This window comes from Puma concolor, chromosome B1, assembly GCF_028749965.1.
Source record: "Puma concolor isolate L17-30 chromosome B1, mPumCon1.1.hap2, whole genome shotgun sequence".
NCBI lineage: Eukaryota > Metazoa > Chordata > Mammalia > Carnivora > Felidae > Puma > Puma concolor.
In genome coordinates, this window is record NC_141670.1 from 36,425,946 (window position 1) to 36,568,129 (window position 142,184).

Genomic DNA, 142,184 nt, shown 5'->3' on the forward strand with positions numbered 1-142,184 from the left:
AGGGGTGGGAAATCTCAGAAGCCAGCCATCTGCTGGGCCCCAAGTTTGGTTTTGCCTGGGGATGCTTGGGGGTTGGTCAGTTCTGACTTTTTGGCCTCCTGCTGCTCTACATGGAGGCTTTCCTGGCAGCTCTATTATCATTAATGCCAAACTCCCTTGAGTATCCCCTCCGTGCCTGGCCCTGGCCTGAGTGTGCAGACACAAAGAAGAAAATTACTAAGTCCTGTCCTACAGGGGCTTGAAAGGAAGACCTGGGAGTGAAAGTCACACTGGGTTTAGCTTGATTGGGAAAGTTATTGATTCCTTCTTATTTCAATTCTTTGTCTGGACAAGGGACCCCATACCCCCCTCTTCCTCCTTCACAGCAATGCTGGAAGGATGGAATGGGAACGTGCTCTGATAGAAAAAAAAAAAAATTGCTATGCAAATGTAAAAAGTCATCATCTCTGTTCAGTGCTGCTTTGAAGTGATTTAGGAAACAATGGAGCTGTTAGGATGTTGGAGTGGACATGACCAGGAGGGTTTGCCTTGAACACTCCACCATAGAGTCTTTCAGGGACCTGTGCAGGACTGGGGGCCTAGACCACAGAGATGAGCCCTTCCCCACAGAAAATGGAATGCCTATCAGCTTTGGAGCATGTATCGAATATTTAGTATGTGCCCAGCACGGAGAGTTGTTATGGGCTGAATTGTGTCATCTCTGGCCCCCTTGCCAAATTCCTATGTGAAGTTCTAACACCCAGGGTCTCAGAATGTGAGTATATTTGGAAATAAAGTCTTTAAAGAGGTAATTAAGTTAAAATGAGGCCAGTAGGGTAGGCCCTAATCCAATTTTATAAGGGTATCTCACTAAAAAGAGGATATTTGGTCACACAAAAAGATACCGGAGACACTCACATGCAGACGGAAGACCATGTGAGGACACAGTGAGAAGACAGCCACCTGCAAACCAAGGAGGAGATCATGGCCAGAGCCAAGCCTGCCAACGCCTTGCCCTTAGACTTCCTGCATCCAGACCTGTGAGACCATAGATTTCTGTTGTTTAAGCCACGGAGTCCATGGCATTTTGTTCTGGCAGCCTGAGCAGACTAATATAGATTTGCAAAGAAAAGTACAAAGTAGTCACTTCTTTAATGACTACTCATTGAGTCGAGCACTATGTGGGCAGCAGATGCGAGGATGAACAAGAGAGATGTGGGCTGCACTCTCAGGAAGCTTAAAGTCCAATAGGATATTGTAGCTGCCTTCAAGACGGGGAGAGAAGACCAGCACTCAGAGAAAATAGAATTGCATCTAATTATATGTGTGTATGTGAAGTTTAGTGGTGCTGACTTCCAGTGGTGGAATCGCAGAGAAAATAAAACTAAAAGGACATCTTTAGGAAGGTTTTGTGGGGTGGGGGCTAAAAAAGGTTCAGGGGATGAAAATCTGGGCTGCTCCTGACACTTGTGGGGAACTTCCAGCTCTAGCAAGTGGTGCCCTGCCAATGCTGCTTACCTGGAAGGCCCCCCACCTTGGGGACTTCTCAGTGCTCAGGGTGCTGGCCAAGACAGGCTTGTCTCCTGGGCGCCACTGCTGCCACCCTCAGGCTGCAAGCTTCTGCTCTCGGGTGGCTGGGGCTTGGCTGGCCCTTGTGTGCTTGTTTGCTGCCATTTCTCCAGGCAGATGGGGACTGCTGGCTGTTTGTCAAGTTAGCAATTAACAAGTAATTCATTAGGCGCCTAATGAACAAATTATTAACCTGGCAAGCCATGTCCAGCTGCTGACTGGGAGTGGGGGAGAAATGACTATTAATAAGGTCTTGGAGTGGCAGTTGTGGTTTAGTGGTTAAGGCATGGGCTGGGCGACAGGAGATGTGGGTTCTGGACTTTTGGACCAATTGCTTTACCTCTCTAGGCCTTAGTTTGGCTGCTCACATGGTAGGAGTAATAAAGCCCTATTAGTGGGCAAATGAAATGTCAGAAACAGTCTGTATAAGTGCAGGGTATTCAGTTATATAAACTCTAAGGCCCTTCGTTCTAACTTCCTCTGATTCTACCTCCCCAAACCAGTGTAAGGATACCAGGATCATCCCTGTAATTACTAAGTGTCACTCACAACTTACTATGTGCCTGGAGACCTAGTATATGCAAGGACAATACAGGGCAGGGAGCATGTGTATAATGTGTCCCTGCTCTCGTGCACTTGCCATTTGTGGACCTATCAGACATTCACACACAGCAACTAACTAGAGTATGAAGCAATTTGTGATAGGGCCAAGAGCCACAGAATTTCAGAGGGAAAAAAAAGAAATGTAACCCCAGGTGAGCAGGAGCCTTGCAGGAGGGCAGGGACTTGAAGAATGACTTCATTGTGTTTTTCTGATTATAAAAATAACATGCGCTCATTCCCCCAAATCTCCAAATAGAGAAAATTGGAAAGAAGAAGATAAAGATAATCCGTAATCTCATCAGCCAGAGATAACTGCTGTTGACATTTTTGTGTGTATCTGGGAAGGATTTTGACAGGCAGAGATGGGGAAAGGATATCCTAGATGGACGCAATGTCTTGAGTGAAAGCTCTGGGCTGGAGGAGGGTAAGACCTGTGGTGGGGGCTTTGGGAGATGAATGTGCAGACCGGGCAGGCTGGAGCAGGGGTCCTGGAGCAGAATGGAATTGGTAGCCGGTGGCGGTGAGGGAAGTGGGGAGGGCTGAAGAGGGCAGGAGGGGCCAGACTGTCACGGCAGAGGGTGTGTGTGAGAGATAGTGCCTTGTGCATCGGACCAGAAGCCCCAGCCAGCAGGCCAGCCCTCTGCTCTTCAATCACACTCCTGATGCAATGGAACTTATCGATGTAGCTGTCCCACTTAGGAGAAATACTGCAAAAACCCCGGCAGGAAAAATAAACAAATATGAAGCTGTGGCAGAACTGCCAGAGGGAGTGTGGGGCCAGAGGAAGAGGCAAAGAAGGCCTGTATTTAGTGTGACCGGCTGAGGCTGTTTCAGCTGTGTGGGCAAGTCTGCACAGGGGATAAGGGACCTGTTCTGCTTTGTCCCCCATCCAGCAGGGGTGACGTCCCTTCAGAGCCTTGTCTTATCCCTAGGAGACATCTAATCCACAGATACTTTTTGTCTCATAGCAGCAGAAAAGTTTATAGTTGGCAAAACTCTTTTCTATGAGGTACTTAAAAGGGTTTTGTAGGAGGCAGAGTTTTTCTTTGGTTCACCACGACAAAGACATTGATGGCACCACACAGTCCATCTCTTCATCCACATCCCATGTGTCAGATGGGACCGTGTAATTGGTTCTGGCCAATGGGCCATGGGTGAAAGTGACACGGATCACTCTGGCCAGCTGTCTCCACTCCAGCTCTCTCTGCTTCTGCCTTAGTGACTCAGGAAGGGTTTTGTTCCAGGAGGAGCAGCCACAAAATGATAGCGTGTCAGTCTGGATCCCTGAGTGACTGTGTGGAGCAGAACTCCCTGCAAACTTAAGCTGAGATTGTCGTATGAAGAAGAAAGAAACATTTATAACACACCCCATGGAGACTTCACAGTTTGTTTTTTGCTGTAGCATAGCCTAGCTTAACAACCCATTTTGGTTGACTGAGGCTTGACATCTTACATTAACAGTAAAATGAATACCTTGCTCTGGACAGCTTTCCACAGTTTATTGTAGGGCAAATTCACATCTATCATTTCGATCCTAGGAGCAATTACATATTTGGGAATTGCCCCCTGGCAAGAGCTCAGGAAGCATTCATTCTTAATGTAATGACTTCCTTAAATCTCCACTGCTACACACATCCAATGTTTAATCAATCCCTCTCCCCACTATGCTCTAATTCTACCACTGGTTAGCTTCTAAGTGTGTTACACTTATTTGAGTTTTTTTAAGTGTTTTATTTATTTTTAAGACAGAGAGAGACAGAGGGTGAGCAGGGGAGGGTCAGAGAGAGAGCGAAACACAGAACCTGAAGCAGGCTCCAGGCTCTGAGCTGCCGGCACAGAGCCCGATGCGGGGCTCCAACTCACAAACTGCGAGATCATGACCTGAGCCGAAGTCTGACGCTTAACCGACTGAGCCACCCAGACGCCCCGTGTTACACTTATTTGTTCTTCCATCTGCCTCCCCACAACCAGGTTGGAAGCTCCTCGACACTGTCTTATTGAAGACAGTGTTTGTTGATATTGCACATCAGTGTCTACTGCAGCAGGCACTTCAGTGATGGCAGAACGAGCCACCAGTTGTGTATGGGCAGAGTAGGCCTACCATCACTGTTTTCTTAAGGGGCAGCTAAGTTAGGGGGCTGGCTCAAGGTCACACAACTAGTAAGTAGCACAGCTAGGAATGGGCCCCATCTTTATGACTAACAATCACAGCCTGTCGACTGTGCAGGCGGTTTTGAGGACCAGAGGAGATACTGCCAGGGTGCTTTGTGAGGCATTCCCATGATGTTTGCATTTCCTGTTTCTAAAGGCCAGTAAGGAGTCCAGTGTGGTGGTGTTAGAAGCTGGAGAGGGGCCTGGTTGGACTAAGGAGGCAGGTTGAGAGGACTGGGGCAGGGGCTCCCTGGGGGAGGACGCCTTGTCTGCCATACCCTCAGCAGCAGGATGGTGCCTGCAGTTTCATGGATGCTCAACCCAGTGCCCCCTTGAACAAATGGGAAGGAATGAGCAGGTGAAGGGCGGCAGGAAAGGAAGCTGCAACCTGAATTTTGAAGGTACAGATCTGTAAGGGGGTGTGTAGGATGGGGAACAGGCACGGGCTCCCTTCCTACCCTCCTGCTATCTGCGTGCATCCCCTGGGGTTCACATGGTGTCTGTCCCCTGCCCCTGTGGAAATGCTGGGGTTGGGTTGGCAAGCAGGTGATATTACGTGTGGCGGGCTCATTGTTGCACCTGTACAGTCCATTTAAGCACTCCCAGAACACTCATTAGCAAACACAACATCGGTCATGGGGCCTCCCCTATTCCTAGCTCCTCATGGGGCTGGGGGTGTAGAGGCAAGGCCTTTCTCATGCTCTGGTGGCCTGAATCTCATCCAAAGAGTAGATGGATGGAGCACACTGGAGTGGTGGTCCAGCAGGGGCTGTGAGCAGCACCTCGGGAAGAAATGCCTGCTCCCTCAGGGCTGATGGCAGGTGGAAGCTCTTGTGTAGCAGGGATTGGTTCTAATTAGTCATCAGATTCCAACAGGGGCTGGGTGTTTTTCTTGGCACAGTAGGTGTCTTCCAACAGACCTGTTCCTGTTCTCCTTTGGGGAGTGGAAAGGTCTTTGTCTTTTGAAAAGCTCTTTCACACCCTCATTGGACACTCCTGGTGTGGCTGGGTACCTCAGGGTCAGCCATAGTGTGATTTGAAGGGTGAAGGGAGTGGCTTCCCAGACACCTCCCAGAACTCCAGATCTTAGGACCAGAGGGCATTCAGAATTCATCAAGCAGCACTTGCAAATGGATTAGATGAACTTGCATGCCCACTGCAAGTAACTGGTTCCGGCTGCCTGGAGCGCTGCATTGAGAAGTCTTAGCTGGGATCAATTAACAGTATCTACCTTGGTTAGGAGAGGGGAGGGGTGCATGAAGGCAGATTTGCCTTCTCAGATCTTATTTGAATGAATCCCTTTCCCCTGGTGCCTGATTTCCGCTATTAGAGAACAATTACGTCCCGTTAAGGCCTTGTCTCTCTGTTCATATTTCTTTAAAATGCATGTGTGTCAAAGAGAAATACCTAGAAGGTATTGAAGAATTCAATGATTGATTGATTGATCAGAATTGATTGCAAAAAAAAAAAAAAAGACCATTCTCAGTTTTGCTAGTTCTGGAAAATGCAATGCACTGACAACTTTAAAATACATGGATTACCACTTGGCTTAGGATCTGTTTATCAGACTGCCTCTGAAGTGGCAGTTGCCTGAAAGGAAATGGGAGAGCAGGTCAGTTTGGTGGAAGGCAAGGCTGGAAACTGGAGGACCCCCTCTCCCACAGGGTATGCCTTGCAGTGGGGACACCAGGGGTCAGAGGTATTGAAGTGTTGACCACCTGGGGGAGGGTGCAGATCAGCTCTACTCTTTTCAGTTCAGAAACCCTTTCTTGGGAGAGACCGGTGTTCCTGGCACTCTTGCCTATTCTCTGTGGGCTATGTCTTCAACACCCACTTCGGTGGGGGAGTCAGGTTTGGGGAGAACTGAGGTTGTAGCTGCCCTATTTCTTTAGAGTAAAAATTATTGGGGTTGCTGGGCTGAAGAGCAGGGGGTGGGGGATTACATGCTAGCAAGTAAGAGCCAGGCAGTTCATTGTGTCGATCGGAATTCTAATGAACTGTTAATGTACTAAGTCATTATAGACTTAGACTTTAAAGTGAAGAGTATAAACCAATCTAGCTTGAATTAAAAGAACTTAAGTGGCAAAAAAAAATCCTTCGGTCAGATTTATCAATTTTTCCTAAGGAAAACCAAATGGGAGGAAAGAGAAGCATTATAAATGGGTCAGTTAGATCCTAGTGAGTCCTGTAACAGTCCAGTAAAAGAAGTGTTTTGACCCAGGTCAGTGATCCTGTGCCTGAGCCTCTGTGCTGAGCTTAGGTCAGGAAAGAGGCATCATTCTTTCATTCATTCATTGATTCCAGAAGCACACACTGGGCACTGATTATGTGCCAGCCTCTGGGAATATGGGGATAAAGAAGATGTAGGTCCTGTCTGCATAGAGGTTTGAGTGGGGTGAGGAGTATAGACAAGAAATCAACAGGCATTTTTGATAGAGCATGAGTGCTCAGCTTTGGAGATCTTGGTTTTCATGTCTGAGGAAAGGGGATGTTCCTCTTTACCATGGAGCTCCAAGTCACTGGAGCAGCCAGAGCTATGCCAAACAGTTCACTGGGTGTGGGCTGCTCACTCCTGAAGCAGATGGGGAGGCCCCAAAACTCTCCATGGGGTAGGGGCTGCCCCCCAAAATACTGACTGCTTCTTACACCAGCAGAGTGTCTCAGACATTTCAGAGTCACTGTCACATGCAGCGTCTCACTGGATCTTCCTTCTCTTCTGAGAGGTCTGTTCCCTGAGGATGTTAAGGTCACAAGCATAGCTGGAGTAGAGCTGGGGCTGGAAACCAAGTACACTTGGCTGGCTCATTCCATGGGGTGAAAGGGGTGGAAGATGAACTGGGGAGTTGGGATGGAGCAGAGACAAGGAGAGGACAGAGATTCTAACACAGACTTCTCAACTTATGTACGACTTAATGATGGTACAACTTACAAATACTCGACTTTATAATGGTGTGAAAATGATATGCATTCAGTGGAACCCATACTTTGAATTTGGATCTTTACCTGGTCTAGCGACATATGGTACAATCTTCTCTCATGATGCTGGCCAGTGACAGTGAGTGCAGGTCCCAGTCTGCCATGGGATCATGAGGGTCAACAACTGATGCACTGACAACCATTCTGTTTTCATCTACAGCACAGTGTTTAACCAGTTACATGAACTATTCAACACTTTATTACAAAATAGAATGGTTTTGCCCAAATGAAAATGTTCTCAGCACGTTTAAGGTAGGCAGGGACAAGCTAGGACATTCAGTAGGTTAAGGTGCATTAAATGCATTTTCTACTTATGATATGTTCATCTTATGATGGGTTTATTGGATGTAATCCTCTCGTGAGACAAGTAAGGGTTGTAGTACAAAGTCTGTCCTTCCTTCCTTCCTCTTGTTCTTTCAACTAGGAAACCCAACTATGTGCACTGTGCTATGTCCAAATGGTACTGGACTCTTTTTCTTTTTTTAAGTTTATTTATATATTTTGAGAGGGAGAGAGAGAGAGAGGCAAAGAGAGAGGTAGGGAATCTCAAGCAGGCTCCATGCTGTCAGTGCAGAGCTCAACTTGGGGCTCCATCCCAGGAGGAAATGTGAGGAATCGATATCCAGAGTCTGACACTTAACCGACTGAGCCACCCAGGCACCCCCAAATAATACTGGACTCTTAAAGGTGGACCTCTAAGCCTAGTCTGGGCCTCCTTCCACAGTGCCACACTTCCCAGTTGGGGTGTTGCCCCAGGAGCCAGGTTGCAAGAATATGGAGAAATGGGACCACCCCAGGCCTGGGAAGATAGAAGAATCCTGAAGCTCCCCCTCCTGTCAGCAATGCAGACTCCCTAGTGTGGGGCCAGTGGATCTGGGGAGGCCCAGGCAGTGAAAGAACTCAGCCAAGGCAGAACAAAGGAGATAGAAGTTTGTTTATTGAATACACTGCAAGACAGCAGCAGGCAGGACGGTAAAGGAGAGACTCTGCCAGGAGGCAGTGGTGGGAGGCTGCAGTTAAGCAGGGAGTGAGGAGGTATGGGAACGTATGGAATGTTCCTTTTTTGGTACCTATGCCTGGTTGTTAAGTAGCCCATTGGTCAGCTAGGGCCTTTGGCTATTTTGAGATGGGTCACCTAAGGAGTCTGTTTGCACTCAGTCCTGGGGGTCACTGTGGGCCCCTTCTACCTTACTCAAGTTTCCACTGCTCAAGCCTACTGCTTAAAGGTGGCCTCCAAACCTGGTACAGTCAGTCCCTCCCCATCCAGGGAGCAGGGACCCACCCATTTTTGGAGTAGGGAGGCAGCAGGTGCCTGGACCCCTGGGAATGGCCTGCTTTGCAGATGTGATGACTTCCTCCATGTGATGACTTGGGCTGGGGAGCAAGAGGTGGGAACGGTACCGATGGCTCTGCTCCCTTCTGCGGAAAGCAGACAACGCCAAGAACCCTGCTGTCAGGGAGGTTGATGGGCAGCTGGCTGTCCACGGGTGTGGGCAACCTGAGGGACTCTTGGGGGACTCCCATACAGGTTCCATCCTTGCGGACACGGGAGCTCTGGGGAGACAGATTCCACTTTGGCGTAAGGAAGAACGTCTCAACAATCCAAGCAGTTTGGGACTGTGGAACGGAAGGAGAAATGAGCACCCTGTCAAGGGAAATGTTTCTGTGAAATTGTCTTAGTTTTTACAGTTAAAAAGCATTTTATTTTTGTTTTATTTTACGGAAGTGTTTGAGGAAAGGTTACCTCATAAATAGGAAATTTGGAATCAGTTATATCTGGGTTCATATCCTACATTGGCAACTCACTAGTGACCGTGGATAAGTCACTTGGTGCCTTGACTTTTAAATTTTTTTTTTTTTTTTATCTGAGAAATGCTCACCTCAGAGACTGTTTGGGGGCCGAAGGGAAATGAATTTACTGAAAAAAGCTTTGTAAGCTGTTGAATGCTAGGCATCTGTTGGCTCTCTATTCTTGTTGTCCTGCAAATTTCCTTCAACCCTGACAGCCTGAGGGCTCAGGATGATTGAAATTCTACCATTAGCAATTCATTCTTTTGGGTTAAACATTACCCCTCCCCCTGGTTGCTGCTGGGGTTAGAGAGGATATCTGGAAAGTATAGTGCACGGGGACAGTGGAGTGAGGAGGAACGTTTTGGATGATGAGAAAGTTCCCAGGGTGAAGAGGGTCAGGGTGAGGAAGGGGGGCCATGAAGGTAAATGTGCCCATCTGTCCAAACTCTACATTAGGCCTAGGGGAGGCATGTCTGCTCAAAGAGGGATATTCTGGTCCCTGTTTTCTGTCCAGAGCCCCTTCTGAGCTGCCTTCCAGCCCCCTGGAGACTGCCCTGGGCCCTTCGAGTGACAGTCCATTTCAGACCTAGCTCCAGTGCTCCACCCACTTTGCCAGGCTTGGCTAAATAAAGACATAGTCCCTGTGGGGAGCTGCTGGGTCTGAGAGTTCTCCTGGGGGGCAGCAGGCAGCAGGAGCAGGCTCCCCACAGCTTAGCAGAAGCAATCACTGCCCCTCTCCCTGGATTCTGCCTCTGACCTTGGGTAACCTGGCAGATCGCCAGTGCCTGAGAGCTGAGGTGGGTGTGCACGCTCAGACAGGCAGCTGGGATCTGCCAAGCACAGTGCTGGCATGGGGACAATGCTGGGGTGTGGCCTGGATGGTGCCCACATAGGCAGAGCAGTGCACTCAGGGCCAGCGGGGAGGAGGCTTGACAGTGAGCTGGGATATTTTAAGCTGATGGTAGCTCACCAGAAGGACCACTTACCAGCTCAGCTCTGGTCTCCATTGGGAAGTTGTGAAGCGGGCAGAGGAGAAGTGGGGTTTTGCAGTTTTCTCAGGACATCTGTGACTTCTAGTGAAAGAGTTTAGAGAAACAGTCCTTCCCAGACCTGTTCTGGATGAATGAAAGACACTGCCAAAAACTGTTGGGTCCCTTCTCCCTCTCCTCCATGATCTCCTATATAGGAGAGAGCAGCAGAGAGGCCCGGCACCCTGGCAGGATGAATGCTTGGTTTCTGTATTAGAAGGGGAAAGCTCATTAGACCAGAGTGTGGGAGGACCTGCTTTCAAGTCCTGGCTCTGCCACTTGCTGGTTGCGTTGTGACCTTGGCCACATCATGGGACATGTTCAAGCTTGAGTTGGTTCACTTGGAAGAGAAGTTAATTCTGCCACGCCTTCCTCTCAGGGATGCTTATAAGAGCTTCAGGATCTTGGAGGAGAAAGCCTTGAAACTCAGAAGTGCTATATCCACATAAGGTGGTTCTGATAGCTCCCTGCCCAGTAACCATCTGCATTCCTGCATTCCTGCTTCAGCAGCAGCTTCCTCTCCCTCTGATGGGCTACCCCAGGGTCTGGGGACTCCTTGGCATGGGTGGGGCTGCAGAGATGTCTCTGAGGCCCTGGGGAGAGGCTAAGTAAAGCCAGATTCCCACCTCCTGCCAGTGCCTACCTCAAAAGAGAATGATGAAGCATGGAGAACATTGACCGAAATCAATTAGAGAAATCAATGCCCCTGAGTGCAGTATGCATTTCTTCCCTCCTAATATGGTCCCACCCACCCTGCCTCAGCAGCCCTGTTCACTCTTTGGGATCAGATAGTTTAGTTAAATCCCTGCTGGTCTTCATTCCCAAACTAGTTCTCTCCTGTCAGGCTGGGCATCAAGGATCTGGAGTGGTCCTATGGGGATGGAATGCTGGTGAGGGGGTCAGCCTGCCATTAGGAGGGAGACAGGGGGCTGGAACAGGGCTGGGAAAGGCCCCGGATGAGCTGGGCACCATGCAGCTATGCCATGTTGGACAGGATGCTTTCTAGGCTCTTGACTTGAACTCCAAGGATGAGGTCAAACAAAGCCCGCAGCAAAGAAAAAAAAAAGAAATTTAAGTTTTTAGTGTTTTCACACTGTTGCTGGTCAGGGCAGGGAGAAAGGGAGTATTTAAGATGCTCTGAATTGGGACATGAAAACTTACAGGCTGGAGAGCCATCACTTTGCTTATTTATTTAGGGCACATGGGTTACCAGAGAGAAACCCTAGATCCCAACTGCCAGAGTTCGAATCATGATTCTGCCACTTAAAATATGACCCTGGCCAGGTTAAATCACTTTTCTTGCCTCAGTTTTCTTATTTATAAATGGTGCTGTTAAGAGTACTTGCCCCACAGAGTTATTACAAGAATTAAAGAAATATCAACATGTACCTTGCCATAAAGTTTTAATTATTTTTTTCATGACAGAGACTGAGAAGTCAGGGCTGGTCACCTTGTCTGTCTTGACCGCTGAGTAGAAGGCAAATTCCCTCCTCCTGGGACTCCATGACGAATCTGTCACCAACAGCTTAAAACTTTATCTTTACGGTGCCTCTGACACCTTTTCCTGTCCCCGCCCACCTCCTCCAGTCCTTGCCTACCACTTCCTGTCCACGCCCACCACCACCTCCTGTTCCCCCCACCCCTCACTTCCTCCAGTTCTTGCCTACCACTTCCTGTCCACGCCCACCACCACCTCCCTTCCACGCCCACCTCCAGTCCTTGCCCATCACTACTTCCAGTTCACGCCCTCACCTCCTGGTCCACACCTGCCACTACTTCCAGTCCCTGGGTCTTCCCCTCCTGCCACACCCACCACCACCTCCTGTCCTTGCCAACCGCCTGCCTGCTTGGGTTTTGGGCCCTCATTACCTTAGGCGAGACTGTTAACAATTGCCTCCTAACTTCTCTTATCTCCATCTTTCACAGAATTGTCAGATCAATCTTCTGAAAATACCATTTTCATCACGTCACACGCCCTCTAAGAGACCTTCAGTAGCTTGTAGGGTAGCAAGTCCAAAGCCTTCCCAGCTTGGTCCTCCACTATGCATCCCAATGGGACCTTCCAGATTTTCTCCCATCAGCTCCTCCCAACCTTTTCCCCTTGGTTCCTCCCCACTCTTGGCCAGCTCAAACCTTTACCACTGTGATTTTACCTTGGCTGCTCCTTCCCAGAATGCTGTCCCCTGTGTTCAGTCAAATTCTACCCATCCTCCAGGTCCAGCTTGAGTCCTACTTTCCCAGCAAGTCCTGAAATCCAGTGGCACTAACTCTTCTTTTCTCTTACTTGGCCCCAGTCAGTGTTCCCTTGGGTTGCTTACTCTTCATGGGTACATGACCTGACTCTATGTGTAAATGCTTCCATGGCAGGAACAGTCCAACACTGTGTTGGGGATAGAAAAGGGGTCCAATAAGTCGGTGCTGCTTGATTGATTGCAGGAGACTGCTGGGCTGCTGTTCTATGTTTGTTCCTGACATGTCTTAGCTGACATTTTTTTTTTTATCCCTGGTTGGCTTTTATCTCTGGGGCAAGGGAACACCCAGCCTTCTTCCCTCCACTAAAGGAAAGTAAGGGATGAGATTCTGTGGGGGCAGTACAGGTCTGGTCAGCTGAGCTCTGTGGCTACTGCATGTGCACATGCCTGTGTGTGTAAGTGTGTGTGTGTACTGTGGTGGGGCTGCAAGCTCCTGCCCCAGTCCTTCTTCCCTCTCTGCTTCTATTGCTCTTGTCCTCCAGAGAATCCACTCCACAAGATGAGTAGGTCAAGAGAGATGAGGCAAAGGAAGAAACAAAAGGCCTAAGTGTTCTCCTTCCTTCCCCTCTGCACATTATAACTTCTGGATCTTTGATGGTGGAGGGGCAGGCAAGGTGGGTGGATGGGCATGAGAGTTACCTGCTGGTTAGCTCAGGGCAGCTGGGGTGGGCTCTGGAAAGCAGTCTGAAGGATACAGTACCTGGGGGTGTGAGGAAGTACATCAGTGAAGCCCAGGTGCTTTTGTTCACACATGCTCACTCTCCTTTCTCCCATGACTCCCTCTTGCAAGATCTCCTATCCATCATCCTCTACAAAGTAGTCTCTATTTCCCTTGAATAACTATAGCTTTTTATCTTCCCTTCTTATTCCGCACTAAGTTTTATGCCTTGTCATAGGTACCCAATTCTTTTTTCTGGATCCCAGAGGAAAGGGGTGACATTTTATGAACAACTGCCTATGAACCAGGCATCTGACTAGCTACTCTGTGTACAGTATCTCATGAAATTTCCTTAAGATTTTTTTTATCCTCATTTTATAAAGATTTTATAGATTAAATTGCCTATGGCTAGTATGTGTTCCTTTGTGTTTCCTCTGCATATCCTGGTGGGGTGGGAGGCTTACATATAGCATGTGCTCAGGAAATAATGGTGTGGCACCTGGACTCCGCCATATCTAAGGGCAACGTAGGTTGAGGGCTGGGGTCAGCAGAGGGTGGGCTGTATTGGGAGAGGCTTGTATAGACAGGGAGGAAGAGAGGGCCCAACGCCAGAGGGCCCCACAGCCACAACAAGCTCAATGTTGGTCTGGCTGGTGTTGTCTAGTGTCCTTGTTAAGGCCAGTGATGCCTAGTCCCTGAAGGGCCTCAGCCACTCACCTCTTGCTACCAGATTCCCCTCCCGCCAAGAAGGCAAGTCAATGGGAGCCATGCCTGGTGTCCATTGCTGCTTTCTCAGCTCCCTTCACCAGAAAGGGGGTCAGGCAAAGCTCCCACATGTTTCAGAAAGTTGTCCTTCCATATATGTTTATTGATTTTTGAGAGAGAGAGAGAGAGAGAGAGAGAGAGAAAACGAATGGTGGAAGGGAGGAGAGAGAGGGAGACACAGAATAAGAAGGCTTCAGGCTCTGAGCTGTCAGCACAGCTGTCACAACCCAGGAGTTGTGAGATCATGACCTGAGCTGAAGTCCTAAGCATAACTGCCTGAGCCTCCCAGGCACCCCCAGAGAGTTGTCCTTATGTCTAGCCAGGGTTAAAAGACAGTTAAAGTTTTAGAGGAGAAAGAGCGATGTGTTGATTTGGGAGCCGGGAGTAGAGTTAGCCCTTGAGAGAGAAAAGCTGCATGGGATACCAGAGCGCGTGGGGACGGTGGAGGGAATTTGGGCTACCAGAAGTCCCTGAAATGGGGGAGGGGAGGGAGAAAGTTTATTTGCGGGAGCCTCCTAGCCTCTGGCCTCCAGTCTCCCCAGACTCCCCAGCAGCATAAGCCCTATGGGCTTGTTACCCTTTCATCCATACTTTTCCGAAGCTGCTTCCTTAAGTCCCCGAATTCTGGAAACGAGGCAGGGAGGTCTTGTCAGTTGTGGTCTTTTCCTAGAACAGAGAGGCCCAGAGGAACGGCAGGGAGGTCTGCCCTGAGGAGGCTTTCCCCAGCTCTTACCCCAAGCATTCTTGGACCCCGTCTCCCACTCCTTGGGTTCGGCCGCACCTCCATAGGGCATCATTCAGTGGAGGGCAGGGGGAGGGGCTAGGGCTCCGGCCGACGCCCCAACATCAGCAAAAGGAGAGAGGTATTCGAAGAAGACCGGCGCGCTGTGCTTCCAAGGCTGGGGGATCCGTGTTCCCGCCTAAATCCGCAAGATGGAAGTTGCTCCCTCTAGCTCTTCCACTAGCGAAGGCTGATGGTTTTGTGAGTGACCCTTCCTTTCGAGCCCAGGTCGATTTCTAGCGTTTACTCTTTTCTAGAGACTTGTTCATTTACACATGCATGGTAAAAGACACCACCAAATACACCTTAGATCCGGTTTTGAGTAGCGCCGAAAGTTTAAGGCACTGGGTGTACCCTACCCCAGTACCCGGGGTGCGCGCCGAATGTAGGAGGAATGTGTGCACCAAAGCCGAGGGACACAGGCAGCTCGAACGTTGCTGAGGATGTGTCAGGAGGAAGAGTGAAACTGGGGTGCCCGGCGTGCGTGGGCGTGTCCCCCGCGTGTCCCCCGCCCCGCCGCCTCGCCCCCTCTTGCCGGAACGTGCCAGCAACCTCACCTCTCCTTCAGCCCTTTCCCAGCCAGACGCTTCCTTTTTGGTGCCTCTGGGCGTTTACTGTAAATTCCGTGACTAAAACACGCCGGTGAGCCCGGCCCATCGACAGATGGATCAATCGCCCCCTTCTCGGCTGGGGGAGGGGACCCCTCCCGGTGCCTCCGAAGCGAGGAGCTGCGGGTTGCCTCAGGAGAGCTCTCGGAGCCCAGCCCGTCGCCGAGCGCGGGCCGCCAAGCTTGGCACGGATCCCTGGGCCGGGTCGGTCTCCGGAGCGCCCCCCGGGGTGGGGTTCCAGCCCCGGACCGATCCCTCTCGTGCGGTTCGGGCAAGTCCGCTGTTCTAGGAGGCGGTCAGGGCGCTCAGGCACCACGGCCTTCCTCCCGCACCAGGGGAGGAGAGACCATTGGGGAAGGGGAGTCTCGAAGGGCTGCAACGCCGGGGCATGCGGGGCGCCGGGGGTGTGTAGGGAAAGTTCTCGAGCCCCGCGTGGAGAGCACAGGTGTATGCGTGTTCGGGGCTGGACCTGGGCAGGCAGGCTGCGCGGGGACGCTGGGGGCTGGCGCTTGAGGGGGTCTTTCTTTTCTCTAGCACCTTCGGGGAGACACTCTGCTTGGACTCCCGGGTCCAAGGACGCTTCCGCTTAAGGAGGGTGGAGCCCCTCCCCAGACCCTGGCCACCAGGCCTGCGGGGGGGGGGTTTCGAGCGCCCCTCCCCCACACCCCGGGAGGGCTGGGATGTCCGGGACTCCCCACGCCCTCCGGCCTCAGCTGAGCCTCCCCAGGCCTCCAGGACCCGTGGACCGAGGCGGCGGGGGCACGGGCAGTGGGGGTTGGAGGGCGCAACCCGCCCGCCGCAGGGGGAGGTCTGGTGGGGCGGCGGGGGAGGGGAGGGTGCGGAGCCTTTGGTGGGCTTGAGCCGTAGCCCCGCAAGCGGGTCAGTTTCCGGCCAAGGCATCAGGTCAGTCCCGAGAAGGGCGGGCGCCAGAGCAGAGGGAGTCAGCGGCGGAGCTCTCCTCTCGTCCAGCGTTCCCCGGCGCCACCGCCACCGCCGTGTCGCCACCGCCGCTGCAGAGTGTCGCTTCTCCGCCGCGCTCCCGCTCCCCGCGCCGCCAGCCGCCTGGGAGCCCGAGCGCCGAGCCCCGGGCGGAGAAGAGGGGCGCGGGCGCGAGAGCCGCGGCGAGGGAGCCGCGAAGGGGGAAGGGGGGGCGGGCGGAGGGAGGAGCAGGGAGAGAGGGAGAAGGGGGAGGGAGGGAGGAGAGCGAGGGAGAGCTGGAGAGAGCGAGAGCAAAGAGCGAGAGCCAGGGAGAGGAGAGGGAGGGAGACGAGAGAAAGACACACGCACGCAGATACACACGGTCACTGGAATTCCATTAGAAAAAAGTGAGACGAGCAAGGGTTAGCGGGAGAAGATTTTTTTTTGTTTGAATCTTTTCTTCGTCTTGGTGCGAAAGAAGCGACTCCGGGCTCTCGTCCTCGAAGCTCCCACCGGATTGTTCCTTGGCGCTAACACCCGTCGGTGGATTTCTCTATTTGCATTTTATTCTGACCCCCACCCTTGCTGCTTCCTTCCAGCCCTTCACTCTCAAATCGCCTCTCCCCCACCTCCCCAGTCCGCTCCTGGGAAGCGCAGGGGAATTGGACCCGCGGAGACTCGCGCCTTCCCGGAGCAGCGGAGGGGAGGACAGAGCGACGACCGGGCTCTCGGCTTGTAAAGCAGATATATCCTCACATACGTGTATATTTCATTTTAGTGGGCAAGAAGGGCGTCGAGAGGCAGCCCACCGCCCTCCTTACCCCCCACCCCAGAGGCGAGAATCGCAGGACTCGGGATCTTCATCGGGTGGACTAGCTTGGGATCTCCGCATTGGATTTGGGGCTGATTATCACTGCTTGGCTATTATTATTGTTGTTGTTATTATTTTTTTTTTTTACCCAAGGGAGAAAGAAAAAAAAACACAAAAAACTGTGGGATTTATTTAACATGATCTTGGCAAACGTCTTCTGCCTCCTCTTCTTTTTAGGTGAGTACCTGCGGGCGGGGACGGAGGAGGGCAGCTTGTCCGCGGGAGCCTGGGGGGCCGCGCGGGGCCGCGCGTTCGGGCGCCGGCAAGAAGCCGGGAACGCGGCGGGCGAGCGGGGCGCGGGCTGGAGACCGGCGGGGAGAGCGCGCCGCGGAGCGAGCCGGGCCCCAGCGCTGCCGAACCGAGCGGGGCCGGGCGGCGAGGATGAGGGCGGAGGGACGCGAACCGCTGCTGGCTGGTTACGAAGGGGCTTGGGAAGGAGACGTGGAACACCCTAACCATCCCCGCACATACGCACGCACACACAGGCACACTCGCTTACTCGCACACAATGCTACTAGCATTCATTTCTCCCAAAATAATGGATTCAAATTGCGGCAACTTGAGAAAAAAAGAATTGCAACTCTTGATTTGGAAGAGAGGAGGGTGGGTGGGGGAGAGGCACAGTGTCGCGGAGAGAAAAATCATGCCAGTTCCATCTTTCTTGTCGGCTCCCGGATCGACTCGGGCGGACAGCATGGGTTTCTCCAGGAGCTCCTGCTTGGACGTGTGTGGGGGCAGCGATGGCAGCCATCCCCTCACCTGCCAATCAACCTCTGGAAAGTGCATCCCGCTTCCCGCACCCGGAAATCCTTTCCAGTGGCCCCGCTCCCTGGAACACTTTTCAAGTTTCTCCCCACCCTTTGCCCTTCCTGTAGCCCAGACCCAAGCCAGATACCTGGGCGGGAGTGGAGGGTTTGGAGCATCCATTCACTGCCTATCCTTCACCACCTCTGGCCTCGGGGGCACCCTGTAGTTTGTAGGAAGAGGAGGGAGGTCAAAGTTTGCTTCCTTGGATGAAGAAAGAGAGGGATGTTGGAAGAAAGAGATCTGAACAAAGACCAGTGCCCATTCTGTAAGCCCCCTCCTCCAAGGGCAGGGAGGAGGGGCTGCCTGGTGCCCCGGAACCTTGGGCAGTCTCTTTCCCACCCAGAATTCCCAACCTCTCACCCCCTTTTGTGCTATGTGAAGTCTAAGTTGCTTGGGAAATAGGTTCAGAGAGAGCATTCTGGGAGTGGAGGTGAGGGAGAAGGCGTTTCTGAGGCCCTGGGCAGACCTGGAGTCCCAGGCAAGGCTGCTGCTCTGGAGAAGGTGCTCCAGAGAGGGAGCTGGGGAATGCATGTGTTGAGGGAGCACACATCTGCTTCAGTGTGGATGCTCTTCCCACGACCCTGACCTGCGATTAGCCAGTGGTGAGCCAGGCTGCCAGGCTGGGTCCAGAGTGTACCCTTTGCCTCCTGGTGGAGGGGAGAGGGGAAGGCCTGAGGAGGTAGGTGCCTATCCTGGAAAGATTTGGATGGTCTAATAAGTGCTCTCTTGACTTGAACAGGGGATTTGAGTCAATATTGGTTGGGCGCCGGACCCTTTGTCCACCCCCATCCTTTGCCCCTTCCCAGAAACTTCCTAGGGGGCTTGGCCCTGCTCTAGGGTATGGCCTTGGAGGTCCTGCCTTCCTAAGTCTGAGGCAGCTCCTCTCTTGGGTAGGAGAGGGTGTGGGAGGGAGCTGGACAGGTACTCCAGGCCCATTGTGATCCTGCAGCCCTTCCTGGCTACCCACTGCAAGTGGACTCTCATTCCAAAGGGGTTGTTATAAAACCTGACCTTTTCTCCCACTGATGGTCTGAAAATCCAGCTTTTTGGGATCAAGAATGAGCAGGGCCAAGAAGAAAAGAAAATTATATTTCAGGAAAAGCAACCAGATTGTGCGCTGCTGAGCTGTGTACACCCCAGAGGGGGCTTCTAATGTCCTGGGATAGAAAACAGCAATATGGGCCCCTTAGTCCTGTCTCGGCACAGAACACCATGTTGCAGGCAGGCTTTTTTCAGCTGAGAGGGCTAGAGGAGTTGACTTTGTTCTCATGATATAGGTGTGTGAGAGCATGCATGCATGCGTGTGTGTGTGTGTGTGTGTGTGTGTGTGTGTGTGTGTTTGCGTGTGTCAGAGATGCACCCTGGACTCTGAGACCCTGGGGGCTGAGTGGTGAGAGGAGGAGTAAGAGCAGGGGGTAAGCAGCCCTTTTGGTCAAAGCCCTTCCCTTGAGATGCCCCTTTCCAAAGCCAGGGCAGGGGAGGGGTTAACTGAGTGACCACAAGATATCGGAAGGCTGTGGGTTAGGCCCACCAAGGAGGAAGGGATACGTTGTTATTAAGGAAACTTCAGCCTCAGGGCCACTTTCCTGGCAAGGATCCTACTGTTGGGAGTTGGTTGGAAATTCCACTTGGGGGAGAGGTTTTGTGGAGCCTGAGACTGGGTAGGCAGTTTCAGTGTGTGAGAGGCATGGTGAAGCATGTTCCCAGGAGCACAGGTCTTCAGTGAGCACCCCCTAAGGTTCTGAGTGAGGTCTTGGGGTAGAGAGGCCTTTCTGGCCAGTCATCCTGACCTCCAGTGTTGACATGCCCAGGAGGGAGAATGAACATTCTGGCTGTTGCCAAGATGTTCAGTACAGCTCCACGTAGTCTCTCGGTCCCCCTTGTCTCTAGGAGCTGTTCCACATGTCTTTTCTTGATGGATCTGAGTTTTTTCCCTGACCTAGAACTTGGGAGCATCTCCAGAGTACCCTCTGACCTTTACTCTTTTGGAATTCCTGGCCCAAGGCTCTCAGTTGCTATTTCTTTCTCTTGCTGGGCTTGATTGGTTCTGGGGGTCGTGACGCCAACTAGAAGAGCCAGGGATAGGTGCAGTGAGAGAGTTTGGTGAGAGGATTCACTGGCTCTCTGCAGAGCATCTTCCTGCCCCAGTCACATGTGCCCGCTGGCAGGATGGGGGAAGCCCTTGCTTTTGGCACAGGAGCCCAGGATTCTGTAAGGATTGTTCCGTGGGGCTCCGGACCCCACCTGCTGGGCATGCAGGGTAAGTGCCTTTATTGCCCCAGTCCGCTAGGCCAATGTCCTGACCTTTAAACCTGCCCACAATGCTCCTTTCTCAGTCTGTCTCTGACAGTGCATCCTCAGGCTCAGTCAAGATAGGAAGGGAGAAAGCTGCTGTGATGGGGTGAAGTCAGTGGAAGTCCCAGGGCTGGGTTATTCTTGAGCAGGCAGGCTGGCTGGCTAGGTGGGGGCAGCAGGTGCAAGTGAGGCTGGGTCAGCTCAGCTGGTTGTGGGTGGCCCACATGCACTGAGTCTTGCTCAGGGACCTAAGAATTTGCTGAAGCCAGGAAATAAAGCTGCTGCCTCTGCTTGGGTGGAGGACACCTCTCCAGCCAGTGCCTGGGCAGATGCCCCCACTCCATGCTGACTTCTTCTCTGGTCTTGTCTCAGCCTGGCCACAGCCTTCAGCTCTTCCTGTCCTGGGGCAGAGGTATGGTCAATGGGAGAGGTATTATCTTTTGCTCTGGCCTACCCCTTCCTCCTTTACTTCCTTTTCTTGTGGGTGGGTGTCCTCCCTTCTAGCAGCGGTTTCCTTTTCCCTCTGCAGCTGTAGGGAGTGACAGGCTCCTGGTGCAGTGCTCTGCCTCTAGGTGTCGCTCTCTCCCTGCGGTAGCACCCCCCCCCCACTGTGAGCAGGGCCTTCTGGGGGAAGGAATGAGAAGTGGCTGTTCTGGATAGGGAATGCGGTAGGGTGTGTGGGGGGGGATTCTGAGGAGGCGACTTCTGGCCTAGGATCTTACAATGTTTTGGGCTGGATGGAATGGAGGAGGCCTCCCAGATCACTCCTGGGTCTTGGAAAAGGCAGTCTTGGCTCTGGTGCACAGAAGAGCTTTTTCTGGGGCAGAATCTGGAGTGAGGGGCTTGGAGAGGACAGGGAGACCAGGGAAATATCTGTGTCTAGAGGAAACCATTTTGGGAGCTTGATTTTGACAGGACCAAGTGAGCCCCTCCCTACCCTTCACTTCTGAATCTTTTTCCCTGAGCCCCTTCCTTCAAGAGGCCTGTGGGTTTAGATGCTCTGAGGGTGATGGGTAAGAAAGGTGGCTGAATTCTGCTTGTTCACTTTTGGAGAGGTGAGGCTCCATGTGCAAGGCCAGGGTCTGAGGAGGGAAGCTCTTTCTCTTTTGTAATTGGCTTATTATTTGGCTTTTGGAAAGAAAAAAAAAAAAGGAGAGACAGAGGGGGACAGGGTTTCAGGGGAGGGTGGAAAGAGAGGGAAGAAAGAAGAAAATAGTAGATGCTATAGAGAGAGAGTGAGCAAGAGCACAGAGCTATTCAAAGAGCAAAGGTGATGGAGAAATAGACCTTAGGAGGAAGTCAGAGAGAGAAGTGTGTGAGAGAGAGACATGGAAAAGGCCCGTCTGGACACACACACACACACACACACACACACACACACACAGGACATCGAGTTGCTTGTCAGGCTTGCCTGCAGCACTTTCTGTCAGTGGGGCTGGGGTAGAGCTTGTCTACAGAAATCCTGTTTTCAGCTCTCTAGCCAGTGTGCAGTTGGACTGGAAGGTGTGGAGGGTTGGGCCGGGGAGAGGTAGCTGCTCCCTTCCAGGCATGCCTTGCCTCAGGCCACAGGCTCAGGCTTGTCTCTTGGGGTCTTCTCTTAGGGTCTGGGAACTTAGAATGGACAGGTTAGGAGTCTGAGGGATCTTTTCGGCCTGTGTGTGACCTTGAGTTGTTATCTCCCTTCTTTAGGTCTCAGTCCCCCCACCCCCCCAACCCCATGGTAAAATGTGGGGACTGGACACTGTGTCTCTAAAGTCCTAACAGACTAGGAAGGTTAAATAATATTCTGCTGCTTTCCCGGCTTAGCCCAGCATGTTGGCTGGACCTCTGGCTGGAACTGAGGTTGATGGAGGTTTGGGCAGCAGGAAAGTGAGGGTCCCCTCCGCATGCTCAAGCAGGTCCTGCAGCCCCCAGCTCTCTGCTGAGGCTGTGACCTTCTTCTCTGGCCTCCTGGTCTTTTACAGGGTCTGTGGTCTCTCCGAAGGATCTTCTGGCTTTCCCGTGCTCTGCTCCTGGGCCCAGGGCTGTGGGGTGACAGGGTGGAATCGGAAGGGAATCTGGTAGAACCAGGGCAGAATGACAGCTCGAATTCTCCTTCTGGTTTGAGGAGGGGTGTTGGTGTCTTGGAGTCCTTTCACAGCTCTTCCTCTCACCGGCTCTGTGGTGGCCTTGGTGTGCTTTGGAGTAAAATGGGTGTGGAGTTTCCCAGAAGGGCGCAAGCCCCCAGGCCTGCATCTTGGGTCAGAGATTATGGCGGCCCTCATTCATGCTTGTCTTCCCTCCCCACCACCCAGACGAGACCCTCCGCTCTTTGGCCAGCCCTTCCTCCCTGCAGGGCCCCGAGCTCCACGGCTGGCGCCCCCCAGTGGACTGCGTCCGGGCCAATGAGCTGTGCGCCGCGGAATCCAACTGCAGCTCCCGCTACCGCACGCTGCGGCAGTGCCTGGCAGGCCGGGACCGCAACACCATGCTGGCCAACAAGGAGTGCCAGGCGGCCCTGGAGGTCCTGCAGGAGAGCCCTCTCTACGACTGCCGCTGCAAGCGGGGCATGAAGAGGGAGCTGCAGTGCTTGCAGATCTACTGGAGTATCCACCTGGGGCTGACCGAGGGTAAGCCCAGCCGGGCCTGGCGGGGGTGGGGGGGGGGGGATGCGGTGGGATGGGGGTGGTGGGGAGGGCTGCGCAGGGCGGAGGGCGGGGAGGTGGGGCAGGTTCAGGGTAGGACTTGGTAGTGGAGGGAACTGGCAAGCTCTCTGTCGCCCCCTGCCACGGGGGTCTAGAACGCAGAGGAAGTAGGGGTTGTCGGAGTTAGCCTGGAGACATGGAGGAGGAGGGAGAGTGACAGCTGGGAAGGAGACAGGGCCAGGTGGTGGGAGAAGAACAAGGCTGGAGAAAGGAGAGGGTAGGGGTCGGGAGAGGATGGATGGACTGACGGACGAGTGAAGTGGTAACAGAGAAGGGAAGGCTGGGGTACCCAGGCAGATGGAGAAGGGAGGGTGGGTCCTGTGCATGCAGAGCTGTGCTTCCAAGCAAACCAGTCCCTGGGACTCCCCGAAGCCCTGGGTGCTCAGCGAAGGGCAGTCCCATTTCTGTTCTTCCTGCTGCCAGGACACCTGCTCTTCAGGTGGCTTCCTGACTGCAGGGCTGGCCTAGGCACCTTCTATAGGGCTTGGGGCAGTGTGTGGGCAGCAGGCCGCTTCAGGTCCCAAGGTGGCACCTTACCAGCTCCCTCCCCTAACAACCCACTCCACACACCCCCATCCTCCCCTCCGGACTACAGTGTGGGGGATTTGTGTACAGTGCAGGGGGATTGGCCGCCTTGGTTAGACGTTCATTTCTTGATTCAACAACTGTTTATTGAGAGGTTCTCATCTGCCAGGCCTGTGCAACAGTGGAGAACAAGCTGGGGTAGCCTCTGGCTTCTTGGAGCTCAGAGTTTGTGAGGGGATGTAGATAAGTGAGGGGCTTTCTGTCACTTGGTGGTGTGAGTGCTGTCAGAAAGCACTGGTGCTGTGGTAGCCCAAGGCAGCCTCTTATGAAATCTACAGAGTCTTCCTGGAAGAGGCAGCCTTTGATCTGAGACTAAGGAGTGAGCTGCAGTTACACAGTGGGGGGGAGGGAGGAATGTGGGGAGAGTGTGGGAAGTGGAGGGGAGCTTGGGCAAAGACTCCCAGAAGGGAGTTGCCGGTCTGCAAGTGACTCAGTGTAGTAAGGTGGGGGGTTGGAAGTGGGGATGGGGTGAGGAGAGGGGAGGGATGTGGGACCTGGAGGGCAGCAGCTTGGCCAGCTGGCCAAGGACAGTGGCAGGAAAGAGGGAGGAGGGTTCAAGAGCTATTTAGGAGGTGGAATCAACAGGTCTTGGTGAAGAGAGAGGACTCGAGGAGGGCAGTTTTCTCTTTTGGGCAACTGGGTTGGTTCATAAGAAGCAGCCAAGGGGGGAGAGCAGGGAGATGATTCCTTTATTTTGGGGCACATGGCTCTCACTGGCCATGCCCTGCACACAGCTGGAGTCCAGGGGGGAAGTGGCACTGGACATGGAGATTGAGGAGCCACCATTAGCCTGTAGGTGTGACTGGGGCCATGGGAGTGGGGTGCACACACTGAGAGGAGGGCAGGGACAGAGCCCTAAGGACCCCCAGCATTTAAAGATGTGCCAGCAGGGGAGGGAGGGGGACCTGCAGAGGTTGGGGGGAGGTGTTGGGAGAGAGGTGGGAGGTACATCAAGAAACCTGGGGAGGAGAGAGGGTCCACAGTCTCTAGGACATGTCCCTCATGCCTTTGGGGTGAGCATTGTAGGTGGTCGCTGGGAGCAGAAGCCTGGTTAGGGAGTGAATGGGAGCTGGGGGCTGGGAGTGGTGACTGTGGATGTCTTCTAGAACTTTGGTGTGAAGAGGAGAGGAGAACAAAGGATGACTTCTTTTGTAAGAGGTGAGAGGGTGGAGCAGCTTGAATTCTAAGGTAGACTGGGAGTGATAGGGATGTCGAGGTGAAGAGAGAGGGCTGCACTGTGGAACAGTGCCCTTGATTAGCCTCGGATGGAGGACCAGGGTGCTGGAGGGAAGGAGGAAACTGGGATCGGGTGTGAGGCTGGAGAATGAGGGATTCCTGACCAGTGGCCAAGATGGTTCCAATCTGCCTTGAATTTGGAAGTAAACCGGGCATGTAATTATGAACAGTGTTACCACCATTAATAGCAAAGTAATTCCTCATGTGTAGGTCTCCTGTTCCTAGTAGCTTCGAGTCCTAGAACTAGAAGTGAGCAGAGAGGGAAACACCGCCACAAAGCGCGTGATGTTTATTCTCTGCAAGGCAAGGAGCGGTCTTCACCCGGAGGATGCCTCTGTAGTGCGTGAAAACTGAGGTTCCTAATTCAACAGCTGGCTTGTTTAGTTTCTTGTTTTCTTTCCCATGGCTTTCAGTCTCAACCCAAGGGAGGCTGTGTGGCACTTGGGGGTGGGCTTGTTGAGGGCTTGCAGGATGGGCTTGTTGAGGGCTTGTAGGACGGATGCACTGGGGAGGGGACAGAAGAACTGCCAGCTGGAAGAGCCAGGTGGGCCACCTGAGGGCCACCGGAATGGCTCCCTCTGGCATCACCGTGTCAGAACACCAAGAACCTTCCTGATCGCAGCCAGCCAGTGAGGCATTTGGATGATAGCAGTGTGCGTTCTGTGCATTTATGCTGCATCCTGCCATGTGGTCTTCAAGGCCCTTTCAACCCAGGAATGTCAGCCTGGGGAGGCATGAGCTGGCTTGTTGGTTCCCTTACCAGGCAAACGTCTGTGTAGCCCCTACTGTGTGCTCCAGAAGGTGAGAATACAGATTCAGCCATGGTCCCTGTGCTGGCAAGCATACAGGCTAGGAGACCCCTCCCGTGGGCCAACTCTGGAAAAGTAGACTCCCTGCTTTTCTCCTTCCTCAAAACCTACCCTGCCCCCATTCCTGGCTGTTAGGAGTCAGAGGTATTTTCTGCCCAGGGTTGGTCAGGGAAAGCTGAGAGGCCTTTTAACAGCAGGTAATGTTCCTGTGAGTGACAGGATCCACCTGAGGGTTAATTATTCATGGTGTGGGATGAGTGGTCTCCCTGGGGGAGGCTGTAAGCACTTCCTCCCTATTCTTTAATAACACTTAATAACCCGGCTTGGGCCTGGGGCGGGGTGGGGGATTGTGGAGTGGAGAGATCTGTGCGGGTTTGGACTTTGATTGTGGCTTCTCCTTGGTCCTGGCTGGTGGGTGCGATTCCTCTCTTCTCCCTCCACCTGAGGCTGAGCTGTGCCTAGTCTGAGGTCCTTAGCAGTGGACAGAGCTGGCGGTGGCAGGACTGTGGCCTCTGCTCAGGTCCTAGATGGTCCCAACTGCAAAGACCTAGAGATCATTCCATCCCACTCCCACTTTGGTGGGGAAGCTGAGGTGCAGGGAGGGGGGCTGGTGGGACCAGGGCCCCCCAGGACTCCTTATCCAGGCCCCTTTCCAGCTGCCCTGGAGAGATCCTGTGGTCTCGGGCTCATCTTCCCTTTCTGTCACACCACCACAACCACCAGTATCTTACATGGTGGCACTGTCACTGTTGGTTGGCTGCATGGGGGACTTGAGACCACTTCTTGACTTCTCCAAAAGTGGCACTAAAGTTTGAGGTCATTCTGCTCCTTCAGATGTGAAGAGCAAAGGCCTCTCCCAGGTCATGGCCCAGGAATGTGACATCCTAGATCTAGTTTAATCTGGTTGCCAGGATGCCCGTGTGGCCAGGTCTCTGATTTCCCACTGGTGAATTCTGCCACAGGAACAGGCAGCATGGGTTGACTTAAATAGGATGGACCTTTTCCAGCCAGTCCTGGAAGAGGCTGTTTTCCCCAAGAGATTCCACCCCCGCCCATCCCGCCCCCAGTCAGTCATACTAGCTGATCCATACCCGCGGGCCTAGCTTTGCCAGATACGGGAGGGAAGGACCTGGTCTGGGGGAGCAGTCTGGCTGGCCTAAGACTGACTCTAAAAAGTTAAACAGCAGCGCTACTTGTGTAAGAACAGTTTGGTTCAATAACACTTTTACTTTTGGAGACAGTATTCATAATGTTTAAGTACTTGGACTCTGGAGTCAGCTGCCTGGGTTTGAAACCTGGCACTTACCAGCTGTGTGACCTTGGGCCAGTTTCTTAACGTCTCTGTACCCCAGTTCTTTATCAATAAAACAAAGGGTAGTGCCTATCTCATAGACGAGAGAATTAAATGAGTTAGTACACCTAAAGCACTTTCAATGGTGCTGGTACATAGAAGGCTTAGTGTAACATCATTTTTATTACCAAAAGCTCTTGTATTATTTGGCCCTAACAAATAGCAATGGCTGGTAACCCCACCACCGGGAGTTTCTCCAGTGTCTGTGGGTAGAGTGGAGTTTGCTGAGATGGTACAGCCCTGTGACAGTCCAGGGGGAAGGTGGGATTGGGACTGGCCTGAAAGAATAACCTTTGGATAGTAAGATACCACTTGGGCACCCATTGTGTGTAACGCATTTGCTGGGTGTTGCAGGGCATGAGGGTATAGGGTAAAGTGAAGGGTAGAGGACATTTCTCCAGGGAGAGAATGAACATCTGGGGAATCTGTACCATTTTTGGGGGGTCTGCCAGATATAGCAGACAGATGCCTTTCTCTGTGAACCAGCAGAGGGCTGGACAAGCCTGGAGTGCTAGCCTCTGGGTGACCTCATGGGCCTGGCTGAATGCGCCCTTTACAGGCAGATTCCAAGTCCCCTCTTCTGGATGGCTGGCACCTTCCTGCAGGTGGCCCCCATGGATACCACCCCACATGTACTCTTCTTTAGGTGCTGGGCCCTGGGTGGATAGGAAATCAATGTGTGAAGCTGTGGGTCATCACCTGTCTCCCCCGCCCCTTCAACACAAACACGCAGTCTGAGTGATTACCCATTGATTTCTCCTCACAGTAAAGTCTCAAGAGGATATTTCCTCTCCTGCCGAGGTTTTGGCAAAGGGCGGGAGTCCCCATGAGGAGGCGGTGGGTCTCCAGGGCATCCCTGTGCCATTTATCTCCTGTCACTCGCTTGCTTTTCCATTCACTGAATCTCTGATGCACCCAGAAGCCTCGAGGAGAAGTCTGAGAAGCCATCAGGTGGCAGGGAGTCAGTCAGACAAGCTGGGGATCAGGATTCCACTGAGAAGACCTTCAGCCCTATCATGGTGACATGATGGGAAGCAAAGAGGAAGTTCTCTGCCCTTACGTGGCCCGGGCAGAGCCAACCTAGTGTGACGAGAGACAATGCTGGTGTGAGGGTCAGGGGACCAGAGTCTAGTCTAGATCTGTCGTGAGTAGCTCTGTGATCTCAGTCAGGTTGCTTCACCTCCCTGGCCCACCTCAGGGTCCTCGCTTGTGAAATGAGGAAGTTGCACTGAATGACTTTGGAGGGCCTTTGGCTTCAAATCCTGTGATTTATACCTGGCCTTCCATGGGCACCTCCCCAGTGCCTTCTTTCAAGAAGCATTTGGAAGGCCTTAGAAAGGGCTGGACATGCAGGGAGGTCAGTAGAGGAGAGTATTGGCAGTACTGACCTGCTGTGGGGACTTCTCTAATTGGTGAGGAAGAACTTACCTGTGTGAAATGCTCACCGTTTCATTCATAACTTGCTCTCGTCTAGTCCTGTAGGAAGGGTGGGCCTGTGCCTGACACTGGTTCTCTCTTCCAGGTGAAGAGTTCTATGAAGCCTCACCCTATGAGCCGGTGACCTCCCGCCTCTCAGATATCTTCAGGCTTGCTTCAATCTTCTCAGGTAAGTGGGCTCTTGCTGGGGCCTCCCAGTCCTCCTAGGTGCCCTGGCCTTCAGTTGGCTCTGCCTTCCACTGGCAAGCCCCTTACTGCTTCTGAGCTTCGGGTCCTCATCTGTAAAAGAGGAAACCATAACAGCCACCCCCAAGGTTGTGTGTGGAGTGGTGGAACGAGCCCACCATACAGTAGGTCTTGAATCTGAAACCTGGTGTCACTCTCCTAGTTTGTTATTGGTCTTGCCCTCCTGGGTCCTTCTTTCTAATTCCCAACTCTTCCACTTTGGAATTCTACTTTGGTCAAGTTGCTCAACTTTTCTGTGCCTCAGTTTCCTCAGTTGTGCAGTGGAACAATACCTACCTTGGATTGTCATGATGTCCAAATGAGTTGATGGTTGTAAAGTGCTCAGCGAGCTGCTGGGCAGCACAGCACGGGTCCTGGATAGGAACTATTAGCTGTGGTTGGTGGTGGTAGTATCACTATTATTGGTTCTGCTCTGGGATTCTCCTTCCTCGAGGGGTCTTCTTCTTGAACTCCACCGTGAAGCCTCTGGTTCTCTGGTGCTTGGCCTCCCCCAGGAAGTGAGAAGGACTGTGTTAAGCTCTAGCTTTGCTTGCTATGGTCCTTGGGTAGGAGTCCGATGAGTTTGTTGGTTCTTTCTTCCTGGCCTGTTCCTTCTGGCCTCTGGGAGACCTGTGGGCCCAGGGCAGCTGCCCCTGCTCAGGCACTGGTAGGTGGGGGCCTTCCAGTCTTGGGAACTGCTCTGTGGGGGCTGGGGGTGAGCTCCTCCTGGAGCCACCACTGGTTCTTAAAGGTGGCCAGGCAGGCTGTTACAGGACAAGGCTGCAGGCCTCAGGTTTCTAGGAAGTTTTGTGGCAGAATGTGAAGGCTCCTGAAGTTTCTTTTGCTCTAAACCATTCTCAATGGCAGCACCACTGACATTTTGACCTGGATAATTCTCTCCTGTGGGAAGAGCTGTCCTGTGCACTGTAGGATATTTAGCAGTGTCCCTGCCTCTACCCTTTGGATGCCAGTAGCAGCCCACTGAGTCGTGACAACCCAAAATGTCTCCAGACATTGCCAAATGCCTCTTGGGGGCACAACTTTAGTGTTGTAGAGAAGCAGTACTCTAAACTATGAAATGAAAGACTTTCCAGTAAGACCCTAAACCCTTTCAAATGAAGAATTCTCTAGGAGAGTGTTTCTCAAACTTTCTTTTTCCATTATGGCTCCGCTAAGGAGAAAAGCAATTCTCTGTAGAGAAATACTGTCTTAGTCTGCTTTGGCTGCCATAACAAAATACCATAGACTGGGGAGCTTAAACAATGGAAATTTATTATCTCATAGTTCTGGAGGCTGGAAGTTTAAGATCAAGGGCTGGCAGGGTTTGGTTTCTGGTGAGAGCTCCTTTCCTGGCTTACAGATGGCCACCTTCTCACTGTGTCCTCACAGGGTGGGGTGGCGGTAGGGTAAGAAAGAGGGAGTGGGGTAGAGAGAGAGAGAGAGAGAAAGCTCTTCTTTTTCTTATGACGACACCAGTTCTATTATGGCTCTACCACCTCACCTTTATGACCTCATTTAACCTTAATTACCTCCTAAAAGCTCTGTTTGCAAGTATAGTCACATTGGTGGTTAGGACTTCAGCATATGAATTTGGTGGGCACAATTTGGTTCATAGCAAGTGCCAAGGAATACCTGCTTTTTTGTTTTTGTTTTTTTTTTTTTTTTTGCCTGCCCAAGAACCGATTTTTGCTCGGTTGGGGGTGATACTCTCCGCTCCCATTGAGAATACATGCTCTAAGGGATTGAGATGGGAAGATACCTATATACCTGGTGGGAGAAATCCTGGAACTCCATCAGAAAGGAGGCACTGGCCAAAGGGTGACCGTCTAGATATACCCTTGGGCCCTGGCGGTGGTTGGGGGTGGTGGTGAATGAATTGGAGACTTCAGAGCCGATCCTGGTTAGTTTTGGATAAAAATCCACCTTTGGCCACTCCTTTTGAGACAGTTTTGGGGCTCAGGTGCAGGTTGAGAATATCATCAGCAGGTGATGATGGAGTAGGGATGCCTTGCAGCCCTGATGTAACCATTCCCCACCCTGCCAGCTGAGCACTACTACATGGGTGGGAGTCATTGGGTTTATCTCCAACAAAGAAATAGTTTTGACTTGTGCCCTGAAGGATGAAGGTCAGAGGTCTGCTTCCCAGACTCACACTAAACATCTTTCTAGCAGAAAATCTTTATGCGATGGGCGTGATACTCTGTAGGACAAGGACATTGACAAGACAAATGAGGAAATTATTGGGTTTCAGCTCACTGAATCAGCTTTCTTTATCTACTTCCCAGGTGAAACTGGGTCCCACATGACCCTGGATCCCTGGGCTCTGGGGCCCACTCCCCATAGAATGGAGGGGTGCCTTCGGGGTCTTGGCAGCTCCCCCCTCATTGCTCCTGTTGACCCCTTTCCACCCAGAGTAGCTGCAGAGATGGTGCATGGGTGGCCCTGTTGGAGAAACTTGGGCACATAATTGGGTGGAGGGCCCTGGCCAGGCCATTGAGAAACTAAGTGGGCCAGGGTGGGGCACACAGCAGAAGGAAGGCTGGATGGGGCGCTGGGAGGCCCGGGTACCACTACATTCTCTGACCCAAATTAACTGAGGGGCTTTGGGCAGGTCACTTCCCTGCTGCAGACCTTATGTTTCATTTTGGAAGAAGGAAGACCCAACCTTAGAGCAGGGCTCCCTAATTTTTTCCCACCAAGGCACACAGACAGTGGCATTATTGCCTGGCATACTAGGGTGAGCAGAGCATCTTGGAGCTCAGGGGAACATGGGCCCCTGTCTGGCTGCCCCGTAGGGTCAGTATCTGGGCACATATGTCACCTGCCTGTGGCTTGCTAGCTGGGAAGGCCTGGCCTGTGGGACCCAAGATCTGTACTGGCGCTTTAGGATGATAAGGCTGCCACCCTGTAGGACTGTATGGAGCCCTTCTCCACTTCTACACACCCATATTTGACTGTGCATTGCCTCTTCCATCATCTGTGTGGAAAGGCTGTGAGTGGGGAGCATGGGGTCTTTGTGGCCCTTCTCTACACCATGATACCCCCAATCAGGGCCCTAGGAACTCAGAAAAGGGTGCTCCTGTATCTTTGGGGCTGAGTTGCCACTATATCCTTAACATCTACTGCCTAAGAATTTGGGCCCCTGTCATTGGGTCCTCCTGGAACATGTGTTCTTTATCTCTGGCCTCCTCTGTCTGTTTGGTTTTTAGAAAGTCCTGCTGGGATTCTCTTGGCAAAAAAGCTGCCAGGATTCCTCTAGCACTCTCTGATGCCAGAGGCCCTGGGGTAAAGGCAAACCTCCCCTCTGATCTGCCTAGTTCAAAGACTAGGCTTAGGGTTAGGGTCAGTGACTGGGAGTAGGATTACTGGTGTCCCGGTAGCCCTGAGTCTAAGGCTAGGAGGAGAGCAGTCTGGCTGTGCCCCGAACCATGGCCACAGTGATGTTTGAGGCATCCAGGTGGGAAGGGAGTGCTCATGGAGAACTGAGGTTTTTCTTGTTTCTAGCAATTCAGCTGCCCTTGCAAGCATAAAATGGAGTGTTTAGGGAGTTAGTCCAGTGCACAAAAAGTGTGGGCCTTGAAATGGTAGTCCAGGGTTTGAATCTTGACCTGAACACTTTTAATTTTTTTATTTTGAGAGGGGAAGAGGGTGGGGGGGAGAGGGACAGATAGGGAGAGAGAGACAATCTTAAGCAGGCCCCATCCTGAGCATGGAGCCAGACGCAGGGCTTGGTCCCATGACCCTGGGATTCTGACCTGAGCCAAAATCAAGAGTCAGATGCTCAACGGACTGAGTCACCCAGGTGCCCCACCAACCTAGCCACTTAGGGGAGTGTGATCTTGGGCCTCATTGGGCCTTCTTGAGCTGTAGTGCCTATGTTTGTAAAATGGGAACGTGATACCTACCGACAGGGTTGATACAGAGGATTCACCGAGAATGGATGTAGGGTAACAGAATTAGTCATCCTCTCGTTGCTGAGGATGTTTAGTAGGGGACAGGGGGTTTGGGGAGCTGAAGTTGAGAGTCCCTCCATTCCTGGGTGTGACCCTGTGAATACTGAATACCAGCTGGTCGCATCTGGGGTTGCAGGAGAGGATGGAACAGGTGAAGAGAAGAAGAGCTTCTTAAGGGAAGGAGAGATCATTCAGGCAGAGAGAGGTTGTGGAAGGGTTCCATGGAGAGTGAGGGAAGTGGTACCTCTCTGTCCACATGGAGGGAGGCCCTCACTGTGAGGGGCAAGGGTCTGGGAGGCCCAGGCAGTGGTTTCCCTCGCAGTCACGGGCCTTGCCTCAGGGACAGGCTGTGCATTCCTGGTGAGGGACGGGGCCTCCAGGGCCTCCATCCCATGCAGGCCTTAGCAGATGCATGCGTGTGGAGCATATTTATGCAAACCTGTCTTTTCTGTAGCTATAAAGGAACTCAGAGATCACCTAGGCCCACCTCTTCCCCTGACAGAAAAGGAAGCTGAGACCATGAGAACTGGGACAGACTGGATTGGGATTCAAGTCCTTGCTCCCACCCCTGTGCCGCGTCTGCCTCAGGCAGGTGCCTCTAAGCCCTGGTTTCTTCTTACACAGCAAGGGGCTGATGGAAACACCTACCTTCTAATTTTTGTTGGGACTAAATGAGATACTGCAGGTAAATCCTTACCCAGAGCTGGGGCATATTGCACTACAATATTTAAAACTTATTATGGAGTGATTTCTCTAAGGGCAATATGGCAGGCTATGGCAGGGCTGGCCTGGAAGCTTGCATTTGGGAAATCGTTGCAAGCCTTTTGGTGACATGAGGCTGCCTTCCACCCATGATAGTGCTTGGTGGGGGCTGGAGTGGGAGGTGACTGGGCAATTTTCAGGGCAAGTAGGACCTGGGGGCTCCTGCTGAGCCACCCTGGCCTTGTTGAGCTACACTGTGGAGGGATGGGGATATGTGGAGGCTGGCAAGACATCTGGGTCTGGGACCTTTTGTGGGTTGGAGGAAGAAGCTGTGGGCGGCGTCTGCCTCAGTTGGCCAGTAAGCCTCTGGGGTGGGCAGTCTTGCTTGGGTGGGGGCAGGAAAGGCCTAAGGATGTTCTTGTTTTAGGCTCCAGTGGCCCTTTTTTGGGGGCTCAGGAGTGGAAGGAACCCTGTCCCTGCCCAGAACCTGGCGGGTGGCCCCTGACAGATGAACGCCACCACACTCTGACATGTTGTGATTGTGGTCTCTGTGTCTACGCATCCATGCCTGTCTGGGGGTGCCTAGCACTGTGCTGTGCTCCTACTACATATCCATAGAGGATAGACTAGTGGGTGGGCCTAGACTAGTGGGTGGGCCTGCTAGACCTAATTTGAATCTTGGCCTTGCCCTACCAGCTGGGAGACCACAGGCCGGGTCACTTGACCTTTCTGGACCTCATTTACTGACCTGTAAGATGGAGTGGCTGGGCCTGCCTGGCGAGGATTGGTGGGGACACATGCACGGTTCCTCATGTGGTACTGGGGCACCTTAGATGGTGGCCAAGGGCAGCACTGTTGAGGGCTGGAGGGAACTAATGGCTTAGTGTGGGGTGTTAGACCGGACAAGGAAAGGTGATGAAGAGGGCCAAGCAAGTCTGAGGGGGCCTGTGTGTGCTGCATGTTAGGAGTATCTGAGGTTTACAGAAGGGTGGGTTGCTCATAAGTGCTTCATGGGAGAGATGGGGCGGGGACTGACATGTTTTGTTCAGTAAACATTGAGCTCTCTGTGTTCCTGATACTGCGTCAGACACTGCTTTAGAGTGACTCAGACTCATGTCCTCACTGTCTACTGGGGTAGGCAGACACCCACTTAGACACCCATGAGGAGGCTTATTGTTGGTGGCAGTGTGGACCAAGTGCTGCCGTGAGAGTTCAAGTATCCTGGGGAAATCAGGAAAGTCTTGGAAGAGGAGACATGGGGGCCTGGGAATGCCATTCTTGGTAGTGTCATGGCCTAGAGGGAGGCCTGGCTCACCTGGGATGATGAAGGAACCACACATCTTCTGGGCCTGGTGGGCTCTGAGAACAGTGAATACAGACCCTTGTGGCAGATGGGAGATTGGCCTCTCTGGGGTCTCTTCCCTTGGGACTCCTGCCCCAGACTTCTCCTGGATGGAGCTGTGCATGACTGCTTGGCTAGGGAGCCTGGGTCCCTGGGGAGGGGCTGAGCTGCCCTTGAATGAGGGAGAGGCTTAGTACTGGGCTCCAGAGCCAGTCCCCTGTGAAGGTTGCCTCAGTGGCCATAGTGGGGCCTGATCCAGCTCTGCTGGGTGCCTAGGGAGGCCTGTTCCCTTCCCCCGCTCCTCTGAGGGGGGGGCCTGAGCCTTCGTGTCACCAGTCCTCCTCCCTTCGTGTTGCTTAGCAGGGATGGGTGAGCCAGGGCGTTACTGGCTCAGCCTCAGCCTGTGGGCTGGTGCCTCTCAGAAACCCCCTTCTGAGGCAGCCCCTGTGAGGTGGTAGTAGGGGAGGTTTGGGGATAGCAGGGGAGGAACTGAAGGAACAGGCAGCCTCTCTCCCTGCCCCTCTGCATGGTGGCTTAGGTGATAAACTGCTTATCCTCAGGTTGTCTCCCTGAGCCGAATGCAGAAGTGTGTTATTTAAATTTCAAAATCACATTTTTCTTCTAACAGCTGTCAGAGTCTCTGAGTGTCAACGAAAATTGGGCTTTAGCCGCAGCTCTGTCACCTCTTACACCTTCCCTTTCAGGAAGAATTCATCTGGTGGCCAGGGAGAGCTGGTGTGGGGTGGGGCAGACGGGGACCGTGGGGACAGGGAGAGGGGAGGTGACTAGGTGGATGGGGTCGGGTGAGCAGTGACTCCGGCCATGCTGAGCAGCAGGTGGGAACACCTGGGAGGAGGCCAGCCTCCCCATCAAGGGGTGCCAAGGCGTTTCCCCCTTGTGTTTCATTTCTTCCCCTTTCCTATCAGTGCTGGTGACTCGGGCTCCTGTCAGTGGGTGGGAGGATTTGCTTGTACTAAGGTGAGCGGGGTGTTGGTGACTTCATGTTTCATTGCCTTTGTGTCCAAAGAAGAAGGCGAGAAGGAAAGAAAGAATGAGTAGAACAGGAGAGAACAAAGTTTAACCCCAAGGAAAGGCTTTGTAATGGTAAAATTTGACATGTCATGGTTGGGACGAGGTTTTTGGGGTGAAGACATTTTCTGGTACTTCTAAAACAATATCTCCCAGGGGCACCTACTTGCTTCCCCTTGGGTATATAAGCCAGGCTCTGCCAGCAGTGGGGATGTGGGGTGGTTCTGGGCCGGGTCTCTGCTCTTTAGAGGCTCTCAGATGGCTCTGCAAGGTTCTGTCTCCCTCTCCACCCCCTGAGCACGCTCCTGGCTTAGCCATGAACTATACTCACCTGATTTATCCTGGTGGAAGGCAGGTTTTGGGTAACTGCCCTGGGAATGCCTCTTCCAACCATATCTGTTGATGCACTCCTTTAACCCCTAGGCTGTTGAAAGAAAGGAACAGGTCTGACTGGGGTCAGAGTGTGTGGAGGGAGGTGTGTGTGCGTGCATGTGCACCATGTGCACTGTGAGCATGTTATGTCTTTGCGGAGTGGAATGTGTGTATGGATTGGTATGTGTATGTATATGTGGGGTGGTATGTGTGTGTGAGGTGGTGTGTGTGTGTGTGTGTGTGTGTGTGTGTGTGTGTTGTGCCTGAGTGGGAATGAAAAAGTGGAGGGGGTGATGTGGCCCTTCTGTCAGGGGAACAATCACTGCCCTCAGCCCTCTTTTCTACCTCCTAGGGAAGCCCTGAGAACACTGGTGCAGGGGTGAATACAGAGGGACATTAGAGGATGGGAAGGCTATCTTCACGTGATTAACAAAAATAATTAGTGGACTAAACCTCTGTATGTGTATTTTGGGGCTTCCTACAGTGTGGAGGTTATGTCATCTTCTGGATGCTTCCGTCCCCTCCTGCAGAAGCAATGTGTACGTGAATTCATTCTTTAGATTCCAGGAAAATCCCTTGGGTGCTGTGCCCTGTTCTAGGTGCTGGGGAAATGTCAGTGAACAAACAAGGCAAGGGGGACTGTTGCTCTTATGGAGCTTATTTCGATTAGCCTGAGACAGAGAAAAACAGAAAACAAGCCAACAAACAAATTAACAGCAACAACAGAAAGATAGTGCTGAATGGCATGCAAGGATTAAATAGGAGGACAGGACAGAGGTGGCTGGTGGGTCATCCAGATTGGGAATGCCAAAATCTGACTCCCTGGAAGGATCCAGCCATGGGAAGTCTGTGGAATGGCAGAGAGCACATCTAGGGAAAGGTCCCCAGGGCAGGACACTGTGAGGGAGGGTGGGGCCTGGGACCCAGCGAGTGAGGTGGAGGTGGTGGTTTGGGAGGTTGGGCACCTAGGCAGGCAGGGGCCAGATCACTGGGATGCTGCAGGTAAGTTAAGGACTGTGGATTTCATTTTAAGAGTGATGAGAAACCTCAGTATGAGTTATGCTTTTTTTTTTTTTAATTTTTTTTAACGTTTATTTATTTTTGAGACAGAGAGAGACAGAGCATGAACGGGGGAGGGGCAGAGAGAGAGGGAGACACAGAATTGGAAGCAGGCTCCAGGCTCCGAGCCATCAGCCCAGAGCCTGACGCGGGGCTCGAACTCACGGACCGCGAGATCATGACCTGGCTGAAGTCGGACGCTTAACCGACTGAGCCACCCAGGCGCCCCGAGTGGATCTGTGGTGGCACAGAGCTAAGGACAACTGTGGTAATTTAGGCTTGAACAACAATGGGACGGCCATATATCAGGATGGGGAAGGGGGAGGAGAGTTCTCTGTCTGCCACAGTAGGCTGGAGATACTAGTCAGACCTTTAGACCTCTGTCTGGAAATGCCAAGTAGGCAGTTGGATGTAAGCCTGGAGTTCTGAGGAGAGGTTAGGGTTGATATATAGATTGAGAGTCGTTAGCATATAGATGGTGTTTAAAGCTCTGGACCCATGAGGTCACCTAGTGAGAGTGTGTAGACCGAGGGGGAGGTAGGTGGGGGCTCTCCAATGCAGAGGATGAAGAGCTAGCGCAGAGGAGGCTGAGATGAAGGCCAGTGTGAAGGGTACCAGGGGGAGCCAAGAAAAGCACGGGTCTCAGGAGAGAGGAAGGGGTAAGACGTGCTAAATGTAGCCAAGAGGTCAAGTTAGAGATGTTTAGAGACATGACCATGGCATTCGGCAGCATGGGGGTCACTAATGACCTTGACCGGAGTGTCCTTAGTGGGGCTGTGGGTTGGAAGCTTGATTTGGGGAGGATGGAAAAGAGGATGTGAGGTAGCAAGGTAAAAACAGCAACTGTAGGTGGCTTTTTGGAATTTCTTTCTGAAGAAGGACTTCTTATGGTGAGAAAAGTTTATTTCATAATCAGTAAAAAAATTTAGCTTATGGTTGGTGCTTCCAATCCTGCGTCCATTCACCACAAATAAAAAATGCTGATGAAGGTACAGGTGAATCACATCAATATGAAATGCCTCAATTTTGGCTTTTAATTGTTATAAATACAAAATTAAAGCTGATATGCTGTTGTGGGAACTGGTGTGAGCATGGTAAAAATCCTAATTAAACAAACAAACAAACCCACCCAAACTACATTTAAAAAGACATAGAACCCTCAAAAGTGGCTGAAAAAGTCCCTTAAAGTGTGAAATAATGAAATTTTAATTTTTAATTGCTTAAAACACAAAATTAAGCCTAATATGCCTTTTGAAGAATTGGAGAAAGCATACCAACAGTGGTTAAGATTTGACAAAATATAAAATGATATTCAAAAAGCAATCGATTTTTGGAATCGATTTTCAGTGAATTTGCCATTCATCAAATTGACTTTTGGTGTGTTGGTCTGCTTCCAAAAATACAGCTGACCCTGGAGGATGCTGGGGTAGCTGCGTGTTGTGTGGGGATGGAGGTGAGGGGAGAGTCCCAGAGAAGGTTGAGGATATAAGGTGGGGAGCCTGGACTAGCACTGCCACTTGGTGGGGGGCGGGGGGAGGCACCCTGAGCGGTGGGGGAAATGAAGGTTGCGGTCCCACTGGGTCCCTGGGCCTTGAGTGAGGACAGAGGACTGGCAGGCGAGGCATGCTGGGAGTGCAAGGTCATCTCTTGGGGAAGCTGACGGTATGCAGATGCATTCATGCAGATGGTATGGGGCTCCTGGCCACCGCTCCCAGCTGAGAGGAAGATCCTGGAGGTGCTGCTCTCTTAGGCTTCTGGATGAGCAGAGGGCGCTCTGAAGTCTGCCTCTTGCTCACCAGTGAGTGACTGGGGACCCTTCTATCTTTCGGGTGTCATGTGTGAGGCTGGGGCAAGGGGTGCGTGGGTTGGACTTCTTTTAGCAGGGTTATGTGAAAACAGAGATGTGGGGGAAGATCTTTCCAGCCGGGGAACACATTCTTAAACAAGCATTTATGGTGCATGTGCCATGGACCGGAAACTGTGTGAGGCATTTTTACCTACATTATCCAGTCTAATCTTTAGCATAGTCCTGTGTGTAGGCAGCCTGGGTGTTTTATCCTCATTTTGCAAGTGAGGAAAATGAGGCTCAAAGAGGTCACATAACCTGTCTGCACATGCTTGCTCTGCTAGTTGATGGCCCTGCTAGGTCCTCTGCCTCCCAGTTGGGCCAGAGTTCCTGCTCATAATCACTAGCCTGGCCCCCAGCAGGGACACTGTGAAGCCTGTGGAGCGAGCCTCAGGCCAAGAGTGATTTTCCATTTGTTACTTGATTATAATCTCTTCATTTCCACTAGAATGTAAGCTCCAGGAGGGCAGGAGCATTGCCGGTTTGGTTCATTTCTCTTAGCAGTGCTTTACATGTAGTGAGTGCTCCGTGTTGGGAATCTTGGGATTCCCTGGGAACCACTCTGTCAGGGAATCTTGAGTGGTGGCTGGGTGTGGATGGCCTCATGAGGCTGAGGGGTGTGGAGGTGATGGTGCAGATGGCTATAGCCCAACAGGGAAGATGGGCTCCCCTTAGCTCCCCACCTTTCCTGCCTTCCATCCATCCCTATTTAGTTTGTTTTGTTGACATCTCATTGTTGATGGCCTCTCTGCTCACCCTTATGTCCCTAATTATTTGGACTCAGTTGACTGTCCTTTTCTTTGAAGTTCTTGTCTTGGCTTCCATGACACCAGTGTCTCCTGACTTTCCACCACCTCCCAATGTCCACTACATGATGATGTCCAAGGCTTTGTCCTGACCCCTTTCCTCTTCTTTATTGTCACCCTCAAACTAGGCAACCTCATTTAGTCTAATGACACTAAATAGCTTCCATGTCAGTCATGGTGTTTTATGCCTCTTGCTCAGATGTACCTTCTGCAATCCAGACTCATTGATTCTTCTGCCTTTTCAGTATCTCCACTTGGACATCTAGTAGGCATCTCAAACTTCAGTGAAAACAGAATTATGTGTTCAGTTCTGCCCTCCTTCTCCCCTTTAGGTCTTTCCTGTTTCACAAAGTGATTCCACCATCTACCTGGTGCTCCGGCCCAAAACTTCAGAGTTTTCCAGGATTTCTTTTTCTTCCTATTCAGCATCTGACCCATCCTGTTGGTTTTCTAAGTTATTTGCCGAATGGGCTCAGTTTTTGACATCTTTGTAGTTACCACTCTACCTTTTCTTCTTTTACTTTTGCTTCATTAAGGAAGCTCCAGCCACTTTATGGTTCCTTTTGCCTATGAACACACCAAGGTCATGCTTGTCTCAGGACCTTTGCACCTGCTTTTCCTTTTGCTTGGGATTCTCTTACTTTGGATTTTTTGCACATTTTACTCCTGCCCATCATTCTATCTCAACTTGGATGTTACCTCCTAGGACAGCCCCTTCCAGACCCCAGTCATTCTCTTCTGAATTTCCTTATGTATTTTCTTCATGGCACTTATCAGCACTTTATTTTTGTTTTTAATTTTTTTAATGTTTATTTATTTGTGTGAGAGAGAGAGACACACACACAGTGCAAGTGGGGGAGGGACAGAGAGAGGGAGACACAGAATCTGAAGCAAGCTCCAGGCTCTGAGCTGTCAGCACAGAGCCCGATGCGAGGCTTAAACCCACAAACTGTGAGATCATGACCTGAGCCAAAGTCGGATGCCCAACCAACTGAGCCACCCAGGTGCCCCATCAGCACTTTAAATTACCTTACTATTTATATGTTTATTACTGGTCTTTCACTAGACTGAAAGCCTCTGGAGAGAAGGGACTCTGTCTTTCCAGTTCGCAGCTGGATTTCTAGAGCATGTGGTCAGTATCTGAAAATATTTGTTGACTGACAGCTGTGTGACTGACTGGCAGTTGATAGGAAATTGGGGGCTGTGCATGAAGGCAGCCGGTGTGGCTGTGACCCCTGTATATATGGGCATGTTTCTGTGTGTATACATGCTGTGTTTGTATGGGGCCAGGGTAGATTCCTTTTAGCCTGTTTCTAAACGAGGTGGGATGGGAGCTTTCTCACTCCCTGTAGCCGTCAGAGTCTTATACTTGTGTGGGTGCCCAGGGGCTCAGTGTGGACTTGGGGCTGGACATTGCAGCTGGAAAAGGGGTTAGGGGCAAGCAACCAGGCTGGCAGACTCCTGGAAGGCCAGAAAGGGAGCAGAAACACCCGAGGACCCATTAGCCTGCAAGTATCATAGAATGGTGAGCATCTTATTTCTGTTCCCATGGGGAGAGGCCTGTTGGTTGTTAGAAAGTCTACCTTGATGAGCTTCTTGTTTGGGTAGTGGGGGGGGGGGGGGTGAAGCCCCAGAAGGCATGCTCTACAAATTGCCTTCTGCTGAGGGTGGGCTTGGTAAATGGTGTGCTGGGTGGGATGTGTGCATATTTGAGGAATGGGCATTGGCAACTCAGCCTGTGCTCCAAGTCAGTGGTTCTGCAACTTTGGAAGGCAGCCTCAGAGTCACAGGGCAGCTTGTGAAATCCAGATTCTTAGGGACCAGCCATAGAGCTCTTGACAGAAAGGCATGGGGCCTGTGCATTTGTGTGTAACAGGCACTTCAAGTGACTCAACCAATGCAATGAAATTTAAGAACCTTGACTGTAAATCAGTTACTTCCCTCCCACTGACCAGACCAACCAGACTGACCAGGCACACTGCTGAGGGAATGGGAGATGGGCATAAGAATAAATACTTTGATTTTATTTTGTTTAATTAATTAATTAACTATTTTTATTTTAGAGAAAGACAGAGTGTGTGAGTGGGGGTGGGGCAGGGAGAGAAGGAGAGGGAGAGAATCCTAAGCAGACTCCATGCTGTCAGCACAAAGCCCGATGCGGGGCTCAATCTCATGACTTGAGCCCAAATCAAGAGTCAGATGCTCAACCAACTGAGCCACCCAGTGTTGTTATTTTAATAGCAGTGCATTTTAACACATAGTAGAAAAATGCAGAACTAACATAGATGTTATCATTTAGGACAAATCTGGGTAGGTATTGAAAAATTTAAAAAAGTGAGTCAATTGAGAAATTTAAAGATTTCATTTGAGAATTAAGAGATTTGAAAGAGAAATTTGACTGCTGTGTGGTGAGCCCATCTCCATATGGTGTCACACGGATATTTTAAAGATACCAGTTTGACGATCCAGGGACACATGGTCTTTGGCTCAGGGGAGCCCTCCAGGAGGGAAGAGGGGAGGTGGGTGAGGCTTCGCTGGGGTGAGGGAGCCCTTCTGCAGTTGTTTCCTGGCCCTGCTGTCACGGAGGGACAGGAAGGGAAGGGCGTGAAGGGCGTGAAAAAGCCAAGCCGTGTCCCCAGGGGCTGGAGCTGGGAGGCTGAGTTCACTGCGGTTTTGGAAAAGTACCAGGCATGGTTCTATCCCCACTCACACACCCTGAGGCAGCTGTTTCTCATCTACTCCTTGGCCCAGCTGGGCTCCTCTCGGCAGGCGTGGGAGACCCGCGTGGGTAGGAGCAGAGTGAGTGTGGAGAGCTGGCTGGCCCAGGCCTACGATGAACTTCTAGTTCCTGGGTCCTTCTCAGCTCCTGTGTGGTCTCTGCGGGGGACGGAGGGGTGGGGTAGCAGGGGCCTCCCTCCCTGCCCTTTGCACATTTTAGTTCAGGGGCTCAGGCCCACACTGGGTGAGGCTGTTGTTTGCAATCCAGCATTTCTCCTTTCTCCCCCAGTAGGGGTTCCTGAAGAGAAAACAAAGCCTTCTGAACCCATGGGAGAGGCGCTTAGTGGTGAAGGAGAGACAGTGGATGTGGGAAGGGGCTGTCTGGTGGGCTTGCCTTCCCCTGGCACATATTTCCTCACAGGTAGGGAAAGCCGTGCTTGGGCCAGCTTCTGGGTCCGTTCTCCACAGGGCCGGTACCTGCTCAGGGAGGATCAGAAGGGGCATCTTCCCTGTAACTAGGCAATTGCTGTTACTGTTGCCACATTTATTGTTTTTTTTTTTTTTTTTCTAGGAAATTTACCAAGTTTTGGCCCAGGGGTTTACATTTCCCACCCCCCTAGCACAAGCTTTCACTATTCAGACTACAAATGGAAGGCACTGAGGCTGTAATTACAGCGGCATTAGCTCAGGAACACGCTGAGAGGAGCAGGAACAGGGCACCTGGGGAACCTAAAAGCAGCCGCGGGCCTAAATTAGCTGCTGCTCCGCGTGCGTTGTCACCCTGCTCTTCTTTGGGGGCCCCCTCCATCCTCACTCTCTGCTCTCCTCCACCTCTGCCCCAGGCTGCTTTGCTTGCTCTTCCCCTCTGCCCGCCAGCATCCTGACAGGTGCAAGAAACACAGAAGAACAACCTGGCTGGTGTAGAGGTGGTGCCCCCAGAATAGCCTTTGTGTGGACGTGTGTCCTTGGATCTCGATGTGGGCAGGCTGGTTTGGCTGCAGCTTAGGGGACAGCTTGGGAGGCCGCACCCCACCGGGGACAAGCCCTCGCTGTGCTCTCCTGGGCCTCACTTTCGGTCTCTGTGTCCAGGCATCCTGAATTGCTGTCAGGTCCTCCCAGCTTTTGCCCCAGCTCTTTGTTCCCTTGGCCTGGGACCCCGTTCCTACTCTTTTTGCTTCCTCTGACTCATCCTGTAGGTTCAGGCGAGATGTCACTGCTTCTGTGACCCCTGGTCTGGGCAGGATGCTTTCCTCTCTGCTGCTACAGCACCCTGACTTCCCTGATGCACAGCTTAGCACTGCCATGGGCCACTCCCCTGTCTCCAGCTGGGTCTCTGGGGAAGTGCTTGCACCTAGTAGGCCTTTAGTAAAGAGTTGAAAACCAACCTTGATTCCTTTTTGGCTTTAATCCCCCTTTTGCTTTCACAACAAGAAGAGAGGGAACTTTTTCTGCCATTCTAGGGCTGTTGTTGGCAGGGTGTCGAGGTGAGGCCCAGTCTTCATCCATTGTCTCCTGACTTTCACATCTGAGTCCTTCTGGACTGGGCCTTTACATTGATACTTGATTAGACATGGCCTTGTATTGACCACTATTGCTGGCTCCACATCAGTTTGGCTTCTTTAACAGTATTAGCCAACAACTTCTAAGTACTTGTTACATATTAGATATTGTTCCAAGTACATTTATTCTTTCACTCGTCAAATTTGCATTCAACACCTACCATGTACCAGGCATTGGGAAGTATGGATATGGCAGTAAGTACAACCAATAAAGCCCCTGCTTTCAAATGGAGTTTATATGTAACACAAACAAACAAATGACTAAGGAAGTGTATACTCTGGCAGATGGTGATGAGTTGTGGGAAAAAGAGATCAGAGAAAGGGTAAAGGGAGTGACTTGTTACATATATGGTCGGAAAGGATTCACAGATAAGGTAACATTTGAGCAGAGACCTGAAAGAAGTGAGGAAAGGTCACGGAGGAGAGCTTTCCAGGAAGCGGAAGCAGAAAGTGCGAAGGCCCTGAGGTCAGGGCACATTCCAGGAAAAGCAAGGAGGCCAGTGTGGCTGGAATGGAGGAAGTGACCAGGAGGAGGAGGTGAGGTCACATAGAGCAGTGCTGGCTAACAGAAATATGAGTCATCTATATAATTCTAAGTGTTCTAATAGCCACATTAAGAAAGTAAAAAGAAGCAAGTAAAATTAATTTTAACCATACATTTGCTTAATATATTTTCAGAATATTATTGATTCAATATATAGTCAAACTAAAAAATTATTAATGAAATGCTTTATTATTTTTTTTTCATAGTGAATCTTCAAAATCTGGAGTGTATTTTCAAAATCTGGTGTGGACATCTCATTTTGGGCTTAGCCACATGTGGCTAGTGGCTACCATATTGGACAGCACAGATATAGGGCCTTGAAGACCAGGCCCAAGCCTCTGAATGAGGGGAAGCCATAGGAAGCTTTGAGGCCTAGGAGCATTATCTCTCTGCCTTATGTTCTAGAAGGTTCACTCCAGCTGCGATGAGAGGATTGTTTTGAGGCAGGGGGTGGGGTGGGTGCGAGGATAGAGCAGGGAGCCTAGGAAGGAGGCTTTTGCCAGGATGTGGTGATGATGGCTTGGACCACACTGGGAGCAGCGGTGGCGGTGAGAAGTGGTTGGATCCCGGATGTATTCTGGAGGTGGAACTGGTTGGTTTTTCTGACGTGGTGTGTGAATGAGAGAGGAGTCAAGGGAGTACCTAGAATTTTAGCCTGAGCTAGTGGGAGGGTGAATTGTTTTCATACAGATGAGGGGAACTGGGGTGGAGGAGCAGCATTGGGGAGAATGTGTGGGTTTGGTTTGGGGCCTGTTAAGGTTGAGATGCAGTGTCAGCCTTTCAGGTAGAGTGGGCAAGTAAACAGGCAGCTGGACGTGTGAATCTTGTACTCACGGGGAGGCTTGGCTGGGGACAAGCCATGAGTGCCCTGGGAAGTGGGTGCACATAGAGAAGAGGGGCTGAGCCCTGGAGGAAAAGGTGGATAGTTGTGAAGGTGCATGCAGGGTGGTAGCAGGAAGCCCAGTGGAGAGGGCAAGACTGTGAGGAAAGAGGGCCAGATGGGATAACCTGCTGTGTCTAGTGTCCAGATGGGCTGAGGGGGAGGAAGCCCCAGGATCCCTGACCACTGGCAAGAGGGGGAAGCAGACGCTAGGCTGCAGTGGGTCCAGGTGAGACCAGAAGGGGAGAAAGAGATTGCTGGTATGGATGACTCCTTTGAGAGCTTTTGCTCTAAAGGAGAGCAGAAAAATAGGATTACCTTAATGGTGGCTATATGGTCACAAGGAGGCTTTTTTCCCTTAAAGATGGGTGATATAGTAGCTGATGGGGATGATCTAGTAGACAGAGCAAAATTATCATGCAGGAGAGAGGAAAAAATGAGCTATCTCATTCACACTTACAACCGTGCTATGTGCTAGGTACTATTTTGCAGATGGGGAAACTGAGGCAAAGGAAGATTCAGTCATTTGTCCAAAGCTGTACAGCTAGTAAGTAGCAGGGCCAGGAGTTGAATACAGATGGCTCAGTTCTATAACACCCAGTCTTAACTGCTATGCTACTGCTTCTTGGTTTCCTAGCTAGATTTGTGAGCTCTTTAAGAATGGGGCCTCCTCTTACACATTTCTATCTGACACAGCACCTAGCCAAGAGAGGGCTGTGCAGAGGTGGGGTTTGCTAGATCTTTAATGACCAAGAGACCTGAACACCAGGAATGGTGCTGGGAATGCTCGGACACCTGGGCTGGCCACGGGAGGCGGGGTGTGGGGCATGGTGTTAGCTTGCCTCAGTTTGTGTCCTTCCCACCACCTCCCGGGACATTGCATGAAGTGGATGGTGCTCAGGAAATACTGGCTAGATGAAGGATGAGTGAAAAGGCTAAGGCTCATCCATCCTAAAACCTAAGCTGATGATTCTTCTGGTGTACACAGTGTTGGCATGACCTGGTTCCTGCTCTGGTTTACCACCAGTGTGCTGGGTGGCCTTGCCCACTCACTGCGTCAGTTTCCTTAGCTGTAAAATCAAGAGGTAGGGCTAGGTGGCCTCCCATCTGGCTCTCCCCAGAATGTCTCAGGTGGGCATGTATGGGCTGGATTCCTGCCTCCCTCCAGTCTGTCATCAGGATGGACAAGAGGCACTGTGGGTGGGGTCAGCTGGCAGTGGAGGGTCAGGTGGTCCTTAGAAGAGCCGAGACTTGTGGGATGGGGTAGCCAGCACAAAGGGAACTTTACAGATTGTGGGAATCCTGCTTCGTGTCCAAGACATCTCACTCCAATGGCAGAGCTCAAAGCCATGGTGCTAACGGCCGAGTCCCAACATCTAGCACATGCGCCCTTTAGTTGGTTATGCGCTTAGCCCCATTAGAGTCTGAGGCTGGACTTCAGCCTCTTACCTCTACTTCCGGGGCTCCCACCTGGATCTTCCTTTTTAGGGGTTCTCCATGCTAACTAGCTGCTGTAGCACCCCTGCCATGTGGCATTTTGAAATGTGTAGGGACAGTTTTCAGTGGTCCTGTGGTGGGGGTGAGGGTGGTGGTAGTGGTGGCTGCTGAAGATCCCATGATGAGAATTGTCCCTCCCTAAATGCCAGCAGTACCCAGAGCAGAAGCCTGTTCAAGTGTGCCATTGCAGGGTGCTCAGGGGCCTGGGAGCCCATCTTGCCTCAACTGCCACTCAGTTGTGTGATCGTGAACCAGTCATTTTATTTCCCATTATCCACTTTTGTGAACAGGGCATGAACACCTACCTAGTTGCTTGCCTTTAAAAAAAAAAAAATGTTTATTTTTTTTATTTTGAGAGAGAGAGAGAGAGAGAGAGAGAGAGCAGGCACACCCGAGTCGGGGAGGGACAGAGAGAGAGGAAGAGAGAGAATCCCAAGCAGGCTCCACTGTGTCAGCAAAGAGCTGGGTGGCTATCTCACAAACCGTGACATCATGACCTGTGCTGGAATCAAGAGTCAGACACTTAACCCACTGAGCAACCCACTCCCTGCTAGTTGCTTGCCTTTTGGGTTGTGGTAAGTTTTAAATGAGCCTGGATTAACATTCCTCATCATCTTGACTCGCCACAGGTAAGGCTGGCTGTGCACCAGGTGCTGTCCTAACCTGTGTATTCCCCCATTTTAATCCTTACTGCCTGTTGGGTGACCCGTTTCACGGAGGAGGAAACTGAGGTAGAGGGCATCTTGAACCCTGGGAGGTGTGCCCAGTGGGCCTGTGGCGGTGGTCTTCCCGTGCCCCTGCAGGCCCATGACCTCCCTTTCCTTCACCCCCAGGGACAGGGGCAGACCCGGTGGCCAGTGCCAAGAGCAACCACTGCCTGGATGCCGCCAAGGCCTGCAACCTGAACGACAACTGCAAGAAGCTGCGCTCCTCCTACATCTCCATCTGCAACCGCGAGATCTCTCCTGCGGAGCGCTGCAACCGCCGCAAGTGCCACAAGGCCCTGCGCCAGTTCTTCGACCGCGTGCCGGGCGAGTACACCTACCGCATGCTCTTCTGCTCCTGCCGAGACCGGGCGTGCGCCGAGCGCCGCCGGCAGACCATCCTGCCCAGCTGCTCCTACGAGGACAAGGAGAAGCCCAACTGCCTGGATCTCCGCGGCGTGTGCCGCACCGACCACCTGTGCCGGTATGCCCGCCCGCAGCCCCCACTCCGCGCTCCCGGGCCCCAGCGTGCGCGCGCAGACACCTGCCTTCCGCTTGCTCGTTCTGACCCGCGTTTACGGTTTGTCTGCCTTCTCTGTGTTCACTCGTGCTTAGCACTGTGGGAATCCACAGTGAACAACCCAGCAAGCATAGAATTTCATAGACCCTAGAGCCTGCTGGGCTGAGAAGGGACCTTCAGTGAATTCGGCCCCACTCCTGAAGGAAACCGCCACCTCATGTCCCATTGAGGTCATGTGGCGGGCAGGATGGGGCCCTCCTAAATCGCAGAGGCAGCTCCTTACACACGGAGAGCAGAGCCATTCTGGTGCTGGGGCAGGGTGTGGGTTTGAGTCTGACTGCCCAGGTTTGACTTTTCTACTTACTAGCTGTGTGACTCGGAGCAAGTTGTAAAAATTTCCCGAGTCGCTGCCATTCCTTCACCTGTAAACAGGAGTAAAAATGTCCACATTTGGTTATTGTGAGGATTAGGTGACATGATGTGTGTCGGAAGGTTAGCACAGAGCCTGGCGTATACTCCATTTTGATAAGCATAGCCTGATTATTAGCAAGGTTTTTTTCGGTTGTCATTACCGTGAGTTGAAATTTGCTTCTGTATAGTTCTTATGTCTTCCCTGTTTGTTGTTAAGCATTTGTTTAGTCCCTGTTGCATCCAGCGCTCAGTTCTAAGACCTGGGTGTGCAGAGGTGAACATTGTGCTCTCTGAGGAGCAGCCTGTCCAGAAGGGGACACAGACAAAGCAGGGATCCCAGTGCAGTGGCTCTCAGATGAGGCAGCATGGGGTAGGGACATCTGCTTTAGTCTGGGGCTCTAGAGGAGGGGGCCTTGAGCTAAACCTTGAAAAATGAGAAGGTGAAAGCCAGGGAATGTGTCAGCTGGAAAAGCATATGCAAAAGGCTGGAGGGTAGGAGAGAACCTGGCCTCATGGGGAACTGCAGATGGTGGGTGCACATGGAGTGTGGGTTGTGAGGTGGGGAGGCCACAGGTGGGGCTGCTACAGAAATAGAGGCCATGGTGGCGCAGAGATATTCAGAGATTGCTTACTGTGTCCTGGATGCTGGTTTATTATATGGTTTGTCTAATTTAATTCTCACAACAAAACTACTGGGTAGATAACTATTATCATCTTTATCTGTCAAAAGAGGAAATAGAGACATAGAAGGTAGCTTGCCTAAGGTCACACAGCTCATACATTTCAGAGCTGGGATCCATCCATCCACACTGCTTTTTCCAGTGTAGCATCCTGGCCTGGACTCAGATAGTGGCTGTAGGGATGAACAGAAGTGTATCATTTCAGATATGATTGGTAAGTAGACTTGACAGGACTGGGTGATTGGTTGAAAGTTCCCTGGAGGCAGAAGTCATTTCTGTTTTGTTTACTCCAAACCTCGTCCTACACGTAAAGCCTGGCACATGGTGAGCACTCCACAGACGTTTCTTGAATGGATTAAATGAACGGTGACCACTATGTTTCCTAGTTAAGTAATTATGGGATGAAGGAGCCATTCAGTGTGGGGGGGTTTTGGGTGTGTAGCATTTGAGGTGCCTGGAGGACCATTGCCATGCCCCAGGCAATGTCTGGGGCATGCTCAGTAAAGAGGCTGGAGTGGAGAAGTGGGTTTGGGAGTTGCTGGGCACCTCATTGGTGATTAAAGCCCCAGCAGTGAGTGAAATGGTGCAGGGTGGATTGGTGGAGCCCAAGAGGGAGTCTAGGCTGGAGAGGCCTACAGATTTGGGCATCCTCAGTGTTTAGGTGATGAGAGAAGCCTTTGGTGTGGATAGTGAGGCAGAACTCTTCTGGAAATACCATTTGTTCAGGGAAGGGCAAAGGAAGTGGGGCTTGTGGCAGGGAGGCTTGGAGGGTGGAAGGATAGCCAGGAGGAAGTGGGCCAGAATCCAGGAGAGAGGGGTTCCTGAGGGAGGGGGTGACTGAGACATGGTGCCTCATGGTGTGTACATGTGTGTACAAGAGAGTGTGTGAGTGTGCCTGTGAGGAAGTGTGAGAGTGTGTTCATGGGGGGGGGGGCGTATGGATGTGTGTGAGTTTGAGAGTACATGAGTGTGAGAGGGAGTGTGTGAATCTGTGTGAGTGAGTGAGTGACGGGTGGAAACCAGCTGTAGTTGGTTCAGGCATGGCAGGAGGCAGAAGTGGAGGCAAACCCTCATGTTGAGGACATGCACGCACAGGAGAGAGAGAGAGACACACACACACCCCGTGATAGAGGCTGCAGGGGGAAGAGAGGCCTCTTTCTACCATGGGAGTGCCGGTGGGGTGGGGAGCGTGTTCGATGAAGGGGAAGTGCTGTTTTGGTTTGGAAAACAAGCACTGCCTGAGTTCAGAGACAGGCCTGATCCCAAGAGCTCGCTGCAGGGCTTGGGAAAGCTGTGAAGATGGTAGGCTTTTCTCTTTTGCTTACTTAAAAAAAATAGGCCTTGTCACTTACAGACACTGATTGAGGTGATTTAAAACAAACCACACATACAACAAGAGGATGGTTAGAGGCAGAAACCCAGGGCCCTGCAAAGGAAGTCGGGAGCCAGTGCCTCAGGTGTGCGATCTAGCAGTCACTGAGCTGGAGCTCTGTGCCTCGTGGTGGCTGGGATAAAGTGGGACCATGATGGCCCACACGAGTTCCAGAGCACACTGGAAGGGAGCATGGTAGTTCTTGAATGGACATAACATCCTCTCCTTCTTCTAAGTGCTGACATGACCCACCAGGCTGTTACACATAGTGTATGTGGAATGACAGATGGATTAGGAGCTGGGCCTGGGAGGGAACTGGAGGGCCAACCTGAGTCCAAGTCCAGTGACGACAGGCTGGAACATGCAGGAGCCTGTGCGCACCTGTGGGCCAGGTGCACCAAGGCCAGCGGACGAGCCGGCCTCAGCCGTCTCCATGAGGAGCGGTAGCAGACAAGCCACAAGAGCACCAGCATCCCCTTCATGAGTCCTGTGTTAAGGGAGGACAGTGTGTGTGGTTCCTCAATGTGGGGGTGGGGGAGGTCCATGGTCCTGAGTGAGAGGGGGGGAGTTGAGAGCAGGATAATTTCAGGCTTCTAGAACATCTGTGTCTGTTTAAAGAGCCGGAGGGGTTTTTTTGTTTCTCCAGGGGTGAAACAAATTCCAGGGGTGGGGGAAGCCAGAAACGGGAGATGGGGATTAAGCCTCCTATTGTAGAACCAGAAGGGGTGTTTCAATGAGATTAAGGGTTGAGAGAGTCTGGAATGAGGCGTCCCTGGAGCTAAGGGCTGACAGCCTCTGAGAGGCACTAAGCCAACTGGAGGAGGCTCCATGCAACAGGACATAAATTTAGACAGCGATCGCAGGACCCTCCAACAGTGCAGTCTCTTCATGTTTGAATTCGGTCAAGTGTTGAAGTTCTAGGTGCTCCAGGATGAGGTGACAGGGTGAGCTCTCGGTCTAGAACCGGGCATTCCTCTAACCCTCCCTGCCCAGCTCCCATTCCTGAACAGATTTAAAGTGTGGTCCTGAAAGTGGTAGGACAGGGCTGAAGGAGGATCTGCATCCAGGATGGGGCTGGCAGGGCCTGGAGGTTATAAAAGCCTGGCCAGGTGTTCTCTGGGGAGCTTTGCCTATGACTCAGAGCTGAGGCTTGAGGTACACTGGGGTGAAACAGATTGATAGGTGGTGGGTGGAAGTGGTCACTGTGGTCACCCTAGAGCTGGCAGACCTGCCCCTGGTCTCCTGAGTGGTCCCAGGTGGGCCATTTCACTCCTCATGCCCTTGGTTTCTTCACTGATCACATAGGGATGCTCACCAGTCTGCAAGGACCCTTCCCAGGTCTGTGAGTCTGGGTTTGGGGGCAGCTTTCTCCTCCTGCACCTCCACTTGAGGTATATTTCTGGGAAGATGAGCTCTTGGCACAAGAGAATACAACAGAGACCCCTTGTTGGGGTAGAAGGCATGGGAGGGCAGATTTGAAGGACCTAGGGACAGGCCTGGAAGGGGAGGAGTTGATGTTTTTCCATGTTCTTGCAAGCCTGACTTACGGACCCATGGACCCTTTCCCCATGTCACGGAGGAACCCAGGAGGTGATGGGTGGCTGGAGGGGGGCATGAAGAGAAGAGGTAGCCCAGACTTTGTTCTCCATATGCCTAGGGAGAAGCACCCTCCCTTTCTTGCCTAGCATTGGATCCTTCCAGGTTTCTGCCCTCCAAGATAGGCACCACAGGTGGAAATCTTTACTGTGAAATGGGTGAGCTCAGTGCCGTGACGTTTAGATCAGGAAACGGAGACCCCAAGCCTTCCTTTCCTGGTCACTTTAATGGACAAAACTGGCTTTGATGGGGATCATGGGAAAGCTTCTTTGGGCTGACTCTTGGAGAATGAGGCTCTTGCTGGCAGGCATCTCTTGGGACATGCCTGGTGCTCCAGTGCTATAGCACCCAGTCCTCACTTTGCCAAGCCTGCCTGGCCCCCTTCGCTTTCCTGCTGGGGGAGTTGGGGCCTGGCTATGCTTCTCTCCGAGTGAATCTTGGCCCAGGATTCCTGGGGGACAGCTCTGCCAGAGCCCACCTCAACTGGCACTGCATTAAAGCAAGTCTGTTGATCTGCTTTGTGGCATACCCAGGGGCAGGCCTTGTACATCCCCAGTGTGATATTTAACAGACTCCACTGTGCTGTCTTATGAAATGTCACTAAACACAAGGTGTTGGGGTTTGAAGAAGCCTTTGGTTAAACAAGGACATCTCTGTGCTGGGGCCAGGGTTTATGGGAAGCACTTCTGAATCCTCCCCTGACTCTTTGGAGCAGGATCAGCGTGGAAGCTTCCTGCTCCCTGGCTCCAACTGGCCCTGAATTTGAATGCTCTGTCTCTGGCTTTTGTCTGGTTTGTATCCCATGAGCCTTTAGAGCTGTAAACTTAAGTCCAGGAGAGGCTTTTCCTTTAAAAGTCTTCTGATACAGAGTCTGGAAAGCCCAGAGAATCTCTTGGAATGAATCCATGGAATTTGGCTGAATTCTCTCACCCTAGCCCCCCAATGGGCCATGACCTACTTTTTTTTTTTAACACAATCTTCTGATGTCTACTCTCCGCTTATACTTATTGCAAGGACAGTCTGGATTGTGTGTGTGTGTGTGTGTGTGTGTATGTGCTGTATGTGCCTGGGAAGCTGTGGGGAAGATGGTTATGTTGTCCTGTAAACTGTGTCCCTTTTAGGCCTCGTTTAGAAGAGGCCCTCTGAAATGCCCTGTTCCTCTTGGTCTGCCAAGAGGATATAAATAACTCGGTGCTGGCCCTGTGCCATGTCCTGGGCTGTAATTTAACCTCTGGGTGCTGAGGATGTGTATAAATAGATTCCAGCCTGGGGCTGCCCTGGCTGCCTGGGCCCCCTGTGCAGTGGACACTGTCCTTGTCCAGGAGGACTGCCGGGAAGGCAGAGGGGCTGGGGACCCCGTCCCTACCCCCCTCCCCCCAATCAAGGTTGTCCACAGGGAGCGGGGAGGAGTCTCTTCAGCAAGCTCAGCCTCTTGCCTCACTGGGGCATGTCTGGGGATGTAGGCAATATATATGGACAGGTTTGCATTTGATTCTTGGCTCCTTGGGGTGGTCCCTCAGCTTCCTTTGGACTCTGTAGAATCTGTTGACTGATGCTTTCAGCGAGTTATCTCCATAAACAGCAGCAGGTGATTATTTGCATGGGGTGAATGGGCTCTGGGGCTTCTAAGCCTTCACTTCTTTTAAAGGAGAGGGTCTGGAATATCTTGAAATCATATACAAAGTTTTGTGTGTATGTTCCAGAGAGAAATGCGTTGCTTTCATTAGATTCTTAAAGGGTTCCTTCATCTCTCAAAACTTAAGAACCTCTGCCTTGTCTAGATGGCCAGCTTGGATTGGCTGCCTGGAGGACTGTGAATGATTGATTAGCAATACGTGCTACAGGCACAGGAGGGGCACAATGGCTGCCCTGCTGGAATCCAGCCAGTGTTCCTGGGCCCAGTGGGTCACCTGGAGCAGGAGGAATGCAGGTCTTAGGGCCATTGCTTTTTTCATCTGACAGCTATTTATTGATCATCCACTGTGGACCAGGTCTCGTACTCAGATCAGAGAGTTATTGAAGTAGATGGAGGTCCTTGTCCTCAGTTTGCTTATAGTCTAGCGTCAACACTCTGTTTGTTGCCTCTGCAGCGAGAATAGAGCCACACAATAAACTAGATGATAGCATTTCCACTCAGGTTCTCTTGACGTCACAGTTCTGCTCTGCTACCTACCAGGTCTCCCCTGGGTCACTTTGGTAACAGTGAGAGCAGCCATACACATGAACCTGGCTTAGGGGTCTGCCCGGTCTTGAGCAGAGCTCAGAACCCCACATCCCAGTCTACCTCCAGAGCAAAGCTGTACCCAGGAGTGCCATGGGGTAGAGACATCATTCTTTTCCTGAAGCAAACCTAACCAGCAAGGTTGCCAGTGGAGGGAGACGCTTCGTGTGGCAGCATCCTGGGATCTTTAACCTTACCAGAGACACTGGGAATCCCATGCTGGCTCCTGCTGCTGGCCTTAGCAAGGGTCCTGCCCAAATGACTCCTCTTGGAATTTCCTGTGATACATTGAGACCAAGCTGGAATTTTGAACATTATTTTACTAAGGCTCTGGGAAAATAAACACAGTGAGAAGCTGCTGCCTAGACATCTAGTTTACATCTTCCGGCTTTGCCTGCTGCAGGGGTATTAGCATGGCTGGGCAGAGAGTGCCTTTAACCTTTCCCATCCAGGCTAACTGTCTGGGCATGTGGGCTGCATAGAGCTTACGCCCCACAGAGATGTGGTGGTGCACCCCTTGTCTAGCTAAGGTCCCCTCTTGCAGAGTTCTGCACAAGAACCCCTCTAGTACTGGATGATTGGCAGGAGGAATGACCCATCTGGGAGAGATGCCACTATGCAAAGAGGATCAGAATATAAACCAGTAAGGTCTGTTCCTACCATAGGCATTACCTACGCTTGTGTGTGTGTTTGCTTAGATGGGACCAGGGCACACTTTCAGCTGCCATCATCTTGGTTGTGCCCTAGGATCCTTGATTATTTCCACTTCCACTCATTGATATGAGCTGTCTACTGGCTTGCTACTTAATATCTTAGGGTTGCTCTAACAAAATTCCATAGAAGGGGATGGGGTGCTGAAACAGCAAACATCTTCTCACAGTTCTGGAGGCTGGAAGTCTGAGATCAGGGTAGCAGCATAGTTGAGCTCTTGGTGAGGGTCATGTCCTCAAGTGGCCTTCCTTGGAATGTGCACGCAGAGAGAGATCTGGTGTCTCTTCCTTTTTATATAAAGGCACAAATTCCATCATAGGGGTTCTACCCTCATGATCTAATTACCTCTTGGAAACTCTACCTCCAAATACCATCACACTGAGGATCAGGGTTTGAACATATCAGTTTGGAGGGACATGAACATTCAGTCTATAGCATGAAGACTTACCCTTCATTCAAAGCCTGTTTGGTCCCCATCTCCTAGCTATGTCTTCTACTGATGCTTTCTAGAACTTTGCTGTATACTTCATGTGGCACTGATCACATGACTTTCCTTTAGCACTGTGTCTCCCTAGTTAGGTCTCTGGTTTTGTTGTATTTTTATGTTACTACTCTGTTGACTTATTTAACAAATATTTATTGTATGTCAGGCACTGTGCTAGGCATGAGAACATGATAGAGATGGTCCCTGAACCCCTGGAGCTTACATAGTCTGATGGAGGAGATAGGAGTAAACGGATAAATATATAATTAACATTTGCAAAATGAGCAGGATGTAGAAATAGAGGATAATGGGGAAGGAGGGGAGAGCTACTTGGACAGGGGGCCAGGACAAATTTATCTGAGGAGGCGACATGTAACGGAGACATGACAAACGAGAAGCCATAGGTAAGACAAATGGGGGAGAACATTTCACGCAGAAGAAAGAGCATGTGCAGAGGTTTGGAGGAGTGGGGGGTTTGCATTGCTGGGGAAATGAAAGAAAGCTGGTATGGCTGGAGCAGAAGGGACTCTGGGGGAGAAGAGCAGGAGGAAGTGGAGGGGGCAGGCAGTGCCAGGTCACACAGGGCCTTGCAGGCCACGGCAAGGAGTTTGGGTTTTGTTGTAGATTGAAATGTAGTTGACATACAACATTACATCAGTTTCAGGTACGTGACATAATGATTTGACAGTTCCATACGTTATGCAGTGTTCATTATGGTAAGTGTAGTCATCCTGTGTCACCACACAAAGTTACTACAATATTATTGACCATATTCCCCATGCTGTACATTACACCCTCATGACATATTTGTTTTATAACAAGGAATTTGGATTTTTTTCTGAGTGCAATTAAAGGAAGCTTTGAATCCAGCTAGTGACATTATTTAAATTGGGATATGAAAAGATGACTCTGGCTACTGTGTGGAGACCCAAGGGAGGGGGCAAGAATGGTCTCAAGCAGCCTGAGAGGTGGTTATCCTAGTATCACCAGACCAGAGGTGATGGCAGCTCAGGCCAGGGGGTGTCTGTGTGTAGAGAGATAAGTGGGCTGATGTGTGATGTTTGGAGATAGAAATGATATACCTTGATGTCGGAGTGAGGAGATGAAGGAATTCCAGGGTAACCTGCTGGCTTATGGCTTGAGCAGCTTGGTGTGTGACTGTGCCATTTTCTGAGATGGTGAAGGCTTGGATGGGAGATAAATCAGGAATTCCATTTTAGGCATGTTAATTTTGAGATGCCTTGGAGACATTCCTATCTGGAGCTTGACTGGGGTTATAAATTCTGAGGGTCATTAGCATATTTCTGGTATTCAAGGCTAGGGCAATGGACAGGGCCCCCCAGGGAGAGGCTGGCCTGGGCAGAGGCACTGAGAATGTGCCTGGCACCTGTAAGTGTCTGGTAAGGGGTTGGTGGTGTTATTATGATGTTCCAGGAGTCAGAAGGAGGTTTTTGAGAAAGAGGGAGTGGACGGCTGTGCCAGATGCTGTTGAGAAGTCCAGAAAGATGAGGACACACAGCTGACCATTGGATTTGGGAAAGTGGAAGGCACTGGTGACTTCTTCCACAGCAGTTTGGGTGAAGAGGTGATTACAGAAGCTTGATCAGAGCCATAGAAACGTTTGTCAGTTGGTTGGTCAGAGCTTCCTGGGAAAGATCCTCAAGGAAAGGGAGTGCGTGCAGCGTAGAGAGTTGCTCATCTGCCTGTTCAGTGAAGAAAGGGCCAAGGGGAACCCAATGCTGGTATGGCTTTGACAAGTGTAGGGTGGGGGTAACTGCCACCGTGAGCACTCTCAGGCACTCTGCCATAACACCCTGTAGGTCCTAGGGCCACACCCTTGGCCAGGGTCAGTCTGTGATCCTGAGGCTGCCCAGCCTTGAAGATACAGTGTATGGTGTGGGCCCCATGTGCCTGATGGTCTTTGATGCGGACACATACACTGCAATGTGATTAGGACTCCAAACATCCCACCTTCCATGTCCTCCCTGGGCTCTGAGGGGCAATGATATGGTTGCCACTGACTCAGCTTTTCTAGTTAGGGCCAAAAGGGCCCTTAAATGTGGGAAGAGACTTTTTCTAAACCCCATGGTCTTCTGAATGACCTAGATGACCCACCCTCCTGGAGAAGATGGCCTGAGGCTGCCTGAGGAACCTTGCTTTTTCAGCCTTCTTCAGCCAGGAGGCATGCACTACAATACCAAGGAGTATTTGAGAGGTGCCCCTGGGGCTACCTGCATGGGCATTCCTCTCTGGCATTCAGGGGGCAGGATGTGGCTTTTTCCATGGTTAGCCAGGACATGTTCTTTGTCCTGCCGGGGTGGTATCCGCAGGGATGAGGCAGTTCCCCTTCTTCCTAAGTAGCACTAGCCTGGTATCCTCGAGCTGGCTGTCTGCCTCAGGGCCCTTTTGGAGGTTCTTAGTGGAAGACTCACAGCTCTCATACAGGTGATTCTATTATCCCAGGGTCTCGAAGGCGAGTAAGCGTATCACACCGCCGTTGGTGCCCTTATGCAGAGTAGAACCAGGACATTGGGCTATGTATGAAGGAGTCGTAAGATACTCATTCTTCATTATGGAACAGTAGGGAAATTTTGGGATAGCTGCTCACAGCCTGCCTTGCCTATGGTGTACTGCTTTAGTCTGGCAGGGGTCCTCCCGGGTGTGTGACTTCTCTTCCACCTGGCCCATGGTGGGTGCTCTCTGAGCACTGTGAAATGCTCAAGAGAAGACTCCTCAGATGTATTCTTCACAGGGCAGCATGAAGCAGCTGGAGTCACAGTCCTAGCTTCAGATCCTCACCTAGGCAGTTGTGTGAGCTTGGGCAGGTTCAGAGCCTCACCTAAACAGCTGTGTGAGCTTGGGCAGCTTTAACATCACGGAACCTCTGTGTTCCTCATCAAAATAAGGACAGCAACGTGATGATGCCATGTTGAAGCTTGGTAACCCATTCAACAGGGCTGCTCTGGGTGCTCAGCACCCAGGATGCTCAGGTAAACCACAGGCCTGCCTTGGTACTGGCTGAGAGGTGGAGGGCTGGCCCCACTGAAGTTGGCGGGGACCCTTGCGGAAGGAAGCTTTGGGGGATATCTGGGCTGAGTTAGAGGGGGGAATAGGTCTGTACAAGGAAGCAGGCCTCTGGTCCTTCCAGAGGGAATGCATGTGTTATAAAGTGGCAACCCTATGGAAGCACAGGGAAAGCAGTGTGATATTCTCCAGAAGAAAATGGGACATCATGAAGTCTTTTAAGGAAGAGAGTGACATGATCCTGCCAGTGTTTTGGAAAGATTTCTTTTGCTGCTGTGTACACAATGGTCTGAGAAGAGTGAGGCTGGAGACTGGGAGTCCCACTGGGACCACATTGTGATGGGGCCTGGGGTCAGGCCAAGGCACAGGGTGAGTATGGAGGGGCTGGGTCACAGACACACTTCAGAGACCTTTAGAGGTCAGTTCCAGGGGACTTTAGGATAGGGACCCAAGGGAGTGAGGAGTCCATGGTCTCTGGTTTGGTGGTCTGCTGACTGATGAAGCCATCACCCGAGAGAAGAGAGAATGAGGAAGAGGAGAAGGTCTAGGCACAGAGGGAAGAGGTTTGTTTCAAGCCTGTCATCGGAAACAAGTGGAAATCCCAGTGAAGTGTTTGTGTATGTGGGAATTCAGGAGAAAGACCAGGGCTTGGGATGGAGATTATGGGATTAAGTGAGGTAATGCAAAAAGAGCAGTGAGCGTGGGGCCTGGCACACAGGCACAAGGTAAACGTTACTTCCTTCAAAGAGCATATAAGCTCATTTGGGGAGACAAGGCTCACACGTCTGAAAACATTAAATACGAAGAGGAGGCCCCAGTTAATTAAGTGTTGTAAGGATTAGGCTGCTTGCTGTAGGCATTCAGAGAAAGGGAGCCATGTGGCTGGAAGAGCCACGGAGGGTGGTGTGGAGTCCCGGGTCCTGTGGCTGGGGTGGGAAGGAGGACAGGGCGCCCTAGGGGCAGAGGCTTCCAGGGGAGGGGGACAGGAGGGAGAAGCAGGACTGGGCGTGTTTGTTCCAGGCAGGAAGAAATGTGCTGCTCAGAGCAGAAGGTGCCACAGGTGAAAGAGAGTGTGTATGCATGTATGTGCATGTGTATGCATGGGGTTGGAGCTTTGAGATGCCCTGGGGAGACACAGAGCACATAGGGTCTCCCCCTGTCCCTCCCAGGCCTCCCACTGTGTGTTGCAATTTCAGCAGACCCAGGATTTTTCCAAATTTGTTGCTTACGAAGAGGAAGAAATAGAGTCTGGTGAAAAGGGTCCTGGATTAGGAGTTATACTAAATCCCAATACTGATGCCATCCTGGTACTACCTTTGTTAGTATCTGACTCTGATCTTACTGGAAACTGGGATGGGTAGTGAGTTCAGAGGTATGGACCAAGCAGAGGCTGGAGGCCCCTTGGCAAGCCTCGGATGAGTGTCTGGTTGGATGGGCTTTGTAGGTTCTTTCTGAACAGATGTGGCATGTATCTCCTGTCTCTTGGGGTTATGTGAAGAGAATGGATGAATGGATTACATGATCTAGGAGGTTCCCTCCCCTCCCCTTTCTCTTTCCTTTTTTCTCTAATTTTTATTTACTTTTAATTTATTTTTTAAAGTTTCATTTATTTTGAGAGAGAGACAGAGCATGCATGTACACACACAGAGCGGGGGAGGGGCAGAGAGAGAGAGAAAGAGAGGGAGGGAGAGAGAATCTTAAGTAGGCTGCATGCTGTTAGCACAGAACCCGATGTGGGGCTCAAACCCGTGAACTGTGAGACGATGACCTGAGCCGAAATCAAAAGTCGGGACGCCCAACTGACTGAGCCACCAGGCACCTCTTTCCCTAATTTTTAAAGCGAAATTCACTTTACCATTTTTGCTGATTGTAAAAGTGATATGCACTCACTATAACACATCATTCAAGCAAGCGTACTAAAGAAAGTAGAAATCATCGTCTTCTCTAACACCCTGAAATAAGCCATGGTAAACATTTTGGAGAAAATATACTTCCAGACTTTGTAAATCTGCATACACGTATTTTGACAAAAATGATGTCATGCAGTATGTGCTGTTTTGTGAGCTATTTTTTTTCTCTAAATATATTGTTAACATTCAGTCTTTGTTAGCATCTCCATACATACAAGCTTACCGGATTTTAAAGGAGGTCTAGTTTTCCCTACGGGTTTGTGTCCCCAGGGATGACATACCCCACTTGTTCTTCACACACATGTGCATTCACTCTTATGGGAAAAACTTGTATCTGGATCTGAGCCTGCCAGAAGTTAGGGGCCACTGCCTCCTAGGCCCTCAGAGGGGAGTCGGTACCAGGCAGCAAGACCCTCAGAGAACTCTTGGGTCCCGACCTGGGACTTCCTCAGGGTCCGGGGGAGACAGGGGACTGGAATGAAGCAGTGTCTCCATGGTGGGTGTGAGTGCTTGTGGCTAGCTTCTCTTGGGTTTCGGTTGCTCTCAGTCGGAGCAGGTCATTAAGGAGAGTGCGGTCTGTTTCCTCTAACTTGTCACAGGCAGTGTGCAGGGTGAGGGCTGTAATGGAGCCAATGAAGTTTAGAATGAAACATGCCAAGGCCTCTTTAGCCACTATCCAAAGGCAAGGAAAGATGATGCCCAAAGTGGAAAATGTTAGGAATCAGTGTGGGTGTTGACACCATTAAAAAACAAGCTGGCTGGTGAGGTTGAGGACAGGGGTTCGTGGGGCACTTTGGAGAGGCCTGGCAGGCTGAGCCTGGAAAGAAGGTCTGGGGCGGTGGCATATTTTCTCCACTTGGTTTTCCTAAGTGCTTTGCTTCTCTTGGGGAGTTGTAAGTAAACTAAGCAAGGATCATTGCCTGCTGCTTGCTAATCCTCCCCTAGTTCCAGCAGGGATGGGAAATCCCTGAGAAATCAACTAGTAGTTACGAAGTGGTAACCAGTGAGCTCAGAAGACCTGGGGGCCACAGCAGCAAAGGCAGTTAAGCTGCCAGCTCTCCCTGTCGAGCTGTGCTTGGAGCAGAGGTGGGCTCTCATCCCCCAGAAGGTACGCAGGGTGGGAAGAAAGCTGGGCAGGTGAACAGGTCTGGGGGACCCCTGCCTTCTCCTTCCCCCTGCTGGGAACATGTCCACAGAAGCCTGGGGAGGAGGAGACACTTTGGCCACCTCTTCTGCCTGTTTCTCCCTTTGTATTCTAGTTTCTTCAATTAAGGCCTGTGTCTCTGAGGAGGTTGGGCTGAGAGAGAGGGGTCCTCAGAGAGAGAACCAACCCTTAACTGGCTCAAGGGTGGGAAAGGGAGAGCCCTGGAGGTCTCCACCCACTGGCCTGAGCACCCCTCCTCTCTTCCAACTGCTTGAAGGAGGGGTGGCTTGGAGGGACCCTGGTGTGATTGTGTATAATAAGGGGAGCTGGCAGGGGTAGGGCCTTGGTTCCTATGTCTTTAGTGTTTCATAGCCTTTTTCACTATGAGAGAAAGGTGTGTTGTCTGGAAAGGTGGCAGCTATGGGCAGAGCAAGGTACTGTGCCTCCAAATGTGTCTGGGTGGAGCCCCTAAGGATCTATGAGTTCACCTGGAAACAGAGCTGCAGGAGATCGTACAGCTCATCCCAACAAAATTTCATTTATTTATTTTTTGAGTCTACTTATTTTGAGAGAGAAAACACGAGTGGGGGAGGGGCAGAGAGAGAGAATCCCAAGCAGGCTCCGTGGGGCTTGAACTCAAGAACTGCGAGATCATGACCTGAGCCTAAATCAAGGTTTGGCTGTTCAACTGCCTGAGCCACCCAGGCACCCCTAACAACAAAATTTCATTTTTAGGTGCAGAAGCTGAGGTCCAGGGACATGAAATTAGCTGCCCAAAGTCACATAGCTAGGGAGTGGCAGAACCCAGGCAAAAGGTCAGGTCTTACCTCCCTGGGCAGTGCAAGGCATCTTGGCCAGGCAGTGGGTGGACTGGACAGGGAGTCAAAAACCGGGGTCCCAGACTTGGGATATGGAACATTTCTGAGTCTCAGTTTCCTTATTTAAAAGAGCATACAGAATCAAGTCTGTTGTATCTACCTTACAAGGCTTTTGTAGAAAATGAGAGATCAGAGAAGATACTTGTAATGCTGCCAAGAACCCACCCCTGATATCCCCTCCCTGCATTCATTCATTCATTTAAATGTTTTATTTATTTTTGAGAGAGAGAGCGAGTGAGCATGAGCAGGGGAGAGGCAGAGAGAGAGGGGGACAGAGGATCTGAAGCAGGTCTGTGCTGACAGCAGAGAGCCTGATGTAGGGCTTGAACTCATGAACCGTGAGATCATGACCTGAGCCTAAGTCAGGCGCTCAGCCAACTGAGCCACGCAGGTGCCCATCCCCGCATATTTAGAAGTGTGATGCGTTCACACCCAACCCCCAGAATCCTGACCTGTAACCTGGGGAGGAAGGTGGGCAGCGATGGGGTACTGGGGAAGGAGCCGAATGTCAGGGAAAACTTTGTACTTGAGTACTTGCAAAGCCCTGGAATGGTTTTTGGCTTCTGGCCATGGGCAGAAGGTCGAAAACCACTTGGATCACAGGCTAGACCAGACCTCTGCTTCCTTCCCTCTCTTCCCAGTTCTTTCCCAGGGAGTATGTCAGACAGTCCAGAGCCCATGTAGTCCTGCCAGAAGCCCAGCCAGTCCACCGTGGACTACAGGCTGGGCAGGAAGGGGTGGGGGAGCATGGGGGTGTCCTACCAGTCAGTGCCCCCCCCCCTTTCTTCATAAGGGCTCACACCTGCATTGCTCCTGTCCCCTGCTCCTCTCTCCCCTTTGGACCAACCTCCCAGAGGTCAATGGCAGAGAGGAGCGGGGGAGAAACAGAAATGATGATGACTTTGATTTTTTTCTCCTGTCGGAGCCTGGGGAGGGTGGTTGTTTTGCTTCCTGGACCTCAGCGGAGAATTCTCTGCCAGACAATCATCTTGGCGCTTTCATTGCTTTCTGATGCTCCTCTAACTGCACAGGGTCGGCTATTAAATGGTCATCAAACCTCAGCCTCTATCCCATCAATAGTCATAAAGTTGGGGAGATAAAAGCCATCAGTTTTCCATTATAGCTGAAAGCAATACTGTAGATAGCTATTTTCTGAATGCTGCAGATAGATGTATTTTAACTAGAGCAGGGTTTCTAGTGGCCCCCAGCTCAGCTGTGGGCCCTGCTGGGCCTGGGATAACCTGCCAGGTGGTTACAATGGGGTGGGGTGGGTAGCCGGGGAATTCTCTCTCCTGTCTCTTTTCTCCTTGGAGAATTGAAAGGGCACATCTTCAGGTGTGGGGTGCTGGGCAGAGGCCACGGTGGTGGGACTGTGGGCTTCAACCCTTCATTCTAACCACATACTATGGATAAATGCAGGGGTTGTAATCTGCTCATTCTGATGAGAAATGACCCTCCTGAGCTCGGGCTGTGGGCAGGCCAGGGGCCGGGCCCAGGGCAGGAACCTGGTGATTTGTGGGGCTTCTGGGGAGAGTGAGGGGGTTGGGGCAGGCTGGGTCTCTGTGGAACAGGAGCGGCCACAGCCTGAGGAAGCCAGGAGACAGCTTGGGATGTGGAACCTTGGGAGGATGGCTGCTTCTGATATACAGTCCCGATGGCTTCTCACAGACCAGCAGGCCATTTGGCAATGGATTTTGCAATCAAACACCTTGGCAGTGAGCAGCCATCAGATAAGTCCTCAGAATGAACTTTTCAAAGCCCTCAAACCCGGGGGCCATCCTGCCTCAGGTTCCTGAAGAATGTGGAGTTTGAGGCCCCTGACTCTGACCCATCTGCACCCCTTTGTAGGCACTTCTTCCAGGTGTCTCTGGTTGAGCCTCCCTTATCTCTGGGATGTTGCAGGGACAAGTCTCCCTTTGGGGGACTTTTTCTCATGAAACAGGAAGTGCCCCTTCATCCTAGAAGACCCCTTGGAGGTCATCACCTCTTTGAAGCTTCTGTGTCTTCCAGGAAGGTGTGTTCTGTTGCCTGTGCTCCAACACTACTTTGTCCCAACCAGTCAGAGCTATTCTTAGGATGCATTGCACTTGTAAAGTGTGTGGATTTTACTCCACAACACTCTGGGGTCAGATCACATTTCCTGATCTTTTTAAACTAGCTCCAGCTGCCCGCTACCCACCCGGGCCAGCAGGAAATGCAATCCCAGGTAATTGAGCTTCCCCTGTCTGTGGCATGAGGGAGCCCAGCCCGGGTTTAGGTGAGGAAGCCTGAAGGGGTGGGGGATGCTGGTCTTCAGCCTGTGGTGGTGTTCCTCCTGCCAGTTGCACAGTGGGCCTGGGTCTTCTAGCATCTTCTGGGCACCCCTACCCCCACAGCTATAAGCTCGACTGACTCCAGACTTGCACAGAGAGGCCCCGCAGGCACTTCCCTCAATGCCATGGGCCTCCCTGTTCAGCTGCTCCCAGTGGTCCTTCGTCTGGGCCTTAGGATGGTGTGGCCCAGGTTCCCTCCAGCCTGGGGAAGCAGCCTTCCCTTCCGCCCTGATCACCAAGCTCTGGGCATCTCCAGCTCTCAACCTGCTTTCATGAGGCATCTGAAAATAAGGCCTTTCAGTGGCAGGGATACCCGGGCCTCCCAGCTCGCTTTCTAGAAGGGGCACATGTATGCAGGGAGGAAAGGAAAACATTTTTCATCATTTTAGTTCATACGCAGCTGCCCCTTTAGGCACATGAGACACAGCTGCCTTCTCCAAGTTTCCTGCATGTGGTGCACTATGCGCATCTCTCGAGCTCACATGGTGGCTTGTTCACTTACCCCTGCGTCTAGCCCAGAGCCTGGCACAGTGCAAGGTGCAAGAAATACTTGAGTTCTTGAATGCTCTTTGTCTCCTTGAACAGAGATTGTGGAAGGTAGCTTAACCTTTTCTTGATGACACAGTGCTCTCCTTGACTACCCGTTCCGTTGTACAGATGGCGTGCGGCTATGCCTTCAGGTGCTCCTGACTTATATAGAACTGTTTGCCCCTGTGCTAATTAGCCCCAGATACTGTGAATTTTGAGTTGCTGTGTTTTGCTTTTCTGGTAGTTCTGTCTCCTTCTTCGTGTTTGCTGTCATTTCCTGCTGAAGGCTCTGTCTGCCCCTGGGAGTTTCCTTCTGTCCCCTTTCTTTTTCTCAGGTTTTCTGTGGAACAGGAAACCAGAGCACCTATGTATTAGAATTATGTATGCACTAGGAGCCATTAGACTCTAAGTGAAATGATAAAGGATTTTCTTAGGACTAAAATATCTGTTTCAGTGTGCAAACTTTATACTCCACGCAGGCAGCTTGTTCCTTGTTCCTGGCAGGCTGCCAGATGAGTGACCTACAGAAGTGCTGTTATGGTGGAACTCTTTCAGATTAAAAATATATATTGTAAGATGACTTTGGAAAAGGGACAACAGAGCATATTGAGACCTTTTGGAATTAGAGTTGGCTATTGAGATGGGTAGATAGGCAAACTCTCTGTTTTCACCAGAGAAGAATGTGACCAAATCCTCATTGTCGTGTTTTCCCTGATGACCTTGGATAAGAGCACAGTTTTATGCTGTTGTTTTGTCGCTGACTGCAGGCCCAGGGATTGGGATGAGGGCAGCTTTGGTCTCCGGTGGTGTTGTGGCAGCCACACAGGACACTGTGGGCCTGGTGCTGTTGCGTCCCCACCCTGTGATGGTGAGCACCACGCCGGTGATAGTGATAGTAATGCCTATCCTAAGCAGGGGTGCCATGAGGACCAGATAGAAATAAGGCATGCTGAGGGCTTCTTTTCGAATGTGAGGTAAGTGCGAGTTAACTTGGTGTCAGCAGCTTAGTGGAAGGGACCAGGCCTTGGCTGGAACTCCTGAGTCCTGCCCCTAAATCAGCCCATCTTGCTGGGAAACCTCAGGGATGCTGCGTAACCCGTTGGGGTTTGTTCCTTTATCTGAAAACAAAAGGGCTGAATGAAATGACACTTATCCCAGCTTATATGTTTCACAAATTGATTTGCTTTATTTCTAGAATATGGGGCAGGGCTGGAGGGTGTATGTGATCTGAAGAGGACCACAGGCTCAGGGCATTCATAAAATTTCTGCCATACAGTGAGGTAAAAGACCGAGGGCTTTGCATTGACATCTGTTGTATGATTCCATAAATTTGCAGGAGAAGATGCGGGGGTGAGTGTTTAGGGGTGCTGTGCATGTGTGGATGTGTGAGGTGTGGGGCACAGAGAAATCCCGAGGGCACGTGAGTCTGTGCTTGAGCTGCTGAGCTATCAGGAGTGGGCCTTGTGCTGTGCATTGCTCTGCAAGCCTCAAACTTTCCCCACTCTGGCACACACACAGGAGCCGTAAAAGAGGCCTTGGGTTAGCCCCTTGCCCCTCTGGGCAACAACTTCATTTCTGGGGTGAGGGGAGTGGGCTCACTGGTCTCTACAGCCCCTCCTGTGTTACAACACTGAGAACCTGAGAAAATGCCTTTACAGTTCCTTCTCCTCCCACCCAGGGAGGTCCTGCCTGTGGGCCCAACCCCCCTTGAGTCCTCTGAGTGGTGTGGCACATGACCACTCATTTCTCCAGGGCATCACAGGTGCTGCATCTGTGATTCTAGGTTTTCCAGGTATGGAAGCAGGTCAGTGGGGCTGTGGGCTGTTCTTTGTAGCATTTGGGCTTCCCAGACTCATGGGGGCCAGGCAGGGCAGGGTGGGGGAGGTGGTCTAATAATTCTCAGAAGAGCAAAAAGGAGAGAGTCATCCCCTGGTGACTCTCCCTGGGTCATGGTGCCCTTCAGGGCTGGCAGTGGAAGGAGGGAGACTCAGTGTGTGTGTTCTTTGAAGGATGAGTGTATAGTCACATGAGGGGCACAAGGGAATGAATGTGTGTGTACACAGTCAAGAAGGATTCCTTCCATGAGCGGGTCTGTGTGTTGTCTATGGATTTTGTCAGCATGCTCTGCCAAAATGTTTCTGAACTACAGGGGCCTCTTCTGTACAGAACTGCCTTCTTCTTTAATAGTAATGCAACCCACGCTCTCCACAGTTGTAAAGTGGGGAAAGCTGTAACTCGGGAAGGAAAGGCAGGTGGGCCTCCAGGCCCCCCCCTTGTCTCCTGGGGCCCTTTCCCTGGGACCTTCCATGGATGGTTCCCACTCCTCTGTCTGTGTGAAGGGGCTGGGCAGCACTCAGGCTCTGGTGGGAGTGCCTCTCCATGTTCTGATACCCCCCAGTCAGAACTGGGATCAGCTGAGATGTTCATGGATACTGAATAAAGCCTCAGGGAGGCAAAGGAAGATCTACATGGGGAGTTATGTGCTTTTTGGGCCTAGCATGCTCTGTGGGGCTAGCTAGTGCCCATCCTGCTCTGGTCTTGGTTTGTCCCATGTTGGGGGCACCACTTGGGATCTACTACCCAGGCACAGGCCTGTGTTGTCCAACTCTGCTGTCCAGACCCCAGAGAGCAAGTAAGGCTGCCAGAGGGGACCTGTCCCTTCTGCTTGTAGTTGATACTGGATTGCCACCCCTTTAGGGAGGCCAGCCTTTCCCAAAAGAACGTGGTCTTCCAAGGCAGGTAACATTGATGGAGCTCTTGTATGTTAGGCACCATGTTACTGTGTTAGGAATTTTCACGCCCGGCCTCACGTATTCTTTATGACCCTTTGAGGCAGGTACTTTTACTATGTCTCTATGCTCAGGTAAGGGCACCAAGACCAGAGATTTTAAGTAACTTGCCCAAGACCACACAGCTAAGAAGGTGAGCAGAAGCCTAAAGTAGGCTGGCTCCAAAGGCTGTGTTTTCACTGTTATTCTTCATCATGTCTCCAGATGTGGCCCGTGGGCCCCTATCTCAATTACCTGCAATGTTTACTAAAACACTGATACCTAGGTCCCTCCTAAAACCTATTGAAAGAGAATCCCTGGGTTTGGGGCCCAGAAATCCAATTTCCCTGTGTCCCTGGGTGATTGTCTTCATAGTGAGGGTGGAAAACTGATGCATGTGGGCACACCCTGCCCAGGACCAGTGATGTAGGGGACCTGTAGATAAGGTCCTGGAACATGCAGCATGATGAATCTACTTCCTAGATCCATGTGCGAGGGGTAGCTTGTTTGCTGATGTCTCCACCTTCTCTGCATTCTCTAGAGCTCTTCCAAGGGTAGATGGAGTACGCCTGGGTGGGAGAATGGCCCAGCTGTATCTGCCGTTTACTTGTGTGGAGCATCCAAAAACTTTTGTTTTATTTTTTATTTAAAAAAATTTTTGTTTAACGTTTATTTATTTTTGAGATAGAGAGAGACAGAGCATGAATGGGGGAGGGTCAGAGATAGAGGGAGACACAGAATCTGAAACAGGCTCCAGGCTCTGAGCTGTCAGCACAGAGCCCGACGCGGGGTTTGAACTCACGGACCGTGAGATCATGACCTGAGCCGAAGTCAGACGCTTAACCGACTGAGCCACCCAGGTGCCCCCAAAAACTTATGTTTTAATATCCAGCTGGCATTTTTACTATTAAAATGACCTCTGCTTGTTTATCCTTTGGAAAACAATTGAAGTGTTTGCTGTGAGCCTAGATAGTCATTGGAAATGGGATATCAGTGCAGAGAAACACTGTGGTATGTATGGAACAGGCAGATGGGCCTGAGCCTCAAAGACCGAGTTAGGTCCTATGTGGAGACTAGTGCTCATGGTCAGAGGGTGGTGGCGCTCCCACATGGATCTGGCTGACCCCTGTTACAGTGAGTTGGTGGCCAAAAGGCATCCTGCACGGCCAACTGCCATGCTGGGGCACGCTTGGCCCTGAGTCTGAGGACCCGAGGGCCTGAGTCTGAGGACCTCCGAGTCTGAGGACCTGAGGAAGTAAGTCCTGTAGCTGTCTTTCTCTGGCAGGACACAGGGAATGGGGAGAGCACAGTGAGAATTCCTCCCCCAGGGTGTCGCTGCAGCATGCAGGTCCTAGGGACCTGGTCCTGGTAGGGCTCTGACCCTCTCCTCCATGACAGCTCCTGAGGGCCTACCCAGAGAAGGCCCTCGGCAGGGGCCGGGGAGCTGGCCATCCTTGGGTGGGCAGCAGAGTCTCAGATCCTGGACAGTCAAAGCTGCCCTTGGAGGAGTGAGTGGTCACCCAGGCTAGGCACACAGAGGGTCTCAGCCTGCCTCTGGACCAACCTGGGAGCGTGGCGGGAACTGGGACCAAGTGCCTGCTGTCAGGGGAAGGTGATTGATGAATATAAGTGGGTTGAATAGCATCTCTCCAAAAATTCATGTCCACCTAGAACCTAGGATGTGGGCTTATTTGATGTAATTAGTTGAGGCCACACTGGATTAGGGTGTCCTTATAACAAGGGGAGAGCAAGCATAAGGGCATGCTGGGAAGAAGCCATGTGAAGACAGGCAGAGGCTGGAGAAATGCAGCTATGAGCCAAGGGACACAAGGACTGCTGGGAGCCGCCGGCAGCCAGAAGAGCTGAGGAAGGCCCTCTTCTGGCACCTTCAGAGTGAAGCACAGTGCTGACCTTTGACCTCAGACATCTAGCTTCCAGAACTGAGAGAATAAGCCATTGGTGATGTGTTTGGGCAGCCCTAGGACACTAATACGCTGAGGCAGGGTCTCCCATACTTCTCCAGGGAAAGGCTGTGTTGCTGCTGTCACTGTGACCCCCAAGCTGGTGGGCCCTGGCCAAGGTCATGACAGTTCATGTCCCATGAGAGGCAGGTGGCTCAAATGGGCAGGGGCTATTCAAAGAAATCTGGGAAATTCTGAGGGGGGCTTTCTGAGGAAAGGAAGTAGGAGTGAGATGGTGGGTGCCAGGACACTTGGCTGGGGAGCATGGGCCAGGGACTGCGTTCACACAAGGGGAAAAGGGGACAGGGTATGTTCAAGGCCAAGCAGCACTGGCTCTGCCCTTGTGACTGTCCCGTTCCTTGAGCCCTCTCTCTTGGTTTCTACTGCCGCTATCATACCAACCCCCCGAGGGCAATGTCTGTTTCATGCGGGAGCAGGAACCCAAACCCTGAGAGGACCAGCAGCCTTGGGCTTGCCTGGGTTCAAGTCCCAGCCCCAGCTCTTCCCAGCTGTGTCTCCAGTCATTTCATGTCTCCAAGGCTGGGTTTCCTTCTCTGTAAAGTGGAGGATTTTGTGGTACCTGTCTTAGGTTTGTGAGGGAGAAACAAGGTAATGCTTTTAGAGGTGCTTAGCAGACACGTAGTAAACATGTCAAATTGTTAGCTATTATTATTTAGTATTAGTTTGGTAGGTATCGGTGAATGCAAAGGCGAGACTGAAAAGAAGTAATTATAGAAAACATAAACAGCATAAAAATATAGGTTTCCAAGGTACAGATTTCAGATCCTGAGTGCCTGGGCTGGCTCGGCACCCTGGTGGCTCTGCCTCTCCATGGGCTGGGTACGGAACTTTTGTGAAGCAGTCTTCTGCTCTGGCCCCCGGACCTGGAGGCCTCTCAACCTCTTCGGTCTCCTGTAGGTGGTGGCAGCAGACTGTATCCAGGTAGTGGGAGCAGGGCTGCTGCAGGTCTTGGTCCTTGTCAGGAACTGGATTGGGAGGACCCAGCTCTGAGGTCTCAATTTTGGGAGAAACCCAGAAATCTCCTTTGGAATAACTAACTGGTATTAACCCTTGACTCTTCAACTTCTCCAGGCTGGCTGGCTCTGCTCCCTTTCAGAGCAGGAGGGGTCAGAAGGGATGGATTTTGAGAAGGTCTGCTGTATGAAGGTGAACATGAGCAACTCCTGGCCTAGGAGGCTGGTGTCTAGAGCTTGTGTGTGGGCGATGACTCCATTGCACCTGGCCATTGCAGCCTTGTTGAGACGTTGAATGTATCCCACAGTGACTTCTACCAGGAGTGATGCTCTGTGCGATGCCATTACATATGCTACCTGTATTTGGGCCTAGAGGTGGGTTAGGGGGCTAAGGAGACTATGAACTCTTGAATGTTTCCTGGAGTATGATTATTTTTTATTTCGTTTATGTTCAGTTCTGTGCACATGAACCTACTATTGTCTTGGGGTCCTTCATTAAAATACCAGCTTTCACCCTTTGTAGATACTTTGCCTACAGATCATCAGCCACCTGATCTCAAGTTACTGTTCCCAGTTTGCCTCCTGGGAAGTTTGGGAAGGCTCTGTGTAAGGCCTTCAATAGCATGGGTATCTACTCACTAGTTGTAGACCTACTACTACAGAAGAGCATATCAACTGGGTATTCAAAGAATAGCTCTCTTGTCAGCTATACAACTGGTCTACCTTCCTCATTACTGTAGATTCACATGTATCAAAACTCATTGTACCCCATGCCAGTGCAACAGTAGATTCTACTCCCTCTTTCCTTTGAACACCAACATCACCAGCAATATCCAGATGAACTACAAGTTGCCTATACAGACATCCAGTGGGCCAAGAGACAGCAAGAAGGAACACCATGAAACACCATGCCCTTGCAGAAGACAATCTATGGCTGGGCACCATCAGGATTTCCTGCTGGTACATGTTACCTTCCTGTGCAGGAAGCTAGAGGACTGCTTCTTGGGGTCTGGGGTTGCCTGATTTGCTTTTGTCCCTGTGGTGTAGTTCTCTTAGGGTGTAGTTCTCTTGTAACTCTCTTTAAACAGAACCTGACTGCCCCTGGCCCCACTTGTTTCCTGGTGGGTCTGGGCTGTAGTTTGTGATTTTCCACCCACTGTGCCCAGCTGTCCTAACACAGTCATACTGGGGATTAAGTTTCAACATATAAATTTTGTCATGACACCAGCACTCAGTCTGTATCAGACCCCTTAGGGGTTTCCTTCTGCTCAGGCTGGAGCACAGATGCTCTGCAAAGCCCTCTGTTCACTGCATCCAGATTCTGGGGCATTGTTCTAGATTCTGCCCCCAAAACTCATTCATACTCCTTGCTGGATCCAATTCCTACTCTCCATCCCACATTGGCCCTGATAGCCTTCCCTCCCTTCCTGGGTCTGCCCTTACTTGTGTCTCATTTTCAACTCAGGATTTTCTTTCCTCTGTACTTTGTACTCCTGTATCCCATCCCCTATCCTGTGAACCTCAGCCTTGGCAGAGCCCTGTAGGTTAAGTGTGAAAGACTCAGAAGTGGTGAGGAACTTGCCTGGGACCCAGAGTCTGCTTATTCTAATATAAATTCATTTAAATGCTTGACGAGCTAACAAAGAGTCTTCTTACTCCTCGCCTGGCATTACATCTTCACATAGGAGTCACCACTTTTTTCCTGCCACATGGGAATGTCTGTCTGCACACTTCATCTTCTTCTCTGATGAAGCCAGAGGCTTCAGTTCAAATTCTCAGAAGCTCTAGGGTCTTGATGTTTCATTGACTTATAGTAGAGGCTTTCCAAGGGGCTAGTGACTAGTCCTTTGAGCCCCAGTAGCCATTTGCATCCCTGAGTGGTTTGCTGTGGCCCCTCTGATTTCCTTCCTGTCCATTCTCCATGGGAGGCGCTGAGAGAAGCAAGATTGCAGCGCCATGTGATCAGTGTTGGTGTATGTCCCGCCCACGCAGGATGGGCGTGGCTCCCTGCTCTCTGATGTCAATGGGATACTTGAAGTTGTCATTTCCTTTGGAACTGGAGGGTAGAATGGGGGAGACTCATGCAAGTCAGGGCGTAGTGGAAGGGCCTGGAGTTGGGGGACTGAAGACTTTCTACCTGAGGGGTGTGTGGCAGGGCCTTCATGTGGGCATGTGTGTGGGTGAGTGTCCTGCTTATGTGAAACAAACCGCCTGTGTTCTCGCCTCCCTGGATGCTACATTCTGTGTGCTTGACCTTAAGCTGACAGGTTGGAACCCCCTAGTTTATAGATTTTATTTTTTTAAAGCCCTTTTTGTAAAACACTAACCTCAGCGAAGGAGAAAGAAGGAAGAAAAAGAAAAAAAAGCTGAGTTCAGCAGCTGCAGTTTGCTGTATTTTTCATCTTACATCAGCAAGTTGGGACCACAAATAATCTGGTCTTCTATGCTTCAGTGATGCTGCTGCTTAAGACTTCGCTTTCCTCCTAAGGCAGTATATTCCTGGGAGCCAACATTGCTCTCCTTCCCCAACCTGCTGGCTCAGGTGGTCCGGAGGTGGGTGGCCAGGGCAGGGGATCCAGATGAGAGGTGGAGCACAGAGGGAGCATTGACCAGCCGGAGGCGGGGGGATGTCATTAATTCGGCATGATTTCTGGAATCAGCTAAACATTTCCTTTTAACCAGTTTCCCCAGCCTCACATTCTTTGTTAGTTCAGGAAAAATATCATTTATAATGAATGTTGCCTTGATAAATTGCTCCCGAGAAGCATAGCGTTCTCATTAGTCTATATAATGAGAAAGACTCTTAGTGGTGACATAGCTGCCCAGATACTTGCCTGATATGAAAAATATTTGTCTATGCAGTCTGCTCTAGAAGGCCTGGAATGGAGGGCAAGGGGGAAGGGGCTGAGGGCTCAAGGCTTCCTGCAGGCTCTGTGACTCTGAGGATGTGATCTCCCAGCACTCTCTGAGGATGGACCCCAACCACTCCTTCCTGCTTCCTGGCAGGCACAGGCTGTGGTATGCAGGCTTCTTACCCATGCTGCCACACCAGCCCTCTCCTGTCCCCACTCTGGCTGCCTGTGCTGGGAGCTGGTCTGTTGAGTCAGCTGAAGAAGAGAATTTTGGTGCCTTGTTATTCCTTGTTATTATTTTTATTCCAAAGAAGGAAAGAGTAAATGTGTTTATAGTGAATTCTGTTTTTGTGAAGTGCTTTTGCCTATGTGGTTTCATTCCAAGTACTCTTCTGTGTAGGTATCAGAGCCACTTAGGTACTGAGAGATGCAGTGGTATTTCTAGGGTTTATGGCTTGGAAGCAGCAGCATTTTGACCCAAATACTCAGCCCCATCACTAATTCCTTTTGCCCTTCTGCTTGTTTGAAAATGGACAATTTACCCAGCCTTTCTCCACAGGGACCCATTGGGTTTTTATCTCCAGGTCCCCAAGGCACTTCTTCATGTTAGGAGTGGTGCTTAAGGATGTGTGTTAATTCTTGCAGGCCACTGGGGCCTCCTTTAGCAGATGGCTATTACCAGAGATAGCGAGCATACTTTTCCAAATTCCTAACAACCACCAGGCAGGATTAGAGGAGGAGGAAGACAGACCCACCATAGGGCATTTTGAGGAGCTGAGTTAGCTATCTTGGGGCTGAAGTTAATGCAATGTTGATGCATTTTGCTGTGCTGCCAGCTAGAAATCTGCTAGTAATTTTATTTTTCAAAGGGAGGTATTAGGAGAGTTCTTGGTTCTCCTCCTGCTTTGACGAAAGTCTTCCAGGCCTCTATAGGCTAGTCCCCATCCATCCATCCATCCATCCATCCATCCATCCATCCATCCACCCACCCATTTATACATCCACCTATCTAACCATCCATCCATCCTTTCATCCATCCTTTCCTTCTTCCTTCCATCCAGTGGCTGTTGAGTCCCTATTTGGTGTCAAGTATGACTCTAGGAATTGGAGATTCAAACGTGAATAAGATAGTTTCTGTTCTGGAAGGTCTCCTAATTTAATGGGAGAGACAGATATGAAAAATATAAATTATGATATGGTTGGTGGTGCAAGCTCAGTAATTGGAGTTTGTGAAACATGTTCAGAGTTGGGGCAGGACATTCACAGAAAGTGCTCCAGAAGAGCTGGCACCTGAACTGGGTCTGGAAGGGTGAACTGGAAGAGGTTTAAGGAGGGCATGGTTGGGGGATGGCATTCCTGGCAGAAGGAGTGCCGTGGGATAAGGGTCCATGAAACATCATGGTTGGGGAATGTGTGCTCTTTGATATTGCTGCAAGGGTTGGGGCTGGAGAGAGGAACATGAGGAGAGATGAAATGGTAGACATCAGTGGAATCCGGATTATGGGTGAGGATCAGGGTGGTACATGATGGGCTGAAGGAGCCCAGGGTGTCAGTGGGGCTTTGTCACCAGGTCAGAATGGGCCCTTCATAAAAGCCAAGGCTGGCAAGTGGGGCTCAGCCCTAGGTGTTATATGGGAATCTCGGTTACCTTCTCAGAAACTACTAGACATTTTTTTTTTTATGGATGAGGATGCTCACAGAGAAGTGAATACTTGCCCAACATTATACCCCTTGTAAGTTGTAGAGCTGGGGTTGGAAGGTGATTTGGTGCCTGGCATGTTGCTCTTAGCCATGATGCTATTCTCTCTCTTCAGTTGGTCTGCAGTTTCGGCTAAGCATCCACCTTTGGATTTTTCTCTGTATGTTATGTTTCAGGAAATGTTATTTAATGTAAGAAACTATCTGAATCTCTGTAACAATATACCATGGGTGTGGATGGACTGCGAAGGCTGAGAAGCACATTATGTGGAGGTTGAAGGGAGGGGAAATGCTGAGGAAAATAAAGGTAGGGAGAGGTCTGGGTCTTTGTGTAGGAGGTTCTCAACATCAGGAAGGGGAAGAACGAAGGACAGAATGGCTAGAACTGAGAGGAAATAAGCTAATGGGACTTCAAGTGTCACTGCCTCTGGACTAATTCCTAGGGTTAGGAATACCATGTGAGCGGCTGGCCACTAAGGTCTGGGATGTTGCCTGCTCCCTGGCACTGCAGGATTGCTTCCTACCCCCAACTGGTGGGAGGTGGACCTGGAAGAGGGGGGTGGTGGGGAGAGAGAGAGGGAAGAAACCCAACCTCATACCACCAGCAAGAACCATATCAGCATTCAGAGAAAGTTGAAAGAAATCTTTCAGCTGGCTGGCTACCTAGCTCAAGGCTAACCACACTCTTAACACAATAATAAGTCAATCCTCACTGAATAATTAAATAGAGAGCCTTCATAAGTATTGACTTAATGTGACAGCAAGTCTATAGTGACTCGGGGTTTGCTTATGTAAACACAATCTCTTGTTCAGCTTACTTAGCAGTTCAATGAAATAGAACAGTCCTTCAATTAAAATCAAATGATGCATGTGTTTAATTCTTTTCTCTTCTTACTGTGTAATAATAGGTTTGGAACATAGGTGAAGATCAGATTGGGGAAAAGTGGAGAAAAGGGTATCTGCCCATCTGCTTGTGTTTTCAGAGGACATGAAGGGACTTAACCAATGGTCTCTAGAAGAAGGATACGGTCTTGGCTCTTATCTCTGGGCCCTGGGTGGGAGATCCATCCAGACCCTACTGATCGATCCTCTCCCAAAGCAGGCTTAGGTTGGCCACCGTGGTTGGTATATCTGTCTCTTGATGGTGGCCTAGGTCTAATTGATTGCTTTTGGTCAGTTGGGGGTGTAGTGGCTCCAACCACAGCACTCTCCAGGCCATTTCTCCATGGCTCACCTGGAGGGGAGAAGGGGGATGCTGTGGGATCTCCAGGCTGGATGACAAGGAGGGGCCAAAGAGCAAGGTAGCACCCCACTTATTCCCTTGGGGATGCCAGAGAGAAATAAACCTCCCTCGTTCTGTGGCTTCAGAATGCTGGGAGAAGGGACGGGGGTGGTGTGCTGGGAAAAGGGATGGAAGGTGAGGGTGTAGGCCTTATGGTAAAAGGGAAAACCCAATGGCTTCATAAGATTTGAAGCTAAGTCTTCTGGCCTTGCTGCTGAGATAGTAACTGAGTTAATTAACCTAAGTCTTTGTTTCCCTATCTTTAAAGCAGAGGTAATAATGCCAACCTCAGAGAATTGTTGTCAGAGTAAAATGTGAGGATGTTAGTAGAAGTACTTTGTGTGACACTGTACAAATGCAGAGGGTGCTTGTTAATAGATCAGAGATGTTATGTCCCTTGGCCTGAAGGGAAAGGGCTCATGCCTTCTAACACTGTGTTCTGTGCTCAGGAGTGGTTAGCAGGGTCTTCTGATCTCATCAAGAGTGGCAGCAAGCGCTGCCAGGGCATCCACTACATGCCAGGCACTGTCCAAGCACTTACGTACATTTGCTCATTGGACATCTCATTCAGACCTTGCCATGACCGTATGAGGTAAATACTATTGTTACCTCCATTTTCCAGCTGAAGAAATGGAGGCCTGGAGAGATTTAATGACCTATTTAAGGTCACACAGCTAGTGAGTAGCTAAGCCAAAGCTCAAACCCAGTCAGTATGGCATAATGTTGGAAATTGGACCTTCTGGCTGAGTGCGCTTCTGGCTGGGTGGAGGGGAGAGGGGTTCTCGTGAATTCAGGACCTCTTGTGGGAGGAGAGCAAACATTTCTACGTGTGGCAGCCTGCCCTGGAGTCATGGTCATGTCCAGAAGGGTTTGGTGTGCATTTCCCAGTTTGGCACCAGGTTCTGTCTCCAACCTGCAAGTGTCTAGGTATCGGAGCTGCCCGGAGGGAGGAGCCAGTTCTCTGAGATGGTAGCTTTTCTCTCTCAGCCTCTTTGTCTTGGGACAGAGGGTCAGTAAAATTTGCTGATGTTCCTGGAACTAATAACCCTTCCTCTAAATGAAGCTTAGAAAAATCACTGTTTATAATAACTCAGGAATCCTGAGGCCTTGTTCAATTAAACTTGAAGAAATAATTACAATCTTAAAGCAACTTTATTAAAAGAGAGCATAACAAACAGTGTATTCTATTAGCATCTTTTGAAATTTACTTCTGGATCTTGTTAGTTTATACGCTTACCATTTTCCCCTGTTTGCAACCAGGGTATGCAAACTGTATTGTCTCCTGATTTTTAATCCCTTCACGTGATTTCATGTTTGACTTTTCATATATTGGCACAATCTACGTCCTTGTCGTTTTTAATAGCAGCGTTGCTTTCTGTGGCTCATCCATCTGAGCCATTCCCCTCTAGTTAAGCTGGGGAAAGAATCTAAGGCTAGGTCCATCTTCCTTCATGAATTTTATTAGCATCTGTTTTCCAAGTTGCTCTCACTGAGGTACTCCTGCAATCCTGGCTCTTTCATATGGGCTAGTCAGACCCTTTGTGGGTTTGGTTTTTGATCTGTGTCCTTTTCAGTGTATGCCTTTTTTTGGTTCCTTTGAACGTGGGCAGAGAAGATCATATAAAATCGGAGAGTGAAGCTAGACATTAGTCAAGAATTTTTCTGTTTTAAGTGACAGAGACCCCCTTAAGAAAATTAAAAAGGAATTTATTGGCTTCCAATAAAATTTAGAAAGGGCAGGAGTAGATTCTAGGACTCAAATACAAATAGGCCTTTCTCTCTCCTTGTCTCTTGTTTCTTCTTCTCTCTGTGGGTTAGCTGCATGTTTATTCTTCTTGTGACCGTGAGGCTAGAGTATGGCCCCGATTCATCTGGGCTCATGTCTGTGGTGTCTCATAACCAGAGAGAAAAGAATAGTATTCCTTGCTTGCTCCATTAGGAAAACCCCAGGGAAACACCCTGTTTAGCCTAGCTTGTGTTACTTCCTTATCCCTAAACTAGTCTGTGTGGCTGGGGACAGAGTTGTATGGTTGGCCCAGCCTGGATCATGTGTCCACCTTTGGCCCAGGTAGTAGAGTGCCATGGTTGACAGCCTTTATCAGAGCTACCTGGCTGGAGGTGGGAGTCCCTCCCCTCAGCCCACTCCCAGGGGAGCTGCTATTCTGAGCAGGTAGAATAAATGTTTACTGCACACCTGAAGAATAAACAGAAAGGAAAGAAGCCGGGTTGGTACTTGATTTCATGAAACAAGTGGTGGCAGTCTCCTGGAGGAGCAGGAAAGGACGGAGGACCAGGCTGTCCACAGTGAGCCCTGGAGGTGTCAGAAAGCAGCCACATGGGTGAAATCCATTTTCCCCTTTCTCAGTGTCACATAACATTGAACGCACTTAACCAAGCCCTGCACTGCTGGAGAGAACCTCAGAAAGCCATTCCAGAGGCACTTGGGTCTATTAAAGCCATTTTCTCTGCATTCCCATAAGTTGTCTATGAGGCCTATCATGAGTAATTTGCACTTCTTGGGAAACCCTTTTCCCTTCCATGAAATATTCAAGTACCCTGTTCGTTTGCATGAGGACAGTGCTGGTGGGTGCCTTTGGAATCATCATTAGCAGTGGAGGATCGTGACAGCACAGCCAGAGAAAAGACCCTATCCTTGTTAGCAGGTGCCTGGTCGTGGTATTCTGGCTGTAGGGTATGTGTGGCCTACCTCTCAGAGCTGCTGTGTTCTTGCTGTGGAATATGTCTACTTTGTGGAATTGTTCAGAAAATTCAATGAGGTAACTGCATCTGGTACATAATAGGACCTCAATAAATATTAGCTCCCTTTTCTCCTTCACTTTTTTTTTTTTAAATTTTTTTAACGTTTATTTATTTTTGAGACAGAGAGAGACAGAGCATGAGTGGGGATGGGGCAGAGAGAGAGGGAGACACGGAATCCGAAACAGGCTCCAGGCTCTGAGCGGTCAGCACAGAGCCTGACGCGGGGCTTGAACTCACGGGCCGTGAGATCATGACCTGAGCCGAAGTTGGACGCCCAACTGACCAAGCCACCCAGGCGCCCCTCCTTCTTCACTTTTAAGACTATCAATAGTGGGGCGCCTGGGTGGCTCAGTCGGTTAAGCGTCCGACTTCAGCTCAGGTCACGATCTCGCGGTCCATGAGTTCGAGCCCCACGTCGGGCTCTGGGCTGATGGCTCAGAGCCTGGAGCCTGCTTCGGATTCTGTGTCTCCCTCTCTCTCTGCCCCTCCCCCGTTCATGCTCTGTGTCTCTCTGTCCCAAAAATAAATAAACGTTAAAAAAAAAAATTAAGACTATCAATAGAAAACCATTGGTTTCCATGGCAACAGTGTAACAGGTATAATCTGATAAATGGGAACTTTGGGAAGCTGACAAGAACACACCAAAAAGCCATGTACTGTCTGGCATTGGAATGCTTTGGGGTTCTGTGGAGTAATTCACCTTGTATTATATTTTAGTATTCCCAAACTATATGTGTTTGGGAAGGTATTTAGAATTTGGATCAAGGATGGTCTCATTGATTACAGGTGCCTGTACTTTCTCTTGGCTAAGACCAAAGCATAGAGCTGAGAAGTGTGTATCCAAGTGTAAGTGTATGTCTGTGTAGGGATTGGTGTGTGTGTGTGTGTGTGTGTGTGTGTGTGTGTGTGTGTGTGTGTATGTACACAAATATGAGCATTCTCTGCCATGTAACCAGGAGCCTTCTCAGGCCCTGGCATGAAGCATTATTTTCTTCCATGGCTAGGTCATAAAGTGGGGATGTTTAAAGCTGAGACCAGGGCGTGGGGTCTGAAGGGCCCCCCGAAGCCCAGCTCTGCAGTCTGTGTAGATTGCCATATTCCCAAACTTTAGCCTGCCTCAGAATCACCTGGAGGGCTTGTTAAAACACAGATTGTTGGGCCCTGCCCTTAGAATTTCAGATCTTGTATGTCTGGGGTGGGCCTGGAGAATTTGCTTTTCTAACAAGTTCCCAGTTGATGCCAGTGCTGTTGCTCTGTGGACCACAGTTAGAGAACCACTAACCTATAGGGAGTCTGCTTGTATGGCTGATCTTTGCACATCGAGCCTTGCCTCTTTTTCCCTCTGTAGAAGCACATCTGCCTAATCAAATAGGATTGCCAGATCCAACAAATGAAAATTCAGGATACCCAGTTAAATTTGAATTCCAGATGAATGATGAAAAACTGCTTAGTATTAGTTATGTTTAGTTTAATATTAATATGTCCCAGATACTGCATGGGATATACTTACACTAAAAAATTCATTGTTTATCTGATATTCAAGTTAAATGGACATCCTATATTTAATCTGGCAACCGTTTAATCAAATTGGGGGTCAAGTGTCTCTCTGTGCCTCTCCTGCTGCTTCTGTGTGATTGAATAGGCTACAGCTGCTAATGAAACCAGCCCAGAGAGGGTTTGTGTTTTTCGGACAGAGCCACCTGCCGCCCTGAGCTCATTTGGCAGTCTTCACTTGATCTCACTGGGATGGACTTGGCTTTGTTCATATTTGCTCTTTTGCTGGCTCTCTGTGCCTTTCTTTGTTTGTCTGTCTCTCTTTTTCTCATGCTTTCTTTTATGCCCTCTTTCCTATGGGGGTTCTTAAAGGTGGAAATTTGCAAAGTGATGGGGATGGGCCAAGGAGAAGTCTTCTTAGCAGTGTGAGAATGGAGTCCAGAGGCGACCTCACAGGGTCTGCAGGGAGGAGCAGCATCAGGCCCGGAGAGGGCACAGAGAGCCCCAGCTGGCTGGCCACCGTGCACTATGAAAAGGATAACATTTGCCTTGGAGAATGCGCCCTCCAGGGCTGGGTAGGGAGCGCTTATGTGGCTGCTTCACATAGTGGCTGCAGTCTAGCGTGTCGCCAGCTTGAAGGAAATTGATGTCACTTGGTCTTTGATGCTGACAGAGGGAGCTGGCTGCCGTGGACATCAGCCTGTCTTGAGGGGCAGAGAGAATCTGAGCAATCAAAGGCCTTCTGGAGACTTGGACACAGCATCCCCCTAACTGGCCCCATTTGGCTTTCTCTCTTGCCAAGATCACTTTGACACTAAGAATGGAGAGATGGAGGAACAGAAGGCTGAGCTGTGGCCCTTCCCTTCACCTGCCCCTCTGATGGCTGCTGCGCCCGGGCCTACCTCCTCTCCTCCCTGTGCTCTGAATGGAGCCGGAGGGCCTGCTTAAAGGAAGTAGGCCATGGCATTAGATGGGTCTGGCAAAGGAGACTTGTGTATGCTTTGGGGGCTGGTGTTCCTCTTCCTGTGTCCTCAGAGTGGCATGGAGAGTGATGGTGGGGTAGGAAAGCCATCGTTCACCTGGGACCAGCAGGGTGACCCTGGAGCCTTGTGGTAAGGGAGAGGGCATGGGGGTCTTTTCTTCCTGATATGCCCGCATTGCCTTGTGTGGGAACCAGACCTACCTTGTCAGGTTGAACAGGTAGTTTTCCTTCTATCCCAGACCCAGGAAAACCTGTTCCCTGTTTGCACTTGCCAGTGTTTGGCAGGCACAGTACTGGGGACAAGATGTCTGGATAGAGAAGAAAGATAAGGTGGTGCCTCCTCTGAGTTCCCCAGCTGTCTTACATAGCCCCGTGGGGGGGGGGGGTGGAGATTGGCAGGCATGACTCACCCTATTTGATAACTGGGGACACTGAGCTCAGAGACATGACAGACCTGCCCAAAGTCACAGCCAGTGAGTGATAGAGCCTGGCCGTGAGACAGAACCTCCCAGTTCCCAGCTTCCTTTTCTCTCATCTCTTCTCCAGTGGCCTATCTTTGTGGACAGTCACATTCTCCTTGCTCATGCTTTGCACCTTCTCCAGCCCATGGGGCCCAGTGACATTTTGAGGGGCTTTGTGGATGGTGGGGCCAGGCAAGATCCTCAAGGTTCCCAGTGTCAATGAGTGGAGAACTAACCTTGCAGAAGGGAAGTGGGCAGCGTGCTCCCACCGGAGGGCGAGCCGACCGTGACCTCTCATCAAGCTCTGGGCCATGGCTGGTGGGTACTCTGCCCTGACCCCATTAGCTGGGATTTCCTTTCTGACATTGCCCTTCCCAGCCTTGTCTGTCAGTCATGTGACAGGGGCTCAATACATGTTTGGAGGAAGAATGAAGAAATCAGTGAAGTCTGACAGTCTAGGAAAATAGGTACCAGTTGGAGAGACCAAATAGGACAGTATCGGTGTCTTTATACAATTGAGTATGAAATTGCCTGGTCCAGACCATGTGTGTAGCTAGAATACAGAGGTGGGAGAAATCCACACAGCTGGGGTGGTCAGAAAGGGCTTTGTGGGGGAGGACTGCAGGTGGGCCTTGCGGGGGTACTAGGAGGGAGTCAGGCCCTAGTGTGATCACATAGCTTTGGAATGTACTCATGTACTTTGGTTAAGAGATGATTTCAATGCCTCTTGGTGGGGAGGAGATGACAATTGGTGGCTTTGCTTGTTGTCTAGCACCTTCCTTGCCCCACACCCTGCAGGAGCTTGGTTCTGGCTTCATGCTGCCCACCTGCAGCCCAGCCCTCCTTAGTGTTGGGGCCTGACCACATCCCCTTGGCTCCTTTTGGAGGGAGGCATCTGGCCAAAGCAGACAGTGAAGTCCCTGAAGGGCTGTACGAGTCTCCTGTGGCTGCCATAACAAAGTCCCACAAGCTGGGAGCTTAAAAGGGAAATGTATTCTCTCACAGTTCTGGAGGCCAGAAGTCCCATATCAAGGTGTCAGCTGGGTTGTGTTCCCCAAAGGCTTGAAGGAGGAATTTGCTCAGTGCCTTTCTCTCAGCTGCTGGTATTGCCTGCAGACCTTGCCCTTCCTGGCCTTGTAGGGGCGTCGCTCAGTCTCTGCCTCCATCTTCACATGTATTTTCACTGTGTCTGTGTCTCTTCTCCCTTCTTAAGGACACTAGTCATTGGCTGGAGGGCTCACCCTAATCCACTGTGACCTCGTCTTGGTCACGTCTGCAAAAAGCTCATTCCGACGTAAGGTTCCATTATGGTACTGGGAGTCAGGATGCGATTCAGCCCACAGCAGGTGCCTAGAGCTTTTGTTTTGCTTGCCTCCAGGTCTCCTCTACCTATTAAAGTCTGTGTCTCTGGAGGCTAGGAGGTAGGCAGAGGCCACCACACTCACACTGTCAGAATGTCTTCACACACATGTGGGGTGCGCGGTGGGACAGACGCTGCTCTTACCATTTAAGACTGAGTCTTACTCTGCAGGGACTGAAGTCTTGGTTAGAAATGCTGTTTCTCCCTGTTTCGGTGTTGGGTGGTGAGGAGATAGAGGGTAGGAAGGAGGGGGAAGACACCTGCAGGCTTCCTGTTTTCAGGGACGCAGAATGTTGGCTCTGGAAAGACCTTCAGGGGCTTTTGCCCCAGAAAGGGCATCCACCCTGTTGTTCATTCTGGGGCGGGGCCCTGGCTCCACTGCTCAGGAACTCTATGATCTTGGGCAATTTATTTAGCTCCTCTGAGTCTCAGCGTCCTCCTCTATAAAGTGGGATAGTAACAACAATCCTGGTGAGATCTCACAGAGTTCAGGTCTCAGTGTTTGTGAGGATTTAATGATAAATGGATGGATGTGTAAGTTTCTTTTCTTAAATCATTTTTATTGTGATAAGTTATACATTACATAAAATTTACCATTTTAACCATTTTTGACTGTATGGTTTTCAGTGACATTAAATACATCCACAATGTTGTGCAGCCATCACCACCTCCATCTCCAGAACTTTTTCATCTTCCCAGACTGTGAAAATATCTTTTACTGAGAGCACTTTGTATTTCATTTGGTAAACCAGGAAACCGAGTCCCTGAGAAGGAAGGACTTGCCTGAGTCATCCAGTGAATTAGGGGCACAGCTGAAGTGTGAACCCCAGTCCCCTGTCAGTTCGGTGCTCATCACCTTCTGTCTCCCACACTTCTGTGGGCTTCAGGGTCTGGGACACATGAGGCATCATTGGGGTTGAATTCCTCCGCAGAGCTTCCTCTCTCTCCCCCAAACCCTGTCCCCAGGACAAACCAGAATGTGTACCATGGTGGGACACACACAACTGCCTGCTCTGAGAGTGTTCCTATCAGGCTGTCCTGGTCTCTCTCAACCTCTGGTCTCTCTCTGCCTGCTTCTTTCTCAGATGGGACAGAGTTCCGGTGGAGGACCAGGGGAGCTGAACTTGGGGCAACCTTTGGGATGACTTTGTGAGGTGCCTTATGGCGTGGAGAGAGTGGGGGCAGGGAGTCAAGGGCTGCATTTTGGTCCTTCCTATAGCTACCACAGTCTCCTCACTGAGCACCTATTTGTTGAGGCCCTACTGTGTGCCCATCATTGGGAAAATACCAGTGAATGAGACCATATTCCTCTCTACTTGGGGCTTCTGTGAGACACAAATGGTATGATACACGAAGACCCCATGGCAAAGGGCACTCACCTGTAGGAAGTGATGGCAGGTGGGGAGGTGAGATGGCCAGGCTGATGGTAGCCAGGGTGCCAGGGTGGGTTAGATCTGGGTGTTCTGGGCTCCATGTGACCTTCCACATCAGGTGCTGGAGACAGACCCTGGCCAGAGAGCATCTGTTTACCTTCAGGTGACTCACAGTCAAGGAGGGATGTGCCCACATAGTTATGAAGCAGTATTATGGGGGCCAACAGAGAGGAAGGGGTGACAGCAGGTTATATCACCAGGGGAAGAAAGGGCTGATTCTGCCCAAGGGGCAGTTGGAAGGACAGCAGGGGAAGCTTTGCTCTGACTTGGTTCAGAAGAGGACTGTCAGGAAAGCCTATGGGTGTCTCACCCTAGACGGACTCTTTTTTTACCTGTCTGGGGGCTGGCTCCTTTGACCCTCAACTGGATCCTGGGAGTAGCTGGAGCAGGGATTATTGTATGCATTTTGCAGGCAGGAAGAGTGATGTGTTGAAGACCTTGGGCAAGGTCACCCAGGACTGTGGTCAAGCAGAAAGCAGAGCCTAGCTTTCCTTCCTTGGTCCCAGGCATTCTTGGCAAACCCACCCCAGGTTCTTTCTGTCTGTGTTCCTCTGACTGGAAGATCCATTCAGAGCCCACCGTTCCTAAACTGTGTACCTGGCTCTCCAGGAAGTCCTGCCCTCAAGGAGCTCCCAGCCTGAAGTCCCTCAAGGCTTGGTTTCTCCCATGTTCCTCTCCATCTTCCTGGCTTCCTTCTGCCCTGGGAACCTGCAGGCAGGAGCCGCTCTGCTGGAGAAAAGGCGGGAAGGCAGCCAGACTAAACCGTTCTCTCTGTTGGGTCTTCTCCTGACACCAGGTCCCGGCTGGCAGACTTCCACGCCAATTGTCGTGCCTCCTACCAGACGCTCACCAGCTGCCCTGCCGACAATTACCAGGCGTGTCTGGGCTCCTACGCTGGCATGATTGGTAAGCCGCCCCCGCGCACCTGGGCTCTTGGTGGCTCCTGGCTGCCCGATCCCCATGGGCAGGGGGCCTGGCTCAGGGCCAGAGAGTGGACAGCCTGTTGCTTTTCTCTGTGGTGGGAAACCAGAGGAGAAGGCAACCTTTTATCATGGGGGGAGGAGGGCCCCAAGGGCCTTATAAGGCTTTTGAAATGAGAAAGCAACATTTATTACATGGTTTGGACTTTCCAGGTACCGCCCTGAGCAGTTTACACCAACTGTTTTATTTTAATTCTCATAGCAGTACTTATTAGGGGGGAGTTGCTATCTCCATTCTACAAATGGTAAAACTGAGGCTTAGAGAGGTCAAGTCACTTGCACAAGTTCCCCTAGCTAGTAAATGTTGGCACTGGGATCCAAACCCAGGATGTGAACCTTAGTCTCCCTGGCTCTCGAACACAGGTTCTGCTTGCTGGTGAAGAAGGCAAAGGCCCAGGGAAGCAGGGGGCAGGGTGGTGACTCCGGGATAGCTCCTCTGCTATCTTGCTCTGTCCTCAGTGTCCATACCCCTCTGCTCCCTGTGGCCGTGACTGCATGGTTGCTGGGATAGTAACGGTCTGTTTGTTTGAGTTTGGAAGTATGTGTGTTTGAGGGGGCAGGTGGGAGGAAAGGAGAGTTCCCCAGCCTCTTCTCTGTTGTGTCTGGGGCCTGGGGCCAAAAGAGAAGGCCTCACTATTCCTCTTTCCTTTGCCTTCCCTTTCTCCCTGCCCAGGGTTTGATATGACACCCAACTACGTGGACTCCAACCCCACTGGCATCGTGGTGTCCCCCTGGTGCAGTTGTCGTGGGAGTGGGAACATGGAGGAGGAGTGTGAGAAGTTCCTGAGGGACTTCACCGAGAACCCGTGCCTCCGTAAGTCCGAGCAGGCCCTCCCCATGCCTCTCAGTCCCAGAGGGGCCCTGGAGGCCTGCCTTTGCCATGCCCTTCTCTCTCCATTGGGATGGCCAGTGATAATCTACAGGGCTTCCCCAGTGACCCATGGAGAACTTGGGTTTTGTGCTCTTGGGGACTCATCCTACTGAATAGTCAGTAGGCCAGCCTGAGTTTACCACTGGAGGATTTGAGCCTATGTCAGGCCAAGGTCGAAGATTTCTGGTCTGTTATCCTGAGAGCTTTAGCCAGGTTCCTTCAGGGACAGCCGTATGATGAGGATCTCAGCATCTGTCACTTGTCCCCTTAAGGATTTGTTTCCCATTAGAATTGGTGACTTGCAAGTCCCAAACTGCTAATTAAAGGCTAGAGAGAGAGAGGTTAGCCACAGTCTGCCTGCCTCGCTCTTTTCAGTCTGACACTCTTGCCACCCACCCACTTGAAACATCTCCCGCCTTCCTTCTGTCCTTTCTTCCTTCCATCCATCAGTCCATCCTCCCTTTTTGTATGGCACTGAGGATTCAGAGAGATGAGCCATGGTGCCTGCCATTGAGCAGTGTGGAGTCTGATGGAGGCACACTGTCAGGGGGGGTCACTGTGACCACAGTATGGAGTGAGTGATACTATGGTGGAGGTCAGTACAGGGCACTTTAGGAGCCCAGACTAGTGATACCAGTCAGCCTGGAGGAGGAGGCCCTGAAAGCTCCTCAGAGGCTGGCCCCTTGAGGGAGAGTGGGCATTTGTCAGCTGACGAGGCAGAGAGGGCACACCGGTCCACCCTTGGCAGGGCGGCTTGCAGGAACTGTGGACTATGGAGTCTTGCTGTAGAGCATGAGGACGCTGAGGGTTATCTGGACAGGGAGAGGGAATCCTCCTCATGAAGGGCCTTGCAGTCCTAAAAGTGTTAGGATCTTATGGTCCTACAGGTGGTGGAGGTGGGGGTGCAGGTCACTGAAGGGGAGTCAGCAGGTGGCATTGTGGGCAGACCAGCATGCAGATGGCCTGTTCTCTGGTTCTGGTGTGGAGGGTTGGGGCTGTGGTTCTGACAGGTGATCCAACACAAGTGTACTCAGAAGTGGGGGAGCAGCTATTCCCAAAGAGGCGGTGTGACTGAGCTGGAGCAGTGGTGGGCAGGAGAGAGGAGAGATGGAGTGCACAGATCTTTAGGCGATGGGCTCAACTGCCAGCAAGTGGGTGGTCATGGAAGCATGGTGGGGGGCTTGGGTGGGGAGAGATGACCTCTGCAAGACTGTAAACATGGGCAGAAAGCAGTGATGCAACAGGAGGGAACGATGCCTTGTTGGGGTGTAGACGTGATGAACTTAGGTGCATCTGGGATTTGGAGGTGGAGATTTCTGGAGGCACTTGGTTCCAGGGTCATGTCTTGGGAACAGTTTGGTCCAAGAAGTCCCATTATTTAGTCTTCAGTGCACTGGTGTTGATGGTATGGGAGTAGGTGAGGCCACCGTGGAGGATGGCTGAGTCTGGGGCTCTTGGAATGCCATTGGCAGGACCTGGAAGCATCTGAGGTGGCAGAGGAGCCAGGAGAACCTGTGTGGGGGGTGGAGAGTGGGGCAGGGGTGGGGCAGGGGTGGGGATGGGGGATTGGTGTGGGGGACGCTTTGAAGTGGAGGGTGGTCTGCAGCACAGGATGCTACAGAGAAGCCAGTGATCACCGCCCTGGGCCCGGCCTGCTGCCTCCTTCCGGGCTCCCCACCCCACTTCTCCTCTTCCCTTCCTCTTCTGCATTTCTTTTTCTTTTTTTTTTTTTTTTTTTTATGTTTCAAGTTTTTATTTAAATTCCAGTTAGTTAACATATAATGTAATGTTGGTTTCAGGAGTAGAATTCAGTGAATCATCACTTACATATAACACCCAGTGGTCATCCCAACAAGTGACCTCCTTAGTACCCATCACCCATTTCCCATACACTTCCCTCCATCAACCCATAGTTTGTTCTGTATCGTTAAGAGTCTCTTTTATGTTTTGCCTGTCTCTTTTTTTTCTTCTGTGTTCATCTGTTTTGTTTCTTAAATTTCACATGAGTGAAATCATATGGTATTTGTCTTTCTCTGACCAACTTAAGTCACTTAGCTTTTGATGGACATTTGGGCTCCACATTTCTTTCTTTTGTTTGTCTTTTGCAACCTCCCTCTTGCTATTTTCTTCTCTCCATGTGAGATGTCAGTAGTGTCTGAAAGGGGACTCCAGAGAAATTAAGTTTGGACAAGCCACACCCTGTCCCCGGCTCTGGGCTGTTACAGGGAAGGCAGCATTAGGATGTGAGGGGAAGAAATTATGGAGGCAGCCCCTGATTTCTCTGTGCCTACCTGCTCTCACCCCCCACAGGGAATGCCATCCAGGCCTTTGGCAACGGCACGGATGTGAACCTCTCCCCTAAAAGCCCCTCATTCCAGGCCACGCAGGCCCCTCGGGTGGAGAAAACACCTTCTTTGCCAGATGACCTCAGTGATAGCACCAGCCTGGGGACCAGCGTCATCACCACCTGCACATCTGTCCAGGTGAGGGAACACGGCTCTGCAACTGGGGAGGGCAGGCTGAAGTCATAGAGAAACACCAGGACATGAGAGGCGGGTGTGGGAAATTAGCTCACTGGGGATCAGGGATGGGACTGGCAAGTTCTTGCCCTTGGGTCAGGACCCAAGAGGCAGGGAACAGCTGTTGGGGGCTAGTTTTTTTGTGCCTACATTCCCTAGGCATTCACCTGACAAGTAGGAAGCACTGGATTGTGCTACAGAACACGGGGTGCCAGGGAAATGGAATGGTTAACACATACTAACCATCTGCTAATTACCAGGTGTTATGCTAGCAGATTCTCTGCCTACTTCACTGAATTTTCACAAAGTGAGGTATTGGTCTTCATGTATTATACACAGGAAACTGACCCAAGAAGAAGTTTAGGTAACATACCCAAGGTCATACAGCCAGTTAGTGGTAGAATAAGATTTCAAACCTACGTCAGACCCCAAAATCCATGATGTTCATTTGTTTGTCCATCTGTCCATCCACCTAGTCATCGAACATGTATTATGTATGCGTTATGTGCCAGGACTTATGTGAGATGTGAGGGAGACTTTGGTGAGTAAAACTGATAGTGTCCTGGGTTTTGTGGTCCTTACGGTCTTGTTCAGGGTCAAACAATTCAACAAGCATCAGGCATGGACTGGGTTCAGTGCCACAATAGGGGACACATGTGGCACTATGGGGGCACGTCCTAGGGCTCCCCACTCAGCTTTTTCTCTCTGTTGGGCTACCCTCCTGCCATCATGCCATTTGCTACAGTAGATTCTTTGCTTAGGCAGTTGGATCTAGTCAGAACACACACACACACACACACACACACACACACTCACACACATACACACACTCACCCACAGTACACCCACTCACCCACATACATACACCCCCACACACCACACCCCCCCCCCACCTATACACTCTTACACTCACATACATACATACACTGATACATATACACACACAGTACAGCCACTCATACACACACGTACATACATATATACACACACCCACACTCATTCACAACACCCACAACTCTCACATTCACATACTCTCACATAATACACTCACTCATACACTCATACCCACATGTATACTCACATACACACTTTCTCACACTCATACACACACACCCCTAGAACAAAGAGTGTAAAAGAGGACTGACCCCATGCAGAGTATCGGAGCAGAGGAAGGAGGGAACAGCAAGGTTGAGGGTGTTGGGGTACAGTGAGGGAGTTGGGCCTAGGATTGCCAAGAAGGTTGGGGGCAGCAGGGGGCATAGCCTGAGTGGGTGAGGGGGCAGGGTTATCAAGGCCTGGCTATGTGCGAGGCAGTGAAGACGCCAGGCTAAGTTGGGTGTCATGCTCGAGGGATCAACAGTGCACATCTGCTACAAAGTTTTACTTGTGTACAACAAGGCAGTTCTGAGACCTGGCATACAGCGATGTGACTGTAGCTGACAGTATCGTATTATGAAATATGTTGATTGGCATGTGGTAAATATTTCACGGTGTGTGTGCCCATATATTGGGTCATCAGGTTGTACACTGTGAATACATGCAATGTTTGATGGTCAATTACAACCTCGGTAAGGCTGGAAAAAACCCCAGTGGGCATTCCTGGTGCCAGGATGAGGACCTGAGCAGGGACCCATTGTACCACAGGAGCTGGGGTGGGTGCCTGTCCTGGTTGGGAAGCCTACCCCCCCTGCCCTCCCTGGTGGGCTTCTCTGTACTGAACAGCTGACCTCCAGGTATCCTCCTGTTAGGCTCAGCATGGGCTCTTCCATGCCCTGCGCCCCTCCATCAGGCTGCTCCTCCAGATCCCAGCCGAGGAGTCCGTGTCACCCTCGGGCAGCTCCTAATTACACTAGCCACGCTTGAGTGGCTGTGGGCAGGGGCTTGGGGGCCCGCTGCACAGACAGTTGCCAGCTCAATTTCATGCTAGAGTGGCAGGCAGCTCGGCGGTCAGGGCTGGGCCACCTGTCAGGTGACCATGCTCTGGCATGGTCCACATGTCCCTTGGGGCACCACCAGCCTCCCTGAGCTCCTCGGGGCAGGCTTACAAAGGGAAGTGCTGATTCAGCAGGTGGCTGTGGATCTTTCCTGAGGCTCTTACTGTAGCTTGACTCACCGTGGGTGTGGAAGAGTTCAAGGGTGTGGTCTCTTGCCCTCACTGCAGCCCACTCAGCCACTCAGTGCCTGGTGGCTCTGACTCCTTTTTAAAAATTTTCCCTCTATTCCCTCGGCATTTTGCTAAAACTGTTGCCTGGTTTCTTTTAGCCCCAGCCTGGTTTTCTTCAGATTCACCACGTGAAAGTGCTTGCAGACAGAGGAGCACTCTGAATGCAGGGGCCCGAGCTGGGGAGGCTGACTAGCAGGGGGCTCCCCAGGCCTGGCCTCAGGGACTGCCCACTCACAGTCTACTGACTGTGTCACTCTGGGCGGGACAGCTGAGATTGGCCATTCCAGGAGAAAAAGAAGAGATGTAGACCCTCAGAGGGGGCCTGCCAACCATCTTCCTGGTTCCTTCTCACTGAAACTGAAGGGGAATGGCCTGATTCTGTTTTAATCACATCTTGTTTGGTGAGAACCTACTACTCTATGCCTGATGCTGGGAGTGCAAGGGGAATAAATCCTCATCCCTGCCCTCAGCCTGGCTAAAGGCTGGCATGGGTGGTTTGTCCCCACACCCTCTCCCTCAGCTCTCCTGGGCTGGAAGGGGCTCCATGGTGGCCTTTGTGGGGCCTTGGGAGTGACAGCAACCTACAACTACAGAAGGGAGTCTTTACTCCACTCAGGAAGCTGAGGCCAGGGTGGGAGGGAGGGTAGAGGAGGCTGTGCACCCTACACACCCCCTGGAGAGAAAAGCAAGGTCTTTACTTATTACCTCTGTCCTCCTCCCCATTAATAGGCCCAAGCCCTTGGGAAAGCCTTAGAGACCCCCTTCACTGACCCAGAGATGGCAGCGAGTTGGGGATCCCACATAAGTGATTGGACATTAGGACAAGAGGGCCTTTTGACATCTCCTTCTCAAGCCCCAAAGTATGGAAGCTTGGTAAGGACAGTAATTTGTTCAGAGCCCCCAGCCCCCAGCTCCCAAACAGTTTCCTCTGGCTGTATTGCACTGGGTCCTCCCCTAGATCTGCTACCCCAGAGGGCTTTCCCATGGTGGGGTTTGGGGTCTTCAACTGGAACCCTTTTCCTCATCATAGAGCTGCTACACAAAAACCTGGGTGTCTCAGCCACCCAGGAGCCAGGAGCCAGCAGGCCCCTGAGTTGGCCTGCGTCTGGGCATCTTTGATGCTGTTTTGAGTCCTGCTCTCATGTTTCCATTTCTGGCTGTGGTCACTGCTTCAGGCAGCCTTACCTTCCTGGAACTGTTTGAAACTTGGAGAAAGCATGGCAATATCTGCAAAATCGTCTCTCCCCCTCCCTTCTGGCCTTGCCTGTATCTGTAGGTAAACACACCCCTGTGTGAATTCCCTCCCTGATCTGTAGGCGGCAGGTCAGGCTTGAACTCCCATCGCACAGCCAGGCTGTCCCATGGCATAGGCTGCAGTGAGCAGGTTGCTGGCCTGTGCACTGGTCAGTCCTCGGAGTGAAGAGCCTGTCCCTCTCTCTGCTTGGGGAATCCTGTTTGGTTTCCCCTTTTGGCGTGTTCCCCTGACTCTGCTCCTGCTTTACCTCACTTGAGCCCCCATCACGATGTGCCCTGCTCCATCCCTGATGGACAGAGGCTGCCTCTCACCCTCCTTGTTGCCCTGTGGACCCCAGTGCTCAGTGCATGGCATTGAGTAGGTGTTCTAGACAGGTTGAGGGAAGAACCCAGAGTTCCTGGTTCATCGGGTCTGTTGGAACTTCCTGCTCTCCATTCGAGAATGGGTTCTGAGTGCCTTATTGCTTGCAGACAGCTTTGTGCAGCTTACCTCCTTCTCACAGATGCTGTCTGCATGCCATGAGGGTAGGCAGGTGGAGAGGTCTTTCTATGGAGGATGCAGGAAGATTGGTTAGAAGGTTCTTTTGTCACATGACCAGTGGTGCAGTGAGGGGGGTGGTGGGGAGACTGGCAGTGGGCTCTTGCTTTCTCTGGTCATGGTTTGTTTCAGTGTCCTTGGCATTTCCTGTGGTTTGCTCTGAGCCACTTTGCAGGGACCCATCAGATCAACTGGGGTTTCACCTTTCCCAGGGCTGCAGATCCCTGGCAACACAGCCCCCTTTGCTCTTTTGGTCTCTACCAGCCAGTTTTTGCTTTCCCCCTTCATCCTACCCATCACACCTGGTGGAATTAGAAATGAATTTGGAGGGGTTGATGCAGCCCCCCCCTCAACACACCTGCGGTAGGCTCAGCAGCCTGCAGACACTTTCATCCTTTCCTCATCCCAGTGTGCAGGCCTGTGGGCATCAGAGTGGGGGACTGAGAGGCCTGTCAGTGTGTTGTAGGTCTATCAGGCATATAGTTCTGATATACAAATATGGCAGGTTTCAAAGTTTTGAATGAGTTGAATGCATTCCTTCTTTTCTTCCCTTCTTCTGGCTTCCCTTATAGTCATTCATTTATTTGCCCATCAGTGCATTCATTCATTACTCAGTGTAGATTCTTCCTGCATGTTCTCTGTTCCAGGTTCTGAGGCTGACAGCTCACCAGGGCCAGTACCTTGGTCCCATACTGGTAGGATGGACAGGATGCACACTCAGATTATTGGTGGGGAGGAAGCAATTGGCACCCTAGGAAGGTGGATAAAGTGACACGGGGCCCAGAGGACGGAGGGCTGCTCTGTACTGGGAGTGGGGACAGAGGACTCATGGGCAGAGTAAACCCTGCTGCTGGGCCTGGAAGAACAGGGATTGCTGAGTATGTGGAGACATGGAATTGGAGTAGAGTGGGCAGAGGGGCTCGTGGGAGTGAGGACATGGAGTCAGCATAGCACAGAACAGGTCCAGTAGGGGAATCTGTTGGCCATATCTGGCCTGCTGCCTGTTTGGATAAATCAGGTTTTATTGGAATACAGCCACACCCCCTTGTTTACATATTTTCCATGTGCTACAGGCAGAGTTGCCTAAAATACTAACTTTCCTGGCCCTTTGCAGAAAATGTTTGCCTGCCCTGGTCTAGAGGAAGAGCAGGCCCTGGGTTGGGTGAGAACAGGGATGGGAATGCAGTCTGGTGAGCAGACTGAAACACGGGCTTTGGAGGGGCCATCAAAGGCTTTGGACTGGGGAACGTGCCGATGGGAAGATGAGCGCTGTGATCTGGGAAGATTGTGACAGCAGGTAGAGATTGATTGGCAAGGGAGACGTGCTTGCAGGTGTGTTTGATCTTTGCCATAATCGATAGTCATAGGAGGCAAGATGGAAGCGTTGCGCCAGGGGTGGCAGGTAGCGGAGGGGAAGAGGAATGAGTTACTGGGTGGGCCTGCCAGGAGGAAGGCTGCCGAGGACACTGAGATTTGGGGGTGGGGCCAGGACCAGAAGCAGGGGACACGGTTTTCCCATGGACGCAACACTGGGCTTCGTCCCTAGCAGCTGGGCTAAGTCAGCAAGGACCTGGGACTGCCAGACCTGGCTTAGGGACTGGGAGACAGAGGTGGGCAAGGAAGAGAGGAAGATAATAATTCTTTCAACTTCCTTTTGCCAGAGGGCAAAAAACCCCTCTGGGAGAAATTTCTAGAAGGATGAAGCTTACCTTTGCTGCCTTTCTTCCACTGTGTCTGTGCCCCTTCCCTCATTCAAGTCCCCCAGTGCCGTCTGCTTCTTTCATACTTCTGGAGGCCCTCTGTAGTACAGCCAAGGACACAAAGCCCCTGTACCCACCTTTCTGTCACATGGATTTGCTGTTAAAAGCCCTGCCTCCTGCCATCCTTGCAGTCCAGACCTGTGCCCTTTGGGACACTAACCCAACAGTGCCTGAGCTTGCCTTGAAGGGAGGAGAGTCTCAGAGTAGTGATGGAAGCAGGACAGGGGTGAGCAACTCACCTCTATTCCCATAAACTTGTTCCATCGGAGTCCAAGAAAATTGGGTGAGATGGGCATTGTGGGTGGCCTTAGGGGGGCATGGCCTCAGAGGGCAGCCTGCAACCTGTGGGATTTGGGGAGGGAGCAGCCTCTTCTCCTGCTCCCATTTACTTAACCGGTGCTGAGATGACTGTGTGAATGTTTATTTGTCTCATTAGGGTGTGAGCAGAGCTGTGACTCATTCATCTTTAGAACCCCTTGTGGGAGCAGTGGGGGAAAGTTAATGGTGAGGGAGGGAGGCAGTGAATCTGAGCCACTGGTGGTTTTGCCATTAAGTAGTGCAACCTCCTCTCTGCACCTTGCCCATATGCTGCTTTCAGAAAAGGTCAGCCGATGGGCAAACCCCCGCACTGCTCTGTGTGGCCGGAGCTGTGTGGGGGTCTCAGGTTTGCCACTGGGGAGATTACTGCAGCCTTCACTGTCTGCTCTGTGTCTGCTGGAAGTCAGGTGCTGGGGCAGAGACTGCTCCATGTGCCGTGGGGTAGGGCTGAGGTAGCCCCAGGCTAAGGCTGACCCTGGGTTTCACCTCACAGCCCCTTCCTGGGCCCTTCCTGCATTTCTCATAGGCTCTGCCTTTGAATGCAAAACTAAGCTTGGCTCAGCCTCGTGCCTTGTGGAATTGAGGAGCCCTTACAGGTGTGTGGAGCTTTGCTGTGCCATGTGCACTGTCTCATGTAATCATCACAGTGGGTCAGTGATGTGCGTTTGTCTATTCCCTATTTTATAGATGAGAGAATGGATGTTCCAGTAGATGAAGTGACTTTCCCGGGTCACTGGATAAAGAAGGCTTGAGCCCGGGTCTCTGGTCTCTCAGGCTCTTCTTCCTTGGATCCAGGGAATTGTCCTGTGGGGATGGACGCCAAAAATTAAGACCCTTTGATCTAAAAGGGAAAGGCTGCATGGGTCTGTGAGGATAAAAATCTGTAAGCTAGATTTCACAGCACTTGAAGGAAGTACTTTTGGACAGCGAGAAGAAGCTCAGGATGTCACCTGGGCATTCAGCACACATTCAGTGTGTGGCTGGTGGCCCTGGAGCCTGCTGGACTGACATGTCATCAGTGCAGAGGGACATAGGTGAATGCTGTGGATGCTGGATATACAGTGGGTCACATGGGGTACAGGGAGAGGCCCTATCCCTGATCTTCATGGAGGCCAGTCCTTTTCTCCCACTACAGTCGCTGTGGCACCTGTCAGAGACCAGCAAGCAAGGATTGGATTGCCTTGGGGCTGGCCCAGGGGTGTGTGTCACTTTCTCTTGTTGATATGGGTCAGATGAGAGGATGAAGGCTCCTCCTCTGCTTCTTCCTCTCCTCCTGTTACCCTCCTTCTCCTGTGGCCCCTCCCTTCCTCTCTGTCCCCTGCCCCCTTCTCCCCTCTGTCCTCCCTGCTCCCCCCAAAACCCCCAAACTCTCTGCATGTGCTCTCCTAGGGTGCTGCCTCTCCTTTTTCTCTCTGTTCCCTTCCTCTCTTGATCCTTTCCTCTGCTCCTCCCCCTCTCTTTTTTCCTTGAATATTTGCCAACAGCCCCCTCTCCTCTCTTCTAAGAGGAGCCTGTCAAGTCTGCTCACTCTGAGGAGCAAAATCCAGCCATAAGCCAGCTGCTCCAGGTGAGATCTGTGTTCAGATCTCCCCTCCACCCCACTGCTTTAATTCTAAGTCCTGGTGCTCCTCTGCTTTGCTGGCTTCTCTCTGTGTGACTTGGCCTGGGGCTCAGCCTTCCAGAGCCAGCGGTGGCCAGGCCTGTGTCGAGGACCCATCACAGAAGGTTGTACTGCAAGGCCCTAGAGGTCACTTAGTTTAGTTCTTTTCTGAAACCTGATTTATTTTTAAGTAGTAGGCTGTTTTTTAAAATACTTCTTGTGTATAGCTCCAACATCTAGAACAAATAAAATCAGAGTTGCTTTGGTTGAAGTGGGGGTGAGAACACTCATCCTGGCTGTTTGATGCAACACAGACACGTTCCATATTTAGTGGCACTGGGGGAGGGGAATACACAGGAAGAGGACATGGGCCTGGAGACAGAGACCTGCCACACCTGGAACCCATGATACCTGGAAAGAATGCCAGGAAAAGTGGGTGTTGGGTCTTGTGGCATAGGATATCAGAAGTGCTGTGAATTGCTCAGGGGGGTGACCGAGGGAGGATTGTGTAGATGAGGGCAGTTGAATGGAAGATAGTGGTGACAGTGCAGCCCCTGGGATGGGGTGGGCAGGCTCTGTCCAGCAGTGACCTCCCACAGGCCTGGCTGGAGCTGCACTTAGTCTGTGGCAGTAGAATCCAGTCCTTGGGTTCCAAAGGGCCCTTCTTCAGGGACAAAGGTGGGTAGCATGGTAGGCTTGGATCTTGGCACCTGAAGTCATGGGCACTGTGGTCTTGAACAAGATCTTCCTGGGTCAGGTCCCTGGTTCCATTCCCATTGTGCTCATCATCACCGTGGTCATATCTCCATGATTGGGAGTGACTTGGATTTTGGCTGGCCTCTGTGTGACAGCTGGGGCCTTGTTTTGCTGACCAGATGCCCAGGGTGGTAGATTGCCTATGATGTTTAAGGGATTATTGATACTTCTGGCCAAGAGCAGTGATTTAGGAATAATTTCTTGGGCTTCCTGGTGCTTATGGTGGCCAGACCTTCCCCACAAGTGCATTGGGAACCAAGCCATTTGAAGCCAGGGTAGAAACACCATGTCCCCCAGCTGGTTCCCATGGATCATTATTATGATGATAACAAAGGACACTTCCTCTTGCTCACCCTCTGGTCCTGCATCCAAGTGGTTATGCCAGGAGTAGAGAATCCTAGAATCATCAGTAGGCCAGCCTTCCTTTCTCATTCATCACCTCGGACAACCAAGCTCCCAGGTGCCCACATCTGTTTAGGGTGGAATGGCCAATGCCTGGCACTATTGCCATATGTCTTCCTACCATGCACCAGTGACAGACATCACTAATCAATTACAGTTCTCTTCCCCACAAGCCCAGATAAGGCTTATGAGCTTTTTGGAGCTGGCACTTGCATGCTGGTTCTGATATATGGCATTCATTCATTGAGTCACGGTTTCATGCATCTAGTAAAGCATTTACTGAGCTGGTGTTAATAAGCCAGACACTGCTTAGTGCAAGGAAAATGAGCCATGGTCCCTGCCCTGTCAAGAGGAGTTTTGAGTATAGTAGACAAACATGCAAATGTCTTGTAATTATTCTATCATGGTATAAGTTGAAAGCAGAGTTAGGAATCCCTTCTCCAGGAGCCTAAGGGGGACAGGACCTAAGTGCTGATGGTGTGAGAAAGGGACCAGGTCTTTTTGCTACACGGGATTGAGCCAGCACTCTTCATGTGAACCTTGTGCTTAATGATGGCAATGGTGGATGGTGGGGCCATGGACTCTTTGGTCTTATTCAAGTCATGGGACAAAGCTTGGCCAGAGACCCAGCTCTGGTAGCCCATCCTTACTAGCACCTTCTCTTCCACAGGAACAGGGGCTAAAACCCAATAACTCCAAAGAGTTAAGCATGTGCTTCACAGAGGTGAGTGAAGGGCAGAGTGGGGGATGGCTGCAGGGGACTGGGCTAGAAGGGGGTGTTTCCTAGGTGAGTCTCAGACTCTGAGCCCCCAGATCCCATCGCATGAGCTTCTGGCCCACTTAGACTTGGGTGGGTGCTCACTGCACTGGGGGTGCAGGGTCGGAGGCTGCAGCCAGGGGCCTTGGCTGTCTCCTTGGGTGAGACACAAACAGCTGCTCTGAGCAGAAGCCCTCTTAAGCCCTCCTGACTCTTTATGACAACTGTCTTGAGTACCTACTCTGTGCTGGTTCTGTGATATTGAGGAGATTGGGAGATGGGAAAAGACACAGTCCCTTCCTAAAAGGAGCCCCAAAACAGGAGTGTATCTATGACTCCATATATAGTGTGTGTAGGTATTTATATGTATGTATGTGCGTGTGTGTGTGTATACACACACACTCTCCCATATATATATAGAGAGAGAGAGAGAGAGAAAGAGTGTGTCTATATATATATCTATATATATATATAGAGAGAGAGATATATACATAGAGAGAGAGAGAGAGAGAGAGAGAGAGGAAAAGAAGTATAAGCTCCTAGAGGAGAGTGCTCAGACAGAGATGTGTAGGGAAGAAGCTTCATGGAGCAGGGAGATTCAAAGACATTTAGGAACAGGGGCCTTGTTCCTAAAGCTCTTGTTCCACAGAGCTTCTCCCTCCTCTCCTCTCAGGAAGCAGGTGCCTGTGGACCCCGAGAGCTCCTTCCTGAGACCTTAGGTACCATGCTCCTCCTCTCTGGTCTGTGTCCACAGACCCTCTTCCTCACTTGGCAGTGTCAACCCTTTTCCCTGGGGACTGCTGCCCAGTCTCCTGGAGCCTGGGGCTCAGCTCAGCTCAGCTCTGTGGAAGCCTAGCTCCACCTGCGGGTGAGCACAGAGCAGGGTCCCCTGGGTGGATGGGGCGGGCAGGGGCTCAAGGACTCCACTTCTCGAGTCCTTTCCTTTGCCTGATCCCAGCCCTACTGACTCCTTTGTTTTTCTGTCTTTTGTTGTGCTCTTTGCTTCTGTCTCCCCTTGTGTCATGGCTGCAGCTCACGACCAATATCATCCCAGGGAGTAACAAGGTGATCAAACCTAACTCAGGCCCCTGCAGAGCCAGACCGTCGGCTGCCTTGACCGCTGTCTCCTTCCTGATGCTGAAGCTGGCCTTGTAGGCTCTGGGACCCATGTCGGGGGATTTCCGGAAACTACGCAGATGAGAACACCCGCCTGGCAACATGGAAACACACACACACACACACACACACACACACACACACACACACACACACACATCTTGCAAAAAAAAATTTTTCCCCACCTTGTCTCTGAACCTGTCTCCTCCCAGATTTCTTCTCTGGAGAAGTTTTTCTAAACCAAACAGACAAGTAGGTGGGCAGCCTGAGAGCTGGCCTAGAGGTCCCTCGGCAAGGGAAACCCAGTGCTGAGGAGGGTGCAAGGGTCTAGAAATGCCCTTCGTTTTCTCCTGGTGTTTTCTTCTCTGGACCTCGCTGACATAAAAGACCAAGATGACACCCCTGTGGCCTGAGGGACTGGAACTGTGCTGATGTGAACTGGGGCCAGGGATCCCCACTGGCGGCTTGGCAGAGGGCATCGGGCAGCAAAGCAGCCAGGCTGGCTGCTGGGGGTCCAGCTGGGCACCTCAGCACCTCCACTCGGTTTCGAGCATGGAGTTTGTTTTGTGCTCTCTGTCTGCATCTGAACTGAGAACCCCCAGTGATGCCTGTGGAGGGTGTGGTACCAGGCCCTCCGACTGTGGTATGGAGGGAGTACTGGGGCCAGCTCCAGGGGGCTTGGGAGCTCAGCCCTCTGGGGACATCCCCTTGGGCAGAGGGAGCAAAGCTTGGGCACCAGCTCAAGGCTGCTGCTTCCTGCTTGGTGGCAGGAATTTTGAAATCAAAGAGAAATGATCCGTCATTGGCTCTTTTGGTTTCTTGTGGGTTCATTTGGTGGGTCTCCCACCAGGGAGAGGGGCAGAGAAGAACATGGCGGGACACCTGCTGGCACTGTGCTTCACTGGCCGCAGCTCTCTCCTCCTCTCGGCCCCCTGTTCCTCTTTTCCACATTCTCTCCTCATTTCCCAGACAAGCGCCAACTGTATGTACATAACACGACTCCTTTCTCAACATATATGTATATATAGATCCATATACATATATTGTGTGGTTTCCCCTTTTTTCCTTTTTTTAAGAAACAAAACTATCGAAATAATACCCCAACAGATGAGCGAAAATGTATTATTGTAAAGTTTATTTTTTTTAACAATGTTGTCTATAATGGGAAAAAAAGGAGATTGACTCCCTGTGTCTCTGCCTCTGTCAGGCTGACTGGGCTGTGGAAGGGGGTTCCTGATCCGTATTCATACTTAGCCAAGGCTCCAATAAACATACTAGGAAGCAATTTGCCTTCTGCCTCCCTCCGGTGTGCCTTCTCCTGCTATTTTTTTCCTTGGCACAGTGCTGCCTCTTGGCTGCTTACCTGGGGTCCTGGTGGGCCTTGGAGAATGTGTGTGTATGTGGGGGGGGGGGACATGCACGCATGTGCACATGTGTCTCCATCTGTTATGTGTCTTTGATGTGGGTGATGGAGCTCCTTTAGGAAGTGGTTTTACACTTGGTGGGTCTCTGCGTCCCGGCTATGCTCAGCCTTCTGGGCCCTTCTTCACCCATCCTCCTCTACCTTCCCTTACCGATCAGTGCGAGTGCCTGTTGATCCCCACCTTGAAGAGAAAGAAAGTACCTGTGGGGACCTGGAGGGACAGGAGACCAGTTGATCTTGACACCTCGGGTATATTTTTGTTTTAAGGTTGTCTGTGTGGTCCTATTAAGTGGCCCATTGGTCTTATGTGGCATGAGGTGATATCTTCTCACTGGGACTCCTGGTTTATTTAAGGTATGTGATTATGAAGGCAGGGATCTGGTCTTCTGGGTCCTACTAGAGAAGGAAGATGACCATGATTCATCCCTTCTTCTCTTTTTCTCCATTTACCACCCGGGCTCCACCTGGACCCTGGGCCTGCTGTATTCCCTGGGGAGATTCTCCCTGGAGAAGGCTAGGAGGATGGCTGCTGGCCGAGTGTGTGTACGTGCACCCACGTGCAGGCTTGTGAGTGTTCATATGCATGTATGAGTGTGTGCACATGGCAAGATGAAGGAGGAAGACTGTCATGTGAGGGGGTGCTCCCACTGTCAGGGCTGCACTTGATCCCATCCTGTCGCCATTGGGAGATGAGATGCTGTTTTCTGCTCTCCCCAAATGGCTCTTGTTTCCAGTTGCTGAAATGTCGGCAACATTGGCCTATGGTGGTGAGTAGTGTGGTGTACAAGTTTCAGCCTGTGCATGGAGGACCAGTGGGCCAGTGAACTGTCTTCCCTAGCCACCACTGGTGTTACTGTGTGTGGAGGTGGCTGTGGAGTTTACTTGGGAATTCATGTTCTTTGTGAACAGCAAAGACTGGCTAACTTAAAAGGCTTTGGGGGGAAAAGGCTCAGAATCAGTGGAATGTGGGGGGACCAGGGGAGGGTACAGTGGGAACCAAAGGACATCTGAAGGGGCAGAAGGCATGATCTACAGGGTCAGCATGCTGCTGTCTCTGTGATGAATGACCACCAACTTGTCCAACCGGTTTACTGGGGCCTTGTGCCTACCTCCTGCCATACTTTTGTGAGAGAGGAGAATATCTCACATCTGGTATTCCTAATGTGATATAAACCCTTGGCTTGCATAATGAGGGAGAGAAGATTTCCCGAAAGGAACTGGAGGTGCCAGAATAGATGCAGGGCAGCTTTACTCTGCCTTAAAACCTCTCCCTGTCTAGGTATCACATAGCTGAAATTTTACCATGAAATATTCATTCCTTTGGTTGAGATGATTCCTGTTCCCTGTGATTCTCTCAAAATGTGTAAATAAAAGTGGGAAGAATAAAATGTTACTATCTTAATGCTAATTAGTTTAATAGTTTGAATGAATCTTAGTAACATTAAGACATTTGGACCTAAACACTGAGATTGGGCATGGGGGACAGATAAATGAAGAGGGGCAGGAATGGAATCAGGAGAAGATTGGTAAGGACTCCAGAGATAGAGCTAAAATTGTTTTAGTGTTCTTTTGGGGAGAATCAGCTGCATCAAGTATAGGCTCACTGTGCCTTTACCCCAGTTAGCAGTCTATACAATGTGCTTTCTTTGCCATTAGTCCCTTGGGGATTCCTGACCTGAGGTATGCATCTGTCTGGAGCTAGGCTCTAGTACCTTGATGAGACTGAGATCACATAGGAATGCTTTTCCTCTCCCTGGGGAGGCTTCCAGCCTGCGATGATTTTGCTCAGCCAAGAACCCAGACATCAGCTTCCCACCTGGCTCATGCTCTGCCACCCTCCTGTAACGTAGATAGGACCACTCAGAATGTACTGAAGGCCCAGTGGAGACCTATGATGGTGGCAGATCCAAGAAGGCCGATTCAGGAGCACAGAGGGCTCAGTATCAAGTGAGCCACGCCCTGGTCCTGAGCTGACCTTGGTGGAGAGCTGCACAGCTGGACCTCTGCCTTGTTCTGAGACCAGATGCAGGGTCATTACCTCAGTTTCCTGCATCTCACACCCTGCCTTCATAACCTACTTGACAGCATAGGTTTCCCAAGACTGAGCCCAACCTTGCTCTCTAGAGTCCTTCTAAGACACAAGGCCTGACTCGATCTTTAGGCCCTAGCTGGGCCCTGCTGTGTCCACCAGACCTTCTAGATGCCGAGCAGCTTTGGGGCTGACAGGGTGCCCAACTGTCATCTGCTTTCTGGATCCTGCCCATGGCTCACCTGCTTACTGAGATGTCCACCCAGGAACTCTGGTTTAGCCTCCCCTGTGCTGGTTAACTGCTGGTCCCTGGGCTCCCAGGGTCTGATGGTCCACCTGCAAGGACTTAATTTCATGCCAAAGGGCCTCATGGGGGTGGTGTGCATGCGCTTGTCTCTAGTTCCCAGATCTGTCTCAGGGACTGCCTGATGCCCATATAAGAGAAAGACTTGCCTTTCCTTACATGAGAGCAAAGCTTCAGTGTTGCCTTCTGCTGGAGAAATTTGTTGCCAGTCTTTTCTAATCTGTGAAATGAGCTTAAGCTGGGTGTTCCCTCTCTTGTAGGCTGGGATACCAGGGGATAAAACTGGCCATACACTCTGTGTTAATACAAGTAAATGTATTCATAGCCTGTTGCCTATTCCTTTAAAGTCTCAGTGGGGAGTAGATATTTATCTTTTAGAAAGAGATTTAGCATGCCTGGGTGGCTCAGTTGGTTAAGCATCCAACTCTTGGTTTTGGCTCAGGTCATGATCTCATGGCTTCATGGGTTCGAGCCCCACATTGGACTCTGTGCTGGCAGTGCAGAACCTGCTTGTGATTCTCTCTCTCCCTCTCTAGCTGCCCTTCCCCCACTTGCGCTGTCTCTGTCTCTCTCAAAATAAAAATGTTAAAGAAAGATTTAATTTTTTAAGGAAAAGGCAGTCATTTGGAGCCAAAACTGGTAAAAAGTTGGTATTTAAAAAAATGTTTATTTTTGAGAGAGAAGGGGTGCAAGCATGCACACGAGTTAGGGAGGGGCAGAGAGAGAGGGGGACAGAGGGTTCAAAGCAGGCTCTGTGCTAACAGCAGACTCCAGTGCAGGGTTTGAACTCATGAACTGCGAGATCACAACCTGACCTGAAGTGGTAAAGTTGGATGCTTAGTTGACTGAGCCACCCAGACACCCAAAAAGTTGGTACCATTCTTAGTGGTGGGTTTAAATGGTGGAAACACTGGTTTCTGTCTTCTTGTTCAATCTTGGTTACCTCATCTACAAAGTTCTGTTAGAGGATAGTTAAGGTCTTTCTCAACTCTGAATAAGCTCTAGAGGGGGAGAGAGATACAGAGACAGAGGTTTACACCAGAAGTGCTTTTCCTGCTCAGTGCCTCCAGTGTTCTGAGTAAGGGGGAGTCATCCCCGTCTGCCACATGACCATTTCAAATTCTAAGTTCAGATGTGTTTTCTAAAAGCCCAGACATACCACTTCATTGTTACATTCCTATCTCAAGACAAGTGAGCAAATGGAAAGGGCTTTGAAATCCTCACAAAGATGTGGTTTATAAAATCAGGGCTGTGCAGAGAAGCATTAGTTAATCAGAACATTATTTGCCACATTCCACTTCTGGAGTGAAGTGCTTTTTTGTGCTCTACCTTCCAGAGCAGAAAAAGGGAAGTGAACAACATAGAAGGATTTTAATAGCATTACTCAAAACTGAAACCAAATGTGGATATTTTAAAATATGTATATATAAGATTTAACCAACGCTTACATAGCCCTCACATGCACCAGACACTGTTCCAAAATTGCGTGAGTATCAACTCATTTCATTCCCATGGGGATGCAATTAGTTTAGCTCTGCCTCCCCATACTACATACTGAGCAGACTGAAGCATAGACAAGTTGCGATCCTGCCCAAGATCATACAGAGGGTAGGTGGCGTGGCGGCACTCTGACACAAGCCCAGGTGGGCTGCCTTGTGGGTCTGGGCTCAAACTGCCCAGCTGCTGCCTGAGCCACACTGCCACACTTGTCCCTGGCTCTGTGCTGGCCCTCAGCTGGCCTGACCAAGGCAGCCACTTCCCTGGGGGCTCCAGTTAATCTGGGCTTCGTTGCTGTGCTTTCCCTTCCCTCTCGGCCTATAGGGCAAATGGTGAGGGAGTTCTGTAAACCGGTTCATTAAATCCAATACATTGCAGACTCCAGAAGGGAGAGAGGCATGAGGAAGATGCAGCTCTAGACGTGGCCCACCCCAGGTCCTTCTGATGGGGAGAGTCCCACCTCGGTGTTTGCTAGGATGAGTGTGGACCTTGTGCGGAAACAGTTTGTTGGGAAGATGGCCTTTTGAGGAAGAAGACTGACCATCTGGGGACCTGCCCTTGACTCTGAACTGCTCTTGCTTTGGGGACACCATGGTGATGATGATGCAAGAGGACACATTTGGGGCTAGGCAGACCTGAGTTTGAATTACAGATCTGCCATTGACCAGCCAGGTGATCATGTCTAGTACGAGCTTCAGGTTTCTCATCTGTAAAATGGGGATGGCTGTCCCTGCCTCATAGGAACTCTTGTCAGGATTAAATGGGATTATACCCTGCCAAGGGACTGGCGCACAGTGGGCAGGCCATCAGCCATGCCACTCCCGCTTCCAGTGGGCCAGCCAGCCTGGACCTCCGCAGATTCTCTGCACCTGCCTGGCTCACCAGGTCTCATCCTCATGGCAGCCAGATGCCTTGTGGTAAACACAAGAACACAATGGTCATTAGGCCCCTGGACTGTGCTCTTTGAAGGATTGCCATGTGGAGTTGAGAGGGCAGGAGAGGTGGGGAGAGAAAAAAGGGAAACTTCCTTGTTATTTGTAAAGCACAGTTGACTTGATCTATGAGTCACTGGGGACAGTGGCTACAGAACAGCCAAATGTCATGCTCTCTCTGGAGTCCTTTTGATTGGCCACTTCCTCTCCATGCATGAAGGCAGGAGACGTGCTGCTGCAGTGACATCTCAGCTCAAGGGCACCAGGGCAAATGCATATCAGATCAGCAGCCCCAAATGGAGACCAGGAAGCACTCATCAGCCGTGAGGCCTGGGAATAATGTCAGCACCCGCGGGTGACAGGCTGGCATGGGGTCCTGGAGGGTCCAAGGCAAGCTTGGGAACTCTCTGTGAGGAGGGATCCCCAGGCCCCAAACCCCTGTTTTGTGATGAATTCTGAGTTACTTCCATGCTTTCTGAGCAGAACTTTCTCTCCTCTGTGATTTCCCTATAGAAAAAAAGGCTGGCAGTGAGGTGTGAGTCTGATGACACGTTCAAGCTCATATGCTGTCCTCAAGAATTGTAGGGTATACTTGAAGGGGTGTCGTGGGACCTGGGCTCAAAGTCTGGCTGGCCATCTATCAGCTAAGTCACTGAATTTCTCTGAGCCTCAGAAAGATTGCTCTCCGAGATCAGCAAACTTTTTTCTGTAAAGGGCCAGATAATAAGTAGCATAGGCTTTGTGGGTCGTGGCATCTTGGCTGCCAACTATCAACTTGGTCTTTGTAGCTTGAAAACAGTCATAGGCATTGTGTAAATCATGGGGCTTGTCTGTATTCCAATAAATATGTATTTACAAAAGCAGATATGGGCTGAACTTGGACTAGGGGTTATAGTTTGCCACCATTTGCTTTAAATAATCTCTGAGACCAAGCTCTCAATCCTGGGCATTCTGACTACTGAGGTTTGGTGGCAGGAATGCTAATGGGTGGAAGGGCCGAAGTTATCCTGGGGTTGTAAGAAGAGAGAGGACAGTCCACCACTGTGACAGGGGAGGTGAAATTGGTGGGAGAGGACACCAGAAGGAAGGGTCCTGTGCTGGGCAGGAAGGAGGAGAGAACCACATAGCCTATGGTCTGTGCTCACAGAAGTGTGGTCTGGAGTGTGGGGGGCTGCAGTTGTGTTCTGCACGGGGGCTTTGGGCCAGGAGGGCAAATAGGTTGGAAATTCAGCTGTGCTCAAGTCATCCATCCATGGGCCCACCCTGGGCTTGAGGAGGGGTCATCGCTTGCTGGTTTGCACGAGGGCTCCTGTATGTGCTGGAGCAGGGCCTGTGGCCAAGAGCAAGGGCAGTTGCCATTCTAGGGGCTGGGAGGGGAGAAGGCGGGGTGTGGCAGTGGAGCCCCTGAAAGCCCCTGTCGTCAAGTCATTTAACCTGGTTGACCCCCCGCCCTTTCCTCATCTACAAAGGGAAGGGTCAGAGGCACTGTTCTCTAAGCTTCCTTTCCACAAATAGGATTCTCTGATTTTATGACTGCCAGCTATTTCTGAACTCACTAGCCCGGCACAGAATGACTTGGAAGGAGACGGAATTCATCTCTCTTTCAATAAACGCCGCCACCCGCTTGGTTGCTCCAATTTTTCACCAAGTGTCTTGTGCAGAGCTTCGGACTGCTGCCGTGGGGCTCATTCTGGGTATGGCTGATGGTTGTGCTCTCTCAGGCTCTGCCTCATTTCTTTCCCTTGCAAGGTGGCATTTCCCAGAAAGTCAACACCTGCTGGGGCCACATGAAGGTATACCCACCATGTCCTGTCTGAGTCCCCATCTTGACCGGGATGCTGCTCAGGGGTCAGAGGTCATGGAGCTGTTTACACTTGGACCACCCAGGCAGGAGGTGACTAATCCTCATCAAATATGTCTGCAGGAGGAGTTTGCCCAGCCACCTTGGCCAGCATGATTTGGGGTGCTGAAGCTCGTGCAGCCAGAAGAGAGGCATCTGAGAAAACCTCTGCCGTGATTTTTCCCGGGCCTGCACAGTGGACTCCCCTTCTTTCTTCCCTGCCCACCCACATGCAGGCGCTTGACAATTTAAAATAAAGGCTGCAGCTCTCTACTTATTTAAACAGCAGAGTCTAGCTTAGTCGGCCAAACAAATCCTGTGGGATGACACCTTTGGCCCAGCGCATCCTTCACTTTTATCCTCCATGGAAGATGAAAGGCCTTTTTTTCAGGGGTCTCTACAACCTGAAATCACTCTTAATTCTCATTGTGTGAGAAAGCTGGGTGAGTGTGAGGCCCCAGGACATGAAGGACTCTAAAATGCCTGCCTCCTGGAAGTTTGTAGCTGGGAGCTGCTGAAATAACCTTCTCTTCCAAATGAGGAAGCAACTTTATTGATGACTGGAAATGGTCCAGAGGGGCTATTGTCTGGGTGATGGGGAAGACCCCTCGGCAGCCCTCAACCCTGCCCAAGTCCATGCATCTCAATGTCTGGATATCTGGGGCCTGGACAGCCATGGAGAGGACAGGTCTAGAAAGACCCCTGGGTAATCAGAGGAATGTTTGTGGGAGCAGCCACAAGTGTAGGTCCCTGTCATGGATGGGATGGGGCTGAGCTCACGCTGTGGCCCTCGTTCCTCTTTGGGCATTAGCTGGCAGGGCTTTCTCCATTCACCCTGGCACCTGCTCCTGAGTCTGACAGACAAAGGACCCCATGCATCTGGGTGACAATTCAGCCTGCTCAGTCCTCAGGTGGGCATCTGCATGTGGACTCAGGGAGTCACAGCTCTGGTGTGAAATCTGATTGTGTCAGGACAGTGGGAGGGCTGGGGATGGGTACTATCTCCTTCTGAAAAACTGTGATGGATGGAGTGATTGATTTCCATGGAAGGTGGTGGTCCTGAAAATCCCTATGACTTCCACCCTGGGGGCTGCTGTCCCAGAATCCCTTCCCTTTTCACTCCACCTGCTGCTGTCCCTGGCCAGGGCCGTGGCCTTGGACACTTCCTTTTGCTGGAACCACTCCAGAGCCTACAATTTAGGCAGGCAAATGTGGGTTTTGACTATGGGTGTGGCTCAACAGATTAGGTGACTCCCATGTGCTGTGGGGCATCCAGAATTCAGACTATCCAGTCATTCTCTTCCTGGAATGCCATCTTTCCTTCTCCTTTCCATCATCTTATCCCGGGCTGTTTTTCTCTGGTGTTACCTTCTGGTATGGGTGTCTGTTCAGCATCTGTAGACCTGGAGAAGTAAGGGCTTTCCTCCTTCTAGTTATCTGCTTCATGTCAGGTTTGTTCTTCCTTTTAGCAGCTGAGCCCAAATGAGCAGCATTTTGGGGATATGTCCCCTCAAAGTCCCTGAACTAGCTGTTCTCTGCTTCCATCTTGATCCTCCCATCCATGCTCCCCCCACCATCCAGTCCTGCCCTTGGTGGTGTCCTCACCAGGGTTGTGGAGTTGAGGGCAGAAACCTATAGGGTTCCTGTCAGCTTGGCAGGCAGCCTCCCTTCACCTGCAATGGTTTGCCCCAGGAGCTCCATCTTCCCCACTAGCAGCCTCTTCAAATTTTCCTGTGCGTTTTCTTGTATCCCTCCATCCACTGGGGACAAACTCTTCTCATCTGAATGAATTGGGAGGTCAAGGGAGACTCACCTAAATGAATAAAAAAATCTGAACTTTAGAATCTTGCTGAATGAGTAGTATGATGTCTTTGCAGTAGGCCAAAGCCTTTGTAATGGCCTTTAGGGCCCACGGGATTTGGCTGGCTGCCTTTCTCATCTCCTTCCCAGTTGCTCTCCCCTGCCCACTCTGCCCCAGCCACATTGACCTCCTTGCTGTTCTTTGAACATGTGAGACTGGCTCCTACTTCAGGGTCTCTGTAGTGGCTGTTCCATCTGTCTAGGGTACTCTTCTAGTCATTCTAGCTACCTTCCCTGCTCCCTGCTTCAGGTCCCCACTCAAATGTCAGCCAACTAATGATAACTTTCCTGTCCAGGATACCTCTCTCGGCACCCTCTTCAGGACTTTCCACTCCCTAATGTTTTACTTCCCCACAGCACGTGTCACCTTCTGACCGACTATACATACACATATATGTTCATGTGTATTTGGTGTCTCTGTGTGTGTGTGTGTTGGGAGTTTATGACCTGTCTCACTCCACTATGATGTAATCTCCAAGAGTACAGGAGCTCCATCTGTTGTTTTTTCATTGTCATATCCTTAGCACCTAGAAGAGTGCCTGGCAGAGAGGGACCTCTGCAAATGTTTGTTGATTGGCTGAAAGTTGATAAGGAGTTTGAGCAGATCCTGGAGAATGAGCAGGTGGCACATTGAGAGAAAACAGGGTTGGGGAGGAACAGAGAGAATCTTGAATTAGCATAGCAAAGCAGAAGCCCAGGGAGTGCTGGCTGGACACATTTTCCTTATTGTTGAAACAAGTCCAGAGTCTGTACTCTCTCCCAGGCGACACAGAGTGTACTTAACAGCAAGGCTGATACTAGAACTCAGGATTCCGTTTGTTAGTCTGATCCTCCTTCCACTTTGGACAATGGCTTCTTCTCTTAGGTGGTTGTATACATACTCTGTGATCTCATTTAAAATAATTAATTAGCTTAGCAAACTCTTCTGGTGGATAGGACAAAAGGAATGTTCAGTGGAGGTGGTAAGGCACAGGTTTACGCCTGGTCAGATTTGATGAGGGTGTCTAAAGAAACCCCTTGGCTGAGGATGGTGGCTTGAACATCTGTTTAAACAACTTCGGTGGAGTTCCTTTGCAGGAAGCTTATTTTATAATCAAGCTCACAGTCATCAGGATTTCTCCATCCCATCCCTCCAAGGCACTGTATGTCCTCATTTACCCAGCCTCACTCTCCTAGTTAAAAAATTGGGAGGTTGGTAAGGACAATCTACCCAGTGTACGAGAGTGAGCTTGGAAGGGTTCCTTCACCTCCTGGATGGAGAGGTGGAGGAAGGGGGCAGGGGGTTTATTCACTCTGTGAAGCTGCTGATAATAAAAGGGGAAAATTAAGTCTTGCTTGTTCAGGTATGTGATTGAGAAAGGCCGTCAGCAGAGGGACGAGGAGCTTGTTAGAAATCACCAGGCCATTACAACCGAGATCAACAGCTGCCTCTTGAAATGGGGAGGAAATAGATACAATCTCAGGAAGGCGATAAAATTGAAAGTTTCCAGTGCGTGCTGGTGAACAAACATAACCTCATACAAAGTCTATTTGGGTGAGCAGCCTCCTTATCATAATTATCCCCCCAGCTACTGGTGTTGGAGAGTGAGGGGCATTGATCTGGGGGACTGGAGTCAGGGGTCACAGGCAAAGTTCCTTTGCCTCCTGTCAGGGGTCACAAAGCTGCTGACTTTTAAAGACAAAGGAGAAGCCAGGGACCATGAACAGCAAACCCTGGGTCTTAAGTGTTTGAAATGTACTGACAATCTTCTACTTAAGAAAATGCTTCATGTGCATGACACAGGGCTCTCCGTGGAGGGCGAGTGGAGGAGGGCTGCGTGCGGCACTGCCTGCTGGAGCTCCACACCTGAGCAGCTGGCTGCGCAACTCAGGGGCCACGTTTCCTCTTCTGTGCTCCTGTTCTGCGGTGAGGGGTGATGGGTATGTGCATTCCAGTGAGCACATATATATGCACACATGTACACATTTCTTCTTGGCGGAACAATGAGGGTGGGTGGAATTGTTCACTCTGACAATTCTCTGAACCAAATCTGAGTTCCTTTGTGGGAAGCTGACTGACAAATCAAAGGGCAGTGGGCTGAGAAATGGCGGGACTATGGGGACTAGTCTCTTTGGCCTCGCCCTGTGGCCACCCAGCTGCTTGTGTTCTCAGGTGACTAGGGGACCACGGTTAGGCCTGACAGTGGGCTGGGGGGAAGCCCCCACTGCAGGAGGGTCCTGCTGTCTGTCCATCTGCCTTCCTGTCTCAAATATGACTGAGAGCCTGCCAGTCCAGGGCATTTCCTTTAATGGCCCCTGTGATGGCACTCTTCCTGTGATAATTTACAACTGGTGAAGAATTTTGCTAAGTCCTTTATTTGGCTTTTTTTTTTTTTTTAATTTAAATGCTTTATTTATTTTTGAGAGAGAAAGACAGAGCACGAGCAGGGGCAGGGCAGAGAGAGAGAGAGACATAGAATCTGAAGCAGGCTCCAGGCTCCAAGCTGTCAGCACAGAGCTCGACTTGGGGCTCGAACCCACGAACTTGGAGGTCATGACCTGAGCTGAAGTTGGACACTTAACCAACTGAGCCATCCAGGTGCCCCTTCCTTCACTTGGCTTTTAAAAATGTCATTAACTGTTTGCATGTGAACTCAGAGAGAAATCCAAAGAAGAGTGGACAGGGAGAAAAGCAGCCACAGAGAAGGCTGTGGAGGGATTTTCCCTTTCACTTTAGTTGGCTTCCCTATGCATGGGGGAGATTGCCTCATAACAAAAGGTTGGTAGGATTTCGACACTGCATCCCTTTGGATGGGATCTAGGATGTATTTGCCCTTTGGGGAATTCTGCTTATAGCCCTCAGGGCTGTAGTGAAGTGGCCAGTGCCCTTGAGATGGAGGACAGGCAAAGGTCAGGGGGGTTCTAACAAGCTCCTCATCACTGAGAAGTAGTCATTTGTGGGGGCTTTTGACTGGCTGCACCACCAGGATGGGCAAGACCATTGGCTTGCCCTAGAGGAAAAGTTGTGAGGGAGGCGGTACCTGCTGGGGAGTCAGGAAAGCAAGGCTGTGGTCCTTGTTCTGGTCTAGGTGGCTTCCTTCTGTCTGCCTCATTTTTCTCTTCTGTCAGTGAGTGGTTTGGAGCAGATGGTCAGTCAATCTAGAGCGAGTGAATGGGTGAGACTGTAGGTGGCCAGCTGGAGAAGATGGGCTGTCTCTGTGTGGGCCAGTTCAATTTCCAGCTCCTTCAGCACTAAGCTCCTGCTAAATGACTGTGGGAAGCCCCTTAACCTCTGTAGTCTCAATCTGTCACCTCAAAAGGGGGTTAAGCAAACGTATTTTGAAGATTTGGGAGTACTGAATGAGCTAATGTGAATGTAGTGCAGGGCCTGGCACACAGTAGGCTCTTTAACAAAATAGGTCCCACCAGAGTGCTTGGGTGGCTCAGTCGGGTGGCCGTCCAACTTTGGCTCAGGTCACGATCTCATGGTGAGTTTGAGTCTCGTGTAAGGCTCTGTGCTGACAGCTTGGAGCCTGGACCCTGCTTCAGATTCTGTGTCTCCCTCTCTCTCTGACCCTCCCCACTCACACTCTGTCTCTCTCTGTATCAAAAATAAATGAACATTAAAACAATTTTAAACAAAATAGGTTCCCTTCTCATTTTCTTTATTCCCTCATTGCCCACACCTCCATTTTTCTGGCTCACTTGCTGCACCAAGTTTGAGAATTGGAAAGCCATATAAGGCGACTGTGTTAGTTTGATTCCCTGTACAAATATGCACACTGGGGGACATTTTAGCATTCCACTCTCAGCTCCCTTGGGGGGGATTGCTGTAAGTCCCAGCCACCTGATGAAGGTTTGCTTTGTCTGCAAACCCATTCTGGAAGACACTGCCCATTATAGGCAATAGCCCTGAAATACATGATCTTAGATTTTAGTACAGGAAAAATGAAGTCTTCCTTGATGTTAGACCACTGTAGAACAGTTCATATTTCCCCTTTTGGACTTGGTTGCCAGAAAACTCAATTAAATTTTGTACTTTGGAGCTATAATACCCGAAATACTTGTACAACCTAACCTCTCTCACACATCCTTCAAGGAAACCTTCTCTGACTCCCCATGTCTGAGAAAGAGGCTTACTTCAGTGCTTCTGGTATTCATGCTTTCCTCAAACAGAATCCTGTCCAGTTGACATTCCCACTCCCTTTCTCTCAACACACACACATGTACACACACGTATACATGTATATGCACACACACGCATGCACAACACACACATGCATGCACACCTGCGTGCACACACAACACACACATACGCATTTACGCACACATGCACGCATTCACCCCACCCCCAGATTTAGGTTCCTTGAGGACCAGCTCAGTTCACTGAGGACAGAACACCTGCTATCTGGAATGTATGGGTACTCAATAAAAGCTCATTGAATAAAGGTAAATGAACGAATAAGTGGTTATATAAACACTTTAGTTCCGGTATCAGATATAACCATCTTTTCTTTCCTATTCAGTGGGGTTTGACCTTTTATATTTCGATCTTTTACAATTACCACACACTTAAAAATTTTTTTTCAGCTTGTCGATACTACCCAAAGCAATCTACATATTCAATGCAATCCTTATCAAAGTAACACCAGCATTCTTCACAGAGCTAGAACAAATAATCCTAAAATTTGTACAGAACCAGAAAAGACCCTGAATAGCCAAAGCAATCTTGAAACAGAAAACCAAAGCAGGAGACATCACAATCCCAGACTTCAAGCTATACTACAAAGCTGTAATCATCAAGACAGTATGGTACTGGCACAAGAAAAGACACTCAGATTAATGGAACAGAATAGAGAACCCAGAAATGGATCCACAGACATATGGCCAAATAATCTTTGACAAAGCAGGAAAGAATCCAGTGGAATAAAGACAGTCTCTTCAGCAAGTGGTGCTGGGAAAACTGGACAGCGACATGCAGAAGAATGAACCTGGACCACTTTCTTACACCACACTCAAAATTAAACTCAAAATGGATGAAAGACCTCAATGTAAGACAGGAAGCCATCAAAATCCTCGAGGAGAAAGCAGGCAAAAACCTCTTTGATCTTGCCCGCAGCAACTTCTTACTCAACACATCTCTGGAGACAAGGGAAACAAAAGCAAAAATGAACTACTGGGACTTCATTAAAATAAAAATCTTCTGCACAGTGAAGGAAACAATCACCAAAACTAAAAGGCAACTGACAGAATGGGAGAAGATATTTGCAAATGACATATCAGATAAAGCGTTAGTATCCAAAAATCTACAAAGAATTTATCAAACTCAACACCCAAAAAAACAATCCAGTGAAGAAATGGTCAAAAGACATGAATAGACACTTCTCCAAGGAAGACATCCAGATGGCCAACCAACACATGAAAAAATGCTCAACATCACTCACCATCAGGGAAATACAAATCAAAAGATGCCACCTTACCCCAGTCAGAATGGCTAACATTAACAACTCAGGCAACAACAGATGTTGGCGAGGATGTGGAGAAAGAGTATCTCTTTTGCATTGTTGGTGGGAATGCAAGTTGGTGCAGCCACTCTGGAAAACAGTATGGAGGTTCCTCAAAAAACTAAAAATAGAACTACCCTATGACCCAGAAATTGCACTATTAGGCATTTATCCACGGGATACAGGTGTGCTGTTTCAAAGGGATACATGCACCCCCATGTTTATAGCAGCACTATCAACAATAGCCAAAGTATGGAAAGAGCCCGAATGTCCATTGATGGATGAATGGATAAAGAAGATGTGGTATATATATATATATATATATATACACAATGGAGTATTACTCAGCAATCAAAAAGAATTGAAATCTTGCCGTTTGCAACTATGTGGATGGAACTGGAGGGTATTATGCCAAGTGAAATTAGTAGGAGAAAGACAAAAATCATATGACTTCACTCGTATGAGGACTTTAAGAGACAAAACAGATGAACATAAGGGAAGGGAAACAAAAATAATATAAAAACAGGAAGGGGGACAAAACAGAAGAGAATCATAAATATGGAGAAAAACTGAGGGTTGCTGGAGGGGTTGTGGGAGGGGGAATGGGCTAAATGGGTAAGGGGCATTAAGGAATCTACTCCTGAAATCATTGTTTCACTATATGCTAACTAATTTGGATATAAATTTTAAAAAATAAAATAAAGTTTTTTAGCTTTATTGATTTGAAAGAGAGAGAAAGCACAAGTGCAAGGGGCAGAGAGAGAGAGTGGGAGAGAAGAATTTCAAGCAGGCTCTGCACTGTCAGTGGACAGCCCGATGCAGGGCTCAAACTCATGAACCCTGAGATCATGACCCGAACCAAAGTCAGATGCCTAACCGACTGAGCCACTCAGGTGCCCCTGCACACTTTTTATTATAAACACAACTTTAGAATTACGTGGGGTTGAGGATGTGAATAAATGAAGAGATAAATAAGTTTCTCTTCCACAGCACCTCCTTTGCCAGCTCCAGCGAGTGTCTTGTGCTCGAGAACATAGACTTTGGAGCAGAGCAAGACATGCATTTTCCTGGCTGTCACTTAACAGCTGTGTGTACTTGGGCAGATTTCTCTGCTTCTCTGTTTATAAAAATGGAGGTAAAGAAATTTCTCTCATAGGGCAGTGGGAGATGAAATAGAACATGTAAGTGAAGTGTGCAACAGAGTATTTAGCCATAATGAGTGCTCAGCAAACATTTATCATGAGTGAAAGAAAGTCTCCAGCTCAGTGATGTGATGCACCTCATGTGTCCTACTGTTCTGAGCTGACTTTAAGCTCCTTGAGGCCAGGTGCCTTACCTGATGCTCCTTTTGTGTAAGCTGGGCCACCCGACGGAACACATTGGCTCTGTACATCCATGAATAGACTTCTGAACACCGTTGGAGACACTGTCCAGACAAATACCAGGCTGGCTCATGGACTTATAGCACATGGATCTGAAAGGGGCCTTTGTGGTCAGGGGTCTGTCTCTCATTTTATGTGGGAGAAACTGGGGTATAGGCAGGTGCTGTGGTGTCCCCAGGCTACACTGCTGGGTGGACAGCCTGGCCCCAGACCCGGGCTCCTCATGTCAGGCAAGAACACCTTCCAATCTGTTGTGCCCCTGGCCAGGATAGACTGAACGTGGCCCAGGATATTGGCCCCCCCGCACCTGGCCTCAGGGCACTGTTCTGAAGCTACGGTAATTACCTGTGGTGCAGGTGTGGAGCTTTATGTTTCTAAAGTACTATTTCACAGCCGTGATCTCATTTCGTCCTCGCAGGGATTATGTGAAACAGGCTGGCAGGCGTTTTCATCTGGATTCTCTGTGAGAAGCTTAAGGACCAGAGAGGTCAAGCGATGGGGTGGAGATCCCACAGCCAGCTAGCGGCCAAGCTAGAATAGAAACTGTAGCTAGGGCCCTGGTTCAGTGCTCTTTGTCCTGAGCCTTGGGGGAGTGCCTCCGGGGGCTGTGTCTAACAGTTGGCACAGTCTCTGAAGTTTGCTCTGAAGAAGGTCAGAGCCTGAATCCCAACCAGTCCAGCCTGCAGAAGCTACGAGAGCCTGTTTTTTTGGTGAGGCCGCCTTTGCCCATGACTTACACGGGATGATGGCATCAGGGGAAGACAGAGGGCATAGCTTTGAAGGTCTTGATTTGTCTCTGGGGCCGGGTTCAAAGTCAAAAGCTCTGACAGGCAGAATTGCCAAAGACAGTATTAATGTGGTAGGGGTCGTGGAAAGGGCTGCATGTGGAGTAAAGGCTCTGAAGTTTGCCTCTGAAGCTGTATCATGTATACACACACGCCTCCATTCGGAGTGGCCTCCCAGACACACGCACGAGTTGGCATTTAGCAACTTTCCAAATTCGAATTGCAGTATAAAATTAAATCCACATTTAAGGGCTTTTAAAGCATAGCCTATTTATTCAGTGGCTCTTTATGAAGCCCTCACCGATTTGTAATCTATGCGGTAACTCACTCCACATTGCTGACAGCTGGGTGTTAACCCTTACCTAGAAGAATCATCTCTCTCCCCAGACATAGCTGGTCTCAGTAACCTGGGCCTGCAAGACAGTGGAGGCCCCGGGGATGCTGCTCACTCAAGGAGGCAGGTGGTCACCTGATAGGGGAGGTGATCTCTGTGCACACTTCCCCCTGCCCTGATCTTCTCCTAGTCCTCTGGAAATCTCTGCGAGCTTGGAGACTGAGATGCAGACAAATTTATTCATCCAACACCATTTATCTAGAGCCTACTATGTACTGACTCTGGGGGGGCCCAAGGAGGAAATGCCTTAAAAAGTCCCCCATGGGCCAGCTGGCAGGGCGGGCTTCCCCTTCACATGCATGGGTGACTGGAGCCATGCGCTCTTGCCCCCTGGCCCCCTCCCCACACCTTCCCAGGAAGTGAAGAGGGACTTGGCAGCCCCCCCAGGAAGACCCTGAGGCCTTGGCTTAGCTCTCTCCGGTGGGCAGGCTTTTCTCTGATGGTTTTCAATTAAGTCTGTCCTAGGGAGGAAAATCCTTCCCTGATACTTGGGCTAATGCAAGCAACTTTCTCCTTTCTCTGTGGTCTCCTTCTGGAGAATGGCTCGGGCCTTAGGGGGTGTTTCTTCCACTTCTGTTGGGGAGCATTTGTGCTAATAATTTGTCATCTCAGTTACATAACTGGGCTTTTGTCAGCGGTTTTCCGATGGGACCTTATGTGAAGTTGGGGTTTGCTGTTCAGTAAGCATTTCCGAGGAATGCTCCAGAAAGCCCAATGTGCTGTAATTGTGCCTCTGTCCTGCTGGGCTCCATGTGTCACTGGAGCGCTAACTCAGGCTTCCCAACCTTTGTGTTGTGCTGGGAGGTCTCTGTCATGGAGGCACCTGCTCCTGAGCACACTCAATCCGGGAAGCTCTCTGAGTCCATCTGCATTGGCAGGGCCCAGCACGCCTAGTGGCCTCAGTGGGAGCAGGGACATTTAATGGAAGGGACAGAGCATGGTAGAAAGAGCTCTCCTACAGGAAATGTGAGCCCAAGCCCAGCCCTGCACCCTCTTGTTAAGTGTAAAGCTCAAACTTCAAACCTCATTAACTAAAATCTCATTAATGGCAACGATAGTAACTAACATTAATTGAGTGCCTTTTAGGCATTTTACATGTGTTATCTTATTTAATCCTATTAGTATTCCTATGAGGAGTTATTATTCTCTACATTTTACAAGCATGAAAACTGAGGCTAACAGAGGCTTAATTCCTTGTCTAAGGTCATTTGGTTGTGGTGAATGGTGGTGGTGGATGATTGGGATTTGAACCTGGGGCCTCCTGCTTATTGCTTTGTTAGCTTGTACAAATGGACATCCAAACACATAGTGGGTGTTTTCTGTAAATCCAGCTCTGAAATACAAATGAAGTCCTTGCCCTGGCGATGCTCAGAGTCTAATGTGGGAGGCCTCATTCGAAGCACAGCCTGTGGGCACAGCCTAGGAGAAAGTGCTCAGCAGAGGACGTGTAGAGCACCCAGCCCCGGAGGGCTCCACGAGGGTAGGCTAAGCATCAGCGACTGTTGGCATGCAGGAAAGGGTCAGCCTTCATGGCAGCAGTGTGGTGCTCGAGCTGAGTCTGGAAGAGTGGGCAAGAGAGGCCAGACAGCCAGGGGGAAAAGGGCACCCCAGCAGAAGGAGCAGCATGTGCAGATGCACAGAGAGATGAGAGCTACCGCTGGCAGTGAGCACCTCGGGTTGTTTGGTGTGGCTGGAATGTGACAAGCTGAGGACCAACAGGAGGCTCATATGTCTGAGGAAGTGTCATATGGATGGAAGGAAGGGCCTAAATGGAAAGACAAGGAAAAATTCATGGATCTCAATGTCTTGCCGATGCTCATCTCTGCCATCCAACAATGCCTTTCTCTTTCATCTTTAAAACTTAAAACCCATTTTGCATATGGTCCCCTTTGGTGTCAGTGTTGTAGGAATTCACCCCCTGCATTAAGCAATTGCAAGCTGCTGAGCCCAGTTATGTGCTCTGGGGCATCTGGGAATGTCTCCATCCTTTTAAAACCTCCTCCCCAGTCTTAGCACATAGAAAGCACCTACTAAACTTGTAACTTGTCTTCCACCTGCCCACCAACCACTATAGTGACACTGAGCGGTCCCAATCCTAAATTGGATGTTCAGAAGATTATGAAATTAGTGTGTCCTACTAAACTACTTCAGTGACTCTTATGTCCTCTCAGAAATCTCAAGTAAGAAGAGTTCGGATGGACGTTAGCCACAAACAGTATCATGGCAGGAATGGCAGGGGGAACACAGCCAATACAGGCTTCACACCCGCCATGCTATCACCCCATCCCACACAGGACTCGAGACCCTGAAGCCAGAACTCATTCTCCCATCCATCCCCACCCCTGTTGGGAAGATTGGAAAAGGCCAGTACTCTCTGGGCTAATGTATACATTTAATAGAATTCCAATAACATACCAGTGGGTTTTGTTTCCCCCCTGGAACTAGACAAGTTATTTTAAAGTTTATATGGAGAAGTCGGGAGAAGGAAGATGGCGGCGTAGGAGGACGCTGGGCTCACCGCGCGTCCTGCTGATCACTTAGATTCCACCTACACCTGCCTAAATAACCCAGAAAACCGCCAGAGGATTAGCAGAACGGAGTCGCTGGAGCCAAGCGCAGACGAGAGGCCCACGGAAGAGGGTAGGAAGGGCGGCGAGGCGGTGCGCGCTCCACGGACTGGCGGGAGGGAGCCGGGGCGGAGGGGCGGCTCGCCGGCCAAGCAGAGCCCCCGAGTCTGGCTTGCAAAAAGCGGAGGGGCCTGACGGGCTGTGTTCCTACAGCAAGCGCGACTTAGCATCTGGGAGGTCATAAGTTAACAGCTCTGCTCAGAAAGCGGGAAGGCTGGAGGACAAAGGGAAGGAGAGCTGCTGAGCCCCCGGACGACAGAGCTCAGTTTGGTGGGGAATAAAGGCGCTAGCCAGCGCCATCTCCCCCACCCATCCCCCAGCCAAAATCCCAAAGAGAACCAGTTCCTGCCAGGGAACTTGCTCGCTCCGCGCAAACACCCAACTCTGCGCTTCTGCGGAGCCAAACCTCCGGCAGCGGATCTGACTCCCTCCTGCTGCCACAGGGCCCCTCCTGAAGTGGATCACCTAAGGAGAAGCAAGCTAAGCCTGCCCCTCCTGCCCCTGTGCACCTTGCCTACCCACCCCAGCTAAGACGCCAGATCCCCAGCATCACAAGCCTGGCAATGTGCAAGTAGCCCAGACAGGCCACCCCACCCCACAGTGAATCCCGCCCCTAGGAGAGGGGAAGAGAAGGCACGCACCAGTCTGACTGTGGCCCCAGCGGTGGGCTGGGGGCAGACATCAGGTCTGACTGCGGCTCTGCCCACCAACTCCAGTTATACACCACAGCACAGGGGAAGTGCCCTGCAGGTCCTCACCACGCCAGGGACTATCCAAAATGACCAAGCGGAAGAATTCCCCTCAGAAGAATCTCCAGGAAATAACAACAGCTAATGAGCTGATCAAAAAGGATTTAAATAATATAACAGAAAGTGAATTTAGAATAATAGTCATAAAATTAATCGCTGGGCTTGAAAACAGTATAGCGGACAGCAGAGAATCTCTTGCTACAGAGATCAAGGGACTAAGGAACAGTCACGAGGAGCTGAAAAACGCTTTAAACGAAATGCACAACAAAATGGAAACCACCACGGCTCGGATTGAAGAGGCAGAGGAGAGAATAGGTGAACTAGAAGATAAAGTTATGGAAAAGGAGGAAGCTGAGAAAAAGAGAGAGAAAGTTTATATGGAAATTTAAACAAGCAAAAAAAAAAAAAAAACTTGAGAAATAATTAAAAAGAAAAAAAAAACAACAACAATGAGTGGAGACTAGCCCTACCAGACAATACAAACACTATACAGCCTCAGTAATTACAATGGTGTGGCAGTGGCATAGAAAAATAGTCCAGAGGGACAGAATGCTCCCAAGATAGGCCCAGAACATTTATAAGAAATTAGTAAATGATACAAGTGGCCTCTCAAATCAATATGGTAAAGATGAATTTTAAATAAAGGACATTGGGACCACAAAATAACCATTTTTAGAAAAAAAATACATTTGGCTCTGTGCTTCATGCCATGCATTGGGATACTCTCCAAGTGTTAAACACAAACATAAAAGTGCCATACAGGGGGGCCTGGGTGGCTCCGTCAGTTAAGCGTCCAACTTCGGCTCAGGTCATGATCTCACGGTTCATGAGTTCGAGCCCCGCATCTGACTCTGTGCTGACAGCTCAGAGCTTGGAGCCTGCTTCAGATTCTGTGTCTCCCTCTCTCTCTGCCCCCCCACCGCCTGCTCTCACTCTCTGAGTCTCTCAAAAATAAATAAAATGTTAAAAAAAAATTAAAAAAGGTGCCATACAGAAACATGAAGATCACCTTTGATGAGGACAGACCTTCTCACTATGATTCAAAATCTAGAAGCCAAGGAAAAGATGGGTAAATTTGATCATATAAAAATAAAAAAGTTTATGCATGCCCCGAACACCATGAGTAGAGTCAAAAGGCAAATGACAAACTGAGAAAAAAGTATTTGCAACAAATATATCCCAAAGAGCTAATCCTCCTAACATGAAAAGAAATAGAAATCAGGAAAAAGACCCATTATTCAATAGAAAAATGGACAAAGGAGGGGCGCCTGGGTGGCTCAGTTGGTCGAGTGTCCTACTCACGACTTTAGCTCAGATCATGATCTCACGGTTCGTGGGTTCGAGCCCTGTGGCAGGCTCTGACACAGTGTGGAGCCTGCTTGTGCACTCACTCTTTCAAAATAAGTAAACTTAAAAAAAAGAAAAATGGACAAAGGATATGAACACTGAGTTCATAAAACAGAAATGCAAACGGTCCTTTCCCCTTCGAACACATGCGCAGTGAGAGGGATGCAAATGAGAACTACACTGAATTCTCACCTCTCAAGCTGGCAGAACTCCAAATCTTGATGAAACACAGTGCTGGCAAAGTTGTGGGGAAACATGTGTCCTCCGCCATTGCTGGTGGGGTGTAAAGTGGAGTACTTCTTCAGGTGACCCTGGGTCTCACCCATCTGTCTCCCAGCATCACAAATGCATCCCACCTTTCTGCCCAGTGATCCCACTTCTGGGGGTCTGTCCTTCAGACACAGCTGCACATGTGTGAAATCACACATGCACAAAGTCACACATGATGGCATTGCTGCCGATGGCCGAACACCGGGAACAACCCTGCGTCTGGCAAAGGGGAAGGGATGAATACATTATGGTACATCTCACCTAGTGGAGAACTACAGGGGTAAGAAAGGAAGAGGAAAATCTCCACTTAGGGATGTGTGGGGATCACCAGGATATTTTTGTTAAGTGAAAAAAGCTAGATAGAGAACATATAAACAGTATCATATCTTTTGTGAAAAAATGGGAAGAAATAGGAATATACATATTCCTTTGTGCTTGTATTTGCCTGAAGAAACATTGGGAAGATAACAAGGAATGGATCAAAGGGTTATCTGTGGTGGGGAACAGGGGAGGTACTGAGCAGGGCTTCCCTGGATTTATTTATTTATTTTTAGCTTGGGCTTAATACATTTTTTATCTGACTTGTCCTGGAAGTCTGTATGTTCTAATCCAGCTTGATCATAAGAATCACTTGCGTTACTTGTTAAAATCAATCCAGATCCCAGGCTGCTGTCTGTGATGGGCCCTGGGAAGTTATGTTTCCCCACAAGTTCCCAGTTACGGAGGGAAGGGCAGCTTGGGAGAGACAAGACCGACCCTGTGTCATGACCCAGGTCCTGAAAACCCAAGTTCGAATCAGATGGGTGTGAAAAACCTTGCTCCTTCCCCTGGGGATCCTGTCTGTGCCCTCCGGGGCTGATCCTCCCATCACACAGAGAATCACTGCAGTTAGGTGCTTGTCTCTAGCAATCAAAAGCATGTTGGATTTCATTTTCCATAGTTTGCATTATGAAAATGACATAAATTTTTTTGTTTTTAAATATGAAATATTGTACTCTTGAAGATACTTTTTCAAACTACCCCTGCCCTGCCCAGTTCCCCAGGGAGTTCTGAGAGCTCTGATGGATATCCCAATCCACCCACCCAGCAATGTCCCTCTCACACCCCCAAACCTTGCTCAGGGAAACTGATGGAAGATGCTTAAAGTGATCTCTCTGGTCCTTCCTTTCCCTCCAGGAAGTACTGCCTCCACTACTGTCAAGGGGATAATGCAGAGGAAGCCCCTAGTCCTGAGAGGTGGGCATTGGGCAGTGGCCCTGGGGGATCTCCTGGCACCAGGCCATCTCTTCTTTCTCTCCTTCTGGAACTCCCTTCCTTGTCCTATGGGCTATGTGTCCCATGGGCTGTGTGTTGCTACAGGCTGTGTTCCTACGGGCTGTGTGTCCCACAGCCACCTCACCTCCTTGCTGACTCTGGAGCTAGGCACATAAGTGTGTGTGTGGTTTTTTTTTTAAGGGTTCTGTTGCTAATCTTCATTGAGAGCAGCAAGGAGTAACCCAAATAAAGACCATGCGGGAGTTACAGAGGCTGGGGAAACAACAAAACCATGATCTTCCTCCTCAGGCATCAACTCTGAGGCCCTCTCTGGGATGCACTCTGGAAATTAGGGAAATGTTTGTGGAGATTCCGTGCCAAGTGTCAGCCCTTTAAGCCCCTCAGCTGCCAAGAACATGCCAGGAGGACCCGGAGGGGCTCTGGCTGAGCGGCATTCAGCTAGGGTTCTCTGTGGGCCTCTAGTCAAAGAGGCAAGACACAGAAAGGAATGTGGGCATTGAGTGGTGGAGGCCAGCCTTCCCCAAGGACAGTAGTGGTTGTCTGCACCCTGGCCCTTTGTTCTACCCTCTCTTGGCTGTTGCAGCTTGATTGTTTTTGTGTTTTTATGTTTTTATGTGTTTGTGTATGTTTATTTGTTTGTTTGTTTTTGTATCAGGGGAAAAAGTCTGTTTCCTTCCTGTTTCTTCCCGAAATCCCCAAGGGCTAATGAGAGTGTCATGGAAAAACTTGGGTTTTCCCATATGCTGCTAACAATGAGGAATTGTGAGCTAGAGATTAAATTTGCCAAATCTGGCCTGTGGTAAGTATTGGGTGTGAGGTGTTGGCAAGAACAGCTCCCCTGTTTTGCCAGCACCCTATCCTGCCTGGATCGCATCTGTGACCCTTGCTTCCCGTTGGCAGAACATCTTCTCGGAGTAGGGAGAAGAAGTAACTGTGCGACTGGGAGCATGCTCCTTCTCCTCTGCAGGCCTCAGTTCCTTCCCCAGTGAAATGAGGGAGATGCTCTAGGTCCCTCTCCAGAGCCCCTCACCCCAGCTGGCATTCCTGCCTGGCACCTCTCTGCAGCAAACATTTGGGGTAAAGGGAAGACCATTTGAGAGGCAGCATCTCTCAGCCCCTTGCCCCTTCCTACCATGGCCAGAGCAAAGCGTGGATGGCAGGCAGGCTAAAAGAAGAAGTTCCCGGAGATGATGGGCCACTGTCCCCACTGCACCCAGGTTGACAGCAAATGCATGAGGGGAGCCCACCTCTCACTGCTCTGCGATTCTCAGCATGGCTTTGAAACTTTGGCACTGAGGAAGGATAAATAAGCAATGTGTCAAACTTCACTCCCATCTGGAAACAGACACTCTCTTCCATTTTCTTTACATTTTGCAGGAGTTCAGGCTCCATTTCCTGCCACCCCCTCACTCTCTCTTGGCTGGATGCAGATCAGCTCATTCTCCCAGGTTCTGGAGTCAAAGCATTAGGGGAACATCCAGGCTGATAGCCCCAGCCTGGCCCTCTGGGGGCCAGGGAGGGAAGTCTGGAGAAGCTCCAGAGACTGGAGCTCTTAGGAACATTCTCATATTTACGGGGCCCAGAGGGCTCTGAGATAAACAAATGAGCTGGCATGTGTACAAGGTATCTGGCAGGAACTGCTCCTTGCAGGGACGATTTTGTGGTAGCTAAGGATGTCTTTGGAATCTTCCTACTTTCCTTTGCATCCCCCTCCCAATCCCTTAGGGTGTCCCCGCTCTTGCCGACCCTGTCTTTACCTCTCACACTGACTGATGTGCCCGCTGTTTCCTGAGGTCCCTGCTACAGAGCTCTGCTCCCTGTCATGTGCTCATTTATTCTTTGAACAAACATTCGCGGGGGCCTATATGCATGTGCCAAGGCACACAGGGGACATGGCAGCCCTGCCTCTGAGGAAATCACGGTCAAGCGCAGCCATGAATGCTGCCTGATCTGCACCCAGGACATGGCGCTCAGCAAAGACAACTCATTCTTTCCCTTCGACCAAGTTCATCTTCCCGCAGCATCCTGAGGTTTGCAGGAGAGCAAATAAATGGGAAAACTTCATGCTGAGATGTGAAGTCCCCATTAGTTCTCCCTGGGATTCTGTCCACCTCCCACTGGGGAGCTGAGAATTGCACGTCCTGGAGGGAAGGACCCTTCCTCATGGCCCTCGCTACTCTACTTTCGACCCTTCCTCTCTCCAAATCAACCTGCACCTTACTGCTGAAGAGCGGCCAAAATCTCATATAGATGGGCAACATATGATGTGCATGTGTGTGTATGTTTGAACACTATTTTTGGAAGGAGGTCGGCACTGGGAGTCCAGAAACCTGGATTCAGATTGCTATTAATTAGCTTTGTGACCCTGGGTGATTCATCACACCTCTCTGGACCTCACTTTCTTTATAAAAGAAGGTAATGCTATCTGCCCTGTTTACTTCATGAAAAGTAATCCTGGGAGAGGATTAGAGAGTGTCTGCAGATGTTTTATGAATGCTTGACAAGGTGCCCTCTGAATACTAGGGACCACCTGGCTTATCCTGCCGTGCTCAGTAGCGCAGTTCTGGCACTATCCAGCAGCTTGGAACTGACTAGGAGCTGGAACTCCCTCTGCTCACATTTCCTCAGACACCCATTCAGTGACTGCTTCTGTAAGTCCCTTCCTGGCTCCAGTGAGCTTCCAATGCCTGCCCCGATGAGGGTAGCCCAGGGGGTTTGAGAGCTGCTTCCCAAAGTGCCAGGAACCATACCTCCTCACGCGCTTGCTCTGGGCTCTTTGTCCATGACTGGGGAGAATAGGAGTGTAAGCCTTACTCCCTGGCCTCACCGTCAGGACATCTCAGATGTGTAATAGACCCTGAGGGACCTGCTGAGGTTGCCTTTCTGGGCCTGCCCTAAATCTGCACTCACCCCGGCTCCTTCTTCCTTACAGATTTCTCCAGGTAGAACACCATTGGGATGTCACTCCCATGTGAATCCTGGCTCGGAATGCTGGGGTCTATTTCTAGGGAGCTTGACCTTGGGGAAAGCTTTCTGGAGATAATGAGCTGTTATATTTTAGCGGGGAAGGAAGAGTGAAGAGGAGGGAGAAACAGTTGAATAGTTATTAAGCACGAGCTATATGCCAGGCACTGTGCTAAATGTCTAATATTTCACCTGATCCTTCAAAAAAAAAATCTGTATGATTGCTATACTCACCTTCCACTTTATAGTTGAAGAAACTGAAGCTCAGAGAGTTTAATACTCACCCAGGTAATGAAGTTAGCAAGTGACACTCGAACTCGGGTTTCACGCCCTCTCTGTTTCATTCTGCCGCCTCTCTGGTCTGCTGTGGTTTTGGGGTGCCTGGGGCTGGCTTTGGGGGGGCACCTGTGAGCAAGGCATCTCTTTGGGCTAGACTGGATCTGAGTATAGCCCCCCACAGGCATATCCTTGAACATGGGACAAACTTGGGAGCCTTTTTTTTCTCCTCTAGAGAGCCGTGTGTGTGTGCGAGCGTGTACACGTGTGCCCCTGTGCGTGTGTGCAGAGGGTAGGCTGGTGGGGGGAGGGCATCCTTTTACCCTGTTAATGAGGTTTAATTATCAGCTGCCTTTCAAGGGTTTTGCGGGTGACAAGCTGGGAGAGAAGCTGCTTTCTAATCTCATCTGTAATAACCACTCTAATGCCAATCAGATGCCTTTTGTCTCCCCATCTTCACTGTTTATGGTGAGTTCTCTCTCTCAACCAGGCACTGACACACTGCCACATCTCCTGCCAGTGGGAGGGAGTGGGGGACAGCTGTTACTTTTTCTCTTTGCCCTTTCACAAGAAAGAATACACAGATGTCCTCCTGGGGTGCAGAACAAACGCTGAACAGAAAGCTATGTGACCTTGAGCCACTCTCACCATCTGGTTTTGGGGCCTCTGCTTACTTACCTGTAAAATGGCCATAATCACACTGCCTGGCCTTCTTCATGGAGTTGGTTGAGGGAAGAGTGAGAGGACAGGTGGAGAAGTGCTAGCAGGGAGACAGCCTATAGAAAGTCTGGTGCTCCCTCTGCACCTCCCCCTTCCTGAACCAGTGTGAGAGCAGCGGGCCCTCCCTGGAGTTGCCTATGGGGTGGAGATTAGACTCCACACTGCAGGGGTGGATCCTCCACAGAGCAGGGCACCACCAGCTGCTATGCAGTCTGGGCTGCAGCTTAAGTGAACCCTGCACGCCCCTCCCTGAGCAGCCCTGTAAATTGCCTGGGCTGAATTCTGCACACACCTCAGTGGAAGGGGAATTATTTGCTAGATATACAGTGTCTGCTAGAAGGGCCTCTTATGAGTCAGTGTTCAAATATGTTACCGGCTCAATAAACAGAGGTTTGCTGTAAATTAAGGGAAGGAAGCAAGTTGCCTGCAATAGCCCTTGTTCATCTACTGTTTTCTATTAGCGACACTTGCCCCTTAAGTAGTGCATAATTCCCTGGGAGCTGCGGGGCAGGCAGCTTGGAACAGGGGATGTCATTACACTGCAGTTGTTAGCTAGTTAGACCTACACAATAAGGTTAAGAGAGGAACAGGAGCAGCCCCTGGGGGGCTTGGCTGGGCTCCCCAAACAGGAACATGGGTTGCCCGACATCCTTTGGGCAGAATTTGGACTGGGGTGGTGAGGGGAAGTACAGGCTGGGGAGGGATGGAGCAGCCTGGGCAGGGGCAGGGTGCCAATCTGGAACATGAGGCTCTGACTCTCATTGCTGGGACGAGGTGGGGTTGCTAAGGTCATGGCACCCGTAGGGGACCCGGTGCCAGTTGATTGGCAGGCTGCTGGCAAGGTGCAGCTGTTGCTGGCAGAGATAGCAGGTTGGCACCAGGGCTGCCAAGACACAGGGTTCAGCCTGGGTGAATGAGGCCTGCTGGTAGTGCAGAGGAGTCTAAGGAAAAGAATGCTGTGGGACAAGGGGGACCCGGGTGAAAATCCAGCCAGGCTGTGATGGCCTCCAAGGGAACTCTGCAGGGAGGTGGCTGGCTGGTGAGTCTCACCCCTGGGAGGCATTTTCTGGCATGTTCCACTCCCCAGCTCTTTCTGGGCAGGCCCTATATGGCCCCATCCCACCCACAGCCCCAGATTCTGAGCCAATCCCGCCTGAGGGCAGGAAGGACTCTGGTATCCCAGCTGTGCTCTCCCTCCCCTACTCCCCGGCCACATGGGATACCTCAAGTTAGGATCCTGGGCTCCTGAAATGTTATGTCAAACTGTGGGATGTTGATGACTCCTCTGGTCCTGGATATAACTGCCCATGCAGGTGTACACTGGGATGTCACGATCCTGGCTGTCCCTAGGCAGTCATCCATGAGGTTGCTGCCCAGTCATCCCTGTTTCCTTTCTGATGTCAACCTCCTCTTCCCTGTCAGTTCTGAAGGAGTCTTGTTTAGGAAGAAGGGAGGGCATCCTTGAACCTTCAGTCATTTAGGCAAACCCCAGAGTGCTCTCAGTGATTTAGGGACACAAGTTTTTGACACTCTAGAGGCAGGAAGAAGCTCCAGGGAGGTTTGTTTGTCCTTGTCCTGGGGTGATGGTCAAGGAAAGACCTAGCTGCCTGAGTGGGGGTTATTCCACAGAATTTCCCCGCCATAATCGAGAATGTCAGAATTAACAGGGACCTTGGCCAGCTTCTATTCAGGCCCCTAGTTTATAGATGGAGGTCTGAGGTCCACAGTTAGAAAGCTTCTTAGTGGCAGAGGGTGACTTCTTCTGACAGAAGAGTTTGCAGGTGACATACTAGAGTATGCTGGGCATGTAGCAGATGACTAATACATTTTAATTGAATGAATGAATGGGTGAATGAATGGTGGGGTGGCATCTAGTGGTGGGTGAGGGAGGAGGAGATTCAACTAGAGCTCTTGTGCTTCCCCACTTCCTCTTTCCTTCCCTCCCTCCCTCCCTCCCTTCCAGCATCATGACATGCATGGACAATGATAACAGTAGGGCTCACTGGAATAAATGGGGAGGTGATAACAGCAGTAGGGCACATTAGAATAAATGGGGGAGGCCACTTGTAACCAGAGGCCAGCCCTGGTCCATGTGCTATGAAGGCTTCAGGGCTCAACATCTTATATGCTATAACCCACTCTTGCCCCAACATTGCGACACTGCAGGTAGATGACACCCCGCACACTGGGGCTATGGAGCTGGCTGGAAGTACATGCAGGCCTGAGGAGTTGGGGATCCTGGCCTGCACAGGAAGAGAGGCTGGTAATTTCTTTTTTTCTTTTTTGAGAGGCTGATAATTTCTATTTAATGCTTCAAAGGAGAGAAAGGGCTCATTCATTTAGTAGCAGAGGTTTGTTCTACCACTGGTCATGGTTCTAGCTCCTCACTCGAGTAGTTCAGAGACTGAATGCCAGGTTGGTCACTTACTGGAGCACTGATACTGCATGCTTGGGGTGGGGTGGGGGCTTATCAATATTGTCTGTCCCTCCTTTGTTCCCCACCCCTTTTCCTGCAGGAAAGTACCCATAGTTATCTGAACAGTTCCTGCTCCACTGTTCTAAGTGCAAAAATATCCTCATGATGGTAGGTATAGAAAGTACTCCCAAGGGGGCCCTGGATGGCTCAGTCAGTTGGGCATCTGACTTTGGCTCCGGTCATGATCTCATAGTTCATGAGTTCAAGTCCCACATCAGACTGTGTGCTGACGGCTCAGAGCCTGGAGCCTGCTTCGGATTCTGTGTCTCGTGCTCTCTCTGTTTCTCCCCTGCTCATGCTCTCTTTCTCTCTCTTTCTCAAAAATAAATATATATATAAAATATATATATAAAAGAAAGTACTCTTAGGTTTATGGGATTGGAAGAGAGGACACCTCAGTTCAGTTGGGGGAGGGCTTTTTTGAAAACTCTTTATTCTAGAAGGCTCTGTCCCATGTCCAGTCTTATCTTCCCAGGCTTGATTAGCAGCCTTCATTCCCTCTGTATCTCTTTTCTATTTACCCTCTTATTATTTACCTAAGTCTTCCCTACACTTCTTGCACCCAGGGAAATGGCTTCTTGTATAGGACCTCAATGTCATACAACTCTAGGGAGAACCAATAACACCCCACTGTAGAGCTGTGATCATGGGGCCCTTCCCCAAGGGGGTTCTCCAGGCCTGCTCTTTCTCTTAGCAGTAAGCCTATATAGTCCTCAACTAAACTTCTCCAGAAGTCACTAACTCCTACTCTTCTCCTACTCTGGGGCTCATTCAGTGTGGGCCATATGATTTAGTGGGAAGATCATGGGCCTGGGGCACAAACATCTAACCTGAATCCTGGCCCTGTGGTGTGATCTTGGGGAAGTCAATCAACCTCTTTGTGCTTATTTATTTACTTTTTTTTTTTTTTTTTTACCAAATTTGAAATAGATAATGGGGTATCATATGGCAATCTGTTTGTAAAGGTACTTGGCACATTCTAAACTACTATGCAAGTATTGGTTATGATTAAACCCTGGGATCTCATCATCCTAGTTGAGCATGTAGCTAGCAGACTTGTCAGAAGAACCAGGCTGTAAAGGACAGACTTTCACCTTCCCTATTATAAACCCTAACTGAAGGGATGTTGAGGTGGTGTTTTGGGGCAGTCTCTAAGATGAACCCCATTGGCTTGTACTTGGCCTTCATTAGACATGCATTTCACAGATACTTACTTAACACCTATTACAAGACTAGGCACTTGAGCACAGCAGTGGACAAAATAGACACAATCCAGGCCCAGCAAGAAAATGCTGCAATTGGATGAGATTTCCTGGGGAAGGAACATGGACGTCAGGGAGAGCCTTCACATTGTGATGAAGGTCAGATAACCTGCAGAAGGAGAGAGGGAAGGAAGGAGGCTTGGGGTGGAAAGAATTTCTGACTAAAACACAATTCCAGGACTGGTTTGGCCTGGCTGATGTGAAGCCCTTGAACCTCAGTTAGCTATTGGAAGAGTCTTGCATTTTTCCTACCTTAGTACCCACAGTGCTCAGCTCCTGGCTGGAAGCAGCACCTGAGAAATGTGGCCTCAACAGGAGCCTAGTGGTGGATCCCAAAGGGATCAGACTGTTGGTCAGTTATGCTTCTCACAGCAGAGATCTGAACAGCACATTTTTGTGGCTACAACATACAAAAGTTCTTGTTCTCATGGAGTGAGGGAAGACAGGCAATACTCAGTAAACATAACAAATGAACTAATACTACAAGTTTGTGAGTACTATGCAAAAATGGGGTGGTATAAAGAAGACCAGAAGTGCCAGGGTGGACACAGTTACAACATAAGTAAGATGGATGGGCCAGGTCTCCTTTTCAAGTCTTGATGCCACGTCTCGAAGGAAGTAAGGCAGTAGTTACGTAGATATATGGGGAGGAGTGTTCTCTGAAGAGGGAAGAGCCGGTGCAAAGACCCTGAAGTAGGAACACACCTGGAATGTATGAAGAACAGCAAGGAAACCAACATGTGCAGAGTGGAGTGAGCCAAGAGGAGATTGATAGAGGACGGTATCTGAGAGGGGTGGCCCTGTAGACCATTGTGAAAATGTGGCTTTTACTCTGTGTGACACAATGAGACTTTGGAGGATTTGAGGAGAGTGACATGCTCTTACATCTTAAAAAGATCATTCTGGAGGTGCCTAGGTGGCTCAGTCAGTTAAGTGTCCAGCTCTTGGTTTTGACTTAGGTCATGATCTCACGGTTGTGTGGGTTTGGGCCACCCATTGGGCTCTGTGCTGATGGTGTGGAGCCTGCTTGGGATTCTCCCTCTACCTCTCTCTCTGCCCCTCCCCTGCTCAGGCTGTCTTTGTCTCTCTCAAAATAAATAAATAAACTCAAAAAAATTAACAACAATAACAACAACAACAACAACAACAAAAGTATCTGTTTTGGCATTGAGAGTAAGTTCTAGGCAGCCAAGATGGAAGACTGGAGACCAGTTAGGAAGCGATGACATTGATTCAGATGAGAGACAGTGGTGACTTGGAGCAGTGTAGTGTCAGTGGAGTTGGTGAGAAGTAAGGGGTCAGGTTCTGGATAAATTTTGAAGGAAGAACCAATGGGATATCCTGGTGAATAGGTGAGAGAAGGAGACGACATCAAGGATGATGTCATTTTTGGCCTGAATAACTAGAAGAACTTAGTGCCAGAACCATAAAAATAGAATGCAGGGCTTTCAAACTAGCAGAGGAAAATTTTATCTATCCAGTGGGAAAGAGGAAGGAAGGAAGAAAGAGTAAGGAAAATAGAAAAGGCGAAATAAAATGGCAAACACAGTCTTATAACATCCATTTACAATGGTATATAAATGGATTCAACTCATAATTAAAAATACAGAGACTCTTAAACTGGATTAAAAAACATAAGATGTAGGAATACACTTTTTACAAGAGACACAACAAGAAGTTAGAAATAAAGGGGTAGAGGAAGATATAGTAAGCAAATATGAACAAAAGAAAATTTATAAGAAAATAAAAAGAGGACCATTTAGTAAGGAAAATAGATCATAAAAGTATAACAATCATGATAAATACATACCCACTTACAATACACCCTCAAATGTATGTGTGTACTGATACACATGCATACACTTATAAAAATAGCTGCAGCAACACAGGGAAAAATAGATAAATCAACATTTTAGTTGGATATTTTAACATATTCCTCTTATAAGTTGATAGAGCAAGCAGACAAAATTTGATAAATATATAGAAGAGTTGAACAACTTGTTTATTATTAAGCCTATGTTTAAATATGTGTGTATAGTCACACACATACATAGCACTATACTTAACAAACAAAAAATGCACATTATTTTGATTGTATGTAGAACATTCAATTCACCATAAATCAGGGCACAATAACAACCTCAGTAAATTCCAAAGGACCGACATGATACAGATGATGTTCTCTGACCATAGTATGATAAAACCCGAAATCAGTAAAACAAAAAACAAAAAACAAAAAACATGTATGTATGGAAACTAAAAAAATGGCAATATTAAGAAGCCTGCAGAGGGGCGCCTGGGTGGCGCAGTCGGTTAAGCGTCCGACTTCAGCCAGGCCACGATCTCGCGGTCCGTGAGTTCGAGCCCCACGTCAGGCTCTGGGCTGATGGCTCAGAGCCTGGAGCCTGTTTCCGATTCTGTGTCTCCCTCTCTCTCTGCCCCTCCCCCGTTCATGCTCTGTCTCTCTCTGTCCCAAAAATAAATAAACGTTGAAAAAAAAAAAAGAAGCCTGCAGATTAAAGAAGAATTAATAAAGGCAGCTGCATAGTATTTAGAACTAAATGAAATAAGCCATATTGCAAAATTTGTGGGGCACAGATAAAGCAGCATATAGGGGAAAATGTGTAGCCTCACAGCCATTTATTAGAAGACTTAACATAAATGAGCTAAGCACTCATCTCCAGGGGCTGTAGAAGTAGTGGCAGAGTGAGCCTACAGAAAAAGAAGGAAACACTGGGTGCAAAGGCAGAAACACATGAAGAGCAAATTATGATTAAAAATCACAGAAGCCTAGCAAAGCTGAATGTAGGTCTTTTGAAAAGACTCATAAAATTACACAAACCCCTGACAAGACTGTTTGAGGAAAAAAAAAGACATAATCAAATAAAACTGAATGATAAAGGGAAATGACAGACATAACAGATCTTTTTTTTAAAAAAATAAGAAATCGTATTATGAACAAATATTACAAGATACCCATAAATGTGAAAAATTAGATAAATTGGATAGCTCTCTGCAAAAATTAAAAATACCAAACTTGGCAAAGAATAAAAAGAAAACTTGAACAGACCAGTAATGAATAAAGAAAATCATGACCAACCCCTCCCTTTAAAGCCTGGAGCCCAGACTGCATTCCAGTGGAGTTCTACAGAGCATTCATGGAGAAATAACCCCCATCTTGTAGAAGCTGTCCTAGAATATAGAGGAAGAAGGAGAGGAAAATGAAGAGGTAGAAGAAGGAGAAGGGGAAGAAGAAGAAGGAGACAAATAACGGGAGGAAGGGGAAGGGGAAGGGGGAGGAAGAGGAGGAGGAGAAAGAAAGAAGAAAAGGCTGTCTGATTCATTTAATGAAGTTGTTTAATTGTTCTTATTAAATCAGAGAAGGATGGAGAAAAAAACTGGAGGCACATTTCACTTGCACAAATAGATGAAAACAGTAAATAAAACAGTAGCTACTGAATCCGGTAATGTACATATTAAAAATAATCACTGTGAGGTGCCTGGGTGGCTCAGTCAGTTGAGGGTGAACCCTTTTTTGTTTTAATTTTTAACGTTAATTTATTTTTGAGACAGAGAGAGAGACAGAGCATGAATGGGGGAGGGTCAGAGAGAGAGGGAGACACAGAATCTGAAACAGGCTCTGAGCTGTCAGCACAGAGCTGGACGCGGGGCTTAAACTCACAGACTGCAAGATCATGACCTGAGCTGAAGTCGGATGCCCAACCGACTGACCCAGTCACCCCGAGGGTCAACTCTTGATTTCAGCTTGGGTCATGAACCCAGGGTCATGGGATCGAGCCCCCTGTTGAGCTCTGTGCTGAGTGTGGAGCCTGCTTGAGATTCTCTCTCTCTCTCTCTCTCTCTCTCTCTCTCTCTCTCTCCCTCTCCCTCTGCCTCTCTCCCCAGCTTGTGCACTCTCTGTCATTCTCTCTCTCTAAAATAATAAATAAATAAATGAATAAATAAGTAAGTAAATAAATAAATAAATAAATACAATTGCTACAATTATGTTGGGTTTATATGAAAGATCTAGGGGTGGTTTAACAGCAGAAAGTCTGGCAGTTCACAATATTAAAGGGCCGAATGAGAAAAAAAAATCACATAATTAGCTCAAGATTTGCAAAAAAGCACTTGATGAAGTTCAATACGTATTTATAAAGAATAATAAAAATGATGAAGTTCAGTACCCATTTATAACAATTATCACCAATATAATAAATTTCTCAGGAAACCAGGAATGGAAGGGGACTTCCCTAACTCTGGAAAGGCGGCTTACCCAAACCTACAGCAGCATCACACTGAATGGAGAAATGTGAGCTTTGTTGTTTTATTTTTTTAAGAAGCTGACATGTGCACCCACGTCTATTTGGCCCCAAATCTTATGCTCTTTCCCATGGGTGGGACAAAGGCTGAGTCGTGGCCAGCTTTTAGAGATTTTTTTGGAGCAAGGCCCTTTTGGTTGATTATAACAGAAAATCGCTTACCTTAGTTCTGTAAAAAGTGGGGACTTGATCATAGCTAAACAGGGACATGAGTGTTAAGTTACAAGTATTCTTAGATGGTAATGTACCTTGCCTGTGCCTTGCCTGTGAGCAGGTCCTGTAAGTGACAGTCACTGTGTGTGGGACCATGGATGAGTCACTGTTTTGCAGATGAGTGTTTGGAGGTGAAGGGAGAGACGGTGGTGGCTTCCACAAGACAGAGGGTGTGACGTGCCACAGATGCCTTCTGGAAGCATTTGGTAGAGAGCTAAGGAGGAAGAGGTGGAGAGATGTCTGAGCAGCAACCCAGATGTGGGGGACTCAGAAGAGAAATTGTTAAAAGCATGTTTAGAAATGCTGCTGGTACTGTTAGGTGCAGCAGCCTCCTTTTCCCTTAATTCTTATGAACAACTTCAGTCAGGAGCTATGGGTCATCTTTGGGCCTTTTGGTGTTCAGATATGTGAGTTGTGTTTTTTTTTTTTTCAATGTATCCTCATAAAAAAAAAAAACAAAAAAAAAAAACAGGACCCAAAAAGCCAAATTTTATTTGGGCTGCATGAAAATGAAAGATCTCATGGAACCCTGACTCCTTGAATGGAGTTTGGGCCCCCTGCCTGTCCCTCCCCCTCAGGGACCTCACGTCCTCTAATGTGTGGGTTCCCCTCATTCTCTGTCTCTCTTCACTCTCCTTCTCCCTCTTGTTCTTGTTCTCATCTCTTCCCAATCCTCCCAGACTCATGAGGATTTGGGGGTTGTGAAGCAAAGATCCTGTGCAAAGTGCATGGAAATTTCACTTTCTTATTTCAAGGGACCAACAGAGACTGGATGGTGCCTGTTTGACCCGAATTCAAATTCTTATAGGAGACAGTCTGATTGCCTACACAGGGTCAGTGTCCACCCTGTTACAATCTGTGTGGCAGCAGTAGGGCAATGTGAAGGGGTAGGACCTGGTCACTTGCACAAGCATGGCTGGAGAGGTCCATCCCTGTGGATGGGAGGTTGGATCTCAGAAAAGGGAAGTGTGGGTTGCCTGGATTTGCCACATTCACTCTGAATCTGTCTTAAAAGACAAAAAGGATGAGTATTAAAAGCCAGAGTTTAACTGAGGAGGGTGACATGGGACTGTCCCAGGATGGCTCCAGATAAGAAATGGACTAAATAGTAGCCATGTCCAGTTGTTTGCCTGGTGATTTCTGGGGACACAGAGCTGGTCCTAACTAGGAAGAGGAAGCATATAAACAAAATTCATAACAGCTTGACACCCTCCAGGCTGAACCCAGCAGTTTTATTTTTACTTGCTCAGGAGGGGGGAAAAAGTCATTGCTAATTCCACAATTACTTCATTCCAGAATACTTGTGAAAAATGACTTCAAGTGTAAAATATTGTCTACTAAAGAATTAACTTAATAGATAATTTGGATTCAATTATTGGCTCAATACTAAAATTTGCTGGGAAAAGTGCAGGCAATATTTTATGACTATCACATGATGCAGCGATTGTGAAATTAGTTATTAATGGCTTATGAGAGAGACACTTAAAAAAGTCAACTGGGGGAAGAAAATACATCACTTAGGCTTTTATAGGGCATCAACGATGGGGGATTCTTCCTCCTCCATTTCTCAAGTGATTCCAATTTTGCTGACTGAACCTCTTGGCTTGGCTTCTGTCCTTCTTCTCCCCATGTGTGTGATTTGGGGCTTGAATCATACATGAATTCTTTGGGAGCAATTAGAAGCTGAAGGTTGCTGCCATCCATCATGGCAAGCGGGATGGCATCTCTACCTGCCCTGAGAGCTGGGGGTGACCTCTCACCTTGGCTGCACATCACTGATTATCTCCGGCCAGCATGGTGTGAGCACCGGATGGACTTTTAAAACCAGAATGATCTGCAGGCAGTTTATTACCATTACTTTCTACTGATAACTTGCTTGCTGGTTAGTCAAAGGGGAAATTTTGTTGACATCTCCTGGGTTCTCTTTGGGGCTGAAGATGATATACCTTCATTAGCTCTTTTAAAGTTAGTGCAGGGGCGCCTGGGTGGCGCAGTCGGTTAAGCGTCCGACTTCAGCCAGGTCACGATCTCGCGGTCCGTGAGTTCGAGCCCCGCGTCGGGCTCTGGGCTGATGGCTCAGAGCCTGGGGCCTGTTTCCGATTCTGTGTCTCCCTCTCTCTCTCTGCCCCTCCCCCGTTCATGCTCTGTCTCTCTCTGTCCCAAAAATAGATAAACGTTGAAAAAAAAAATTAAAAAAAAAAATAAAGTTAGTGCAGAAGCTACCTTCTGAATTTAATTTTAATGACATTTGTAGCCTTCCCACCAGTACTTATTGGGCTCCTACTCCGTGCCCAGCACTGTGAGGAGTAAAAGAGATGTCTAAACTGTGCTCCATGCTCTCCTAGAACCTCGTGCTCAAGGGGTGACCCAAGAAGCTGTGCACTTTCCAGGACAGCAAACTGAATGGCTGACACTAAGTGATGCCTGATGCAGCATGTGGCCTCTAGGGTGGGAATCCAGAGACAGGGAGGGTCCTTGCCAGATGAGCAATGTGGGAGGGCCAGATTCTGTGCATCATCCCAAGAGCAGTCTGAGGGAGAGGCTCATTCATTCCACCAAGTACTGTGTTAGGTCCACCCTGTGCCCAAAGAACCCCATGTGGATCTAGGTGCTAGAGACACAAAGCAGACCAATGTCTTGTGGAATTCGTGTGTGTGTGTGTGTGTGTGTGTGTGTGTGTGTGTGTGGTGGGGCTAAAGAAGATGACAATAATCAATAAAGCATTGACCTTAGCCAGTGGAGACCCTGCACCTGGATAGTTGCACCCTCTCCTCTCTCAGCTGATGATTGACTGGTGCTGGGGACAAAAGGCCAACCCCCTTGCCTCACAGTGAGAATAAATCTGTGGTGCAATTCTCCCCACCCCCATCCCTGTACTCTCTGTGGATCCTGCTGAAGCTGGTGCCCAGTTGAGAGCGTTCCCTCCCTGCCATACCTGCTTTCCTCATGCTCCTCCCGAGAGCACCCTCCATAATCCAGCTCCACAGAAGCCCTATCTCATGTTTTACTTCTAAGGACCCTGAATGAAGCTGATAAACTCTGGCCAAGTGAACACATGTATGTAACCACCATCTGCATCCAATAATTGACCACTTGTCAGCAGTCAGGCATCTCATGTCCTTTCCCAAAGTTCCATACATCTGAATTAGAATACCTTAGATTAGTTTTGTCTGCTTTAATTCTTTATATAAATGCCATCACATAGAATGTACTCTTTTTTGTCTGCTGTCCTCTCTTGAAGTGATGCCATTTATTCACGATATTGTAGGTAGTGATAATTCACTCTCCCTCATTGTTGTATTGTGTTGTGTGACTACACCACAGTTTCTTATCCTATATAATGTTGATGGACATTTTGGACTGTTTCCAGGTTTTTGCTACTACAAATAATAATGCTGTGCATATTCTTGTATGTGGCATTTGCTGCATACATAGGCATTTTTGCTGAGGGTATACTAAAGCATGGAATTTCTAGGTTATAGGATATGCAAATACATTTAGTTTTAATAGATCCTGTTAAGCAGTTTTACAGCGTTTGTACCAACTTACTCCCATACCAACAATGTATGAGTGTTCCAGTTATTCCACATCATCATTTGCATTTGGTATGGTCTGTGTGTTTCCATTTTAGCAATTCTTCTGGGTATACAGCAATGTCTCATTGTACTTTTAATTTGCATTTCCCTGATGACTGATAAAATTGAGCAGGTTTTTATTGGCCATTTGGATATATTTATTTTTGTAAAATGTTTGTTCATGTCTTTTGCCCATTAAAAAAAATGGGTGGCCTGTCTTTCTTTTCTTGGTATTGGGGACTTTTTTAAAAAGTGTATTCTGGGCACAAGTCCTTTGCTGATTATATACAATGCACATATTACTTCCCAATCTAGATTGCCTTTCACTTTCTTAATGACTTAAAAATTTTTTTTATTTTATTAAAAAATTTTAAAAACATTTATTTATTATTGAGAGACAGAGAGAGACAGAGCACGAGCAGGGGAGGGGCAGAGAGAAGGGGAGACACAGAATCTGAAGCAGGCTCCAGGCTCTGAGCTGTCAGCACAGAGCACGACATGGGGCTCGAACTCACAAACTACGAGATCATGACCTGAGCAGAAGTCAGACACTTAACCGACTGAGCCAGCCAGGCGCTCCAATGATTTTTTTTTTAAGAACAGAAGTTCTTATTTGTAATGTTATCGGTATTTCCTTTATGGTTAGTACATTTTGTATCCTTCTCTACTATATTTTCTTCTAGAAGGTTTTTGATCCAAGCAATGGGAAGGATGGAGTTGTTAGCAACTAAGATGGGAAAGCCTTTAGTTAATATGTTCTCGGGGTGGGGGGGGGGGGGCGGGGAAGATGGAGAGCACAGTTTTGCATATGTTAAATTTAAGGTGAGTATTAGATGTCCACGTGGAATTTCACATAGGACCTCAAGTATTTGGATATAGGAGTAAGAGTTCAGGAGTTAGGTCATCTGAAAGACAGTATTAAGACCTTAGAAAAGAGACCATGCACTGAGCCCTAAGATGTGACCTGGATGAGGAGGAACCAGAAAAGGAGGTTGAGTGAGGATCCATAAGAACCGGAGGGCTGTGTCCTGGAGGGCTTGGGAGACGTGAATCAGGGAAAATGCTGATGTGTGGTCAGCATTGTGCTGGATGCTGCTGGTGAGGACTGGAAAGTGAACCTTGCATTTTGCAATGTGGAGGTCATTGGTGACATTGATGAGCACTGTTTCAGAGGAGGGTGGGGATGCAAGCCTGATTGGAGAGGGCCCAGGTGAGGACGACCTGGATCAGGTAGAGGACCACCACTGGCAACCTCCCACATGTGGCCACGATGTGTGAGAACCCAGGCCAGGCATCGGTAATCTGGAAACAAGGGAGGTATGTGGAGGTCACAGTCAGGGTGGCTGACACAGCAGTGACCAGTTAATCCTGCCAGACAGAGTTGTTTTTCTTGAGCCAGGCCCAAGATGTGCTCTTGGGCAGACCAGTGGGGGCTAAACAGGGAGAGACAGGGCTTGCTGGAAATCCTGGGCCACACCCAGCTCTTCAGTTCAGCTCACCGGACCACGTGCTTTATCACCGGGTCCTTGTTTGGCTCTCCAGCATCATTCCTTCCTTTGATCCTTTCCTCCCGTTTCTTGTTCCCTGAACGCCAACTTTCAGTTTGGGGTGTCCTGTAGCTTCTGTTGCTTCCTACTCTAGGCTTTCATTTAGTCTGTTCCTTCTTCTAGACTCTCTCCCACTCCCTTTGCCTGGCTGACTGCTATATGGCCTTCTAGACTCAGGTCAGGCACCACTTCTTCCAGGAAGTCCTCCATGATCATTAGCATTCAACATCCAGCTCCTTCATAGCACCCTCGTTGTTGGATTCAAAATGATCTCTTCGTCTGTGTGTCTGCTGCACTAGATGCTGAGCTCCTTACGGGTAGTGAGTGTGGGCCTTATCCATTTCTGTCCCTGGTGCACTGTACTGGCACAGAGCAGGACTTCATAGATTGG

The 142,184-nt window shown here is 50.1% G+C and overlaps 1 protein-coding gene across 6 annotated transcripts; it reads left to right on the forward strand.

The window, feature by feature from the left end:
- Nucleotides 1-16,404: 16,404 nt before the first annotated feature.
- On the forward strand, nucleotides 16,405-116,144 carry GFRA2 (GDNF family receptor alpha 2). Of its 6 annotated transcripts, XM_086703506.1 has the most exons (10): nucleotides 16,410-17,127; nucleotides 22,347-22,661; nucleotides 28,240-28,323; nucleotides 47,520-47,874; nucleotides 86,003-86,112; nucleotides 86,860-87,000; nucleotides 89,368-89,540; nucleotides 92,470-92,613; nucleotides 99,039-99,092; nucleotides 100,158-101,526. In XM_086703506.1, the coding sequence occupies exons 1-10, from the start codon at nucleotides 17,088-17,090 to the stop codon at nucleotides 100,278-100,280; spliced, it is 1,539 nt and encodes a 512-aa protein (XP_086559632.1). In that variant the 5' UTR covers nucleotides 16,410-17,087; the 3' UTR covers nucleotides 100,281-101,526. The 6 variants fall into 6 exon arrangements, with proteins under 6 accessions (XP_086559633.1, XP_086559634.1, XP_086559635.1 ...); XM_086703509.1 differs by lacking the exon at nucleotides 86,860-87,000 and having other exon boundaries at nucleotides 16,409-17,127; XM_086703510.1 differs by lacking the exon at nucleotides 92,470-92,613 and having other exon boundaries at nucleotides 16,415-17,127.
- Nucleotides 116,145-142,184: the final 26,040 nt, after the last annotated feature.

What these genes read in the sequence shown, in the direction of transcription:
- GFRA2 (XM_086703506.1), top strand. Translation starts at nt 17,088, where the DNA reads ATGATCTTGGCAAACGTCTTCTGCCTCCTCTTCTTTTTAG. An exon ending in CACCGAGAACCCGTGCCTCC is followed by an intron (nt 87,001 to 89,367) that starts GTAAGTCCGAGC and finishes CACCCCCCACAG; the next exon opens with GGAATGCCATCCAGGCCTTT. An exon ending in CCCCAAAGTATGGAAGCTTG is followed by an intron (nt 92,614 to 99,038) that starts GTAAGGACAGTA and finishes TCTCTTCCACAG; the next exon opens with GAACAGGGGCTAAAACCCAA.